Consider the following 114,269-nt stretch of genomic DNA (forward strand, 5'->3'; position numbering starts at 1 on the left):
TTCCTTCTCTTTCCAGCCTGTACTGCCAACAGTGTCTGACTCTGGAGCCTTAGTTGTTGAGTCCTAAGCAGCCTCTAGATCTAATTACGGAAGCATCTAACAATCTTGGATTGGCACTTGAAAAGGAGGTCCATTTGGCAGTAAACTGTGCTGCTCACGACATAAAGGACTGTGTTTAAACAGAACGTTAAAACACGCACAGTGTGTCCTTGCATACAATTCTATATGCGGGTACAGCAAGCGGTACCGATGCACCAAGTCTGGAATCAACAGGACCCTGAACAGCTTCTAATTTTGTTAGTTAAAATTAGAATTTTATGTTGACATACTATAGTTATTCAAAACAAAATATAAGCTGGAAAAAGATCTACTTTAAAGTTAGATTTTATTTTCTCTCTCTGCTCCAAAAGGAAAGTATGAAGTTATTACAGGAACCCCCAAGTCTCCAGATAAACTAGTGGATGAGGCTTTGATTCGTAAATACCCAGCAGTCGTAGCCCTGCTCGATCCTCTGTGAAAAGAGGTAAGATGTGAACACCCCTCCGAACACACATCCACAGTAAATGAAAGACATGCGTTGGTGTGCTTATAGAAACTCATGGTGTGTGTGTGACCCGATGTGTAAGGAGCAGTAGGAGAGACTGAGCAGTGTGGCTGGAGCCTCCTGCAGCCTGCTCTCTGACATCTCCTCTAAGCCCCAGTGTCACGGGTCACAGGAAGATGCCCCATCTCTTCCAGGGGTACATCCTGAATCGGACCAATAAAGTCACCGACCTGACCTACGTCACCACAGAGCACAAAGGGAATCCACTGATGGAGTTTTACATAGAGCTGTTTACTAATACATGACTCATTGTCCTAATGTAGGTCAAATGTACAGTGTGCAACATTTTGATGGAATGTCAAGAAAAATTGGAGGTCAAATCGATGCTAGGGGAATAAGCCGTCATATTGGCCAGGTTGACATACAATAATTGCCATCACAACATCAATACTGTGAATAGAAACAGTAGTATGAACACGACAGTATAAATATTTTGGAATAAATAGGTGACGTGTGAGACAAGCCGACTTACATGGTTCCTCTGATGGTTTCAGTTGGATGAATTCCAAATGAAGATTTTCCCATTTGAGTGCAGCCGACTCAAACTTTTATCACAGGGAGCCAAATGAATGTCTGCGTGGGCCATGTATCGATCGAATGATGCGACCCGACGATACTTCTACTGTTAAAGGTCATGGGACCCAAAATTATGTTCAAAGTTATGTTCAGTCGGTTTATCTTTGTCCTAATCTCTCATGGACAGATGGAAGTAAATGGAAGTTTTATCTGTCTACAGACTGTGGGATGCGACGACTAATGAGGAACTTTGTTTCCGGTATGCAGATTTTTCGCCACTGATTATTTGGGCAAATGATTCCGCAGGTGCTCGCATCTATTGAATTTCTGAATGGGAGGGGACATTTGGCCCATAGACTTGCTTGAACTGTCAGAGTTTACGATTAGAGGGGTGGAGACTTCGGTAGTTTCGTTAGTATATTTTCTAACCCGTCTCCCCCTAAACTCAACTGAGCATCTGACGCAATTTACACAAGATTTTAGTTCTGGGTGTCCGAGATTACCTTTGTTCTTAAGATCTCACTCAAATTAATGTTCTTCTATATGAAACTATGGTTTGTTAGTTCATGCTTATTTTGGGGAATTCACTGTTTTTCAGAGGAACCCCTGTAATGACAGATGGTGTAAAGCAGGGATGGGCAACTTTGATAGGGTGGGGGTCACTCTTCTTTAAAAAAAAAAAACAAACGCATTGCAAGCCCCCGTCTTGACAGCAGAGCTAAAAGAAAATACAAAATAAACACTTTAGAGTTAATTTTGTGCAATTCTACACTTTCCCATGGGCTGTAGAGAAAATGTTGCAGTTTTGAAGCACGTTTGCTGCAATTCTACTCATTTTGCCAAAGGGTGGGAGAAATGTTTGCAGTTTTCAATATGATATCTGAGTGAAACTGACTAATAAAATCAATGGGGGGCCCCCCGGCCAGTAATTCGACAAGTTTAGATAGCTGGCTGCAAAACTAACTTTACAATCGAAAAAATGTTAGCTGACATGGGCTAATTGACTGACTATCATTGACTGACATAAAGCAATAAGAGGGGGAGGGTTGATCCGAGACCCTTCAAAAGTTGCCCATCCCTGGTGTAAAGAGTTGATTCATTGACCTGGTAATACATTACTTTTGTGTGTGTCTTTGTATGTCAGGTGAGGTAATAATTGGAATGACGTGTGGTGAGCCCTGCAGTGACAACTCGCTCTCAGATGTGGTGAGGCTTAGTCATTCTCTTTAGATCTATATGTTTACATGTCTATCTCTGTCTGTCTTTATCTAGTAATGTGTTGGACTGAAAATCTGCACATTTCAGTCTGACAATCCATTGCATCACTTATGTATGTATTCTGCTCTGTACAAGTTTTATAATACAAATGTCTGTATTTACAAGGCCCAAGAACCTCTTGAAGTGATATAATAAACAGTTTGCCTGTCATTGTGTACTCACACCAAAACAAAGCCAAGTGACGGCGCCTTCTCCGTGCCTTGGCGATGAGCAGTCATCGCACGTTGGCACTCGGCGCCCGTAAACTCTTGTCATTGTGCGTTTCTCTCTCTCCCTCAGGTCGTAGGCCTGGGAGTTGTGTATGTCAAACTGGGAGGTCTGAGTCGTGGAGAGCGGCTGACTAAATACAACCGTCTGATTTCTATAGAGGAAGAATTGGCCCAGCAGGGAATACTGGGTATGGCTTTTTCCTCTCGCCTTTTCAGCCAGTAGAAAGAGGGGGCTAGACAAAGCTATGGGTAGGAGAGGCAGTAATGGCTGGGCTGGTGAGAATACATTTCTCCCTGGACGTGAAAGGAAACTGTGTGTCAGGAATCATGAGAGGGGGAAAAGGAGCTGGCGAAAACCCTACCTTGGTTCTGTTAATTGGCCACCTAATTACGCCTCCCAAAAAAGGGACAGGGATATTGGGCAATTACTGAAAAGCGAGTTCATCTTTGTATAAAATAAAGAATTAACTTCTGCACCAATTGCATATACAGGACTCTTGTATATCGTTTGGCTCTGGCTATGTGGAATATATATATTTTTAGTGCTGTCACAGCAGTAGAAATCATCGGACCTAGAATAGAGGGGCCTGGAGCGAGGAGGGACATGTTCAATGTGCACAGACCTCTACAGAATATGTTCAATAGACTGTCATGCAGGGGCTAGTTTCGCTTTGGCCTTTTTAAAGCCTTTGTTGTCCATTCAACTTATTTCACTTGTTTTCTGTCTGCAGATTTAAGAAAAGACACATCCTCGCTCTTTGTTGGAGAAACGGAGGAGCAGTAATTTACATAATATAATTAATATAAGGATTAAATGAATACCATAGTGTTTTTATTCCAAAATGACATTTTCTATTTATGTTTACGTCAATCTAATGTAATTACTAGTCTTAAAATGAATAGCTCATACAATCTATTTAAATGATACACCATTACATTTCTTCCCATATTAATATGAATGAATTTTCAGTCGTCACTTAGTGCAAAAAGGTTTCACGCTAACCAAATGCAGCGTTGATCTGTATTTTTCCTTGGAAACAAAACTGAATTGATCAAAATGACCACATAAAGGAATCACAATTTGGCATCACATACTCTGGAAATAAACTAATTATAGTTACACATATATTTGCAAATTCCAAAGAATAAAAAATACACACACATACAAAAAGATTATGTAAGACACAGTGGTCAATATTATTTTGAATAAACCTGTCCATTTAATAACCATTATTTTTATGTGGTTTATGACATTTCCATTTTTGGTATAATGCCAGTGTTGGGGTAGCTAATCTGAAAAGATAGTTTACCAATTACTTCACACTGAAAGAATTTAAGCTAAACTAAAGCTAGCCTTAAGAAAAATATAGTTTAATTAACTGAAGTTACTTTGAAAAAGTAGTTCACTACATCCAAACTACTTCGTGAAAAATTATCATATGTATCTGAATGTGTCATTTAGCCTGTTAAACACAACTGTTTCAAGTGAGAATTAGGCAGGTCTGATGCCGAAAAAAACCCATATTATCTTTTCATTTTGTGAAAAAAAAGTGGTGTGTAGTTCCAGGAGTTAGCTACATGGCAAAAAAATTATTACCTACTGAAAACCCTACTTAGATTTGAATTTAGTTCAACTACCACCAACCTACTGCAAAATGTAATTCAATTACTAGTTGGACCAAATGTAGTTTACTCCACAACCCTGTGTAGTGCAGTGGGGACACCAGACATGCTTTGTACTCTGAGGTCTTCTTTCCTTCACCAGAGAGCTGACTGCAGCATTGACAGGTGCAGGTCTCTTGTCTAAAGAGAAATAGATGAAAAGGAACACAGATGAGAAACACTGAGCAAGACCAACGATTTATACACTCATCCATCTTTAACAAGCGTTTGAGTGTAAAGCAATTTTAAAATCGACCTTGATTAGAAATCCACCGAAGTACTGGAATAGTTTGATACTGACAGAAAAATATTTGATATTAGTAGCACTCACTATTACTCAATTAGTGGAACTCACTAATCAATATCTTCGTGTAACATGTTAGTGCTGATATAAGTTATTGTTTAGGAAACATCCTATTTTTTAAGCAATGTTGACAGGATGACAGATGGATCTGAAAGAGCCGACACAAAAGAAGGCTAAAGCATACAGCAACTCAATGCTGACCACCAAATAAAGCCAACACACTGAGAAAGGGCCCCTTCATAATTTGTCATATCCTCATCCGACTCCAACAGAGTTCCTAGAGGAAATTATTATGTAGTCTAAGCAGTTGCGGCATGCCCTGCGTCAGTGTAACAGAGGGGGCAGTTGTTCCAGTGGGAAGTAGACGGTTCAGAGGTGCTTTGTGCACCAACAGACAGGGAGAGCCACCACACAGCTGTGTTGGAGCACTTACGGCCTGCCTCAATGGGCCTGTCAAAGGAGTTCTTCATTCGCGCTCTTTTCAACTGAAAATGCAACATTGATTTATCCATTAATTACTGTATTTAACCTATCAATTTACTTGATTTATGATTTAAGGCTAGTTTTTCCATACTTATTTAACTTGGCTTATCTTTATCGTAACTTAAGTAGGCATATCATTCTGAGTAAAAGCTGAACATGGCACAAAGCACAATTACTCCTGTTATCAAGAATGCCTGTGTAGTTACAACATTTTAGGATGAGTAAACTTGCATTTTAATTGGAATATCAACTTACTAAAGATTGTGAGCATCATAATAGACTGGATTTCACTTGGTTTTAAAGTGCTTAGCTCGGCATTGCCTCAACTTCTATGGTATATAATACAAAATTGTTGATAAAGATGAGAGAATATTCTGTGTTCATATAGCCATCTACTTAACATCCAAACAAGCCAAGGAAGAAGAGAAAGAGAGAGCTAGGCAGTTCACTGGATTTACAGACATCCTCTAATCAATGAGTGTGGATAGCCAGACGTAGCGGGCAGAGAGAAAGCAGCCCTATGAATTGGCCCTGAGCAGCCATGGTTCCCCACCAGGCAATTACTCTGTTTGGAAAATAAACGGAATGACTAACAAAATAGGCTAAATTAAGTGTTTCCTAGACACACTAAAAAGAGGCTTCCTAATTGCCAATCCCTCTGGGGGGAAAAAAAACAACAAAACGTTGCATTGTATTGGCTGATGGCGACAGAAATAGAGAGCGGTAAAGATGGCTCTCACCAAAATAAAAAGGGACACAGCATGCCTCCGGGTAATTACATTGTCGCCCTGATCGACAGAATCTTTACTGCTTGTCAATCAATGTCAGACGGCAGATCGCTAAAGAGGAAGCAGGGAAAGGCCAGGTCATGGACTCTGTTTTCGACGTTGAGCTGTCCATGGACTGAAAACAACAGCTCCAAGGAGAGCAAGCATCAGCTGGCCGTAGTCGGTGATACTGTTTGTGACTTCTAGAATCAGATTCCGTACGAAATACTGAAGACCTACAATGACATACTTTTTTTAAGTGCAATCATTTCAAAGAGGTTGAGGAGAGACTGAGGCCAGGATTCAAAGAAACGCAGATTACTGACATCGCACTGCACTTGGTGGAACCGCAGTAACTGCCATCAAATCAATGAACATGTTTTCTCCCTTGAAGCATGCTTAATTTTCTGTTTGAATTAAATGATGTACCCGTTCTATTTGGCATTTTGACAGTTAACACAGTTGGAATCAAGGCAATATTTTACATTTATGAATCAGGCTTGCAGCGCGAAGGTTGTTTATCTGTGTTTGAATCCCAGCCTGTGGGACCATTTCCTGCTATAACATCCATTATTACTATGGTATTCTCCCTCTTTTTGTCTCGCTTTCTGTCTGTCCATCACATAGAGTGGCTTACTCAAGCAATGTCTGATGCTCAATGTCACTCTCATCTCATTGGACGTTATCTAAGTTTAGTCTTAGTTAACCTCCTCTTCCTTCAACATGAGAAAATGGAGGGCCATAAGAAAAACATGTCAGTCTGCACAATTAGTCATTCCCGAGTCCTTGGTGCAAGCAACGTCCCCTTGTCCACTGATCCCTCTGTCTGCAAGGCCATTGTCGAGGGGAATTCTGCTGTTAAATAAAATGACAAAGTGACTTCCTCTTCCAACAATGTTGTAGCCCTGTCTGTATTTTTGCGGCAGTCCACTGATGAATGAATGTGCAGAGCCAATAGGTCTTAAGATGAAGTCTGAGCCCCTTGAGGCGCCTGGAAGATAAATCTAACACAAGACACTTTATCCTCAAACAGGCTTTTGGGGGTAAGTAGTATACATGTAAACAACATGGCAGAAAGAAAAGTCACTCAAATTGAATTTCCTCCACAATCTTGGGGGATTTGACTCTTTCTTTCAACTGTGCTCCAAGTGGAAATTGTGCCTTAGTGACAAATGAGACCCAAATCCTCAATTAGTGCCCCACACAATGGTTACGGGATGTCACACTCCTGTTTCTGGCTCTCACATTTCCCCCTCACTTCAGAAATAGTCCAACGAATTTGTGCAGGTGAGTGAAAAAAGCCCATCCTCATGGTCAACTAAGCGTGATGGTCATTGTGGCGTTCTGAGAGCAAGTTGATCCCAATCCAATTGTTCCGTAACAAACACCTAGCAGAACAGCTTAACCTGTAGTTGCCAAGCATTTGACTAAAATCTAAAGCTTCAGTACCACCAGTTACGATGCTATATGTGCATTTACATGCTTGACATTCTTTAGTTTTGAAATAGATTCTGCTATAAAAAATCTTTACAATAATGCCTGCACCTGCACAAAAATATAATCTTGGTCCATGAAAGACTGGGGGAGTATCGAGCGAGGGGAGTAGTGGAAACAAAATCTGCCACAGTGCCCTGTAATTGCTCACTGGGAGGCTACAAGGTTAATACTGGTCTAGACAGACCAATTTAAAGACATACTTGCTTTGGCAAATGTTCAAGGCTACAAAAGCCGGCTGACGGATCCTCTCAGTGCAAACAAAGACTGTGTCAAAAATGTGGGCTTCACCTTCACCATTAAAGAAATTTTAACAAAGCCTACGGTTGTGGGAACAAAGTATTTAATTTCACCTAAATCAATCGCCCCATGGTAATCCCTCATACAGTAGTGCACTCCCTCCCCAAAACAAAACAAGCAGCAGTGTGAAAACATCACAGCTTAATACAACATGAAGCCACGGTGCACTGGATCTCAAGAGCGGCTCTAATTATTCCTGTAATCATCAGAAACAACTAGGGACAGACTGGTTCTTACTCTAAAGGAGATTTATCTTACAGAAAGAAGGTTTCTCATGTTCAATCAGTTGGGTCTTGGGACTTAAACTCCATTGTAAATAATGCAGTGATTCCAGGTGCTGAGACATCCTGTGAGGCGTACTTACCCAGGGATCTAGGGTGCTAGTGGCCAGAACTCAGGTCAGCTGAGTGGGCCTAGAGCGGGACAGAGTCCTGGGAGGTCTGCTTGGTCTGGGGCTGGTCCCCTCTCACTCTGGTGACATCCAGAACACTGCTGGGGAAGGGACGAGGTGAGGACGGTGAACCTTCACAGAGACAGACATAAACACAATCACATAAAGATCCATAGTATTTCTACATTCAACAGTTGGAAATTGCTACTGTAGGCCTACAGTATGTTTACCTATTTGTCTGATGGTAGGATCTGCAGTGACAGAGAACTGATATTGTTCTGTAGGTGTGTTTGCAACACGGCACAACTTCTTATATGTTTAAATCATTGCAAAGGAGTGTAAAATAATTGAACATTTAACTAAATCAACTACCAGGAACCACCTCCAGAAAGTGGTGTCCATACTACAAAACATGGGTGGGCTGTGTGGACGAAGAGATATTCATATTTTGAGATTTGCAATATGTTGTTTCACTAAATAATGATTAAATAATTAGAACATGTGTATGCAAATGATTGATATTTATATAACATTTACAACAGGTGAAGGGAGAAAGGCAATAACCTTATTCTTGCATTAATTACTGGAATTCATTTGAACATGCCTCATATATATATATATATATATATATATATATATATACAGTCTCCTAAATGTAATATCACTTGTTTAATTTAATAATAACAATAAAGCAAATAAAATAGAGAAACGTTACATTATGATACTCTCCTACGGATGTCATCTTACCTATTTCTTGTTACACAAGACTCTCTCCATGATCCCATCCTTTAGCTATTCGTACTGAAACTATTAGCAGGACATAAGACTGCCTTTGTCTAAATAGACAAAACTTGATACAATATTGTTCGTCATCTTTACGGCCACTGAAACCCCCTCCAGAGTAAGTACGGGCTTGTCATTCTTCAGTTGTATATATTTTAAAGGAGACAAAACTCACAACTTTCCTGTGAGGTCCTGAATGCGCCCCGTCGTCTCTGTAGAACTCTCTCCAGCTCAGACTCAGTGTTTGTTGATGGAGATCCAACTTTAAGGTGGGGGGAGGGCCTTTTGAAAGTGTCCTGTACAGTTGGAACAAAAAGGATACAGATTCTGGTATGGTTTTGAGAATAACCTCTAACAACTTAAAGTAGCTATGTATAAAATAAATATTGTTTGTTCTGGTAGCTTGTATACTGTAGCGTCTAACAAATCATGGTTTTTATCACCAACAACAAATAACAACATTTTGGAAAAGAAAAGTAAATCAAAAAGGACTACTGCTATTATTAAAAGGTTCCATTACCAGAATTCCTTTAAGTTCCTGAATGGCAGAATTAGAGGGTACCCTTTCTCGCTGGTAAGAGGATGAGGACAGATGGAAAGATGGGTTTGGTAAATAAGCAGCACATATTTGACACATTTATCCCAATCACTGTTTCAGCCTACAGAACCTGTTAGCATTGTAGTGTATTTCTAGACCACTCTTCGTACCACAGAGACCAGAATACAGGTTAAAACAGGGTCAAAAAATAAAAAGATGTCCACATAGTGTATAATTATTTAATTTAGCATGCAAACAGACAATTTACGCATTATAAAATAATTTGGGTAAAGTATAGGTCCTAATGGTCTCCAATTTTGAGAGAACTGTGGGCAGAGTGCTAAGTGCTACATGTTGACATGTCTTAGAGATCTCATAAGAACTTACAAAAACAAGCTCGAGCGGGAATCACATACAGCACACTGTCATCCCTGTTGGAATGTGACAATGTGTTCAAAATAGCTTCTGAAGTTTACATAGTCGTATGGACCTTATTTGTAAAATAGAGCAGTTTTTCAATTTCCTGAAGTTTCAATTATGGAGATACAAGGTTTTCTTCCGTCAGCGACGCTATGCTATTTAGAAACATACAGGCCCGTGAACATGATTTCGACAGGTCATGAAGCCTTTCACTGTGTTCCCGTTGAAAAACAGCTTTTCTCTCAGGTAAACATAATGTCCAGAGCTCCATGTCGACATGGCTTAGAAGTCTTACAACGCACAAAAACAAGCTCACTTCAGTACCACATACACTATTCTTAGGACACAGGTCCATGAACATGATTGTACAGGTCATATAGCCATTTCGCCTGTAACAAGGAAAAAGAGTGCATTTATGTAGAAACTCAGCTTTTCTCTGAGCTGAAGTGGTACAATGTTGGTGACCCTTTGTGAGGTATATCCTGCATGTACCTGGACGGGCTTGGTTTTGTTGGGGGCCTGGCCCACGGGTCGGAGGTGAACCCCCCTTTTGATTCTCTGCATCATCTCATCCACAGCTTGTTGCCTGATGTCCATCTCTAGGAGTAAACACAAAAAGAGCACATAGGTTATTTCTTGGATTTTGATCCATACTAAGAATAGAGTACAACTTTACTTGGAGATTTAATAAAAAACATTACCTCCATCCTCCTCTATTGCTGTCTATACGTTCCATGAAGGCGAGTATTGCGGGCAAACATTACGGACAACAGTTCATACAGTGGTCTTTACAAATGGTTTCGGTACTCCAACAACCATTATGTTTTTATTCCATTCAAAAAGAAAAGTTTAGCAAATTCTGCAAGAAAATACAAGTTATATGCTGCTGACAAAAGTTGGGAGATGTTTCATTTAACAGCTTGTAGAAAGAAATGTAAGAACATTGCACACTCTATGCTCCCAACAATTCAATGGGTAAACCTAATCACCTTGTAACCTTCAATTAAGATTATACAATAAAGCTATTGTTAGCTGGCACATAACTCACATTGTTATGAAAATGTTGTCCTCCAAAGTATTCCAATAAATATTCAAAGTATTAAAGAATTTTTATTTTTTATTAAAACGTTGCAATTAAAATGAAAAATATCATTGATGACGGTATTCAAGCCATTCTCTTCTACCTCTAGGGGCAACCAGGTACAGTAGTGAGTGCCCAATAACAGAAAATCACTGAAAATGAAGGACTGATAACAAAACAAGGATATTTTTATGTTCAGAAAATACATTCAAATGTATCACCCACTCTAACTATTCAAGGTTTGTTTTTTGTCCATGCAAACGGATGAACGCAACTTTATTAAAGGTCCAATGCAGCCATTTTTATCTCAATATCAAATCATTTCTGGGTAACAATTAAGTACTTTACCGTGACTGTTTTCAATTAAAATATTCAAAAAGAAACAAAAATTGCTTCTTTCAAAGAGCAATTTCTCAAGCAAGAATTTTGCTAGGACTGTCTGGGAGCGGTCTGAGTAAGGGGCCTAATTGGACGAGCCAAATGGGAGGGATATGTAACCTGAAAACTTGCTGTTATCGGCAGAGAGGTTTAAAACTGTCTTTGTTATTGGTCTATTAACTTATACTGCCTGGTAATGTCGCCAGGCAGGCACAAAAACTCCATCCCATCAAAACAGGCTGAAATTTCAGCCGGTCTTTTCAAACAGTTTTTACACTAAAGGGACATCATAATTTCCACAAATTCACAATATTATTCCAACCTCATAGTGTGGAAATATATATAATACACATAAAAATCTACTTTTTGACTGTACTGGGCCTTTAACTAACATGGCCCGTCAATGCCCAATGCATCCCCAATAAATGCTCATAAAGCACAAACTGGTGTCCTTCGACTACTCAATTATTAATGTCTACATTCCGCATACAAAAGTGACCCAACTGACCCATAGTGATTCTGGAAAATAGAAATTACTTTGAGAGCAACCTTAATTTTGGGTTAAATAATGGCCCTCAATTAAGTCGAGCTGCCATTGAATTCCACTGAGGAATTTCTACACATTGCATCGAGGAGGGGAACATTTGTGACAGAAAAATGTCTTGTATGCAGTTTTAAATGAGAAAACAATAAAACATTTTAATTTCAATTATGGATACTGCAAGAAAACCAAGGTCAAAGCACATGGTAGTCAACAGAATTCAAGATTAGACCGCAACAAGGTGATTCTACCTGAGTGCAACCTGAAATAAGAGAGAGTGGAAACTATAAACAGTTAAACTATGTGGATGGACTGAGAAACAGATGAGATTGTGGATGGGACAGGTTGTACAAAGTCTGAATGTGGATGTCTAGGTACTGTATCAATAAGAGCCATGTTAGTTTAAAACATAATAGGCACTATCCAAATAAAGTGCAACCCAAAGATCAGAGCTTCTGCTATAGTGATAGGCTCTGAAGCAATTGGGTCACAGATTCAAGTCTTCCAGACGGTATATCTTAGCTACAAATAGTGCATTCGGAAAGTATTCTGACCCCTTCCCCTTTTCCACATTTTGTTACGTTACAGCCTTCTTAAAAATTCATTAAATAATTTTTCCCCCTCATCAATCTCCACACAATACCCCATGATGACAAAGCGAAAACAGGTTTTTAGATTTTTTTGCAAAAAAAGAAAGAAAAAACAGCAATACCTCTTTTACATAAGTATTAAGACCCTTTGCTATGAGACTCAAAATTGAGCTCAGGTGCATCCTGTTTCCATTGATCATCCTTGAGATGTTTCTACAACTTGATTGGAGTCCACCTGTGGTAAATTCAATTGATTGGACATGATTTGGAAAGGCACACAGTTGACAGTACATGTCAGAGTAAAAACAAAGTCATGAGGTCGAAGGAATTGTCCATAGAACTCCGAGACAGGATTGTGTCGAGGCACAGATCTGGGGAAGGGTATCAAAAAATGTCTGCAGCATTGAAGGTATCCAAGAACACAGTGGCTTCCATCATTCTTAAATGGAATCATCAAGACTCTTCCTAGAGCTGGCTGCCTGGCCAAACTGAACAATCGGGGGAGAAGGGAGGTGACCAAGAACCCGATGGTCACTCTGACAGAGCTCCAGAGTTCCTCTGTGGAGATGGGAGAACCTTCCAGAAGGGCAATCATCTCTGCAGCACTCCACCAATCAGTACTTTATGGTAGAGGGGGCAGACGGAAGACACTCTTCAATAAAAGGCACATGACAGCCCGCTTGGAGCTTGCCAAAAGGCACCTAAAGGACTCTCAGACCATGAGAAACAAGATTCTCTGGTCTGATGAAACAAATATTGAACTCTTTGGCCCGAATGCCAAGCATCACGCCGGGAGGAAACCTGGCACCATCCCTACGGTGAAGCATGTTGGTGGCAGTATCATGCTGTGGGGATGTTTTTCAGTGGCAGGGACTGGGAGACTAGTCAGGAGATCCTTGATGAAAAACTGCTCCAGAGCGCTCAGGACCTCAGACTGGGGCGAAGGTTCACCCTCCAACAAGGACAACGACCCTAAGCACACAGCCAAGACAACAGAGGAGTGGCTTCGGGACAAGTCTCTGAAACATCTCTGGAGAGACCTGAAAATAGCTGTGCAGCAACGCTCCCCATCCAACCTGAAAGAACTTGAGAGGATCTGCAGAGAAGAATGGGAGAAACTCCCCAAATAAGGTGTGCCAAGCTTGTAGCGTCATACCTAAGAAGACTCGAGGCTGTAATCGCTGCCAAAGGTGCTTCAACAAAGTACTAAGTAAAGGGTCTGAATACTTATACAAATGTAATAGTTCAGTTGTTTTTTTCCCCCTCCAAATTTGCTAAATAAAATTGACAAATAACTGTTTATGCATTGTCATTATGGGTTATAGTGTGTAAATTGATGATGGGAAAAAACAATTGAATCAATTTTAGAATAAGGCTGTAACGTAACAAAATGTGGAATAAATCAAGGGGTCTGAATACTTTCCGAATGCACTGTAGTTTACATGAAAGAGGGGTGCTGTACGACGACACCCTTGAACTACTGTCCAAATGTTCAGTGTCAGCACAATAAAATAAATAGTATAAGGTCATACAGTACTTGCAGTTAAACGCTACAACCGGCTACATACCAAAGAGAGGTTATAAGCTCTTAAAATATAGATTTTAGGAATTTTTCTGTTTACTGTACCTGGCTCCTTTGCTGAGTCTTGAACCACTAATGGAATATCCCTACTGATATTTTTCTTTTTGCGAATCATCAATAGCAGTGAACTGTAAAGAAACAGAAAAGAGTGAGTTGACCTTGGACCATATATAGGGCCATATATAGGGTTTTTCCTAACCATGTGTCCTGACCAGGAAGGTAGCCTGGTCCCCAGTATGACTCTTTCAAGCAGATGTAGTTCATGTAAAATGTACATTGTAAATGATTCCCATTTGTTCATATCTCACCCGAGAGGGTTGGTGAGAGGGGCTGGTGGTGGAGGAGGGGGTGGCGGGGGCGGAGGTGCAGGGGCTGGAGCAGGCGGAGGGTTAGAAAGGGCCTGGAGCTTCTTCTGCAGCTCCTCTACTGCTCATTAGGACAAATGGACAAGTAGCATCAGCATCCATTCATTAAGGGAGATATTAAATATATTATATTGCGAACTGAATTGGAATGGAGAATATTAACCCAAAAATGTATTCTGAACTGCTCCATGAAACACTGTTTTTAGTCCATTGCTTTTGTTAACAACTGAAGAATGTTCTGATGTACATCATCATCCATTTAGGAAAGACTCAACATTACAAACACTTGAAATGAATGGAAATGGCTCAGAAAATGGTTAGAGAACTGCAGGTTGAGATGATTAACCTACAAATGCATTATAAAGTGCTCTAATGAAAATGTTTCTTTGCAGTCCATTGCTTTTGCTAACAAATGAAGGGGGTTCTGTGCATTTCTCTACAGTTAAAACCCAAGGTTGGCTTCAGTTGAATACATGTAGAAATCCCATTGTCAAACCATGAGAATAACATTAACCTTTTGACAAAGCCCACTCATTCCCTGCTGGGATCATGTACAGCTACTGTGTGCAGTCCTCCAATTCTGCTGTGCCACTCACCAGTAAACTTGAGATCCTTGGCCTCCACCTTAGCCGTGGAATATCTCTCTTCGTGCTCCCTCTTCTCCTCTGCCAGGAGCTCTAGCTTACGTTGTAACGCCAGCACCTCCTTATGTAGCTCTGAACCCCTGAGCTGCTCCTCAATCCCCTTCATCTGTTACCGCCAAACATGACCCATTCACTCACAATCCTACAAGATATGCTCTGTACCGGGGACATTCTTACTAAATTTGAAGTGAACGTTAGAAAATAAAGAGTACGATTTTACAAGACAAACAATGGTTCTTCACTACAGACAGAAAGATGTTGAGGCAAAAATAGTGATGTGGTGCTGCTTTAAAACACACACACGCACACTGATACAAAACAACGGAACAAATTGTAAGCTGCTCAGAGCCTGCACCACAAAAAGCTCCTGTGGTGATAATTGCTGATAAGTAGCTTTGGATAGGTGCCAGTCCCCCCCAAAATTCTCTGCTCCTCAAATAATGTGTTAATTGATCTTTAAATGGAGGGTATGGCTCACCTCCGCCCTAGACCAGGAGAGATCAGTGATCCCACTCTTTCCTAATTGTTTTCACCCATCCAAATCCTGCTGAGAGTGAATGGTGTCTCTGATACTCCTTATCAGTATGGACACAGAAAGTCACTGCCCAAAGTGCTCCATGTGACCATTGTCATTCAAAAGGACATCTCACAGTTTAATTGATGAGCTAATTGACTTTGTCTTTTTCAGATACACGTTCATATTTTTTCCACATGCAAAACTGGAGTAGATTTTTTTCAGATGAGGTCATATTTTGTAATAAAAACAAATGCAATATTTGACTATGAGGGAAAAAACATCTTGGCTGACATTAGATTCTAGACACAATTTTCATCACACTGTGTTGTGTTGTGACGCATTGTGTTGTTGGTGATGTGGTGTTAATGTGTGACCTGTTGTTGGTGCACCAGCCTCTGGCTCTCCAGGGCCTGGGTGAGCCTGGTGACATCAGTGAGGGCTGCCTGCAGGGTATCACTGGGTGATGAGCTCTTTAGGAGAATCTGACTCTGTCTGTTCAGCTTCTTCTGCTCAACCAGCATCTGCATGGGAGGAGGATTTACACAAGGGACAGAAGCTGTCATTAAGTGTTAACAGTGTTGATACATTACAGCATGTGAAATTTGTAACACCTCAAGGGAAAATAAGTATAATCCAGCCTGTTTTAGCAGTAAATTAACCATACCTGTAGTTTTAGTGTAATAAACAAATATTTGACTATACCGATAAAAGCACCTAAGCATGTATAGAAACCAGTGAGGCTATTAAAAACATGTGTTTGCAGAGAGGGGGTATATTGAGGTCTCATTATGCAGCATGCATAGGGTGGTCATTCATTTAGTTACATGTGTTCTCAAAAATGATCTCTGGTGATAACACATAATGAATAGAGTGTTCCTGAATACTGATTAGATTGCAAGGGGGAAGAGTACTAATCTGGACACCATATAGAACATACATGTCATACAATCATGTGGCACTTCTAAGATATCCATGCCACTTCTTAAACACAGCGGCATCACATATTCTAAAAACAGTATACCATTGGATACTGGTGTCCAATGTTACAGCTCAAATTCATAATTCATATGGGGAACGATTCTGACCCGAGTTAACTGTGCGTAAATGGAACGTAATTCCCTTTTTATGCACTTTTCTCTCTATGCGTATTCTGACCTTGAATTTAAGCATGAGAATAGCGTGCTATTCATCCGCTATTCGTTTGGGGTGGAGATGGAATAAATGAAGGTGAGGCTGAGGTGTGTGCGTCTTATTCTGAGTTTGGCTTAATTCCATCATAATTCCATCAACTTTACGTGCGAGGAAACCATGAATAAGGTCTCGATAAACCTCTACTTTCTTTTCAGGATGGAAATAACAGCATTCTCCATGCACTGTAATTTATAAATTGATAAGCTATTAATAAGAGCAGGTAAATGAGTAATCCGTTTGGAGAAGGGATTGTAAATACACACAGCAATTGATTTAGATGACCTTTCCTTATAATCCCTGGAGATGATCTGAAACCAGTCATTTGGAAGCAAACTGAAAATCATATCACATGACATGTATCACGCCCCATTTTCCACAGTGAAGTAGGCTATTCAGAATTGTAATTGTGTGCCCTCCTAATTTGCTGAAATAATTGTGTGCTACTGTACCTGCGGAGTTGATGTACTGTACAGTGGGGCAAAAAAGTATTTAGTCAGCCACCAATTGTGCAAGTTCTCCCACTTAAAAAGATGAGAGAGGCCTGTAATTTTCATCATATGTACACTTCAACTATGACAGACAAAATCTGAAAAAAAATCCAGAAAATCACATTGTAGGATTTGTAATTTATTTATTTGCAAATTATGGTGGAAAATAAGTATTTGGTCAATAACAAAAGTTTATCTCAATACTTTGTTAAATACCCTTTCTTGGCAATGACAGAGGTCAAACGTTTTCTGTAAGTCTTCACAAGGTTTTCACACACTGTTGCTGGTATTTTGGCCCATTCCTCCATTCCTCCATGCAGATCTCCTCTAGAGCAGTGATGTTTTGGGGCTGTTGCTGGGCAACACGGACTTTCAACTCCCTCCAAAGATTTTCTATGGGGTTGAGATCTGGAGACTGGCTAGGCCACTCCAGGACCTTGAAATGCTTCTTACGAAGCCACTCCTTTGTTGCCCGGGCGATGTGTTTGGGATCATTGTCATGCTGAAAGACCCAGCCACGTTTCATCTTCAATGCCCTTGCTGATGGAAGGAGGTTTTCACTCAAAATCTCACGATACATGGCCCCATTCATTCTTTCCTTTACACGGATCAGTCGTCCTGGTCCCTTTGCAGAAAAACAGCCCCAAAGCATGATGTTTCCACCCCCATGCTTCACAGTAGGTATGGTGTTCTTTGGATGCAACTCAGCATTCTTTGTCCTCCAAACACGACGAGTTGAGTTTTTACCAAAAAGTTATATTTTGATTTCATCTGACCATATGACATTCTCCCAATCTTCTTCTGGATCATCCAAATGCTCTCTAGCAAACTTCAGACGGGCCTGGACATGTACTGGCTTAAGCAGGGGCACAAGTCTGGCACTGCAGGATTTGAGTCCCTGGGGGCGTAGTGTGTTACTGATGGTAGGCTTTGTTACTTTGGTCCCAGCTCTCTGCAGGTCATTCACTAGGTCCCCCCGTGTGGTTCTGGGATTTTTGCTCACCGTTCTTGTGATCATTTTGACCCCACGGGGTGAGATCTTGCGTGGAGTCCCAGATCGAGGGAGATTATCAGTGGTCTTGTATGTCTTCCATTTCCTAATAATTGCTCCCACAGTTGATTTCTTCAAACCAAGCTGCTTACCTACTGCAGATTCAGTCTTCCCAGCCTGGTGCAGGTCTACCATTTTGTTTCTGGTGTCCTTTGACAGCTCTTTGGTCTTGGCCATAGTAGAATTTGGAGTGTGACTGTTTGAGGTTGTGGACAGGTGTCTTTTATACTGATAACAAGTTCAAACAGGTGCCATTAATACAGGTAACGAGTGGAGGACAGAGGAGCCTCTTAAAGAAGAAGTTACAGGTCTGTGAGAGCCAGAAATCTTGCTTGTTTGTAAGTGACCAAATATTTATTTTCCACCATAATTTGCAAATAAATTCATTAAAAATCCTACAATTAGATTTACTGGATTTTTTTTTCTAATTTTGTCTGTCATAGTTGAAGTGTACCTATGATGAAAATTACAGGCCTCTCTCATCTTTTTAAGTGGGAGAACTTGCACAATTGGTGGCTGACTAAATACTTTTTTGCCCCACTGTATGTGCTTTAGAATGTTTTAATTATATGCCCAGCCCATTCTCAGTTATATTTTACAATTTGTATCATATTAAATATTAGCCACTATCGGGAGCCACCGTAAGTTATACCCACATAATTATAACTGTCACTTTAGTGTTAGTGTTCTTCAATTTGTAGCTTACATTTTGCATCATTCCATTCCATTTCATATACCTTTCTTTCCTCCATCACGTCTGTGAAGTTGTCCCTGCTTTCCTCTGTCACGTCTGTGTAGTTGTCCCTGCTTTTCTCTGTCACGTCTGTGTAGTTGTCCTCCCTTTCCTCTGTCCCGTCTGTGTAGTTGTCCTCCCTTTCCTCTGTCACGTCTGTTTAGTTGTCCCTGCTTTCCTCTGTCACGTCTGTGTAGTTGTCCCTGCTTTCCTCTGTCACGTCTGTGTAGTTGTCCCTGCTTTCCTCTGACGTCTGTGTAGTTGTTCCTACTTTCCTCTGTCACGTCTGTATAGTTGTCCCTGCTTTCCTCTGTCACGTCTGTGTAGTTGTCCCTGCTTTCCTCTGTCACATCTGTGTAGTTGTCCCTGCTTTCCTCTGATGTCTGTGTAGTTGTCCCTGCTTTCCTCTGACGTCTGTGTAGTTGTCCCTGCTTTCCTCTGACGTCTGTGTAGTTGTCCCTGCTTTCCTCTGTCACGTCTGTGTAGTTGTCCCTGCTTTCCTCTGTCACATCTGTGTAGTTGTCCCTGCTTTCCTCTGACGTCTGAGTAGTTGTCCCTGCTTTCCCCTGTCACGTCTGTGTAGTTGTCCCTGCTTTCCTCTGTCACGTCTCTGTAGTTGTCCCTGCTTTCCTCTGTCACGTCTCTGTAGTTGTCCCTGCTTTCCTCTGTCACGTCTGTGCAGTTGTCCCTGCTTTCCTTTGTCACGTCTGTGCAGTTGTCCCTGCTTTCCTCCATCACGTCTGTGTAGTTGTCCCTGCTTTCCTCTGTCACGTCTGTGCAGCTGTCCCTGCTTTCCTTTGTCACGTCTGTATAGTTGTCCCTGCTTTCCTCTGTCACGTCTGTGTAGTTGTTCCTGCTTTCCTCTGTCACGTCTGTGTAGTTGTCCCTGCTTTCCTCTGACGTCTGTGTAGTTGTCCCTGCTTTCCTCTGACGTCTGTGTTGTTGTCTCTGCTTTCCTCTGACGTCTGTGTAGTTGTCCCTGCTTTCCTCTGACGTCTGTGTAGTTGTCCCTGCTTTCCTCTGACGTCTGTGTTGTTGTCTCTGCTTTCCTCTGACGTCGGTGTAGTTGTCCCTGCTTTCCTCTGTCACGTCTGTATAGTTGTCCCTGCTTTCCTCTGACGTCTGTGTAGTTGTCCCTGCTTTCCTCTGTCACGTCTGTATAGTTGTCCCTGCTTTCCTCTGACGTCTGTGTAGTTGTCCCTGCTTTCCTCTGACGTCTGTGTTGTTGTCTCTGCTTTCCTCTGACGTCGGTGTAGTTGTCCCTGCTTTCCTCTGACGTCTGTGTAGTTGTCCCTGCTTTCCTCTGACGTCTGTGTTGTTGTCTCTGCTTTCCTCTGACGTCGGTGTAGTTGTCCCTGCTTTCCTCTGTCACGTCTGTATAGTTGTCCCTGCTTTCCTCTGACGTCTGTGTAGTTGTCCCTGCTTTCCTCTGTCACGTCTGTATAGTTGTCCCTGCTTTCCTCTGTCACGTCTGTATAGTTGTCTCTGAGGGTCGCTAGCATTAGTGGATCATATTAGGGTAATGTTGTGCAATAATTTGGGACATGTAGCCTATTTGAATCATTATGGGACTCAGACCATACGTAGCAGTTTAAACCTGGAGCACGGTTCACCACGACTGGACCGTTGTCATCACTGTTCCATGATTAGTGAGGATTAGGGGTGATTTATAGGACTATTGTTCAACCTTGTACTGAACTCTAATATGACAACTTTCTGGATGAATCAAACCACTGTATTTTTAAATCATCAATATATTCTGTGCATAAAGGCTCTCCAAACTTAAAAAAAAGAATGATACATACTTTCCTAACCCCCAAATTTGCCTAAATAATGAAAAAATCTACCAGTTGGTACTGAATTGGAGATGAATAAGCATATATTTAGATGGCTTTCTTTCATTGATCCCTATATTCTGAACCCGTTCTCTCCATGTATTCTGTCTACAAAATTCTAATTAAAGATACACCGTATTTATATGGATGTCTAAAGATAAATGTACAGAAAATCCTATTGAATGAAAACTCCACAAGAAAATCTGTTGGGCAGCAACTGGGAGAGTTTTCAGCGGTTTAATTAAATGTATTCAGCGCACGCAAGGGAACCATGCCTGCAAAGCCCATTATGCACCTGTGTAAGGTAAGTCTAAATACCAACTACAGAGAAGTGAGTAGGAAAGGTGTACATTTCTTAAGTCGGAAACAACCCCTTAGCAGATTAACACAGCCACCTTGTCTGATATTAAGACAATGGCCTGATTCCATTGTTAACTTGTTGGGACACAGCCATGATGCATCATATTAGTGTCTAAGTGATGAGTCAGTAGAAAAGTTAATGTTCAGGTGCATGCAAAATGGGATTGGGAACAAGCATATTAATCACTGTTAACCCACTGGGAACACACTGGTTGAATCAATGTTGTTTCCACATAATTTCAATTAAACTACACGTGGAATAGAAGTTGAATTGACATCTGTGCCCAGTGGGAAGGAGACATGTCGAGCTGACAGAAATACCCATCCAAAGCTGCTAAGCCTATTATGGGTGCCTCGAGAGAGCTCACCTCTCGTGCAAATATCTCTGCCTCTGCCCTCAGCTCCTTCTCCAGATCCAGGTTTTCCTGCAGGGCCTCATACTCCTCCACGGCAAACAGCGACACTGGAAGCATTAAATATCTAATCAGAACAAGTAAAACGGTGCAAAAACATCTGCTGACAGAGCACCTGTTTCACCTGCATATGTCATGCATATTTCCATATATCCCTTTTATCTGGTCAGTTGGCCCTAATCTTAACACTGACCTTAACCTTACTCCCAACCCTAACTTTAGTCTTAATCCCTAACCTTAATCTGCAAACTGGTAACCTAAAATATAAATTAAAACTCTTACATTCTGTAATTAGCAGGCAGTAAAAAACGTTATGGAAAACCTTGAAACTCAAGGGGGAGGGGGAATTCACTTTCACAACCAACATGCTCCCTGAAAAGCAAGCCAGCAAACCAGGACCAAATGAATAGTGATTTTGCTTTTTGAGCATTTTCTGTAAGAAATATGCCTCCAGTCACTAAGGATCACCCAGCATTCACGGCATAGTGAGGGGGTACAGGCTTCACTTGACTCTTCTTTCTGTCAAATGTAACCCCACTCAAGGTTACGCTGCACAAAAAGCCACAGAGAGTAGGACACCTTAATTTCCTTGCAGAAAGGTGGACACGGATGTTACGCTCGTCTCTTTGGAGTCAAAATATTGCAGTGGAGAAGACTCTCTGACCTCTGTTATATTTCGCCAAGAGCTTCTTTTGTCGGACTGTCTCAGCAATCAAAACCATATTATCATGTTTTTCCTTCAGCAACTACAGTGAAGAGAGGAAGAGAACAAGGCAGAAGAGAGTTGATTTGATTGTGCTGTTAATTGATTACTCAAATAACTGAATTGCGACACTACTGTTAGAATAGTGTAGATGGAAATCATTCTAGGTTTCAATGTATTCTTTGTCCTAATTGTATGAATGTGCATAGGCCTACACTATGAGAACACAATAAGGACATTAAACATGATTCATCTGTTTCACTAAGAGGATCAACACAGATTTTCAGATTTAAAAAAAAAAGCACAAAAAAAAGCTCTGACAAAGGCCAAGAGGCTGACACGTAAGCTTAAATAAAATAAGTGATACAAGCAAGAGTAGTGTGCAGCTTTTCTTTGAAACTAATAGCAATTTTTAAACAACTCCCAAATCTATATTCAGACTTACTTCTTCTCTGATGTCACTTAGCTCCTCTCTTGTAGCCTCATGATCAATGGTGGCTTGCTTTTTCTCCTCCAGTGTCAACTCAATTTTTTTCTTCAGTTCTGGCCCATGAACATTTTAAATAAGTACACTCGATCTTGCAATCAATGATCAATCATGTTGTATGTACTAGAGTGTAAAGAATTCCAATAGGGCCAGGTCTATCGGTAAAATAAGTAACAACAAAAGAGATCTCTTCCATTCATCAGGAATGCCATCTAAGACAACCTGTGATAGATCTGAAATATGTGTGTAATATCAGTGTATCAGTGTATGAGCCAAAGCGGTATGGACACTAATTGTAACAGCTGCTGTGGATATGTGGGAAAGGGGACAGCAGGGTGACATTCAGTACCTGTGATGGTGCTCTGGCAGTGGGCTGAGAAGCACTCTTTTTCTACCTGGGTGTCCACACTCTCCTCTTCCTCTTCTTCATCCTCCAGGCCGATCTCAGCAATGGTCTCCGGCCCCAGGTGGGCCAGGTACAACATACTCTTCCTCTTCAAGGAGCAGTTCTGCCGGTTCAACTGGAGAAAGAAAGAGAGAGAGGGAGAGAAACGGATCACCTTATGACCTTATGAAAAACAGATGCAGAAGAGGCTGACTGAACTCTTTCAGAGCTTTCACATAGAGATAACCTGGTGCATTGGATTTACTATAATTGGTATTTTTCTTCTTTTGTCATCAGCATGCAATTATGCAGGTTAGCGCTTTCATCATGAATCTTGTTCTGGAGACAGATCTGCAGTGGTTACTAGCTGGTGCAACCGCAAAGTCATGACATCTGATTTTAAACCTAACCTTAACCTTAACCCTAACCTTAACCACACTGCTAACCCTAATAACTAACCCTAACCTTAAATTAAAGGGGCAATCTGCAGTTTCTTCTTCCAATTTTTGTATTTTAAATTATATATATATATATATATATATATATATATATATATATATATATATATATATATATATATATATATATATATATATATATATATATATATATACACACACACACACACACACACACACACACACATACAGTTGATGTCAGAAGTTTACATGCACCTTAGCCAAATACATTTAAACTCAGTTTTTCACAATTCCTGACATTTAATCCTAGTAGAAATTCCCTGTCTTAGGTCAGTTAGGATCACAACTTTATTTTAAGAATGTGAAATGTCAGAATAATAGTAGAGAGAATGATTTATTTCAGCTTTTATTTATTTCATCACATTCCCAGTGGGTCAGAAGTTTACATACACACAATTAGTATTTGGTAGCATTGTCTTTAAATTGTTTAACTTGGGTCAAATGTTACAGGTAGCCTTCCACAAGCTTCCCACAATAATTTGGGTGAATATTGGCCCATTCTTCCTGACAGAGCTGGTGTAAAGGATTCTGGTTTCTAGGCCTCCTTGCTCGCACATGCTTTTTCAGTTCTGTCCACACATTTTCTATAGGATGAGGTCAGGGCTTTGTGATGGCCACTCCAATACCTTGACTTTGTTGTCCTAAGCCATTTTGCCACAACTTTGGAAGTATGCTTGGGGTCATTGTCCATTTGGAAGACCAATTTGCGACCAAGCTATAACTTCCTGACTGATGTCTTGAGATGTTGTTTCAATATATCCACATCATTTTCCAGCCTCATGATGCTATCTATTTTGTAAAGTGCACAAGTCCCTCCTGCAGCAAAGCACCCCCACAACATGATGCTGCCACCCCCAAGCTTCACGGTTGGGATGGTGTTCTTCGGCTTGCAAGCCTCCCCATTTTTTCTCCAAACATAACAATGGTCATTATGGCCAAACAATTATACAGTGGGGCAAAAAATTATTTAGTCAGCCACCAATTGTGCAAGTTCTCCCACTTAAAAAGATGAGAGAGGCCTGTAATTTTCCTCATAGGTACACTTCAACTATGACAGACAAAATGAGAAAGACAAATTCAGAAAATCACATTGTAGGATTTTTTATGAATTTATTTGCAAATTATGGTGGAAAATAAGTATTTGGTCAATAAGAAAAGTTTATCTCAATACTTTGTTATATACCCTTTGTTGGCAATGACAGAGGTCAAACGTTTTCTGTAAGTCTTCACAAGGTTTTCACACACTGTTGATGGTATTTTGGCCCATTCCTCCATGCAGATCTCCTCTAGAGCAGTTATGTTTTGGGGCTGTTGCTGGACAACATGGACTTTCAACTCCCTCCAAAGATTTTCTATGGGGTTGAGATCTGGAGACTGGCTAGGCCACTCCAGGACCTTGAAATGCATCTTACGAAGCCACTCCTTCGTTGCCCGGGCGGTGTGTTTGAGATCATTGTCATGCTGAAAGACCCAGCCACGCTTCATCTTCAATGCCCTTGCTGATGGAAGGAGGTTTTCACTCAAAATCTCACGATACATGGCCCCATTCTTTCCTTTACACGGATCAGTCATCCTGGTCCCTTTGCAGAAAAACAGCCCCAAAGCATGATGTTTCCACCCCCATGCTTCACAGTAGGTATGGTGTTCTTTGGATGCAACTCAGCATTCTTTGTCCTCCAAACACGACGAGTTGAGTTTTTACCAAAAAGTTATATTTTGATTTCATCTGACCATATGACATTCTCCCAATCTTCTTCTGGATCATCCAAATGCTCTCTAGCAAACTTCAGACGGGCCTGGACATGTACTGGCTTAAGCAGGGGGACACGTCTGGCGCTGCAGGATTTGAGTCCCTGGCGGCGTAGTGTGTTACTGATGGTAGGCTTTGTTACTTTGGTCCCAGCTCTCTGCAGGTCATTCACTAGGTCACTAGGTCATTCACTGTGGTTCTGGGATTTTTGCTCACCGTTCTTGTGATCATTTTGACCCCACGGGGTGAGATCTTGCGTAGAGCCCCAGATCGAGGGAGATTATTAGTGGTCTTGTATGTCTTCCATTTCCTAATAATTGCTCCCACAGTTGATTTCTTCAAACCAAGCTGCTTACCTACTGCAGATTCAGTCTTCCCAGCCTGGTGCAGGTCTACAATTTTGTTTCTGGTGTCCTTTGACAGCTGTTTGGTCTTGGCCATAGTGGAGTTTGGAGTGTGACTGTTTGAGGTTGTGGACAGGTGTCTTTTATACTGATAACAAGTTCAAACAGGTGCCATTAATACAGGTAACGAATGGAGGACAGAGGAGCCTCTTAAAGAAGAAGTTACAGGTCTGTGAGAGCCAGAAATCTTGCTTGTTTGTAGGTGACCAAATACTTATTTTCCACCATCATTTGCAAATAAATTCATTAAAAATCCTACAATGTGATTTTCTGTTTTTCTCCTCATTTTGTCCGTCATAGTTGAAGTGTACCTATGATGAAAATTACAGGCCTCTCTCATCTTTTTAAGTGGGAGAACTTGCACAATTGGTGGCTGACTAAATACTTTTTTGCCCCACTGTGTCTGTGGGTGTATATATATAATATATACATACATACACACACACACACACACACACACACACACACACACACACACACACACACACACACACACACACACACACACACACACACACACACACACACACACACACACACACACACACACACACAGAGCTTAGATGTACCCCATTAGAAACCCAAATATAAGCTATTTTTACTAATTTGTTGGTAAACAATGTAAATGTAAAAAAAACTATGTACAGCCTCAAAACATGTTTCAAACTATAATTTTGATACCATGGATGGTCAATCCCTGTATCCATAGCTCTGTCCATGAGTTTAGTTACATTTCTCCAGCCACATCCCTCATCTGTTTACCAAATTACTGGTGGAGTTCGTTATTGTTCAGGCTGCAGATTACCCCTTTAAGAACAAAAAAGCCATTTGTTTCCATTCATTTCTACAATATAGCGTCTGCCTCCAAGACAAGACTTATCCCAATAAACATCAACCTGCTGCAATTACAGTCAAACTATTATAGTTGTATTATAGTAAAGTGTCATGCACAGATAATAGGAAATGTGGCGCAAGATATGTCAGATAAAATTTTGGTCCGATTTCCTCATTCCCCGTCAATCACACTGTGCCTGTAAGTGGCATCGGGGAAGGATGCACAAGCAATAATCAGCCATCTCAATACAAAGAGCCAGGGGAAAGGCCTGATGACAATGTATGTCTGCTTTTAGACACAATCACAGTATTTTATGAAACACATATATTTACAGTACATCCCCCATTCCTATGGCATGCTGGACTTTGTATCCCTTTTCTTTACAAACTCCAAATTTGATCAGTTCAGCCTAAGCCATCCATATTGAACTGGCAGTATGAAACGTTCACATTTTTTGGTTCAATCATCAACACGTCCCTTGTGCCAATTTAGGCATACTACACTAAGTAAAGAATAATGAAGCCTAAGGCAAGACGATGGATGAAAATGACGCACATTTGTTGATGTGATTTCGGACGGAAAGTGTGAGGAGAAAAAGGAGCAGAGCTATAAAAGAGGCATGCATTAATGACATCCTAGTCAATGCAGCAATTCCATCTTCTGATGATGCCCTTTAAAGTGCATATTTTAAAAATGCAATCAACAATACATAACACAGAATCATAGTCTTTGATAATAATCTACTATTGATGAGAGCGAATGTATGAAATTACATACTCAGGCAGGCTTGCAGGAAGGCTATCAGCGGCGCTTCAGAGGTCACGATTACAAAGTCACAGCCCCCTCATCTTCCTTGAGCAAACATCAACACAAAACATCTGATTTGACTGGCGACAAATAGCAGGCTCACGCTATTATTGCTTTTTAATTCAAAATGTTGGAGCGCTTACGATTTTTCTTGAACTTTTTTTCTCTCTGGCTTTCCTTGTGTGCTGTTGGCAGGCAAAATAAGCAGCATTGGGCTCAAGAAAATTAAACACATTTTCACGAGGGTCAATAAAGCTGTCTTTTTACTTGAAACCTAACAAAATACCCTACCGGCCAAAATGTTTAGAACACCTACTCATTCAAAGTTTTTTCTTTATTTTTTAAACCTATTTTCTACATTGTAGAATAATAGTAAAGAGAAAATAATGAAGACATCAAAACTATGAAATAACACATATGGAATCTTGTAGTAGCAAAAATGTGTTTGAAGTTACCATTCTAGTTAATAGGCTTAAGTTAGAGTGTACACTTCCTCTTCAATGACACAGCCACCTTGACTGATATTAACGCAATGGCCTGATTCCATTGTTTACTTATTGGGAAACACCTGTGATGCATCATATTAGTGTCTAAGTGATGAGTGAGTAGGAAAACAAGTTCATGATCGGGTGCCTGCAAAATGGGATTGGGATCAAGCATATTAATCACAGTTAACCCACTGGGAACACACTGGTTGAATCAATGTTGTTTCCACGTCATGTTGGGAGGTCAAAATAATGAAAAACAATCAACCAAATCTATTCATTTATAAATGTTGATTATTTCTTAATTACCCTGATGATAAGACAAGACGTGAAAATACATGTTTTTCGCTAACATATGATGGGGGTCCCTGGGTCACAGGTTTTACTGGGAAGGGGTCCCTGGGCACATTTTTTTAAAGACCCCTGGTCTAAGTCAAGTCTACAACTTCATTCTGATCTGGTCATTAGACTAAAGTGGTGTACACACATCACACAACCATAGAAGGTAGGAGGTGCCTTAGGAGATCTATTCCAGAGCTACCACACCTGATTTAGTCATCAAGCCCTTGATTAGTGAATCAGGTGAGCTAGTTCAGGGCTACAACAACATTGTGAAACATCTGGGGGTCCCTGAGGAGAGGTTTGAGAAGCACTGGACTGTAAGACTTTTCTGTAAACTGTAAAATACTGTAGAATGAACAGTAAAATACCTTCAATGTCTTTCACATAATAAATTCTGTAGATGGCACTGCATTATGGGCAAAATGCTGAAAAATACTGTTCTAAACTCTAGTTGGAAGCCTCCTGTAAAAATTAGTCTAACATACTGTATTTCTTTACAATAATAACTTATGCTTACTGTAGATTAAAATGTTCCGTTTCAGGCACCAACCTCATGCTGTTGGGTGAGACGCATGAAGCTCAGACTACTTTAGTAAATATCTTCTTGAACCGGCAGTGAAGTGGAATATTTTTAGCAGCTAATAGGTACACTGTAAAAAATATCTTGTTGTTTTTGCAGAATTATACAATAAAACAGCAATGTACCATATTAATTATTTACAGTAAATAGCCGTAAATTGCAATGTATTCTTGGTGATTTTAGGTATAACTGGTAAATTATAAATTAAACTTTGGTTTAAAAATACATTACTCTGGGCCTCCTGGTTAAGGGCGCTGTACTGCAGCGCCAGCTGTGCCATCAGAGTCCCTGGGTTCGCGCCCAGGCTCTGTCGTAACCGACCGCGACCGGGAGGTCCGTGGGGTGACGCACAATTGGCCTAGCGTCGCCCGGGTTAGGGAGGGCTTGGTCGGTAGGGGTGTCCTTGTCTCATCGCGCACCAGCGACTCCTGTGGCGGGCTGGGTGCAGTGTGCGCTAACCAAGGTGGCCAGGTGCACAGTGTTTCCTCCGGCGCATTGGTGCGGCTGGCTTCCGGGTTGGATGTGCGCTGTGTTGGGTTGTGTATCGGAGGACGCATGACTTTCAACCTTCCTCTCTCCCGAGCCCGTACGGGAGTTGTAGCGATGAGACAAGATAGTAGCTACTACAACAATTGGATACCATGAAATTGGGGAGAAAAAGGGGTAAAAAAATAAAAATAAAAATAAATACATTACTCTAAAGAAGTACTGTATTTAGAATGGTACAGTAATTCCACCCCACCCTACTGTACCTACTGTATTTGTGGAGTGCCCAAAAACATTTTAGCACTAGCACTATTGTTGTTTCTGGTTCATTAGCATATTTTGTGGGGTGCCTTGTAAGAGGCGGTAATAGTGCCACGACAATTAAAGGGGACATATTGGAGTTGCAGCCTTTATGGTTTGCTATATGTCTTTAGTCTTTCACTGAAGCCACTACAAGTTTTGAAGCCTTTGAGAAGTGCAAGTGATATAAAAGTCCAAATATTTATACACGACCGGTCAAAACTTTTAAAAATTGTTAAACAAATCAAAATATATTTTATATTTGAGATTCTTCAAATAGCCACCCTTTGCCTTGATGACAGCTTTGCACACTCTTGGCATTCTCTCAACCAGCTTCACTTGGAATGCTTTTCCAACAGTCTTGAAGGAGTTCCCACATATGCTGAGCACTTGTTGGCTGCTTTTCCTTCACTCTGCTGTACGATTCATCCCAAACATCTCAATTTGGTTCAGTTAGGGGAATTGTGGAGGCCAGGTCATCTGGTGTGGCACTCCATCACTCTCCTTCTAGTCCTTACACAGCTAGGTGGTGTGTTGGGTCATTCTCCTGATGAAAAACAAATGAAAGTCCCACTAAACCAAAACCAGATGGGATGGCGTATCGCTGCAGAATGCTGTGGTAGCCATGCTTATTAAGTGTGCCATGAATTCTAAAGAAATCAAAGACTGTGTCACCAGCAAAGCACCCCCACACCATAACACCTCCTCCATGCCTTACGGTGGGAAATACACATGAGGAGATCATCCATTCACCCACACCGCATCTCACAAAGATACAGCGGTTGGAACCAAAAATCTCAGATTTGGACTCCAGAACAAAGGACAAATTTCCACCAGTCTAATGTCCATTGCTCGTGTTTCTTGGCCCAAGCAAGTCTCTTCTTCTTATTGGTGTCCTATATTAGTGGTTTCTTTGCAGAAATTCCTCTCCTCTGAACAGTTGATGTTGAGATGTGTCTGTAACTTGAACTCTGTGAAGCATTTATTTGGTCTGCAATTTCTGAGGCTGGTAACTCTAATGAATGTATCCTCTGCAGCAGAGGTAACTCTGGGTCTTCCATTCCTGTGGTGGTCCTCATGAGAGCCAGTTTCATCATAGCGTTGATGGTTTTTGCGAATGCACTTGAAGAAACTTTCAAAGTTCTTGAAATGTTACGTATTGACTGACCTTCATGTCTTAAAGTAATGATGGACTGTCATTTCTCTTTGTTTAGCACAATTTTTTACGAAATAGGGCTATCTTCTGTATACCGCCCCTACCTTGTCACAACACAATTGATTGGCTCGGCAGAGATTGCCTGGACTGCCATTTCTCTTTGCTTATTTGAGCTGTTCTTGCCATAATATGGACTCAGTATTTTACAAAATAGGGCTTTCTTCTGAATACCACCCCTACCTTGTCACAAATGATTGGCTCAAATGCATTAAGGAAAGAAATTCCACAAATGAACTTTTAAGAAGGCACACCTGTTTTTTGAAATGCATTCCGGGTGACTAACTCTTGAAGCTGGTTGAGAGAATGCCAAAGCTGTCATCAAGGCAAAGTGTGGCTATTTTAATAATCTCAAATACAAAATATATTTTGATTTGTTTAACAATTTTTTGGTTACTACATGATTTCATATGAGTTACAGTGGCTTGCGAAAGTATTCAGCCCCATTGGCATTTTTCCATTTTTTTTGCCTTACAACCTGGAATTAAAATTGATTTTGGGGGGGGTTTGTATCATTTGATTTACACAACATGCCTACCATTTTGAAGATGCAAAATATTGTTTATTGTGAAACAAAGAAGAAATAAGACAAAAAACCTGAAAACTTGAGCGTGCATAACCATTCACCCCCGCAAACTCAATACTTTGTAGAGCCACCTTTTGCAGCAATTACAGCTGCAAGTCTCTTGGGGTATAAGCTTAGCACATCTAGCCACTGGGATTTTGCCCATTCTTCAAGGCAAAACTGCTCCAGCTCCTTCATGTTGGATGGGTTCCGCTGGTGTAGAGCAATCTTTAAGTCATACCACAGATTCTCAATTGGATTGAGGTCTGGGCTTTGACTAGGCCATTCCAAGACATTTAAATGTTTCCCCTTAAACCACTTGAGTGTTGCTTTAGCATTATACTTAGGGTTTTTGCCCTGCTGGAAGGTGAACCCCCATCCCAGTTTCAAATCTCTGGAAGACTGAAACAGGCTTCCCTCAATAATTTCTCTGTATTTTGCGCCATCCATCATTCCTTCAAACATCCCCACAGCATGATGCTGCCACCACTATGCTTCACTGTGGGGATGGTGTTCTCGGAGTAATGAGAGATGTTGGGTTTGCGCCAGACATAGCTTTTCCTTGATGGTAAAAAAGCTCAATTTTAGTCGCATCTGACCAGAGTACCTTCTTCCATATGTTTGGGGAGTCTCCTACATGCCTTTTCGAGAACACCAAACGTGTTTGCTTCTTTTTTTCTTTAAGCATGTATTTTTCTGGCCATACTTCCGTAAAGCCCAGCTCTGTGGAGTGTACGGCTTAATGTGTTCCTATGGACCGATACTCCAATCTCCGCTGTGAAGCTTTGCAGCTCCTTCAGGGTTATCTTTGGTCTCTTTTGTTGCCTCTCTGATTAATGCCCTCCTTGCCTGGTCCGTGAGTTTTGGTGGGCGGCCGTCTCTTGGTAGGTTTGTTGTGGTGCCATATTCTTTCCATTTTTTAATAATGGATTTAATGGTGCTTCGTGGGATGTTCAAAGTTTTTGTAACCCAACCATGATTTGTACTTCTCCATAACTTTGTCCCTGACCTGTTTGGAGAGCACCGTGGTCTTCATTGTGCCACTTGCTTAGTGGTGTTGCAGACTCTGGGGCCTTTCAGAACATGTGCATATATATTAAGATCATGTGACACTTAAATAAAGACCACCTGTGTGCAATCTAACTAATTACGTGACTTCTGAAGGTAATTGGTTGCACCAGATCTTATTTAGGGGCTTCAAAGTAAAGGGGGTGAATACATATGCATGCATCACTTTTCCGTAAATATTTTTTTTAATTTTTTTGAAAGAAGTTATTGTTTTTCATTTCACTTCACCAATTTCGACTATTTTGTGTATGTCCATTACAGGAAATCCAAATAAAAATCAATTTAACTTACAGGTTGAAATGCAACAAAATAGGAAAAACATCAAAGGGGATGAATACTTTTGCAAGGCACTGTAAATTTACAGCATTATACTGGCAGAGGAGTTGCCAGCAAATTACTGTAATTATATAATACAGCTGTGTTGGTGTAATGATTACAGTAGGCTCATTCATTTACAGTATAATGCTCTATTGTATAATACAGCACTGTGTTTCTTACTGTAAAACATGTTACAGCATCCCTGTGTGAAGCAAAATTACAGTATTTAGCTGGCAACTATACTATCAGTATAATGCTGTACATTTAGAGGGAAAGGTTTTACAATGTGCTCTAGTTACTTCATGAAAGTAATGCGCAAATACAAGAAAAAGGGAAACCCCATCATTTGACATTTACACCTTTTTCCCTGGACAACAGTACAATATTTCCAAGTGGTTGTTGTCAACAACAATTCATTTGTACCATGTGTTCTACATTCTTTACTATTTTCACACATGTGGTGAATTTTCAAAACTTTTAGTACAAAACTCCAAACTGGTAACACTTGCAGTGCACCAAGTCTTAAATTGTAATCTTTCATTGTGAATTAATTTTGTTTGTAGACATCTTTCACTACACAATCATTGATCCAAAATATAAGTTTTATCACCAAAACACAACATATTGATATCTTCTCAATTTAGTTATTTTAACAACCAGCAAAAACCAATAGCAAAATATTTAAGATACATTTTTCAAAATTGCCCTTTGAATGTAAATTATGAGTACTGTAAATTACAGTATATTACACTTTTTTTCACATTAGGGAATACATTTGCACTACCTATTAAAATTGAATGAAAATCAAGTTACCATCATTTCCATCCCATGTGTGATCAAAAGTGTGATCATGTTTAACAATGTTTAGCAGGCACTAGTTTGCATCAAGCATGCCTTGAGCATTTGGCCATAGGTTCTCATTGAAATCGCAGTAAATATCCTCATTGTTCATGCACCTGGGGAAAAACCTTCTGCAATTGCGAATTCAAGCCTGACATAGGTCTGGATTGAAATAATTGCACTGCTAAATGACTAAAATTTCAATTTAGTACCCCTCTCCATATTTTCAAGCATAGTTATGAATGTATCATGCTTTGGGTATGCTTGTAATCATTAAGGACTGGGCAGTTTTTCAGGATAAAAATAAATACATAGAATGGAGCTAAGCACAGGCAAAATCCTAGAGGAAAACCTGGTTCATTCTGCTTTCTACCAGACACTGAGAGATGTCCTTTCAGCAGGACAATAACCTAAAACACAAGGCCAAATCTACACTGGAGTTGCTTACCAAGAGGACAGTGAATGTTCCTGAGTAGCCGAGTTACAGTTTTGACACAAATCAGATTAAAAATCTATGACAAGACTTGAAAACGGTTGTCTAGCAATGAGCAACAACCAATTTGACTGAGCCTGAAGAATTTTGAAAAGAATAATGGGAAAATATTGTACAATCCAGGTGTGCAAGCCTCTTAAGAGAATTACCCAGAAAGACTCACCTCTGTAATTATTGCCGAAGGTGATTCTAACCTGTATTGTGTGAATATTTACAGTACTAGTCAAAAGTTTGGACACACCTACTCATTCAAAGGTTTTTCTTTATTTTTACTATTTTCTACATCAAAACTTTGAAATAACACATATGGAATCATGTAGTAACCAAAAAAGTGTTTTATATTTTATATTTGAGATTCCACCCTTTGCCTTGATGAGAGCTTTGCACACTCTTTGCAATCTCTCTACCAAGCTTCATGAGGTACTCACCTGGAATGCACTTCAATTAACTGGTGTGGAATTATTTTCCTTCTTAATGCGTTTTAAAAAATCAGTTGTGTTGTGACAAGGTAGGGTGATATACAGAAGATAGCCCTATTTGGTAAAAAAAACAAGTCCATATTATGGCAAGAACAGCTCAAATAAGAAAAGAGAAATGACAGTACATCGTTATTTTAAGACATGAAGGTCAGTCAATCTGGAAAATGTCAAGAACATTGAAAGTTTCTTCAAGTGCAGTCTCAAAAACCATCAAGAACTATGATGAAACTGGCTCTCATGAGGACAGCCACAGGAAAGGTAGACTCAGACTTATCTCTGCTGCAGAGGATAAGTTCATTAGTTACCAGCCTCAGAAATTGCAGCCAATTAAATCAATTTTAGAATAAGGCTGTAATTTAACAAAATGCGGAAAAAGTAAATGGGTCTGAATACTTTCCGAATGTACAGTACAAAAGTATGTAGCGTACAAAAGTATGTACAGTATGTACTAGTCCCCCTTGTCCCACTCAATATGCCTCAGATACCTCCTTTGTCCCATCTCCCAGACATGCGGTGATCTCACCCAGCATAACTAGTACGTCCAGAGATGCAACCTCTCTTACCGTCACAAAATGCCTGGGTTTACCTCCACTGTACCCACACCCCACCATACCCTGTACATTATGCCCTGGATCTATTCTACCATGCCCAGAAATCTGCTCCATTTATTCTCTGTCCCCAACGCACTCGATGACCAGTTTTGATAGGCTTTAGCCGTACCCTCATCCTACTCCTCCTCTGTTCCTCGGGTGATGTGGAGGTTAACCCATGCCCTGCATGTCCCCAGGCACTCTCATTTGTTGACTTCTGCAACCGAAAAAGCTTTGGTTTCATGCATGTTAACATCAGAAGCATCCTCCCTAAGTGTGTTTACTCACTGCTTTAGCACACTCCGCCAACCTTGATGTCTGAATCCTGGCTTAGGAAGGACACCAAAAATTCTGAGATTTCCATCCCCAACTACAACATTTTCCGTCAAGATAGAACTGCCAAAGGGGGAGGAGTTGCAATCTACTACAGAGATAGCTTGCAAAGTTCTGTCATACTTTCCAGGTCTATGCCCAAAGTTCGAGCTTCTAATTTAAAAAATGAATCTCTCCAGAAATAAGTCTCTCACTGTTGCTGCCTGTTATAGACCCCCCTCAGCTCCCAGCTGTGCCCTGGACACTGTATGCGAATTGATTGCCCCTCATCTATCTTCAGAGTTCATTCTGTTAGGTGACCTAAACTGGGATATGCTTAACACCCCGGCAGTTCTACAATCTAAGCTAGATACCCTCAATCTCACACAAATTATCAAGGAACCCAACCAGGTACAACCCAAAATCTGTAAACATGGGCACCCTCATAGATATTATCCTGACCAACTTGCCCTCCAAATACACCTCTGCTGTTTTCAATCAGGATCTCAGCGATGACTACCTCATTGCCTGCATCCGCTATGGGTCCACGGTCAAATGAACACCCCTCATCACTGTCAAACGCTCCCTAAAACACTTCTGCGAGCAGGCCTTTCTAATTGACCTGGCCTGGGTATCCTGGAAGGATATTGACCTCATCCCATCAGTCGAGGATGCCTGGTCGTTCTTTAAAAGTAATTTCCTCATCATCTTACATAGGCATGCCCCTTTCAAAAAATGTAGAACTAAGAACAGATATAGCCCTTGGTTCCCTCCAGACCGGACTGCTCTCGACCAGCGCAAAAACATCCTGTGGCGGACTGCAATAGCATCGAATAGTCCCCGCGATATGCAACTGTTCAGGGAAGTCAGGAACCAATGCACGCAGTCAATCAGGAAAGCAAAGGTAAGCTTTTTCAAACAGAAATTTGCATCCTGTAGCTCTAACTCCATAAAGTTTTGGGACACTGTAAAGTCCATGGAGAACAAGAGCACCTCCTCCTAGCTGCCCACTGCACTGAGGCTAGGTAACACTGTCACCACCGATAAATCCACGATAATCGAGCATTTCAATAAGCATTTCTCTACGGCTGGCCATGCTTTCCTCCTGGCTACCCCGGCCATCAGCACCGCACCCCCCGCAGCTACTTGCCCAAGGATCCCCAGCTTCTCCTTCACCCAAATCCAGATAGCAGATGTTCTGAAAGAGCTGCAAAACATGGACCAGTACAAATCAGCTGGGCTAGACAATCTGGACCCTCTCTTTCTAAAATTACCCCTCTGTTCAACCTCTCTTTCGTATCCTCCGAGATCTCTAAAGATTGGCAAGCTGCCGCGGTCATCCCCCTCTTCAAAGGGGGTGACACTCTGTTATAGACCTATATTCATCCTGCCCTGCCTTTCTAAAGTCTTCGAAACCTAAGTTAATAAACAGATCACTGACTATTTGGAATTTCCACCGTACCGTCTCCGCTGTGCAATCTGGTCACCGTGCTGGTCACGGGTGCACCTCAGCCATCGATAACCGCCATCGATAAAAGATTGTACTGTGCAGCCAAGGTTTTCGACTCTGTCAATCACTGTATTCTTATCGGCAGACTCAACAGCCTTGGTTTCTCAAATGACTGTCTCGCCTGGTTCACCAACTACTTCTCAGACAGTGTTCAATGTGTCAAATCAGAGGGCCTGTTGTCCGGACCTCTGGCAATCACTATGGGGGTACCACAGGGTTCAAATCTCGGGTTGACTCTTTTCTCTGTATATATCAACGATGTTGCTCTTGTTGCGGGTGATTCCCTGATCCACCTCTACGCAGACGACACCATTCTGTATACATCTGCCCTTCTTTGGACACTGTGTTAACAAACCTCCAAACGAGTTTCAATGCCATACAACACTCCATCCGTGGCCTCCAACTGCTCTTAAGCGCTAGAATAACTAAATGCATGCTTTTCAACCGTTCCCTGCCCGCACCCGCCCGCCCGACTAGCATCACTACTCTGGACGGTTCTGACTTAGTATATGTGGACAACTATAAATACCTAGGTGTCTGGCTAGACTGTAAACTCTCCTTCCAGACTCAGATTGAACATCTCCAATCTAAAATTAAATCTAGAATCGGCTTTCTATTCCGCAACAAAGCCTCCTTCACTCACGCCACCAAACATACCCTAGTAAAACTGAAACTTCTACTGATCCTCGACTTTGGCGATGTCATTTACAAAATAGCCTCCAACACTCTACTCAACAAACTGGATGCAATATATCACAGTGCCATCCGTTTTGTCACCAAAGCCCCATATGCCACCCACCACTGCAACCTGTATGCTCTAATTGGCTGGCCCTTGCTACATATTCGTTGCCAGACCCACTGGCTCCAGGTCATCTATAAGCCTTTCCTAGGTAATGCTCCGCCTTATCTCAGCTCACTGGTCACGATAACGACACCCACCCGTAGCACGCGCTCCAGCAGATATATCTCACTGGTCATTCCCATCCTCCTTTGGCCGCCTTTCCTACCCGTTCTCTGCTGCCAATGACTGGAATTGCAAAAATTGCTGAAGCTGGAGACTTATATTTCCCTCACTAACTTTAAACATCAGCTATCTGAGCAGCTAACCGATCGCTGCAGCTGTACATAGCCCATCTGTAAATAGCCCATCCAATCTACCTACCTCCTCCCCACATTGTTTTTATTAACTTTTCTGCTCTTTTGCACACCAGTACTCTACTTGCACATCATCATTGTAAAATTGTAATTACTTGCTACTATGGCCTATTTATTGCCTTACCTCCTCACGCCATTTGCACATACTGTATATAGACTTAATTTTTTGTTCTATTGTGTTATTGACTGTACGGTTGTTTATTCCATGTGTAACTCTGTGTTGTTGTTTGTGTCGCACTGCTTTGCTTTATCTTGGCCAGGTCGCAGTTGCAAATGAGAACTTGTTCTCAACTAGTCTACCTAGTTAAATAAAGGTGAAATAAAACATTTAAAAAATAAAAAATACCTTCAAATGTATACACCTGTTGCTAACAGGTGTATAAATTGAGCACACAGCCATGTAATCTCCATAGACACAAATTGGCAGTAGAATGACCTTACTGAAGAGCACAGTGACTATTTTTGTATTTATTTTTTTATTTGTTTTTGTGTAATTTTACCCCCTTTTTCTCCCCAATTTCATGATATTACAACGCTACACGCTGAAGTTGACCTCTTCAATGACCATGTGGGACACTATAGGAGAGTGACAGAAGCAGGTGTCCACATACTTTTGGTAATGTAGTGTATCATACTTTTTATGTTTCTAATTTATAGATATACATTTTTATTATGTAGTTCTCAAAATCTGTAGTAGACAAACCAGTTTACATGGCAAATCTACAGGTTTACCAAACGTTTAAGTGATCATCCATTAAGACAAGATCATTATATCAAAAGTAATGTGGGCATTGCATTGTGAAAGGCAATTACTTTATATGAACATGCATTGCAATGTGAAACATTATTATTTCTAGATGAAACACTGATTAAGTTGGGTGAAAAAGTGACTGTATGAGTTTGTGTGTTGTACTTAGTCAATTGAAAATGTGCGTAGAGTTTGTAGTAAGAGTTGTGAAAATGTACCACATACTGTACTTGTGAAAATTGCACCAAAGCAATAAAATAAAAACTGTAATCGAATAGCATTTCAAACATGACAAAATATGCAAATACATAGATGGCCATATAGATGCCCAATAGCAACTGTAATAACATCAAATAATCCTTATTGAAAGAGCACCATCAGAGTTCTCCCCAGCACATCATTTTTTTTAAAGAAGAGATAAACGTTATAGCAAAAACATCCATATGTGTAGAAAGCACAGCTGCATGTGGCCAACCATGACTGGCTGGGACTGGATTGATGGGAGTAAGAGGTATTGTACAGAAGCTCTCCCCCACCCCTGCCAGGTGGAAGCAGAGGGCTTCTGTCCAAAGAATTGTGTGGGTAATGATTAGAGTGATGAGTCCAGCTTCAGCGGGCTGAGAAATCACTCTGCCCACTCTGAATCAGACCTAGACATTTGGCAAGCATTTCACAAAATAACTGTACACTGGATTACAGGACCAATTTTTGTACAGAAAATGTTAGTAAAGTTTTTTGCACCAAGAATGATGGTGTCTACAGAGAAATTAGGTGCAATATTTGTTTCAAGGGAAGAATTGGGAGCATACAAAGTCCTTCATTGCTCGTTAGGCTGACCCACCTTGGAGGCCAGGGCTTCCACACTCTGTCTGCATGTCCTCTCTATGTCCAGGTTATCCTGAATGCAGTTGACCTCTTCAATGACCATGTGGGACACTATAGGAGAGTGACAGAAACAACACTGTTGAACAGCTCCAATCCAGCATAAACATTGTGCAGTACTTTTTTTTCTTTATCTGCAATTGATTGATTCGGGGTCTAAGTCTATTTTTATCAATAGCAGAGTTAATTTTTTTATTTTATTGAATCTTTATTTAACTAGGCAAGTCAGTTAAGAACAACTCTTATTTACAATGATGGCCTACCCCGGCCACATTGTGCACCACCCTATGGAACTCTATGGGATTGTGATATAGCCTTGATTCAAACCAGGGTCTGTAGTGATGCAGTGCCTTAGACAGCTGTGCCACTCAGGAGCCCAACACTTCAAGCCTACACTAGATTTCTTGTGGGCAATTTTTTATTTATTTTACCAGGCAAGTCAGTTAAGAACAAATTCTTATTTTCAATGACGGCCTAGTGGGTTAACTGTCGGTTCAGGGGCAGAACGACAGATTTGTACCTTGTCAGCTGGGGGATTTGAACTTGCAACTTCTTGGTTACTAGTCCAACGCTCTAACCACTAGGCTACCCTGCTGCCCCAACATGTTTGCCATGTGGTCTGATTCTAAGGTTCACCTTATAGAACCCCACTGTGGCGGTGTCATAATACCCATAAAACCTAGCGGTCAAACAGGGAAATGTTTCCAATCATTTTTCCCATATGGGATTTTAAAAACACTTCAAATAAGTTCTGTATTTCGTGCAAGCTTACCCTGGCGTGACATTTTGATAACCGTGTAAATCTCTCTCGGACAAGATTACCAATATATTTGGTTCTATTTACACCCAGATTCGAAAAAGCTAATTAGCATTTTAAAGTAGATATCATGCAAAGCTAAAAATCCCTGCAAGCTCCTGCATGTCATCTCTTGCTGACACCTTTGCTAGCAGGTATTGTGTCAATTTAAAACTTACACATGACAGTTTACAGAATTGTCCATTTAAATAAATGTTTCCATTTTTTTTATTTCTACATTTAGCTAACATTAGAATTCAGAGATTCTTACCTTTGCCTCGATTCGGCAGTCTCGTCCAGATCATCATGGTATTTGTAGTTCTTTATGATAGCCACATTAGCAGCTAATTCACAGTTCAGTTTTGGGAGGTAAATACAGGTGAATATATTTATGAAAGTCACCTTCTCCTAGAGAGATTTACACGGTTATCTAAACGTCATGCCAGGGTAAACCTACACAAAACACAGCCCTTATTTTAAGTGTTTGAAAAAACCCTATGGGTAAAATGAATGGTGGAAAAAAGATTGGAACCAAGATTGACCTCATACTGTGGAACTCTACTGGAGCTCATGTCTTTGTTGTTTTATGTTTCAGTCTTGAATATCATAAAGATTTTTTTTACATGTCTTTGGTTGGAAATATTTTTTTGCTTTTACAATTAGCTTTTACATCCAAGGTTAGAGGTAAGGTTACACCTCAAGGATGAGACGACTAGGGGATTGTGCACTTCTTATACGCTTTTTACAAAACAAGCTAAGCAAGATAAAAATGAGCATTTCTGTTGACCCACTTACTGTGGAATCTGATACTTTTTCTACATTTACTAAGAAATATACTCATGTCAACACAAGGTCACAACACTTGAAAATATACACTACTGTTCAAAAGTTTGGGTTGACTTAGAAATGTCCTTGTTTTTGAAAGAAAAGCACATTTTTTTGTCCAATAAAATAACATCAAATGGATCAGAAACACAGTGTAGACATTGTTAACATGTTTAAATGTTGTAAATTACTATTGTTGCTGGAAACGGCTGATAGTACCCGCAAAACACCAGTCTCAACGTCAACAGTGAAGAGGCGACTCCGGGATGCTGGCCTTCTAGGCAGAGTTGCAAAGAAAAAGACATATCTCAGACTGGTTAATTAAAAGAAAAGATTAAGATGGGCAAAAGAACACAGACACTGGACAGAGGAACTCTGCCTAGAAGACCAGCATCCCGGAGTCGCCTCTTCACTGTTGACGTTGAGACTGTTGTTTTGCGGGTACTATTTAATGAAGCTCCCATTTGAGGACTTGTAAGGTGTCTGTTTCTCAAACTAGACACTCTAATGTATTGTCCTCTTGCTCAGTTGTGCACTAGGCCCTCACACTCCTCTTTCTATTCTGGTTAGACAGTTTGCACTGTTCTGTGAAGGGAGTACTACACAGCGGTGTACGAGATCTGCAGTTTCTTGGCAATTTCTCACATGGAATAACCTTCATGTCTCAGATCAAGAATAGACTGACGAGTTTCAGAAGAAAGTTATTTGTTTCAGGACATTTTGAGCCTGTAATTGAACCCACAAATGCTGATGCTCCAGATACTCAACTAGTCTAAAGAGTACCCGTTTTATTGCTTCTTTAATCAGAACAGTTTTCAGCTGTGCTAACATAATTGCAAAAGGGTTTTCTAAAGATCAATTACAAAACCCTTTTGGATTAGCTAACACAATGTGCCATTGGAACACAGGAGTGATGGTTGCTGATAATGGGCCTCGGTACACCTATGGAGATATTCCATAAAAAAATCTGCCATTTCCAGCTACAATAGTCATTTACAACATGAACAATGTCTACACTGTATTTCTGATCAATTTGATGTTATTTTAATGGACAAAAAAAATGATTTTCTTTCAAAAACAAGGACATTTCTAAGTGACCCCAAACTTTTGAACGGTAGTGTATGTATGTTTGTGGTTTCTTTTGTGTCAGACATTTGCCATAAACCACATATATTCTCTTTTCAATTTAAAAAGAAGTTAACTAATATTACTAATGCCACTGAGGTCTTATTGATTCTACTTTCCAGAAAAATCATAACATCAGTGGAACTATGAAAACACATTTGAGACTATGTAAAACCACTATAGGAAGGTCAAAGAAAACAACCTCCCTGCAACAATGGGTGCATTTTATTACAATTTAATTAATGTCATTGTGTGTTCATGGTCAGACATGGCAAATGATTATAGAACCATAATGGATCATTTCACCAGAGTGGTTAGTTAGTGTTAATTGATGGAAATTGCTGATGGAAACTCAAAAGGGCATGAGATTGACTGTAGGATAAAATATTAAAATGTTGCGACCATTTTCTAGCCCCTGATGTAAGACTTGTTAAACTGTGAAGTATAAAAGCTCCCTTTAGCCAAAAAAAAAAAACTTTCAGAGACACACTTAATGCTCTAAACGTTGACTTCATTTGCAGGCGTAATCACAAACCCCAATAAAAGAGAACAGGCTTACTGCCACTTAACTAATTAAACATTGTGGTCGAAGGGGAAAAATAGGAATTAATGCCGTTAACACAGGCCTATCCCTTCCCAATGACACCTAATTGAAACCTGATGAACGTCTGTGCCTGCGATATCAAAGTTCCTCCTGCACCCTCTCCACATAAGTCATTCAATAGCACTTAGCTGACAGTTTCATCCCAGCATCTCTGTGGCTCCGCTCTTTCACAGACTCCATAATGCCCAACACACTCAACACCAGCAAAGGACGCCTTGAAATAAATTACACGTTAATTGTAATTACTGGTAGGCATGGTAAATAAACAGGCCTGGAAGTGGAAAGTGTACAAGTGCGGGGCAACTGGGGTTCTGACACGTCAGAATTGGCAGTCTTAATTGTACGTTTCGGCCTCACCATCATCGTTCCATCTTTTTCTCTCCTCTTTTTCCCTCCTGTCGGGGAAGACAGTGATTACCCCTGTGCTGACGTGCGGTATAATGGTATCAGCGAGCAGACAGAGCAGTGAATTAAATTGTATCTGCAGCCGTACTGAAGCCTTGATGAGGGGGCAGATGCCTTTGTGGTCTTATCATTATAACACAATGGTCATGTTGTCATCAACCTTGCCATCGTCAATTGAAAAGACGTGATTGTGTGTTGGGGGCTTTTTTTCTCTCCCTCTTCGTCCCGTCGTTTCTTTGTGAATAGGAGCAATTTTCTCAGAGCTATGAAATCACGTAATAGGTCCTAATATGCAGCTGCTTGGCATAGCAAGGCAGCCTCTATTAAATTGGAAGTCAAACAATATATGTGTTTTTTGGCTGGAGAAATACTAGATGTATGAGCAGAAGCCACATTTATTCAGATGAAAATCCCTCGACTGACGTGATTACAAAGAACAACTATTTCAACCATCTCTAACATATTTATACCTTCTAAAATTCCAGAGATCAAATTACTGGCTTGAGTGGTTTGTGTGAAGCATTTTGGTTTTAAGAAAAAAATTCCCTGCTTGAAATACAATGCATTTCTATGTGTGGAAGGAAACAGTAATAGTGGAGAAGAAGCAGAGAAGACGCTTTAAATGTCATTTTGCATACTGAATTTACAAAAGAAAATCATGTACGTTTCTCTGATATAACTAAAGGTTAATCAATTTGCATTGACAGAAGTGGCAAGCAAAAGAGTAAACAAAGCCGTGTTACCGCCTAAAGGGTGTGTTTTTTACCCAAGGTAAATGACAAACACACATTGTTCATAGTGAGTCCAGGGTTCAAAGGTCACTGCAGCAGAGATAGTGTGGTTGATAGCATGAAAAGAATGCTATGGTAAACATTACATAACAGAACTGTAGGTGTTTACAGTTCCTTCTGTACAATCCCTGACTTGTTTCCAATTATGCATATGTTACCAGGAGGAAAACAATAGCAACCTTATATGTAAGAATATCAGATCAATATTAGATCAATCATCTTTGACGAAAGATGGATTTGACTAAAACATTTTTTTTAAATGTTCTCACCTTTTTGAAACTCTTCAAGCCTTTTGATTGCCTCGTCTCTCTCTGCCTCCATCCGTTGACACTGATATGACCAAAGCACAAAAGAGATCAATTTTATTTATTTACATTGGTGTCCTACCTTCATTGAGCCAGTCTTTGCAAGATCATACTCCACTTGAACTCAATCTGAGAACGACATTTCTGTGGGAGAACAGTTGAGGTCATGAAGATGATGGACTCTGTGAAAAGGCTTCCCAATATGAACCTTATGTGAACCTTAACAAGTGCTATATAAACCACCACCACATAGCTGAAAGTGAAATGATGAAAGCAAAATCCTCCAAAATTCAGACTATATTGATATCTCCGAGGCAGGGTAGCCTAGTGGTTAGAGCGTTGGACTAGTAACCGGAAGGTTGCAAGTTCAAACCCCCGAGCTGACAAGGTACAAATCTGTCGTTCTGCCCCTGAACAGGCAGTTAACCCACTGTTCCTAGGCCGTCATTGTAAATAAGAATTTGTTCTTAACTGACTTGCCTAGTTAAATAAAGGTAAATAAAAATACAATATAATAAAAATACAAAAGATTGAACGTTTATCACAACAGCATGTAAATCTGATATAATGCAATTAATGAGCTCTTTTCTCTCTTGAAAGCATTGCAGTGAAAGTACTGGCTAGTTTAAAGAGTCCTGAGTATTATAATATGTACAGGGCAGTTTTTGTTAATTTGTTTTGTCTGTCATGCTAAAATAACCACTATCTGGAGAATTGTAGGGAAATGGCACTGATTGAATTTGCCTCCAGGTTTTCCAGCTCCATATCTGCCATGATTCTAAGCCCTGCTATAGCACCACAATAAAGCATCTCTCTCTCGCTCTCTCTCACACACACACACAGTCTCTCTTTCACACGTACAATCATTTAAAAAAATAAGCAAACCTTAATTTTCTTTCATCATTAATCACTATCAATCATTAAGTGCAAACACAGTTGAAATTACGTACACCTCCCCAAGACCTGTTGCATGGATACCTATACACATTAACTGAACAGTTATAACAAGCCTTATACAACACTGACCTCCATGGTGGCTCTCTCGTGCTCCCTCTGAAGACCCTCATACTCATGGACAGCTGTAGGGATCAAAGGATTCCAGTCAGTCATCTTCAACTGTTCATCATCCCATAAGAGGAAACATACTTGAACTCTTATTGGGTTTCTTAAAACAGAACAACCATGTGGAAACATATCTATTAATTCCAACCCAATGACTGCCTCACATGCTAAGTGAAACATGACTATTACTCACACAAACCTTAACAATTATCTCAATGCTCTGCTACATATACTTGAGTTAGTTTAGATTAAAACCACACAAAATAATGTTTATCAATATAGAAAGACATGGAATAAAGGTTGTTCCACACCCAGCTGTTTGCCAAGATCATCAGTGCCTCATGAGCAAGCTTTTTTACAAGGTCTGGGCAGGCTTATGTATAGTTCGCTCCATAAAGCTGCATCTATGAATGCCTGGATCTTTACAAAGAACTGGATGTTGGAATGTATAGCCACTGTGAAAGGAGATCGAAAACATCAACAAAACACGCATTATTTTAATCATCATTTGATGTTGAAGCTCTCCCTTGGTCCATTATGTTTCATTCTCAGGAGGCATAACAATAATAGATTCCTACACAGTGGTATGATAAGTCTACTACTGTACATTAACTACTACAGTTGAGGATAACTGACTTACACTGAACAAAAATATAAATGCAACATGCAACAATTTCTAAGATTTTCCTGAGTTAAAGTTCATGAGAAAATCAGTCAATTCAAATAAATGAGGCCCTAATATATGGATATCACATGACTGGGAATACAGATAGGCATATGTTGGTCACAGATATCTCTAAATAAGGGATGTGGATCAGAAAACCAGTCAGTATCTGGTGTGACCACAATTTGCCTTATGCAGCAAGGCACATCTCCTTCGTATAGAGATGAACAGGCTGTTGATTGTGGCCTGTGGAATGATGCCCCACTTCTCTTTAATGGCTGTGCGAAGTTACTGGATATTGGCAGGAATTGGAACACAATGTCATACACGTTGATCCATAGCATCCCAAACATGCTCAATGGGCGACATGTCTGGTGAGTATGCAGGCCACGGAAGAACTGGGACATGTTCAGCTTCCAGGGAACAGATCCTTGTGACATGTGGCTGTGCATTATCATAATGAAACATGAGGTGATGGCAGCGATTGAATGGCATGACAATGGGCCTCAGGATCTCGTCACGGTATCTCTGTGAATTCAAATTGCCATCGATAAAATGCAATTGTGTTTGTTGTCCGTAGCTTACGCCTACCCATACCATAACCCCACCATCACGAGCCACATCACGAGGCACGTTGACATCAGCAAACTGCTCACCCACATAACGCCATATTGCCATCTGCCCGGTACAGTTGCAACTGTGATTCATCCGTGAAAAGCACACTTCTCCAGCATGCCAGTGAAGTCGGTTACGACGCCGAACTGCAGTCAGGTCAAGACCTCGGTTGAGGACAACGAGCACACAGATGAGCTTCCCTGAGACGGTTTCTGACAGTCTGTGCAGAAATCTTTCGGTTGTGCAAAGTTTCATCACCTATCCGGGTGGCTGGTCTCACACAATCCTGCAGGTGAAGAAGCCAGATGTGGAGGTCCTGGGCTGGCGTGATTACATGTGGTCGGTCTGTGGTTGTGAGGCTGATTGGTCGTACTGCCAAATTCTCTAAAACGACGTTGGAGGCGGTTTATGGTTGATAAATTCACACATTCAGTCAGCATGCCAATTGCACGCTCCCTTAAAACTTGAGACATCTGTGGCATTGTGTGATAAAACTGCTCATTTTAGATTGGCCTTTTATAAACTAAAAACATTTCTCATAAGAAATTAGCTCCCTGGTATACAGAAAATACCCGAGCTCTGAAGCAAGCTTCCAGAAAATTGGAACGGAAATGGGGCCACACCAAACTGGAAGTCATCTGACTAGCTTGGAAAGACAGTACCGTGCAGTATCGAAGAGCCCTTACTGCTGCTCGATCATCCTATTTTTCCAACTTAATTGAGGAAAATAAGAACAATCCGAAATGTATTTTTGATACTGTCGCAAAGCTAACTAAAAAGCAGCATTCCCCAAGTGAGGATGGCTTTCACTTCAGCAGTAATAAATTCATGAACTTCTTTGAGGAAAAGATCATGATTGTTAGAAAGCAAATTACGGACTCCTCTTTAAATCTGCGTATTCCTTCAAAGCTCAGACTCTATTACAACTAAACTACGGAAAGAGCTGCTTCCTGTGCTTGGCCCTCCTATGTTGAACATAATAAACGGCTCTCTATCCACCGGATGTGTACCAAACTCACTAAAAGTGGCAGTAATAAAGCCTCTCTTGAAAAAGCCAAACCTTGACCCAGAAAATATGAAAAACTAATCGGCCTATATCGAATCTTCCATTCCTCTCAAAATTTTAGAAAAGGCTGTTACGCAGCAACTCACTGCCTTCCTGAAGACAAACAATGTATACGAAATGCTTCAGTCTGGTTTTAGACCCCATCATAGCACTGAGACTGCACTTGTGAAGGTGGTAAATGACCTTTTAATGGCATCAGACCGAGGCTCTGCATCTGTCCTCGTGTTCCTAGACCTTAGTGCTGCTTTTGATACCATCGATCACCACATTCTTTTGGAGAGATTGGAAACCCAAATTGGTCTACACGGACAAGTTCTGGCCTGGTTTAGATATTATCTGTTGGAAAGATATTAGTTTGTCTTTGTGAATGGTTTGTCCTCTGACAAATCAACTGTAAATTTCAGTGTTCCTCAAGGTTCTGTGTTAGGATCACTATTGTTTTCACTATATATTTTACCTCTTGGGGATGTCATTCGAAAACACAATGTTAACTTTCACTGCTATGCGGATGACACACAGCTGTACATTTCAATGAAACATGGTGAATCCCCAAAATTGCACTCGCTAGAAGCCTGGGTTTCAGACATAAGGAAGTGGATGGCTGCAAACGTTCTACTTTTAAACTCGGACAAAACAGAGATGCTTGTTCTAGGTCCCAAGAAACAAAAGAGATCTTCTGTTGAATCTGACAATGAATCTTAATGGTTGTACAGTCGTCTCAAATAAAACTGTGAAGGACCTCGGCGTTACTCTGGACCCTGATCTCTCTATTGACGAACATATCAAGACTGTTTCAAGGACAGCTTTTTTCCATCTACGTAACATTGCAAAAATCAGAAACTTTCTGTCCAAAAATGATGCAGAAAAATTAATCCATGTTTTTGTTACTTCTAGGTTAGACTACTGCAATGCTCTACTTTCCAGCTACCCAGATAAAGCACTAAATAAACTTCAGTTGGTGTTAAATACGGCTGCTAGAATCCTGACTAGAACCAAAAGATTTGATTACATTACTCCAGTGCTAGCCTCCCTACACTGGCTTCCTGTCAAGGCAAGGGCTGATTTCAAGGTTTTACTGCTAACCTACAAAGCATTACATGGGCTTGCTCCTACCTACAGTATCTCTCTGATTTGGTCCTGCCGTACATACCTACACGTATGCTACGTTCACAAGACGCAGTCCTCCTAATTGTCCCTAGAATTTCTAAGCAAACAGCTGGAGGCAGGGCTTTCTCCTATAGAGCTCCATTTTTATGGAATGGTCTGCCTACCCATGTGAGAGACGCAAACTCGGTCTCAACCTTTAAGTCTTTACTGAAGACTCATCTCTTCAGTGGGTCATATGATTGAGTGTAGTCTGGCCCAGGAGTGTGAAGGTGAACGGAAAGGCTCTGGAGCAAAGAACTGCCCTTGCTGTCTTTGCCTGGCCGGTTCCCCTCTTTCCACTGGGATTCTCTGCCTCTAACCCTATTACAGGGGCTGAGTCACTGGCTTACTGGTGCTCTTTCATGCTGTCCCTAGGAGGGGTGGAGTGGGTTGAGTCACTGATGTGATCTTCCTGTCTGGGTTGGCGCCCCCCTTGGGTTGTGCCGTGGTGGAAATCTTTGTGGGCTATACTCGGCCTTGTCTCAGGATGGTAAGTTGGTGGTTGAAGATATCCCTCTAGTGGTGTGGGGGCTGTGCTTTGGCAAAGTGGGTGGGGTTATATCCTTCCTGTTTGGCCCTGTCCAGGGGTGTCCTCGGATGGGGCCACAGTGTCTCCTGACCCCTCCTGTCTCAGTCTCCAGTATTTATGCTGCAGTAGTTTGTGTTGGGGGGCTAGGATCAGTTTGTTATATCTGGAGTACTTCTCCTGTCTTATCCGGTTTCCTGTGTGAATTTAAGTATGCTCTCTCTAATTCTCTTTCTTTCGCTCTCTCGGAGGATCTGAGCCCTAGGACCATGCCTCAGGACTACCTGGCATGATGACTCCTTGCTGTCCCCAGTCCACCTGGCAGTGCTGCTGCTCCAGTTAACTGTTCTGCCTGCGGCTATGGAATCCTGACCTGTTCCCCAGACGTGCTACCTGTCCCAGACCTATTATTTGACCATGCTGGTCATTTATGAACATTTGAACATCTTGGCCATGTCCTGTTCTGTTATAATCTCCACCCGGCACAGCCAGAAGAGGACTGGCCACCCCTCATAGCCTGGTTCCTCTCTAGATTTCTTCCTAGGTTTTGGCCTTTCTAGGGAGTTTTTTCTAGCCAACGTGCTTCAACACCTGCATTGCTTGCTGTTTGGGGTTTTAGGCTGGGTTTCTGTACAGCACTTTGAGATATCAGCTGATGTACGAAGGGCTATATAAATACATTTGATTTTATTTTGTCCCCAGCATAAGGTGCACCAGTTTAATGATCATGCTGTTTAATCAGCTTCTTGATATGCGACACCTGTCAGGTGGATGGAATATAATGGCGAAGGACAAATGCTCACTAACAGGGATGTAAACAAATTTGTGCACCAAATTTGAGAGACAATTTCTGGAATATTTTATTCAGCTCATGAAACACTTTACATGTTGCGTTTTCTATGTCTGTTCAGTGTTTATGTAACATAATCAGCATTGGTTTCTTAGTAGATACTGAAAAACCTGGTCAAGTACTATTTCCTTTAGGGTACAACATTCAAGGTCACGTGAAATCTCAACACTGCTGCTCTAACACCACATCATGCTGGCTTACCGCACCCTACCCCCAACGCCTCCTCTCTCTGAATGTAGTGATTCATTTTTGCTGCAGTTGCACACTCAATGTGTATTCAGACCACACTGACCTCGTATGCACCTTTTGTTATTCCCCCTTGCGATGTGTCTGGAAACATTTATTGAATAAAGAAATATGAGGAACAGAAAGACAGTTTAAATCAAGTGTGATGACCATCCGTTGTGAATTCATGTCTGTTTTGTGGTGAGAGAAATAAGCCTAGAACTTCTGAGGAAGTATATATATATATGGCTAAAGAAAGACCCAAAATGACGCCTGAGAACTTCCTCAGGAGTCTACTATTGTTATTCAATAGATATGGCAAGGTCTTTCTTCAGCAAGGGCAAATTAAACATGTGTGCAAAATAAACAAAAAAACATTGAAAACATAGATAAGACCCCTCAGATAAAGCTAGGCTACATTATTCCTTACACAGTTTCCCCTTGCCCTGAACGCAACAACAGCTCTCGAACTAATGAGTACTAAACTGTACAGACACAAATGAAGACAGAAAAAGTCATACGTTTACTTCAAGTTAGGTTACATTCGAGTTGAAGACGTGTTATTTACATGCCTCGAACCACACCGAAAAAATTGGCTACGTATCCATTTTTAATGTCAACGGTTAACGCAGGCTATGAAAGAGCTGGAGTCATCGAACTGCAAATACATTACGAATATTTCGAACAGAAAGCTACAGCCTTCACTCTAACCTAGCCATGCGACTAAGAATAACTCTTACCTTGATTGGACAGCTCTGTAATGATTTTCATTTGAAATAGTTCCTCTTGGGCCGCCATTGTGAGAAAGTACATTTACAGTACACATCGAGGTGGTTACACATTACGTGCAACAGGAAATACCTTGATACCGCGACACACCTGTGCACAAATCTCACCTTTGGCCATTGTTAAATCTGAACTAGGCTTCGAATGCTTGTTTTTTCCCTTGATCAAGGGTTTGTGTTGACTTGGAACTACAGTGCATTCGGGAAGTATTCAGACCCCTTGGCTTTTTCCACATTTTGTTATGCTACAGCCTTGTTCTAAAATGCATGAAATAGTATTTTCCCCTCATCAATCTACACACAATACCCATAATGACAAAGCAAAAACTAGTTTTTAGAAATGTGTACAAATTGGAGTCTTCTTGGGTATGATGCTACAAGCTTGGCACACCTGTATTAAGGGAGTTTCTCCCAATCTTCTGTGCAGATCCTCTCAGGCTCTTGGGTTGGATGGGGAGCGTCATTGCACAGCTATTTTCAGGTCTCTCTCTCTCCTTGAGTGTCCCAGCCAAAGCCCGGACCCGATTGATCTCTCTCTTTCTCTGAGAGAGCGAGAGAGAGTCCAGGATCTTGCTGGGCCACAGAGAGAGAGATGTTCAAGTCCAGGCTCTGGCTGGGCCACTCAAGGACATTGAGGCTGGTCCCGAAGCCACTCCTGCTTTGTCCTGTTGGAAGGTGAACTTTCACCCCCGTCTGAGGTCCTGGGCGCTCCAGTGCAGGTTTTTATCAAGGATCTCTTTGTACTTTGCTCCGTTCAGCTTTCCCTCGATCCTGACTAGTCTCCCAGTCCCTGCAGCTTAAAAACATCCCAACAGCATGACGCTGCCACCACCATGCTTCATCTTAGGGATGTTGCCAGATTTTCTCCAGACGTGACACTTGGCATTCATGCCAAAGACTTCAATCTTGGTTTCATCAGACCAGAGAATCTTGTTAATCATGGTCTGGGAGTCCTTTAGGTGCTTTTTGGCAAACTCCAAGCAGGCTGTCATGTGCCTTTTACTGAGGAGTGGCTTCCATCTGGCCACAGCCATAAAGGCCTGATTAGTGGAGTGCTGCAGAGATGGTTGTCCTTCTGGAAGATTCTCCCATCTCCACAGAGGAACTCCAGAGCTCTGCCAGTGAGCATTGGGTTCTTGGTCACCTCCCTGACCAAGGCCCTTCTCCCCCGATTACTGTTTGGCCGGGCAGCCAGCTCTAGGAAGAGTTTTGGTGGTCCCAAATTTCATCCATTTAAGAATGATGGAGGCCACTGTATTCTTGGGGATCTTCAATGCTGCAGAAATGTTTTGGTACCCTTCCCCAAGTCTGCACCTCGACACAATCTGGTCTCTGAGCTCTACGGACAATTCCTTCGACCTCATAGCTTGGTTTTTGCTATGATATACACTGTCAGCTGTGGGACCTTATATAGACAGGTGTGTGCCTTTAAATAATGTCCAATCAATTGAATGGACCAGTTTCCATTGATTATCCTAGAAACATCAAGGATGATCAATGGAAACAGGATTCACCTTACCTCAATTTCAAGTCTCATAGCAAAGGGTCTGAATACTATTTACATTTTTATATAAACACACATTTGCAACAATTTCTAAAGTTTTTCGCTTTGTCATTATGGGTTAGTGTGTGTACATTTTAGAATAAGGCTGTAACGTAACAAAATGTGGAAAAAGTCAAGGGGTCTGGACACTTTCCGAATGCACTGTATATATGGTCTGTCTTGGGCAATTAATATTACAAATAATGTAGGCTGTGTGTGAGAAACTACCAACTTCAATATTAGGCGTGTGCATTGTCTGGTGAGATTACAAACATGTCACCCTTCATAATTGTAAAATACATTTATTTATGGACAGGAAAACACAGGAATCAATAAACACAGATCCGATTTCTGCAAACAAAGAATTAACAATGCAACAGGGGAATGTTTAGTATTATTTTTCTTTTAACAGCACATACATACAGCAAACAATGTAAACATCATTTTCTTTCGATAGTAATTACACCAAGCAACAGAGGCCAAAAAGAAATGAGCAATCACAGTTCACACAAAGGTCTATATCTACAATAGACAATTTCAAGTGGCCCAAAAGTTTGTCAAATATCGAAACCCTTACCTCATGCCTATAACAGTAAACATTTAAGTAACAATGATGTTCGGTCTAATACATTAAAGTACGTCATGACACTTTGACCTCCTAGGTATTTGGTGAAGTCCTACAATTTCAGATATGGTTAAGAAGTCATTTCCCCCTATCTGAAATAAGTGAATGAAGTGCTATCTTCAGGGTGACAAACATATTGGACAAATTCAAACCATTGAAATGTAAAAGAGAACATAACAATTCCTGTCAAGCTCTAATGTATAGGATGTTTTAATATTTTTGGAAGGTTGAATTTAGTTTAGGTGGGGACAACATTCAATAAACAAAACCTAGCAGTAAAATACCCCAATAAATAAACAGGATCATTCTTTGATTTAAGGGCAAGTTCACATCTCTGAACAAAATGAACAGTTACAATCACAGACACTATCCATACGAGTTTCTGGACACAGATACAGTAGAATACATCTAGAGGGAGCTGAGATCATTGCTCTGTTCTCTGAGTGGTCGGGTCAACACTTGTCTAAGGGGGTCGGAGCAGCTGAAGGCGCTCAGTGACGAGCGGCAGACTCCCTCGGGTAGAACTCGGCCAGGGTGCTCTGGGGAATCCTCTTCAGCATCTCTTTGGGGAAGATTCGGAGCAGCTGCCAGCCAATGTCCAGGGTCTCATAGACGGTCCTGTTGTCATAGGGGCCTGAGGGATGAGGTGACAGCATTTTAGGTCTCAAATGCTAAGACATTTGACAATATTCCTTATGACGACTAGTTGACAATTGACTCATTCAGTGGTTTAAATAGGAGCATAAATACAACAATATTCCCCAGTGATTGAGATCTTTTTCATAACACTTGTTGTAGTCGACTCAAGTCAACGTCAGGTCATGGTGCTAACATGTCTGAAATGCACCCCACCCTACCTCACAGCTTACTCTGTCGGGAAAGGTATTATTGATGGAATAGATATTAAGTCAATCATATGGTGTCACAACAGGTTTACATGCAGTATATCTCTGTGATGCATAGCCTACAATAGTGCAATCCCTACTTTTCAATCTTATCAAGTCACATTTTATTGGTCGCATACACATATTTAGCAGATGTTATTGCGGGTGTAGCGAAATGCTTGTAAATCATCTGAAGGACAAGACGACCGAACTCTTGTTCTTTGCCGAAAAGATGGCTCCATTTGTCTCGGTTTCAACAGAAACAAGATATGCAAAAGTCTGACATGACACTTGCATTTCACAGTATTTTAATTTAATTCAGTAGACTCATCAATTCTAATGAGATTGTAATTTTAATGGATCGCATTAGGCTTTGACTCAAGGATATTCAGGCTCACTATACACTAGGCTGGATGGAAAAGCTCACAAATCCTTGCTTTAGCAATCTCATCACTCCAAGGACAAGTGTGAGAATAAGTACGGCATAATGCTTTGATGACACACGTCGCTGAATGACTTGTTGCATCTGACACCAAGGTGTTGAAAAAGACTGACAGTATGTATCTGACATGAAGTTTGCCATTGGTTTTGCTGATGAAAAATAATCATGCCTGAAGGCATTGAAAATAACTTTTACTAGATTTTTACTCAATGTACTTCAGGAAGTAGCAATAACAGCATGCAATGCCAAATAGGACATATCTTGTCCTTTGTTTGAGCTAAGATCTGTCAAAATGCAGTAAAATACATTTCAAAATCAAGCTATGCAACATTTTATAATATTCAAGATTATTAATCCAATAATACTATTTTTTTTATTTTATTGGGCAAAATCAATCTCCATTTTAATATCACACTTGACTGACAGCGCTATGCAGGGTGGATTTCTGGTAATAAGGTATAATAAGGTCAGAGAACTAGGGCAACACAAAATGGGTCACGATTTCAAGGAATGAGTGGAATGAAGGTAGCATAAACATAAGATACAGGAGAAGCCAAGGTGGCAAAGGTATAATATCTCATATTTAACATTACAGTATTTAGACAAGTAAATAAAATCACCAGACAAGATCTCAGAGCATGCGAGTGTCAATGACCCGGCCGAGTGCAGCCTAATGTTTCCCACTTAACGGTGTGAAAAGACTGCCAACACTCCCATTTATTCAGTTACCAAATACCTGACCCCAGGGGAATGTCACATACAGTGCGGTTGCCGTGCTCCTGTTTTCACCACATTTCATACAACCATAATTTCAGGTTGTTATTGTAAAAGAGAAGTATTTTCAATGACTTACCTGGTTCAATAAAGGTTCAAATTTGAAAATAGTTTCAATAGCATGTGGTGCTACTGTCATGGGTCGAGTCTCATCCGTTTTTTCAGTGTCTTACCCTGAGCGATGAAGTTCTTCTCAAACTTCTGCAGGAACTCCAGGTAGAGCAGATCATCGGAGGTGAGGGCCTCCTCTCCGACCACGGCCTTCATGGCCTGCACATCCTTACCAATGGCATAGCAGGCATACTGAGAGGGACAGAGGCATGGGGATGGAAAGAGAGAGAGAAGAGTGGGGGGGGTCAGAAAGTTGAAGCCGTTCTATGCAACAAACAATTCATGTGTATTGTGGTTCAATAGAAATTAGGCTTGGTTATAGAGGATATTTTGGCACTGTGCAGAGTGACAATAACTACCAGCTGGTTGGAGACATCAGCATGGTCTTTACGGGTCATTCCTTCACCGATGGCGGACTTCATCAATCGAGACAGAGAGGGCAGCACATTGATGGGTGGGTAGATCTGAAGGGAAAGCATGAAATAAGAGAAGTCAATATTCAACAAAGAAATAGTAAACAAATTATCATTGGACAATGTCAGGAGAGAGAATGACAGTATTCAATAGCTAGAGACACTACTTAATAGCGAGGTCACAAGGGGTTGTTCGGAGACGTACAAGCGAGAATGGGAATACCTGTCTGTTGTGCAGCTGTCGGTCCACATAGACCTGTCCCTCAGTGATGTACCCAGTGAGATCAGGAATGGGATGGGTGATATCTGGAAACACAGTTTACATGGAAGTCAAGAGATAATATCCAGGGTTCAAGTCACGCTAAATCAAGACGCCTTTATCAAACCTATACACGCCCACATTCAAACACATGCATAGTCCTAGATTACTTTGCCCAAAAGAAATGTCAGGAACCAGGCATACACTTTAAATGACTACAACTTACAGTTTAAGGACATTAAAATAAGTGTTTTGATCTACATCCCCAAATTTAGTGCTCTAAAATATGCTGACACAAATGTTCTGATGTTAAAAAGGGGGGACTCCCATTCGAAAACAGACTGGAGGCCCATCACAGAAGTAGCTATAGTAACAGCAAGCATAAAAAAATATAACTTTTTTGTGCTCGTCAAACCCAGACAAAAACAGGAGATTCAATGGAATTGCTCATGTAAAAATGTAATAAAAATGTATATTTAAATAAAATATATTTTTTAAATTATCTAGGTTGTTTTTCCCCGGAGATAAGCCGGCATATGTCTTACCATCGTTGGGCATGGTGAGGATGGGTATCTGAGTGATGGAGCCGTTCCTGCCCTCCACTCTGCCGGCACGCTCGTAGATGGTAGCCAGATCCGTGTACATGTAACCGGGAAAACCACGACGGCCAGGGACTTCCTCTCTGGCAGCTGACACCTGGGGAGACATGGCACATACAAGTGAGCCATAAGTGGAACCAGGGTATAAGAGATGGGACCCAGAACACAAACTACCCCACTTCTGAACATTTAATTCTAACAGCATATGATTGAATCAATGAGCATGAACTCATTCATTAATTTATAGTAAGGCTTCCCTAACTCAGTCCTCGGAACCCCAAGGGGTGCACGTTCTGGTTTTTGACCTAGCACTATAGAGCTGATTCAAAAACAGTCAACTAATCATCAAGCTTTGATCATTTGAATCAGCTGTGTAGTGTTAAGGCAAAAACCAAAACATGCACCCCTTGGAGTCCCGAGGAGAGAGACACATACAGTACCAGTCAAAAGTTTGGACACACCTACTACTCATTCAAGTTTTTTTTTTACATTATACAATAATAGCGAAGACATCAAAACAATGAAATAACATAGGGAATCACGTAGTATGCAAAAAGGTGTTGTAAAAATCAAATTATATTTTACATTTGAGATTCTTCACAGTCGCCACCCTTTGCCTTAATGACAGCTTTGCAGACTCTTGGCATTCTAAACTCAGCAAAAAAAGATATCCCTTTTTCAGGACCCTGTCTTTCAAATATAATTCGTAAAAATCCAAATAAATTCACAGATCTTCATTGTAAAGCTGTGTGAAGCTAAGTGTCAGTATAGAGACAAAGTAGAGTCGCATTTCAACGGCTCAGACACGAGAGGTATGTGGCAGGGTCTACAGTCAATCACGGATGACAAAAGAAAAATCAGCCTTGTCGCAGACCACGACGTCTTGCTTCCAGACAAACTAAACAACTTCTTTGCTCGCCCGAGGACAATACAGTGCCACTGACAAAGCCCACTGACAAAGCCCGCTACCAAAACCTGCGGGCTCTCCTTCACTGCAGCCAACATGAGTAAACCATTTAAACGTGTTAACCCTCGCAAAGCTGCAGGCCCAGACGGCATCCCCAGCTGCGTCCTCAGAGCATGCGCAGACCAGCTGGCTGGTGTGTTTACGGACATAATCAATCCTTATCCCAGTCTGCTATTCCCACATGCTTCAAGAGGGTCACCATTGTTCCTGTTCCCAAGAAAGCTAAGGTAACTGAGCTAAATGACTACCACCCTGTAGCACTCACTTCTGTCATCATGAAGTGCTTTGAGAGACTAGTCAAGGACCATATCACCTCCACCCTACCTGACACCCTAGACCCACTCCAATTTGCTTACCGCCCCAATAGGTCCACAGACGACACAATCGCAATCACACTGCCCTAACCCATCTGGACAAGAGGAATACCTATGTAAGAATGCTGTTCATCGACTACAGCTCAGCATTTAACACCATAGTACCATCCAAACTCGTCATTAAGCTTGAGATCCTGGGTCTCGACCCCGCCCTGTGCAACTGGGTCCTGGACTTCCTGATGGGTCGCCCCCAGGTGGTGAGGGTAGGAAACACTGGGGCCCACAAGGGTGCATTCTCAGACCTCTCCTGTAGTCCCTGTTCACCCATGACTGTGGCCATGCACGCCTCCAACTCAATTATCAAGTTCGCAGACGACACTACAGTGGTAGGCTTGATTACCAACAACGAGACGGCCTACAGGGAGGAGGTGAGGGCCCTCGGAGCGTGGTGTCAGGAAAATAACCTCACACTCAATGTCAACAAAACAAAGGAGATGATTGTGGACTTCAGGAAACAGCAGAGGGAGCAGCCCCCTATCCACATCGACGAGACAGTAGTGGAGAGGGTGGAAAGTTAAGTTCCTTGGCGTACACATCATGGACAAATGGTCCACCCACACAGAGAGCGTGTTGAAGAAGGCGCAGCAGCGCCTCTTCAACCTCAGGAGGCTGAAGAAATTCAGCTCGTCACCAAAAACACTCAAACTTTTAGATGCACAATCAAGAGCATCCTGTCAGGCTGTATCACCGCCTGGTACAACAACTGCTCCGCCCACAACCGTAAGGCTCTCCAGAGCCTATTAGAGGGTAGTGAGGTCTGCACAACGCATCACCGGGGACACTGCCTGTTCACCCCGCTATCACCCAGAAGGCGAAGTCAGTACAGGTGCATCAAAGCGGGGACCGAGACTGAAAAACAGCTTCTATCTCAAGGCCATCAAAATGTTAAACAGCCATCACTAACATTGAGTGGCTGCTACCAACATACTGACTCAACTCTAGCCACTTTAATAATGGAAAAATTGATGTAATAAATGTATCTCTAGCCACTTTAAACAATGCCACATTATATAATGTTTACATACGCTACATTACTCATCTCATATGTATATACTGTACTCATACCATCTACTGCATCTTGCCTATGCCGTTCGGCCATCACTCATTCATATATTTTTATGCACATATATTGTTATTAATTCCTTTACACTTGTGTGTATAAGGTAATTGTGAAATTGTTAGGTTAGATTACTTGTTTGATATTACTGCATGGTCGGAACTAGAAGCACAAGCATTTCGCTACATTAACATCTGCTAACCATGTGTATATGTGACAAATAAAATTGGATTTGATTTAATTTAAAGGGTTTAAACACTGTTTCCCATTCTTGTTCAATGAACCATAAACAATTAATGAACATGCACCCGTGGAACAGTCGTTAAGACACTAACAGCTTACAAGGTAGGCAATTAAGGTCACAGTTAAGAAAACTTAGGACACTAAAGAGGCCTTTTTACTGACTCTGAAAAACACCAAAAGAAAGATGCCCAGGATCACTGCTTATCTGCGTGAATGTGCCTTAGGCATGCTGCAAGGAGGCATGAGGACTGCAGATGTGACCAGGGCAATAAATTGCAGTATCCGTACTGTGAAACGCGTAAGACAGCGCTACAGGGAGACAGGACGGACAGCTGATCGTCCTCGCAGTGGCAGACCACGTGTAACACCAGCACAGGATTGGTACATCTGAACATCACACCTGCAGGATGGCAACAACTACCCGAGTTACACCAGGAACACACAATCCCTCCATCAGTGCTCAGACTGTCTGCAATAGGCTGAGAGAAACTGGATTGAGGGCTTGTAGGCCTGTTGTAAGACAGGTCCTCACTAGACATCACCGGCAACAACGTCGCCTATGGGCGCAAACCCACCGTCGCTAGACCAGACAGGACTGGCAAAAAGTTGCGGTTTTGTCTCACCAGGGGTGACACCATTCTGTATACTTCTGGCCTTTCTTTGGACACTGTTAACAAACCTCTAAAACAAGCTTCAATGCCATATAACACTACTTCCGTGGCCTCCAACTGCTCTTCAAAAACGCTAGTAAAACTAAATGCATGCTCTTCAACCGATTGCTGCCCGCACCCGCCCGCCTGCCTAGCATCACTACTCTGGACGGTTCTGACTTAGAATATGTGGACAACTACAAATACCTAGGTGTCTGGCTAGACTGTAAACTCTTCTTCCAAACTCATATTAAGCATCTCCAATCCAAAATTAAATCTAGAATCGGCTTTCTATTTCACAACAAAGCCTCCTTCACTCATGCTGCCAAACATACCCTCGTAATACTGACTATCCTGCCGATCCTTGACTTTGGCGATGTCATTTACAAAATAGCCTCCAACACCCAACTCAGCCAATTTGATGCAGTCTATCACAGTGCCATCTGTTTTGTCACCATATACTACTCACCATTGCGACCTGTATGCTCTCGTTGGCTGGTCCTCGCTACATATTCGTCACCAAACCCATTGGCTCCAGGTCATCTATAAGTCTTTGCTAGGTAAAGCCCCCTTATCTCAGCTCACTGGTCACCATAGCAGCACCCACCCATAGCACGCGCTCCAGCAGGTATATTTCACTGGTCACCCCCAAAGCCTATTCCTCGTTTGGCTGCCTTTCCTTCCAGTTCTCTGCTGCCAATGACTGGAACAAATTGCAAAAATCACTGAAGTTGGAGACTTATATCTCCCTCACTAACTTCAAGCATCTGCTGTCAGAGCAGCTTACTGATCGCTGTAGCTGTACACAGCCCATCTGTAAATAGCCCATCCAACCAACTACCTACCTTATCCACATGTTTTTTTCTGCTCTTTTGCACACCAGTATTTCTACTTGCACATCATCTGTACATCGATCACTCCAGCGTTAATTGCTAAATTGTAATTACGTCGCCACTATGGCCTATTTATTGACTTACCTCTTTACTTCATTTGCACACACTACATACAGATTTTCTATTGTGTTATTGACTGTACATTTGTTTATCCCATGTGTAACTCCATGTTGTTTTTGTCGCACTGCTTTGCTTTATCTTGGTCAGGTCGCAGTTGTAAATGAGAACTTGTTCTCAACTGGCCTACCTGGTTAAATAAAGGTGAAATAGAAAATACACAAATGGTCAGATTCACGTTTATCGTCGAAGGAATGAGCGTTACACCGAGACCTGTACACTGGAGCGGGACCGATTTGGAGGTGGAGGGGCCGTCATGGTCTGGGGCGGTGTGTCACAGCATCATCGGACTGAGCTTGTTGTCATTGCAGGCAATCTCAATGCTGTGTGTTACAGGGAACACATCCTCCTCCCTCATGTCGTACCCTTCCTGCAGGCTCATCCTGACATTACCCTCCAGCATGACGATGCCACCAGCCATACTGCTCGTTCTGTGCATGATTTGTCAGTGTTCTGCTATGGCCAGCGAAGAGCCCGGATCTCAATCCCATTGAGCACGTCTGGGACCTGTTGGATCGGAGGGTGAGGGCTAGGGCCACTCCCCCCAGAAATGTCCGGGAACTTGCAGGTGCCTTGGTGGAAGAGTAGGGTAACATCTCACAGCAGGAACTGGCAAATCTGTTGCAGTCCATGAGGAGATGCACTGCAGTACTTAATGCAGCTGGTGGCCACACCAGATACCGACTTACTTTTGATTTTGACCCCTCCTTTATTCAGGGACACATTATTCCATTTCTGTTAGTCACATGTCTGTGGAACTTGTTCAGTTTGTGTCGCAGTTGTTGAATCGTGTTATGTTCATACAAATATTTACACATAATAGGTTAACTGAAAATAAAAAAAGCAGAGGTTTCTTTTTTAGCTGAATTTACACACACACTCCCTCTAAAGAAGGACAAAATAATAGGAATTGGATTTGACTAGTAACACTGTACTATATTCTCATTTAAAATCACCTGTTGTGAAGTGTTATTCAAATCACCAAAAGGAGGTCAAGCATTGACATTTTCTCAGCAGACATAGTATAAAATAAATGACTCGGAACCCAGGCCAAAGCACTGTTCAAATTGTTCAGTTAGTTGAATTCAGAGCAGACAGACACTTGCATTCAGCGGATGGAAATAGCCAACACTTGTGAACTGTGGATTAAATTCACGTTTAATCGAGGGGGTGAATGGGAAAATAAGTTAAATGTTAATGCCCCTTGTCAGTCTTTGTAAGTGGTTAAATACCCTACAAGCCAGAGTCTTAGCTGAGGCTTTACTGAAACAGCACGTGTGCCCAAGGTTACAGGCAGACAAGGAAAGGGAGCTATGTTTTCAGATGAACATAAAACATTTCAAACTCTCGTTAGGCTGGAATATTGAAACATCAAAATATGTTCTGCTACATAAGGAATATTTCAGGCATAAAAGAGATGAGAAGGTCTGTCTCACCACAGAAAGCTTCACACTAAGCTTCTAAGAATTAAGTTGAGGCATTTCCAGAAGGCCACATTATCCTGCCTTTCACCGAGAACACAAGGGGACATTAGAGAAATCATCAATTGTCCAACACCTCCTGAGATGTTTAGGAGCCAAGGTTTGGTAGTCCAAACTACTTTCTCTTGAAAGTGTGTTACTATTGCTGGGGAATTCTGTGCTAGTTATCAACATATGTGCAGGGATTAAAGCAACAACAAAAAATCCCATGACTGAAACTTAAGTCTATCTCAGATCGATTGTCTGCGGCCAAGTTAACTTTCTTACATGAAAGGGGAGGTTATGATCATCACTATTTTACAGATCGAGGATAATTTTGTACATGTATTAAACAGAGTTTGACCAATTCCAGTCCCCTTGCTTAGGGGGTCCTAAACCATGCTTCAAACTCATAAAACTGCATTTGTAAAATTATGTCACGTGCAATTTTTAAAAAAGAGTAGAGAAATAAACATGGTAGCAATGTAAAACTGGTATCCAAAACTGCTTTCAAAAGTGTTTTCCCACAAATGCATTAAGAATTGTTGTGCATTGACTGCTTGTCAAAATGCATTTCCTTCAGGTAGCCTAGTGGTTAGTGTTGGGCCAATAACCGAAAGGTTGCTAGATGAAATCCCCGAGCAGACAAGGTAAAAATCTGTCATTCTGCCCCTGCTGAACAAGGCAGTTAACCCACTGTACCTAGGCCATCATTGTTGATCACTTACAAATCTCATATATATATATATATATATATTTATTTTTTTATTTTTTTTACTTATAGCTAGCTAGCAGGGCTGTCTGTTCATATTCAAATAATGCAGCCCAGACTTTATGGTTTTATCTGTTGGGAATAATTACAAGTACTGCATGCTGTGTCCAGAGATAGCAGAGGCTCAGGGACTGTTATTAACCACTGCCAAAATTGTGGCTTTTCGCAGGCTTTTCAGCAGCCGTGGCATCACCAAGGTGGGCTGGGCGCCTTATGTTCGGCAATGGAGGACCAGTACCTATGGAGGAGCGGGTCCTATGGAGGAACAGGTCCTATGGAGGAACTGGCCGTCGGAGAAGCAGATGTGGTGCACTAATCAAGCATTCCGGGCCTGTTAGACAGTTTTTGTTTCTCTGAATGTACCATCGAAGCCCCCTCCGCTAAAGCGTCGCTGCCTTTCCAATCCAAACTGCCTCAACTCATCCAAAGCCAAATAGAGATATTCAATCTCCATCTCTACCATCTCAATTTAAATAGTTTTTTTTTTATGTGTTTTCAGATTACAAGTTAAATCAATAATTATTAGGAATTATTATATTTAAGATGTCCTTGACTGACATACCAAGAAGTGATGCATTTTATTAGAAAAATTCTGCACGCATGAAGGCACAATCAGGAATTGGGGTGTGTGGTTCAATGAAACACATTCTATCAAAATAGTTCTATGAAGAATACTCTAGTTGACTGTAAGAATTATAATAGGAGTTATTGCTTAAGGAAGGTTATTCTTCCACTATTGAGGACCAATATAATAGAAGGCAGCACTGAAGATTTGGAAGGTGGTAGTGTGGACACTATATGGAGGACCATAATCTTTACAGAATATACCCATCTGTTAACCTGCATAGGACTATTAATAATACTGTTTGGTCATACAAATGAGGCCATGTAACATCTTTCAGGTTGAAAACCTTGATGCAGATACCTAGGTGTCATTTCCACCCCCCATGTATTTCCTTGGTGTGGAAAGCACATGTCCCACCTCTGAGATTATTCCTCACCTCATTTACTGTGTCAAGGTCAGCTTTTGTGGGATGTGGAGGTGTTCAATACTACATCCATGTATGCCGTACTGACTACACTAACTGGCACATTGAATTTGCGACCCATAATCAAAAGAAACGTTATGGCTCTCAAATGTATACAGAATTAAGGTGCAAGTCTGACACTAAAAAGTAATGAGTTTTTTTTTTCAAGAGTAAACAGCAGACTTCCTTGAGTTAGTTTGGTTGCCCACCTCTCTCAGAGCTTCGGCGTAGGAGCTCATGTCAGTCAGGATGACCAGGACATGCTTCTCACACTGGTAGGCCAGGTACTCAGCTGAGGTCAGAGCCAGGCGAGGGGTGATGATGCGCTCAATACTGAGAAAGGAAAGACAAAGGAAGGAATTAAAAGGTTCCCACCATTTACATAAAAAAGGTAGGGAAAGACAAAAGACTAATAATACTCTGTTGAAAAGGTGAAAATGACTGGCTTGCCTTTATACAGCAATATTTTAGACACCTTATTGCCTTGAATTCCTGATTCCTTAGATGTACCATGAAAGCATTACTTATAGGAGGGAGCTAGAGCACAGAGCTTATGCACATAAACTCACGTGGGGTCGTTGGCTAGGTTCAAGAACAGGCAAACATTGTCCATGGATCCATTCTCCTCAAAGTCCGACTTGAAGAAGCGAGCAGTTTCCATGTTCACCTGAAAAGATAGGTTAGGGGAAAAAAGGTAGGTTCGTGATTACATACCAAGTTGATAGTAGAAGGCCTTGAACATTCTTCAACAAAGCAGGAATATACTGTATAAGAGTCGCCCACGGACAAGAAAAAACACACACGCCTATCAGAAAAATGAGTGTCAGTCTGCAATTATCACAGAAATGAAGGCAAATTCTTCCTAAACAGTATACAAAGAGCAATGTACTCCAAATAATGTTGCAGCTTACTGGATCAGTTGCTTTCTACTCAGGGTCATTTTACATGTTCTGATCGTATGTGAAAACATGGTTAAGTGTTAAGGCACTTTCTCACCGAGTCTGATTTTTCCCCCTTCCCGAATAATAACATTGAGGATACATTTTTTTATAGACCAAAGTATGAGCTATGTAAATGTAAAGGAACACCCGCCTAATTAAAACCTTATTTCATAAAATGCACCTAACTGGATTTCTGGCAACTCCAGACACCACTTGAGTAAATCTGATTAAAAAGATGTCAGGCTATTCCATTAAAACAACTAGAGCCTACTCGCGCTTTGTAACCAAAATTAAAATGTTAAATTTGGCTTCAGAGTAGATGACATCACCCCAGTATTCCTACCATCGGGGCAAGACGGGAAATGCAACATTCAAGCAGCCGGTCGCAGCCGATTCTGACCGTTTTGTTTATAGCTGCAGATATGCGCCCATTCTCGGTGGTTGAGAAGAATTACCTTGTGAAAGTGCTCGAGCCACGTTACGAACCTCACCCTCTCGCATCCATTTCAGTAAACAAGTAGTACCCGCTCTATTTAAGCAAGCTAAAGCTGAAGTTGTCAATTAATTGGCCAATGCATCCCGTGTTGTGATTTGCCATTCCACTGCCAAAGAATAGCAGAGCACCCTTTAATGGTTCAAACAGCCGACCGCTCAGTCTTACCAGTGCTTAGCAAACTTTAAGGGAAAAAAATGATGTTTGACCAAATACAATGTTATTTTACAGAAAACAAAATTGGCAATGGACTTTCAGCATGCTTACAGGGTAGGGCACTCAACATGCTCGGCACCGACACAAATGACCGATGATTGGCTGAAATAAATTGATAATACGATTGTGGGAGCTGTTTTGTTAGACTTCAGTGCAGCTTTTGACATCATTGATGAAAAAATGTAGGTGTTATGGATTTACATCCTCTGCCTTATGGATTGAGTGCAACTTATCTAACAGAACACAGAGGGTTTTCTATAATGGAAGTCTCCAATGCCAATTCGGTTGAGTGTGGTGTACCGGAGTTCTTGAGCTAATTACCGTTTTCTGTTTTTACTAATGACCTTCAATAAAAGCCTGTGTCGATGTAAGCTGACGACTCAACAGTATACATGTCGGCTTCGACAGTAAAATAACTTTCACCTTTAACATAGCGCTCCAGTCAGTTTTAGAATGGGTGACTAGCAATAGGCTGGTGCTAAATATATCAAAGCATCATTTTGGGACAAATCACTTGCTCAACGCTAAACCTCATCTTGATCTATTATTGAATAATGTGGCGATTGAGCAAGTTCAGACAACTAAGCTGCTGGGTGTAATCCTAGATATTAAGCTGTCATTGTCAAAACATATAGACTCAATGGTTGCTAAAAGGGGAAGAGGTCTGTCCGTGATAAGGCGTTGCTCTGCTTTCTTGACATCTCAAGCAACCAGGCAGGTCCTACAGGCCCTAGTTTTGACCCACCTGGACCAGGTGGGTGATCACGTGCGGGGAAAAAAAGACCTAGGAAAATTGGAGTTGGTCCAGAACAGAGCAGCACGTACTGCACACGGAGGGAGAATGTCAATTTCTTCGGGCTCAAAGTTGAGGAGAGGCTGACTACATCACTATTGGCCTTTGTGCGAGGTGTTGAAGGTACTGAACTGTCTGTTCAAGTTCGGACACTCATCGGTATCACACAAAACATGCAACCAGAGGTCTCTCACAGTCCCAGGTACAGAACAGAGGCTGGGAAATGCACAGTATTAAAATAGAGCCATGACTACATGGTACTCTGCCACCCCAGGTAACTCAAGTGAAAAAAAAATAAAAAAAATAAGATAAATTAAGCAAAAACGTACAGCACGACGGGGACTGTGATGAGACATTTTATATTCACCCATTTTATATATATATATATATATATATATATATATATATATATATATAGTAGGGGTAGGCTACCCCTTCCTGGTGTGCTGCAGGTAATGTAGGATTTTGATCCAACAAGGCACCACACCTGACCAACTGAGCTAATTGATCAGTTCAGTGATTGGCTCCATTCAACATCTGGTCTTCCAGGTCGGTTAAATCAAAAACATGAAGTGCCTGCGGCCCTCCAGGACCAGGGTTGCCTACCCCTGATGTATTGTATTGTTGTGTTCTGTATATTATGTCATCTATTTATTATATGTTTTGTTTTCTGTTACGACCCAAGGAAGAGTAGCCGCTGTGTTGGCAGCAGCTAATTGGGGATCCTAATAAAAGGCTAAAATACTAGATGGATGGACCTCCAGGGCTACTTAACAGTGAAGTACCGTGCTACAGACATGCCCTCTTTATGAGAGTCATACAAGCGTGCATACATCTCTCTTTGTAAGAAAACATTATAGCATAGGCCTATACCAGAGGTTGCCTAACTTTTGGCCCGTAACCCCATTTTGACAGTACTTTCGACAGTATTTCAATCTCAAAGAAGTTGAGGTGACAAATGCATCAAAGGTAATATTTTGGTATGATCTTCTGTGTAGAAAATAACAATTGACAGTGTGCTTTCATCCCCAGTCTGATTATGTGCCTGATCTTGTCCACTCTGTTCTAATGAGTCCTGTGCAGCTTGTGGGCATTGTAGAGACACAGTGTTCCTGACATTAATCTTTCAGGGATATTTTGTAGCTTAAAAACAGTTCAAAAGATAAAGCGTTTTCTTCCTACAAATGTGGCTCTGTTTATTACTGACGTCACCCCGGTTCTATGAATCAAGCACAATTTCTCGCCAGAGTTTCTGGCACAGAGCCGACATTGAACTGAATAATACAAACTAATATTTAGTAAACAAAAACCTATTTCACCTTATAAAGTTCCCCTAAAAGTAATTTTAAGATCAAATTATTAAACAAAATACATTTCAACTTAAAAAAAAATGTGTTTCCCTGTCAGACAAGGATTGTCCCAACCTTCAAGAATCCCGAAATATGAGCACATCTTGTTTGATGCCTTTCACACGAAATATCGTCCTGCTGCAACCCGTCAATTATTTAGTCGGAACTAGCGTTGACCGATATTTGGGGAGACCTCTTCTACCAGCTCCTACTCCAAATATTGCGAAATTCGATAGAATCGTTTTGCGGCATTAATTACTGAATAATTCCAGACTGTGCCATTTATGTGCTTATTTATGCTATTAGTCTCATTCTCATTAATGGCAAAATAATAAGGCTTAGTAAATTCATTTAGACTTCATTTTCAACATATTGATACAGCCTTCACTGATAAAACTGCATAGTTTAGATTTAAAGTTCAAATAGAGTCTTCAAATATTCAAATAAAGTCTTGCATATCACGATATATCATAAATGCCAAATATTCAAGTGAATCATATCGGCCCAACCCTACTCGGAACAGGTTTGATTGCTGAGTTCTCACAAATGCGAAAATAGACTGTTGACCAAAAGAAAGTGTTCTCTGGGATACGCGTTCTGCCACTGACAGGCTGTGCACGGCCACTGACAGATTGGTTGTGTAAATTCATAATTTCATACATTTCTCTTTCTTTGTACGTTTGCAATGCATCAGCGCAACAATTCCATCAATCTAGCACCACCAGCCAATGCGATCACACCAGAGTCATACACTCTCGCCATTCAAACTTTGCTGCCAGCTCATTGCCAACTACTGCTGCGGTCATTCTCAGTGGCTAGAGAGGACGCTGTAATGAGAGAGCAATAATATTGTAGCACTACAGTATACTGGCTAAGCTACTGAAAATATTATAAACATGATTAAATCATGAAAGGAGGTTGGCTACGTTTGCTTCAGTTCCATCACATTGAAATAGAGAGGAATCGCAAAAATGGTTGTTACTACTCGCACAGGTTGATCCTCATGACACTTGACTACGTTTTTGTTATGCTCATTTCAGTAATAGATTTGTTGCCTTTTGAGAAATGTAACTTGATAATTTGATTTAATTTCACAAAAATGTTACCTTCATTCACAAAGAGCATGTTTTACATCAAACACATTTTCACATCTTAAGAGCTTAAATAAATAAAACGACTAGAGTAGGTGCCTATTAAAAAGTGTTGGGTGCAGGGAGCGACAGTTGTTAAAACATTTTTAGCCTCTCCATTTCAGCGTGACGCGTTATGCTCAACCTTGTTTCACCACAAAACAGCAAAAAATGGCCAAAAACAATAGAATCAGTTCACCTGCTTTTACACCATCTAATGTACTGTATGCGAACAATTTCTACTTACATTGTAAAAAAAGGGATGCAAAACACACTTTGTAGAGCGACCATATAGTTGTTCCTTCTATCTGATTAAAGAGATAGCGTCCAGATAAACTAGGCCTTTAGGAAATTTTAACTAGTGTTATTTGACATGTAAAATAACGGAGACGACAACAACCTGAACGGCCTTCCATACAAACGCTTTTGCTGCGGTCATTCTCTAAAACTATCGAAAGCTAAAACACTTGGTCAAAAAAATAACAAAAATATGGAAGGCTATCCAGGTCATAGACTTCTCATTATTTTCAAATTTTGAGAAATAATGAGAAGTCTATGACCTGAATAGCCTTCCATACTTTTGTTATTTTTTTGTCCAAGTGTTTTAGCCTTCGATAGTTTTACTGAACAAAAATATGAAATGCAACAATTTAAGATTTTACTGAGTTACAGTTCATAAGGAATTCAGTCATTTCAAATAAATTCGGCCCTAATATATGGATTTCACTTGACTGGGAATACAGATACGCATCAGTTTATCAGAAATACCTTTTAAACATTTTTTTTTTTAAAGTAGGGGTGTGTGCATCAGAAAACCAGTCAGTATCTGGTGACCACCATTTGCCTCATGCAGTACGACATCTCCTTCACATAGCATGGTTCGGTTGCTGATTGTGGCCTGTGAATGTTGTCCCACTCCTCTTCAATAGCTGTGCGAAGTTACTGGATATTGGCGGGAACTGGAACACGCTGTCGATCCAAAGAATCCCAAACATGCTCAATGACATGTCTGGTGAGTATGCAGGCCATGGAAGAACTGGGATATTTTCAGCTTCCAGAAATTGTGTACAGATCCTTGCAACATGGGACTGTGCATTATCAGGCTGAAACGTAATGGCGACGGATAAATGGCACGATAATGGGCCTCAGGATCTCGTTACGGTATATGTGCATTCGAATTACCATCGATAAAATGCAGTTGTGTTCATTTTCCATAGCTTATGTCTGCCCATACCATAACCCCACCGCCACCATAGGGCACTCCATTCAATGTTGAAATCAGGAAACAGCTCACCGACACGAAGCCATACACATGGTCTGCGGTTGTGAGGCAGTTTGTAGGTACGGACAAATTCTCTAAATCGGCGGCAGCTTATGGTAGAGAAATGAACGTTCAATTCTCTGGCAACAGCTCTGGTGGACATTCCTGCAGTCAGCATGCCAAATGCATGCTCCCTCAAAACTTGGGACATTGTGGCATTGTGTTGTGTCACAAAACTGCACATTTTAGTGGCCTTTTATTGTCCCCAGCACAAGGTGCACCAGTGTAATGATCATGCTGTTTAATCAGCTTCTTGATAATCCATCCACCTAACATCTGTGACATATCTTGTCAACTTATTTGTGCACAAAATCTGAGAGAAATAAGATTTTAGTGACTTGCCTAGTTAAATAAAGGTTAAATAAATAAATAAATCTGTTGTTAAAGAGGCTTAATACACTGTTCTTTACACTGTGTCCTTTTCCTAAATTGGAATCTTCTTCTCAAAGAGTACATACGATTTAAAATGTCTTAATCCCTTTTCATACCCATCTGCCAGTACGCATTGCATTTCCACTACCCTTTCAGAGAGTTAGTGCTTATGTTACAAAGCCCTCAATAGTGTGTGAATTAGCCATCAGCAGGGAGAGGATAAGGGGGGCCAGAGGAGCAGAGGTGGGGGTCACTAACATCTCTGCCACAGGTCACAGAAGACTCCCCACACAGTGTTAAATAGTCAAGCGCAGAGCAGCTGAACTGGAGAGAATTTGATACTGGCTAGCTAAATGTGTTCAAGACTGCTTAATAATAACCGGCATGGCCAGAATCTGCTCAGAGGAGCAGAAGTAACGGGGGACTCAAACGCTAAGTCACCTGGTGAATGAGAGCGAGAAGAGGAGAGGGGGATTGTCACGGTGGGGTTAAGAGGAGGGATTAGCCTAACACTAGAGGAAAAAAACAGATCAGATAAAGAGAGAAATATTTTGTCCATCTAGTGCCGCTCAACTCACCCCCATGGCAGCAAAGACAATGGCAAAGTTATCATCGCTGTAGTCCATCACATCCTTGGATTTCTTCACCAGGCCAGCCTGACGACAAATCTGGGCAGCAATCTGAGAACCAAAACACAGGATTAAAAATGATGACGTCTTGAAACATTCACGTTGATAAAACAGCCAGTCTATTAAAAATGACTGGACATCAGAGAGCACCCCGTTCAGCTTGCTATGTGTTTGTGTGTGTGCACATGAGTATGCATGTTTGTGGGGTTTTTGGGTGGGCATAGATGAAGAACAACTCTGTGATTAGGAATCGAGAGGGGAGGAATTTCACGCTTAATGTAATGGTTGCCACCTGTTGATCCGGGCTGACCTCTCATTGCACCCTGAGCTGAGACACCTGGCCCATAGAGAACCACGGCAAAAATGACCTCATGACATCTGTTTAATGAAACGAGAAGCGCTTTATAGCATTCCAGTGACGCGAGAAGTCGACCAGCATCATTAGTCAGACAAGGCGTACCCTGTTCACTGTTTTTAGTACAGTGGGACACTACAGTGGGCTCTCTATCCAACTGCCCTCTTTTGATCATGCACTTCCCGATTGGAGGATAATTATTTTATTCCCATTCAAAACATTTGATAATCAAGGGAACAGATTAAAAAAAAAAAAAAAAAGACCAAAAATTTACACACACCACCCAAAATCGGTGTCATCCTGTTGCTTCAGTGGGATTCTATGCATTTGACTGAGGCTCCCCCTCCGCCAGAATCTGATCGCGCATGTTTCAGTTTGGCAGTCCGCCCTGACCAACAACATAGCTTTCTGTGAACACAGAAAAAACTCAAGTGTTGGGCCTCCATTGTCTGGCCTGAAGGTCATAATGAGGCTGTTTGCAGACTGTGATGGCTGGTGAGAGGACAGCCACCTCAAGCGTTAAGGGCCTCATGGCTGGGCTACCGATCCTATATTAATCAGTGCCCTTCACACGATCGCCTAATCCCCTCTCGCCATCATTGTCTTATTGGTTTAATTCGTTTCCCAGTTCAACCAGGGGGCATCAGCTCTCTCTCGAATGCCTTAGAAAATAGCCTCCCTTCAGTCATGGAAAACCATGGCCACTGTCTGATATGACAATATGAACTATCGAAACTATTAATCTCATTTCCAAATCAAATCAAATGTGCAATAGTTTGATGGTCTGAACTTTTTGGGTAAGTCCTTTAACACAGATATTTCTCATCTTGTCCCTGAGATTTAGTGGAGAGGTTAGTAGAGAATGATCAAACTAACACCAAACGAGGCTTGTAATAAGAACATGTTGGAATGGAGAAAGATTTGTACTTCCTTGACACTGCCCAGCACCTTGCCCCTATGTCATGCCATAAGTCACAAGATTGAGTTAGATGAAAAAAAAGTCAAGCTGGCAATGAGCAACATATCTTTTTCATTCCTCTCTTTTCAGGTTCAGTCAAAGGTAAAACCCTGATGAAGGCTAAAATACATTAGTTTTAACAATAAATAAGCATTTATCAATTTCCACTGTCCTCTATGAGTTGCTAAATGTCCTATTAATTTGAGTTCACTCAAAGTAGGCTAACTTTCACTTTACCACAATAAGATAACTATTCCAGTAAATCAGATAAGCAAATCGTTTCAACTCTCATTTGTCCATATCCTAATTAAATACTTCAAGGCACCAGAAGAACTCGGGGGGGGGGGGGGGGGGGGGGGGTATTTTTAGACAGATTAGGAAGTCCAGATGGCTGCCATGTGCCGATAACTAACACACTGACACAGAGGCATGGCTCTGAGTCACGCTTTCATGACACGATAACATCAACTTAAAACTAAATCTGACATATTCAAAAGATTTTTAAGTAGTGCCTTAGAATATGGTACGCCACCTTATGCCACCTTCGGGTTTCTCTTTAGTAGGTTTAATGTGTTCATACCATTGCCTAAATAAGCTGTTAATAATATAAGCCTAAAATTAAATGGAGAACAAACATCTAGTTAACAGTGTGTCTGATACACAGACTATCAAATGTGACAGGCACATGATTGTGAGAAAACGACATGTATGCCATTAAGCAGTGCATACATTTGTATGTATGAGTGGCCTCAGCAGGAATCAAACCTACACCTCTTGGCACTGCAAGCACCATGCTCTACCAGCTGAGCCACACAGGACACAAGACCTATGCTCTCAATTGACTCCAAGTAGTCCAATATGTAGGCAGTAAAATTATTAAATGTGTTTGGCATTCTGGAGTCCTGTGTGTGGAGATGGAGACAGGGTGAGGCAAGGCTCTGTGTGAAATAAGAAAATGCCCTCCACAGGCAGTAAAATGTCAAAGTGGATTTCTGAGATGTCCTCCTGACCCACTTCGCCGTTTCTGCCAGTTCCTGCACCACAGGGCCAAAACAATAAAATCTTCTCAGCCCATTAGCACTAATCATTTAAACACACGCGCACACATACATGCATGCATTCACTTGCACACTTAAGTGCGGGCACACTCCACACGGGGTGTTTGACAGAAAAAATAAAGCACAGAAGAATAGATTACCACAAACCAAAACGGATGACACTAAATTAGAATCCCCTGGCTGCGATAATGCAAATTGCTGAGGTGTCCAACAGAATAAACTGCCTCATGTTACAGATCACATTGTTCAGTTAGTGTTTGAAAGTCCTCTCCCATGCTATTGAATGAGGTTATAAAATGGCAAGCTTAAGGCACATATAGCCTATTTGTTTGTGTGGCCTAGCCTTGTCAGAGTTAGCGTCTCCATCGTACCTCGTTGTGGGGGAGGCCAGCGGCAGAAAAGATGGGGATCTTCTGACCTCGAGCAATGCTGTTCATCCCATCGATGGCAGAAATACCAGTCTGGATCATCTCCTCAGGGTAGATACGGCACTGAGGGTTGATGGGTTGGCCTGGAACAGGGGAGAGGTCACAAGCAGAGTTTCAGAAACACAAACCAGAGGGTAAGCCACTTCCATCCCAGGCATTGGCCAGGTAGAAGTAATATACAGTGCCCTCCATTAATATTGGCACCCTTGATAATTATGAGCGAAACGGGCTTTGAAAAATGCCTTTGCTGTTTATCTTCCTGGTCTTTCACTCAAAATATTCACAAAAATCGAACATTTAATTGAAGTGAAATTATTGAAATAAATACATGTAAAAAATATTTTTCTCCAAAATGTGTGCCACTATTGGCACACCCAAGAAATTCTTATGAGTAAAATCTAACTGCAGTATATTCCCACTCCTATTTTACATTTAAGTTCACCTTAGTGATTAGGAACACTTAAGTGGTAAGCCATGACTTCCTGTTTCACTGGGGTATAAATATGAGATGACACACAGGCCAAGTTCCCATAGTCATCCATCACTATCGGAAAGACCCAAGAATATGTGCTCTCCTCTTCAACTCATCCCACAGGGTTTCTATGGGGTTTAGGTCAAAGGACTGGGATGGCCATGGCAAAACCTTGATTCTGTGGTCAGTGAACCATTTTTGTGTTTTGATTTTGAGGTGTGCTTTGGCTCATTGTCCTGCTGGAAGATCCAACCATGGGTGCCAATACTAGTGGAGGGCACTGTAATAGATATAAAATGGTAGAGTTGGCCTCATAATAGTTTCAATTCAGCTATTTAAACTATGTGTAGCTGCACACAAGTAAACTAGGGTTTAGAAAATAAAATGAAAGAAGTACACTTGTGGGAGATGTGAAACCTTTTGGGGATTTCCTACATCAATACATGGTCAGAAGATGGAACAAACAGGTCAGAACGGAAGTCAGGGTCAAACACATTGTTGCCTTTAAGATGGCAAACTCATGACCCTCTTCAGGTCATCTATTCATTGGGATGCCATGCCTACACGATGGCACCCTACACGTGAAAAGGGACTCGGGATGGGATCAACAGTCAATAGAAGAGACAGAGTTTGGCCTTGTGGCAGTGCGATACAACTAAAGACTGAAATCACACTATACAAGCTAAAATATAGCTTCATCTAGGTCCACTAGCAGAGTAGAGATGGAAGCTTATCCGTTGTGAGCTCAGTATATTATGATTATCGTCAAGGTACCATGGTTCTATTTTTGTTTTAATCATGTCAGGGTCAATTTAATTTCACCACAGACAATGTTATCAAGGAATATTTTTCACTTGGTGAATGAAGTGAACTATAGCTCCGTCCTACCCATGATATCCAGGTAGTCTTCAGCCAGCACAGTGGGGCCACGGTCAATGGGCTTGCCTGAGCCATTGAAAACACGTCCTGAAATAAAAAAGCATAAGACATTCTCTATTGGTTTCATTTCATAGTACATGGATTGCCATCAACATAATTCTCTCTGCCTCTAATTCCTTAATAAATATGAGTAGGTGTCAGCCAATAGTGGAGATACTGTATCTAACATTACTCAGAATACTCTAGCAACAAATGGTTCGCTCTACTATTCAAATACACCTGACCTTGAGTCCCAATGATGTGGTTTGATATTTACAAAAGGTCATACAAGCCTTAGATTTTCTTCAATGTTTTTGTTCCCCTAAGTCACGTGTGGGGAAGACTCAATGCAGGACTCAAATTGAGGAATTAACAGAGGTGAGGTAAAAATGGAGCAGAACAATTGTATTAAGCACACTAAGAGAGTAAAGCTTACAGGGTATGTTCTTCTTTGTGTGAAAAAGGAGGAGGAGGAAACAGTTATACAGATTGATGAAAACAAACGTAGAGCAGCCTAATTAAGTCTTAATCAGTAGTGGATTTCATGCTTTCTCCTGCCTAGCACCCACAGGATGCCACTCAGCTTGTTGGAGGGCTCATCTTACCCAGCATGTCCTCAGACACAGGTGTGCGCAGGATGTCACCGGTGAACTCACAGGCCGTCTTCTTGGCATCAATACCAGATGTCCCCTCAAACACCTGAAAACGACATTAAAACAGGAACTTTCAGTTGTTTGTGGTGGGTACGCGCGTTTGTGTGTGTGCGGGTTGGGGCTCACCTGTACGACAGCCTTGGTGCCAATCACCTCCAGCACCTGGCCACTCCTCCTGGTGCCATCAGGTAAAGTCAGATGTACAATCTCAGCATACCTGGGAAACTGCCACATAAGATGGAAAAACATCATTTAACAAACATGTTTCTTACGGTCTTTCAAAACAGGAAACATACAGAGCCATAAAAGGCTATCCCTGCAGAGAATAAGAATATCAATACACAAGCCAGAACACAAATTATTATAGAGCAATAATCTCAGAAACCCACCCCAAAAATCTGGCATAATTGCATCAGATGCTCGATTAAGTTCTGGGGGGGGTGGCGACGTTAAAGGGAAGATAAACGCAATTTGCGGAAACTCTCTGCAAGTTTCAGGCAAGTCTATGGGCCAAATGTCCCCTCCCCTTCCGAAATTCAAATGATGCGAGCATTGAGATATCGTGATTAGTCCAAATGATCAGTGACAAACAATCTGCATACCGGAACACAGTTCCTCATTATCAGTCACATGCCACAGCCTGTTGACAGACGTTACCAGGTATGTTAGGTGCGTCTGTCCACGAGAGATTAATAGAGAAGTAATGTTACTTCCTCAGTCACCTTCACATTATCCAGAATCACCAGGGGCCCATTCACTCCAGACACAGTAGAATAAGCTGAAATAGAGAAGAACAGTCCATTTGTTTTGCATCGCGAACCCCGTTTTAATCCACAGTTTTTATGCAAGTCGTACCGTATGGAGATATAAAATTTTTAAAAATCATGACAGCTGTGATGGAAACAGGAAGTTTCGGTACAACTTTATATGCAGACAGATCATTTGTTTGTTTGACATGGTGGGATCTTTCTGTGTGTAAAATTTGATTATGCGAGAAATGTCAGTTGAAACTCCTTTATGCGCAAATATTGATATAATAACCATCACATCGAAGTAAACTTGAAGTCACGATGATATGGTGTGTGGTCCACCCACTGGGGAAATCATGCAGTTTAATAGCCTACAGATTAAATCAATTATAATGAACTTCACAGCGTGAAAGTGGACAGTGATGAGCTTGATGCACCAATCAAATAAATGTCAAGGTCTTATTCTGGTGACATGGTCGATGCTTGACTGTCGTTTGAGAAATATTCTCGCTCTTATGCATAACAATCTCATGTAGACTAGCCTTCCAGCACAGCATCTGCAAGCCGATGGCCAGAGCACATGCCAGAGTAGGTACATTTGCTATTTAACGCAACAGTTTGTGACTAAACTAAATCAGGTAGAGTTGAAAATGCAGTGGAAACGCATTGAACTTTGATTGGGTACAAGAAAACTTCAGTGAAAAAGTACATTGTGTGTGCGCTGTTATCACGCACTGATTTTTAACCGCAACAAATCAGTTTGGTGGAAACACACCACTGGTGGGAAAATGTAATATTTTCTTAATTCAGATTTTGAATATTCACATGAAAATCTGTCTCTAATTGGATGGAAACCTAGCTATATAGGCAAAATGGTTTTGCTTGCAAGTAGATCAAAACCATGACCTTCAGTATAGGGGGGGAAAACATGTCCACCAGACCCAAGAGTGGGCTTAATGTTAGACAAGAGATGCCACACCTTTGAACCAAAAATGTTAAAAGCAATAGTGACAGAGGTTAAGAAAGGGGCATGGCTTTTTTTTGCATGAAAGCCAACAATCATATGGTAACAAGTAGGCTAGTGTTTTTTAAGGATACCTATGTTAGTAATTACAAAGTGACCTTTCGTAAAGGGGTTTAAATGGCTTTCATGCATTTCATGGCCAAATGTCAAGGCCAGGCAAATGGAAAGGAAAATACATGAAATATAGGCACTTTGAACACAAGGGTAAAATTGTATTTACCTAGACCAAAGTCTACAATTTCTTAAACAATAGGACAGGCATGCAAAGGTGATTGTTATGGGAATTAGTGAATTTCGTAGAACTACAACGTAGCACAATCCATTCATTAATTCATTCTCTGTACTCACATTCACCCCAGTCTCTCCACTTTTGCAAACTTGTTAGGATTTTTGGCTCCAACCATCTTTTGTCTGTGCAACTAGCCTAATTATTAATTCCTTAAAATTACTTCCACCCATCCTCCCCCCCCAAAAAAATCAGCTTTAGGTAGATCAAGGATTCAGCACCCTAAACCCCAATAAATACACATATTAGAACACTAACCGCCTAAGGGAGGGATGTGGCCCCTAAGGGCCAGGAGCTCTACACAACCACAGTGCTCAAAGCCCTCCCAACCCGACTTCCTACTACAGCATGGGTGCATGGGCCCATTTCCTGCTTCCAAAATACCAAAACGCACACCCCATCAAAATTATCACAAAACAAGGCAAACTAGGCAATCAAGCATGTTTTATCCTTTTGTGACTAGGGGGCAGTATTTTCATTTTTGGAAAAATAACGTTCCTGTAGTAAACAGGATATTTTGTCAGGACAAGATGCTAGAATACGCATATAATTGACAGCTTAGGATAGAAAACACTCTAAAGTTTCCAAAACTGTAAAAAAATATTGTCTGAGTATAACTGAACTGATATTGCAGGCGAAAGCCTGAGAAAAATCCAATCCGGAAGTGACTCATATTTTGAAAGCTCTGCGTTCCAATGCGTCCCTATTGAGCAGTGAATGGGCTATCAACCAGATTACTTTTTCTCCGTATTCCCCAAAGTGTCTACAGCATTGTGACGTAGTTTTACGCATTTATGTTGAAGAATACCCATAAGCAGCTACATTGCGCAACTGGTCACCTGATGGCTCCCAGAGTGATTCTCACGTAAAATACAGGAGGTAGCCATTATTCCAATCGGTCCTACTGAAAAACCAATTGTCCCGGTGGATATATTATCGCATAGATATTTGAAAGACACCTTGAGGATTGATTATAAACAACGTTTGCCATGTTTCTGTCGATATTATGGAGCTAATTTTGAATATTTTTCAGCGTTTGTGACTGCAATTTCCGGGCGATTTCTCAGCCAAACGTGAAGAACAAACGGAGCTATTTCGCATACAAAAATAATATTTTTGGAAAAAAGGAACATAGATAGCCAAACTGGGAGTCTCGTGAGTGAAAACATCCGAAGCTCATCAAAGGTAAACGATTTAATTTGATTGCTTTTCTGATTTCCCGTGACCAAGTTACCTGCTGCTAGCTGGACAAAATGCTATGCTAGTCTATCGATAAACTTACACAAATGCTTGTCTAGCTTTGGCTGTAAAGCATATTTTGAAAATCTGAGATGACAGGGTGATTAACAAAAGGCTAAGCTGTGTCTCAATATATTTCACTTGTGATTTTCATGAATAGGAATATTTTCTAGGAATATTTATGTCCGTTGCGTTATGCTAATTAGTGTCAGTCGATGATTACGCTCCCGCACCCGGGATCGGGAGTTACTAGAGGTTCAAAAACTCAAGAAAACAAACAAAATGTTTTGGTGGATCTTTAAATCTGAACTGGGACTTTAAACCCAATGAGTCTCACCGTAATGCCTGTGCATTTTGGACTTCTAACCACTTTTAAACATTGCGTGTTCATCTGCATCCGTAGATACCAACCATTAGTCAACGTGATTAACGGGGGCTGAGCTAGAGTGAAGTTTATGAGACAAGGGTGGATCCCGGCCTTTTTACTAAATTGTCTGTTGAGTCCGAATGGTTTGAGCTACAAACTATTAAAAAGTTGACACCCTCACGAACACGCACATATATGACAGTTACAAGCGACACAAGACTGGTTAGAAGGTAAGCGGTTCTTCTACTTAGAAGACAATAGGAAATCCTAGGGCATAGTGTCTGTATTACTGTAATAAACGAACAGTTGTGGTCAAACTCCAAACAGTTGTCACTGACTAGTTGGTTATCCCACTGAGCAAAGACTTTCTGTACCTACAGCATTCATATACATTTAATTAAGGCTTTCGCTTTAGCTGACATTATTATTATTATTATTATTATTATTATTATTATTATTGACAGTTGTCAATAAAACTCATGAATGCACCTATTTATGTCAAATTGGTTTGTGTTCTACTTGTTGCTCTGAAAATAAAATGGTAAAACACTTCATTGTGAGGCTCAATATAAGGGCTGGACATGCATTTTTGCTGGGGTCTCGGGACTGATAGGGTTAACTAACCAAACTAACCACATTTTGTATTGAGGAGCCCAAGCTGTCAGTGTCATGGGAAATATACAGGTGGATGAATAGGTGGAGGCGGGCCTGGAGGCTGTCATTAAAAGGCCCAAGTAGAGACAAACAGAAGAGCATGAATGTGGTCCAAACTTTGTCCTCTTACTTTCTTTGGGAAAACATTAGCTCTGCTGACATTGGAGCCAATTTGTCAGTGTATGTAAAAACGTTCGCCTCCGCCTGCTTCTCCTCGCACATCTGTAGCATGTGAAGGCGAGGAGAAGGCCATATGGGGGGGGGGCATTGTTTCCACCAGGTCTTCCATCATGCCCTCATTTCTTTTTTTGTGTGGACCGTCAATCTCTTGGCCAATATCAAAGCTACAAGGAAATTAGAGCAGACTGGTTCTAACACTGAGCACTAAAGCCTGGCGGGGTGCATCCACTATGCCACTAATTAGGCAGCGGCCAACAAATAACCTGTCAATGCGCTATAGCCATTTCTCACACACACACGCACACACCTGCATTTCAACCCCTATTACCCAGCGTAAGAGAGAGGGGGGCGAGAAAGAGTGTGAGAGACAGATGGCGCGCTCAAGTGTGATAAAAACAACCACCACAACAGAGGGGTGTTAGTTGCCCTTCATTCTCCAAATAAACTGCCTCTGCTCTGACTATCAACCCCCTGCACTAGGAATAAAGACATTTGCAGAGTCGAAAATAGACTATTTAAGATTCTAAAATCCACAACACAATTCTGCAGCACCTCATCTGAACCAGATAGCTAGAGACAGAGCCTACCCATAAAAAAGGCAATTACAAAGTCACTGATTGAGTCCCTGTTTTGCCTCCCTCTACCCTATGGCACCGGCCTTGGATGTAGGCTAATGAGTCATCTAGCATTAATTAACACTGTGCTAAGCCTCAGTGCTAGCCCACGATTGCCTCAACACTTAATGAAATGATCCCCTAATTAGCTATGAATCCTGGTTCTCTCTATTTCATAACGTGTCACTGCTAAATCTGCAAGTAGGCCTATATGAATTAAATATAAGCATGCGGTGGCGATAATCATGATTTAGGCATATCCTCAAATGAAAAACCTTACACTTAAACCTTTTGATCTCGCATCTAAAATCTGGCAAAATTCAACTTCTTCTCTGAGGACTCTTTTTCATAGCCTAAAGCCCTCTAGTTTCCACTCAAAATGGTTCCCAAAACTAAAAATACAATAATATGAATGCAGAAATATGCAGAAGCACTGCAAATATCCCAACAATGTGTGTAGTGCAGGCCAGCAAAAATATGTCACTTCTATTGGCCCACAAGCTCAGTCTTTGCAATCATGGCTGCACTAAATAAAAGATTAACCTCATGACTGACAGGATTATGCTTTCGCCTCAAACAAATCTTGGATATCCCCTTCAGTACATTTTTTTTTCACCCCTTTTTCCCCCTCAGACAAATTGCAGAATGTACATTGGCTGGTCGTGTTTAGACCCATTATGGCGTTAATAGCTACACTTACCCTACAAATTGTCCATATGTCTAAAAAGGAGATTCATATGGCTATTTACTGAAGGGTTATAATTATGATGCAAGAAAATTGCAGCTGTATAATTGTACATGAACCTCTTCAAATCTTTTCACAAGTCCACAAAGCTCTAATGGAAAATATATGAAAACAAATGGGAACGTAAGGGCAATTTCAAGATGGGCCTATTTGCAGAGACTTCATCTACACATTTATTGTGAGAAAGAAAATGATTCTTGCAGCATCTGGTGGCTGGTGCCCTCCTAAAATACCCCCTAAAAAGTCCTTCCAACAAAACAAATAAAACACATTGTTGCAATTATGGTTTAGACAAGGCCCACCAGAACTTATAATAATGAAAAACAATTCAAAGGCATCCTCTGGGACAGTTGCACACTACAAAAAAAAAAATATATATATAGTAGGCCACTTATTACACAAGATAACGATTAATCAATGGGCTATACATTCATATGGTGTGAAGTAGCAACATTTCCCATTAGGTTTGAAAAACTTTCTCCACCTCTCTTTTGCTACTTGAGCTCAAGTGCAGCGGCCCCCTGGCTTGGCATGCAACGGCAGTGTGGGTCACCCTCTGGCCTGTTCAGCTGCCAGAGCCCTTTGTGTACAAAGATGTTAATTGGTCCTAATCCGCCACTAGAAGCTGTTTTGGTAGCCTGACCTCGCACCCTGAAGAACACCTTGGTGTGAAATACTAAAGGGCCCATTCAAGTACCAGAGAAAAGAGGCACAGAGCATTCCAACACAATTCAATTTCCCTGCTGAAAGAGGGGGATCTGGGGGGTGCTGGGATGGAGATGGGGTGCATCATCATTTGAATGCTGAATAAATGGTACAAAGCAGTGGTAACAGTGATGTGCGGCTCACAATCACACATTCTACCCGACCACAAGCATGGACAGGGGGCTTCTCACAGGCTGCCAGGAGATGGGAATGCTAATTGGCCCAAGCCTGAAACCAGGGAACCTCCACATACTAAAACATCCAACTAGCCAACAAACCCACTCCACCCCAAAAAAATAAGTCTAAACTGGTTCCATGGGATGTCCCAACTCTGACGTCACCCCATTGAAGTTGAAATTTAAAACGATTAGTGTTAGGGCTGAGTAAGGGTTAGGTAATGGTAAGTAAGGCAAGGGTTGCATTACAGTTCAGAAATCTGCATTTTAAACCCTTTCACCTGAATGTATATTGAAAGTCAGTCTTGTTTTTTGCTTCAATAGAGTGATCATGGGCGTGTATCTATAGTTCCCCTTAAATAATTACATACATACATACATACATACATACATACATACATACATACATACATACATACATACATACATACATACATACATACATACATACATACATACATACATACATACATACATACATACATACATACATACATACATACATACATACATACATACATACATACATACATACATACATACATACATACATACATACATACATACATACATACATACATACATACATACATACATACATACATACATACATACATACATACATTACACACACATTAGTGCTTACAATTAAAAAGCAAGGTCTTATTTACAAAAACGATGGTGATCATATTTGTAATGTTTTTCATAGAATGAATGTAGCCAGCTACATTTCCTAATGTTTTGCATGAAGTTAATCATGCATATAACCAGATAAAAGCAGATACACATCAGTCACAGCACTGTCTGCTGATAGATAGACCCTTTGTGAATTCTGATCCGAGTGGAGGAGAAGTGCAACTCAAGCACAAAATTAGTCTGAGGCTAGCAGAAATTACAATAAGAAGCATTTTAGATGTGCGTTTATGCGTTCTCTTTTCTTTTTTGCATATTTCTGCATTAACACAAGCCCTGGGTAAAGGTTTAGGGTAGGGATGTTCCTTTTATGGATGCTATCCAGGATCATTATAATGGATAAATGCGAAGAATTGGTAATAGAAACAAAAGGTAAAACAAACTAAAAAGCACACTTTGCTGTTTTTTCAGCTGCTTGATGTGAGTGTGTTAGGTTTAGTTGGCTGACAAAGGTGAAGTTGGCTGACAAAGGTGAAGTTGGCTGACAAAGGTGAAGTTATGTTAGCCTAGTTATCCTCCAGAACTATATTATTTAGTCGACAATCAGCTCATTGTTGACCATTTAGACATTATTTATAAAATATTGATTTATTGAAGTTGTCTCTAGTCATCATTGAACCTCTGCTAGCTAGTTACATGCCAATGATTTGTTTAGCATAGCAACGTGGAATGAATAGAATGAACGACTGAGTCAAAACTTGAAAATATAATTAAAATACCAGCCTGTTTGGTTTGCAACTTCAGAACTAATTGTCTTTTCCCTAGACTACATCTGGTGGAATGAAATTATATATTTTTTTAAATGGTATTCTTTTTTTTTTTTAAATACACGTTGGCAACCATTTTATAAAAGCCCTCGACCCCGGGATTATCGTATGATAACTCCTACCTTGGGCCTAAGAACAGCCCAGAGTTATCCACCGATATTCCCTGAGTTCTCATGCCTTATTGCTTAAGTAACTGTCCAGTGAAAATCTCACTTTTAAAAAACTCATAATCTGCTAACTCATATCCAAATAATGTTATTGACTCGTTCTATTCTTGCATGTGGCCAAAGCATTTTTTTTTTTTTGTATGTTTAAAAAGAATATCTCAAACAGACCATTTCAATAATCCTTGCCATTTCCTCAGAGGATGACGTTATGTTTTTGGCCAGGATGTTTCATTGGCTGAGCTAGCAAACCAGCTATTTACTTGTCATTAATATTATTTATTGACAGCTATGCCCACACCATTTTGTTGTTGGGTACGCCCACACAATTCAAAAAATACAGAATATCTGATTTTTAACACAGTTGAAGTCAGAAGTTTACATACACTTAAGTTTTAGTGACTCCAACCTGTTTTCAACCACTCCACAAATTTCTTGTTAACAAACTATAGTTTTGGCAAGTCGGTTAGGACATCTACTTTGTGCATGACAAGTCATTATTCCAACAATTGTTTACAGACAGATTATTTCACTTATAATTCACTGCATCACAATTCCAGTGGGTCAGAAGTTTACATACACTAATTTGACTGTGCCTTTAAACAGCTTGGAAAATTCCAGAAAATGATGTCATGGCTTTAGAAGCTTCTGATATGCTAATTGACATCACTTGGGTCAATTGGAGGTGTTCCTTTGGATGTATTTCAAGGCCTACCTTCAAACTCAGTGTATCATTGCATAACATTATGGGAACATCTAAAGAAATCAGCAAAGACCTCAGAAAACAATTGTAGACCTCCACAAGTCTGGTTCATCCTTGGGAGCAGTTTCAAAACTGCCTGAAAGTACCACATTCATCTGTACAAACAATAGTACGCATGTATAAACACCATGGGACCCACGCAGCCGTCAAACCGCTCAGGAAGGAGACACGGTCTGTCTCCTAGAGAGGAACGTACTTTCGTGGGAAACGTGCAAACCAATCCCAGAACAGCAGCAAAGGACCTTGTGACAATGCTGGAGGAAACAGGTACAAAAGTATCTATATCCACAGTAAAACTAGTCCTATAGACATAAACTGAAAGGCTGCTCAGCAAGGAAGAAGCCACTGCTTCAAAACCGCCATAAAAAGGCCAGACTACGGTTTGCAACTGCACATGGGGACAAAGATCGTACTTTTTGGAGAAATGTCCTCTGGTCTGATGAAACAAAAATAGAACTGTTTGGCCATAATGACTATCATAATGTTTGGAGGAAAAAGGGGGAGGCTTGCAAGCCGAAGAACATCATCCCAACCGTGAAGCACAGGGGTGGCAGCATCATGTTGTGGGGGTGCTTTGCTGCAGGAGGGACTGGTGCACTTCACATAATAGATGGCATCATGAGGCAGGAAAATTGTGGATATATTGAAGAAACATCAAGACATCAGTCAGGAAGTTAAAGCTTGGTCGCAAATGGGTCTTCCAAATGGACAATGACCCCAAGCATACTTCCAAAGTTGTGGCAAAATGGCTTAAGGAAAACAAAGTCAATGTATTGGAGTGGCCATCACAAATCCCTGACCTCAATCCCATAGAAATGTGTGGTCAGAACTGAAAAGGCGTGTGCGAACAAGGAGGTCTACAAACCTGACTCAGTTACACCAGCTCTGTCAGAAGGAATGGGCCAAAATTCACCAACTTACTGTGGGAAGCTTGTGGAAGTTTACCCGAAACGTTTGACCCAAGTTAAACCATTTAAAGGCAATGCTACCAAATACGAATTGAGGGTATGTAAACCTCTCACCCACTGGGAATGTGATGAAAGAAATAAAAGCTGAAATAAATCACTCTCTCTACTATTATTCTGACATTTCACATTATTAAAATAAAGTGGTGATCCTAACTGACCTAAAACAGGGAATTTTTACTAGGATTAAATGTCAGGAATTGTGAAATACTGAGTATAACTGTGTTTGGCTAAGGTATATGTACACTTATCACTTCAACTGTACTTGATAAAAATACATTCAGAAGGAAAACGATAGTAATTCATTATAGATCATATTTCATAGAAATCTGGAAACAGCTACTTTAAACCTGGGGCACCAGGTGGATACAATTAGTTATCAGGTAGAACAGAATACTGCTGGTTCTCTGGATAGTAGGGGTGAATAAGTCATACAAGGATCATGATGGCGGTGTTCAAATATGACAGTTCCAAAGATTAGTAGACGGGCATTAACATACCGATGTCAAAATACCTTAACTATCCTCATTAGGCTAACTGTTTTTAATGGTGCTAATTGTTTAACAATTCAAACCTTCAGGCTGGTGGTAGAAAATAAGACTATTTCTACCACAGTGCAAAAAAAAATAAGACGGCAATGCCAAACGGAATTAAAGCAACCTTCAGATAAAATCTCAATTGCTTCTAAAAACCAGTGTAAGAGAGATCACAAATGGAAACCAATTTATTAAAAAAAACACTATCGTTCAAAAGTTGGGTCTCTTAGAAATGTCCTTGTTGAAAGAAAAGCAAATTTTTGGTCCGTTAAAATAACATCAAATTGATCATAAATACAGTATAGACATTGTTAACATGTTGTAAATGACTATTGTAGCTGGAAACAGATGATGTTTAATGGAATACCTACATAAGCGTACAGAGGCCCATTATCAGCAACCATCACTCCAGTGCTCCAATGGCACGTTGTGTTATCTAATCCAAAAGGGTTTTCTAATTGATCATTAGAAAACCCTTTTGCAATTATGTTAGCACAGCTGAAAACTGCAGTCCTGATTAAAGAAGCAATAAAACAGTCCTTCTATAGACTAGTTGAGTATCTGGATCACCAGCATTTGGCTCAAAATGGCCATAAACATAACTTTCTTCTGAAACTCATCTGTCTATTCTTGTTCTGAGAAATGAAGGATATTCCATATTCCTGCCTTCCATCCAATCCATCTCAGACTGGCCAATAAAAAGAAAAGATTAAGATGGGCAAAAGAACACAGACACTGGACAGAGGAACTCTGCCTAGAAGACCAGCATCCCGGAGTCGCCTCTTCACTGTTGATGTTGAGACCGGTGTTTTGCGGGTACTATTTAATGAAGCTGCCATTTGAGGACTTGTGAGGTGTTGGTTTCTCAAACTAGACACTAATGTACTTGTCCTCTTGCTCACTTGTGCACCAGGGCCTCCCACTCCTCTTTCTATTCTGGTTAGAGACAGTTTGCGCTGTTCTGTGAAGGGAGTACTACACAGAATTGTACAAGATCTGCAGTTTCTTGGTAATATCTCACATGGAATAGCCTTCATGTCTCAGATCAAGAATAGACTGACGAGTTTCAAAAGAAAGTTATTTGTTTCTGGACATTTTGAGCCTGTAATCGAACCCACAAATGCTGATGCTCCAGATACTAGTCTAAAGAAAACCCATTTTATTGCTTCTTTAATCAAAACAACGGTGTTCAGCTATGCTAACATAATTGCAAAAGGGTTTTCTAATGATCAATTACAAAACCCTTTTGGATTAGCTAACACAACGTGCCATTGGAACACAGGAGTGATGGTTGCTGATAATGGGCCTCTGTACGCCTATGTAGATATTCCATTAAAAATCTGCCGTTTCCAGCTACAATAGTCATTTACAACGTTAACAATGTCTACACTGTATTTCTGATCAATTTGATGTTATTTTCAATGGACAATTTTCTTTGCTTTTCTTTCAAAAACAAGGACATTTCTAAGTGACCAAACTTTTGAACGAGTGTATATTCTATGGCACAAGGACAGCTGAATTATTTTTGATGAATATGGAATTGAATAGCCTAATCAGCCTGCTTCCTGAAAACACTGTTAAGGCTATAAAAGCCTGCGTACAAGCATTGGTATGTTCCGGACTTTGTAAATAATTTGTTGAAATGGCAGAAACTCATATATATATATATATATATATAAAATAATAAAAAGTGTCACATTTCTGAGAAGCCAAATTTAAAACCAAATAGAATGTCACATGTATAGAGGGGGGGGGGGGGGGGGGGAATGCATGCCTGTTGAAATATTACAACAGTGATCATAAAGGTAAGCATACACATGATTAAAAGACAGGTATCAATTAGTATGAATAGGTTACATTGATAAAAGTTATTTACAGGGGTATTGACAAAAAAATGGGGATGCTGTCCAATTTGCCAGTGCCTCCTACTCACCACTGTTTCTAACATACAGCTCTTCTAACAATGCTCCTCGTAGTGATGACAACCCCATCAAATGGGCATGCTTTTAACCTTGCAGGTAGATGGCCCCAATATGGAAAAAGGACTCCCCACCTGACTGCATTGATTGGGAAGCATGTAATCAGACTCGGACCAGGGGAGAATTGGCTAGCAGGGTGGGAACACTAATCTGTGGGGTAGTTTTGCTGGTGGGGAGCATACTGACGGGGGACACCTATACAGAGAGGCAGCTGGTTAACCCCAGAGCCCATCTGCAAAGGTGGTGCAGTTATAACAGATTGAAACAAGAAGGATGCCACAGCAACAGTTTAGAGCCATTTGCAGGGGCGAGAAGCATTTCGTCATTCTCTTGGTAGCCTAACCTGTCTAGAGATGGCTCAGTTTGGGTCCCTCATTGTCGGCAGGAGCAAAGGAAGGTTGAATTCAATTCAATTTCAGTCATGAAATGCACTGAATATTTGCTAAGTAGATTATAGTACTTTCAATTCTAACAAATTCACTGGGTAATTTAAAAGGGTAGCCACTTACAACATACAGTATGTGAAAAGGGGAAATCACTATTCTGATCATGGAGGAAGTGATCAAATGGAGCAACAGAGGAGATTTCTTGACATGGAAAATAAACTGGCCTCTCACTTCTCCATAAGGCTCACTACAGTCTAAGGAAGGCATGTAAAGAAATGTGAAAAACACCAAGCTGAGGAAATGTCTCAACTCGGATTGATTTCTCCTCATACAAATGCAAAAATAAATATGGCATGTTCATTTTCTTTCATGTCAAGACAAACATCCACAGAAAGTATTTATTTCTCTGACAAGCTAGTTGCTTAAATAATTGCAGAGACAAATAATGAACACTATATAATTGTTCAAATAAATAGGTTTAGGACAGGTTTTGTACATTGAAAATGATTATATCATTAGCCTACTACATCATTACAAAGAAATAGTCTGCCTTGTGCAATGTCTTTATAACACTGACTGTGTCCAACTAAAACAATGGGAAGCCATCCACTGGGTTAATTACCTTTGTCAAGTCAATTTCAACAAAGGACCTTTATACAATTAAAGTCAAAGACTTGCTGTACACCTCTGTTTATTTCTCCTCCATTTCATCGAATATTTTCATTGCCTCGCTCAGACGCCTGTTGATTCACTGACTTACCGCAAAGCATTGGTACATTGTGATCCTATAGCCTAGGTTGCATTCATATAGCTACCCCAGGGAAATGGTTTCTTTGAACCAAGTCTCTGAAAGTACAGGTTATAGGCTACCCACCAACCTCTCCCAATAAAGTTGGATCTATGGCACGCATGGTACTGCAAGGATGCCAACTCATCACTATGATAGTAGGCATTGAACATATTGCATTCCATCTTAAATTATTCATGAAAATGGTGTTTGTCACTATTTTCATACCAGTTTAAAAAATGTTTTAAAGAAAAACAGGACGCCTTCTTATGAAAAACATGTGCCAGCTCATGCACCACTAAAATAAGAGAGAAGGCTAAACTGCTTTCTAAAATATTATCTGTTCAAATTGCTGCCTGGACTATAAGCACGCATTGAATGGCAGCTGTTCAGTATGATGTTTGATGAGAATGAAAAATGGTTCAATCTGGCATGCCTACATTAGAGGGGACATTTGAAAAGTAGGATGGGAGGGAAATAGGGTTATAACGCAAAGCAGCATCTTCGCCTTAGCTTTCAGATGGTCTCCGCTCTATTAAGTAATTTTCTTCCAGTTTGCTAAGAGGCTTTTAGTCCATGCTTTCCTCTGATACTCAAGGAAAAATACCACCTGGCTAGCTCTATGATAGGACATGTTTGAGGTGTAAATATATGAGGGACAGTGAAGAACATCAGTGAGATATAGACAAAGAGGCAATGAGAGGTACCATCTACAGGTAACTGCCAAAATAAAGGAAACACTTCAGTAAATCAGGGACACAAAGTATATTGAAAGCAGGTTCTTCCACACAGGTGTGGTTCCTGAGTTAATTAAGCAATTAACACCCCATCATTCTTTAAAAGGTCATGTAGCAAAATGCCCAGTTGCCCATTATTTGGCTACCATGGCTGGAAGAAGAGATCTCCATGACTTTGAAAGAGGGGTCTCAAAGGAGCATAGGGGGTTTAAAAAGTGTGTGTCAGTCACCAGATCTCAACCCGGTTGAACACTTACGGGCAATTCTGGACTGGCGCCTGCGAGAGCATTTTCTACCACCATCAACAAAACACCAAATTATGGAATTTCTCATGGAAGAATGGTGTCACATCCCTCCAATAGAGTTCCACCCACTTGTAAAATCTATGCCAAGGCACATTGAAGCTGTTCTGGCAATTAAGACAAGCATGTTGGTGTTTCCTTTATTTTGTGAGTTACCTGTATTTCCTATGCTAAGGTAAATATCAATCAGAGCTTATTATTGTAACCTAAATATAGTGTCGGACCAGCACATGGAATCTTTTTAGTCTTTAGGCTGAAGACGTTTAGTCAAAATCTCATATTGAAAATTATTTTCTATAGCAGGAATATTGTGTACGTTGTAAGACCTTAAAATATGTCCTGAAAACCTGTCGGTACAAGAAACATACTTATTTAAATACATCTTCAAGAAAGGTTCGTCATTGATTTAGATCAGAAATATAAATTAAGGCCTAGTTTGTTGTCGTGATCATAGTCCTCTCCTCAAGTAAGACTCCCTCCCTGCCTACTTTCTTTTGTGGTCTTAAATACATTGAAGAGGTGTATTTTAGTTAATCAAGGCTAGGGGAAGCGAGACCAAATTTTCCAAGAAACAAGTTTAGGATGAACAAAGGGTGAGGCAGGCTTCAGGTAGTGGAAAACAGATGAAAAATGGTAGTAAGAAATGGTAAGTAATTTCCCAACAGCCAATCAGGGCAAGATTCCAATGAGGAAATGTATAAACCATCAAAGGCTAAAACTTTGTGATAATCATAAAATGCCCAGGGTGGGACATTAACTTTAGTCCACCAGCCACTGTTGTTAGATGGGAAAAAAATCAAAAATCGGAGTGGCTGGTAGATTTGACGAGCCCAAATATTTTTGCCATAATTACACCAAAAATCACAAGTACCGGATGAGCATGCTTGTTTCTAAGATAAAAAATATATTACTAGTAAGAAGTAAATGTTGTATATTGCTCAATTCAATTTCATTTTTGTGACCCAAATCTTTTAACCAATATGCTAAAATATATCATTTAGACAATAGCAAAAACAGATAAACAACTGAACATCAGGAATCAAGTGCCTGCCCTGCAACAAAATGCTGTGATACAGGTTATTTATTATTATTAGTTCACAGCTCTAATGCTGAAATGTTTTACAAGGAGTACATAAGTTGATATTTAGGAGCACACAAATACCTTAAAATTAAACTGAATCTCAAATAGCTGCCTGTACATTTTAATAGCAAGGCAACGGCACATTTCAGCAAATAAACGCCAGTTTTAATTAAATAAACATTGGGTCTAAATGAATTGCTTACGAGGTTACCATGAATGTTTACAAGGTTTATATTAAATAATTCAGTAATGACTGGTAAAAAAAAATAATTGGCCACTGAGAACCTCTAGGTAACTGGCAAAAAGCTTTATTTTTAAGAGGCATACTAAGACAAAATAAATAAGACAGTGTGTAAATGATCACACGGTGCAGGAAATAAAGACATTCAAATGCTGGTAGTGAATGCAGGAATTAAACAATTAACTATAAAAATTAGCGAAATGTGTGTGCATTAAGGAAATAGACACCTGGCTCAAATGGAAGCCTGTCTTCTAAGCACCTTTTGTTCAGTGATTTAAGGAAATAAATGCCTGGGCTATTACTTGAAGCTTATAGGTACATTTATGAGCATAATTAAATTATTTCTGTGCTTTAATGTTAAGAAATGACTAAAAGTTCATGAATAAAAGGTTTTTGGAGTGTTCCATGGTCAATCAAGCACAATGTACTCACAAAAATATGAGTCAGTCAGGTGAGACATGTTCAGCTGCCCCTTTAAGGGGAGGGCCTTTTCCGTGGCACTTCAGTGTCTTTCAGAGACTGGAATCTCTGTTGTAGAAAACTCTAACTAATATTGAAAAACAACCTAGCATGTGAACAAAACGATGCAACTAGCCAAGAAGCACAAGGACAGTTAGTAGGTCTTTCAGGTCACCGAACATTTGGGCTTTGTATTTTTTTTAAATGTTTTAACTGTTCCCGAATTCTGTTTGACCACCTGCTAACGTGACTGGTGAAAAGGACATTCTTACCTGCCAATGCCAAAATCTACCTGCATTTGGCAGGTGTTTCCCTTCCCTTAAAAAGAAAAGGAGCCACACGCAATAATTGAATAACCTAAAGACCAACGTTTTGGCAGACAAGCGGTCTTCATCAGGGTATAACAAACACTGCGGGTCACTAGTTTATATAGTGTCAAAGGACACACAGGTGTCTGTAATCATGGCCGGGTGTGGCTTGATAACATTGATTAATTTACAGATATAAATAGAACATATAAAATACAAATGGACAGCATACGATCATAGATACAATTTGGCTACATAGGCCTACAAACATTTACAATGAATAGCAACATCACAAGAATGGCACACGGTGTTCATTTCCCACCCTGAAAGTGCCATTTAAAATGGATCATGAACAATTGCTGCTTTCCATCATAAACTAACCTACATGTACACTCATTAGCCAGTTTATTAGGTACACCCATCTAGTACCGGGTCAGACCACCCTTTGCCTTCAGAACAGCCTGAATTCTTTGTGACATTCTACAAAGTGTCAGAAAGTTCCACAGGGATGTAGGTCTATGCTGACACGATGGCATCACGCGGTTGCTGCAGATTGGACGCCGGTACATTCATGCTGCTAACAGCCCGTTCCATCTCATCCCAAAGATGCTCTATAGAATTGAGGTCTGGGAACTGCTCATGCCACTCAAGTAAACTGAACTCACTGTCATGTTCCAGGCAAGGTTTTTCCACTCCTCAATTATCCAGTGTTGCTGATCGCGTGCCCACTGGAGCCGCATCTTCTTGTTTTCAACTGATGGAACCCGGTGTGGTCATCTGCCGCAATAGCACTCCGTGACAAGGATTTGTGCGTTCCGAGATGTCGTTCTGCGCCATTATTTGTCTGTTTTTGGACCTCCTGTTAGCTGGCAAAATTCTTGCCATTCTCCTTCAACCTCTTATCAACGAGCTGTTTTCACTCACAGGACTGCCGCTGAATGGATGTTTTTTGTTCCTCGCACCATTCTCGTAAATTCTAGACGCTGCGTGTGAAAAGCCCAGGAGGGTGGCCGTTTCTAAGATACTGGATCCAGCGCGCCGAGCACCGACAATCATACAACACTCAGTCGCTTAGGTCACTCGTTTTGCTCATTATGCTGCGTCTTGTCCTTTACAGAGATGTACATAGATGTATACTCCTTTGTTATGTTGACAGGCAGGCCCATGGGCTACCATTTTATGTTCAAACTCAAAACATACAATATAAGCCCATATCTAATTTATTTTACCTTTATTTAACCAGGCAAGTCAGTTTAGAACAAATTCTTATTTTCAATGATGGCCTAGGAACAGTGGGTTAACTGCCTGTTCAGGGGCAGAACCACAGATTTGTACCTTGTCAGCTCGGGGGTTTGAACTTGCAACCTTCCGGTTACTAGTCCAACACTAACCACTAGGCTACCCTGCCGCCTAATGTCCTTTCCACACGTCACCAAGAGCAGATAGAGGCTGAATTCAGAGTACAATATGGTTCTAAAGTCCTGCCTTTAGCCGGAATCAGAGAAAGACGATTCCAAACCACAGCTGGATGTTGGCCATGCCTATTTTCACACCCTGGTGAAGAAAAGATGGCTGAAAGGCACCCTCTTCCCAATACACCACTGTTAAAAGGCCTCCGAGATGGTGGCATATCACAGATGGATGGTGACTCTATTAACTGTTCCTTGAAATAATAACATGGGGATATGATTTCTCTACATGTTCTCTTTCGTATAAACCTGTATTCATTATTTTGGCCGCTGCTGAAGAATACATCAAAGGCCCATTTCATCAGTGTTTAAATATATTGCTTTTACTTTAAATGTATGAATCTGAGCTGCAAAAAGAGACTATTAGCTAAGGAAGCTAGTTAGAAATTTAGCAACACTAAATTCTATGCAGACAGGTATTTTGTAGTGACAAGCAAAAGTCATTACAAGCTCCAGTTTAATTGGTAAAACTGGTCATAATTTGTTATTATTAATCTGAGTACGTTGATAATGCTAACGTTAGTCAAATTTTCCAAATTGCTGATGGCTAGGCTACATATTGGGAGCCAATTTCATTCCTATAATCCAGTGCCTTTTGGACCTCAACTTCTGGGAGGGAAAAATTATATATTTTCATTTTTTGGTATTCTATCAGAAAAAGGGCCATGTTTGACTTTCAGAAAAACATATTGGCTCACTCGGGCAGTTAAATCCCTGTTAGGTGCATAATCGCATACAGTCACTGCATAATCCTAACATGGTGGAACCTAACAAGGTGGAAATGTGGAGCCTAAATTATCCATAGCTCTGTGGGTGATTGAGATTAAGATGGCATAATGAATTTGATTCATTTTCTCTATAATTTAGCCTAAGAGGGTGGAAATGTATGAGTGAGAGACTAGTATCATGAAACATAAAACAAACAGCATCAGTTTCTCAACAAACAATGACACTTCCTGAATGTGATGTCATTGAGGAAAGGGGCTGTTTTCTTAAAAGGAGAATTAATACAGAATTAATCCAAACTAAAAGGGTGGAAAGTGATATCAGGGATACAAATATAATATTCATGAAAAAATGTTTTGATGAGAGATTTTAAATGTATTATTTGATGGCTTTTATTTCATGTAGAAGTTGATGAATAACATCCTTGGACGTGTATAAAAAACACTTACAGCCAATGAAAACAACTAAAAGTTCATAAAATGCATAAAATTAACTTTCAAGATCCATATTTTTGTGTTAAGGTAAAGGACACCTGAAATTAGATTTGAATCTTTTTAGAATCCACATTTTACACAAAATAAGGGGGACATGAAATGCACTGCACACTAGGAAAGACCATTAAATATATATTTTAGAATGGGGGCATCGACTGGCTATTCGTTTTACTCTTTGCAATGGCAGTCAAACATGTTTAAAATATGTATGCAAATTATGGCAAGGATAGGGAATTAATCGATGAAAAATGAATGTATGAGACATCCTCTCCTGCAGCCTCACGTGATTTCGTCACATGAGTGGGATAATCAACCCATCTGTTACTATTCATGTCTTCCTATAAATAATTTCCACACCACAAGTCCACAACCCAATACAATTAGCTAGCTACAATTTCCAAGAAATGCAGCAAAATCGAAGGCTGCAGTGTATTAAAAAAAAGTAGCTAAAGCCGTTGAATGCGTGACACGATATATTTCGCTACCGTTTCACGATTATTCAGTCAGCTGACGGTAGTTGAACTTGCTTAAACTAGCTAGCTAATGTTCACAACGCTATATTTAGTCCAACGGAGTACGTAGCTCTAAACACATGCATGTAACTATTATTAAACTCTGATTACAGAATTGAATAACATACAAGCAAAGATGATTTAGACTTTTGCAAAACAGCTCCGCGTACTGTACAGGTTTGCTAACGAGCTAATGCTAACAATTGGGCCCATAAGCTAAAGTTAGCTTGCGAGCTAATCATTTCACTCCTTTTCGCATTTTACTTATGTCGCCTACAGTGATAGTCAGTCAAGTTTTATATTGGATATTTCACAGACACTACGTTTTTTTCTAGCTAACGTTACCAAGCTATGGAAAAAAAATCAACATTTGTTCTGGCTAGGTACGTACTCAGCCTTGGTTGTGAGATGTAGTTTCTGGTCACAGCCTGTGTGTGCGTCCTTGCCGCAGCAGGTCCGTTGATGTCCATTGTCCTGTTTCCCACCAATGTTGCCATGGTTAAATTAACGAAACTCACTGGTTACCTGCTACGTTACAGTGTGCTGCTAGCTGTGAGGCTATTAAATGACACTGCGCTGGCGGCTAGTCATATGACTTTGGAATCCGGATGTTTGGGTTTCCACTAGTTACTACAAACACAAAGTCAAAATTGTCTATAGCAAACATTTATGAAATAAATGGTCTTATTGGTCTTAATTTAAGGTTAGGATTATGCATAAGGGTTATCATTGTCGTTAGGTTTAAAATCCAGATGTTATGAAGATAAATTGTATAAATAGATGTGGTTTATGACTTTGTGGCTGTGGTAATTAGTGACGACAGGATGTTTGAGTGTTCAAGAAGAAAAAGTCTTCAGTTGGATGCGCACGCCGCTGTTAATCAATTAGATGCGCACGCCTCAGCACAATCATCTTTCTGAGTAGACAGTGAATATGGGATAGCCTACAAGACCGATCCTATGCTATGTAATCATATTAACACGACTCTCAACCGATTAATTGGAGGAAATAGGTGAACATTTTCACACACACACTTAAGAGATTTCATAATGTCAAATGAAAATGTGATTATCTAGGTTGTCTTTCACAGCACGTGGGGATTGCATTTCAGGTAGCCTATCTAGAGATGGACATTCTCCCAGCATGTCTGCCTTTTGGTTATAGTGGTACTTGTATATTGAGGGCCTACAGTTTTAAAGGTCCTTGAAAGTAGGCTACTTCAGTTAGAATACCTGAACAGGGCTACAAAAGGCCCAAATTGGATGACTTCTCACTGCCAGTGGTCCGGTAAAACCTATTTCAGTGTCTATTATTGCAGAAAATGTTTTTTTATTTGAACTTATTAAGTTGTGTGGTTTCAGGTACGCTATTAGCAAATTATGAGAGTACAGCAGTATGCAATTCCCACTGGAATCATAACTGAAAATCATGACTTCTCACTTTATAATTTAGATTAATGGAATTTCAGGCAGAAGAGAGGTGCTTTGTCTGAAATCTTACGTTGTATTCCACATAACGTATTTCTACCCTACAGCACATTGGTATACTGTACGAGATAGTAATCTGTCACAATCGGTGATCTGCTTGTGCATCATGACCTTCATTTGAGCTACAGTAGTAGCCTACTGGCTCCAGATTGCTGAAATCACATGTGCCTCACACTCACACAATGTCCTGGTGAGTGCATTATCACTTATTTTGAGTGACAGGAAAAAAAAACTGCACTGATCCTGTCTCACTTGAAGCAGCACGTCCAGCACAATAGGTTGTAAGCGAATATTTGAAGATGGTTTTGAACTGGTGCCCCCTACCCAACTGACACACACACATACACACCAGCTCTCTGATGGCAGAAAAAGCACTACAGATTGAAGTGGGTAAGCGCTGCAGCGGTGAAGCTGACGACACAACCCATTCCCGTAGTCCCTGGAGAGCCTATCCAAACGTTTCAGACTGCATGCAAAAGATAGCAAATTAATGCTACTGAAGGGCTCCCACCCACAGGAGCACTGCCCTCATTTTAAAAAATATCATTTTTTTCCTGAGTATTTTCAAATGAGTTCAAAGGATATGATTTCGCACAAACACCTTGTTACTATCTACCTAAGCTACTTGGAATATTGTGTTACTGTAAAGGTGAGGTCATTGTACATTTGGTGTTAGTTGATATGTTAAATCAACCAACATTTGGTGTTAGTTGATGTGTTAGATCCACCAACATTTGGTGTTAGTTGATATGTTAGATCCACCAACATTTGGCGTTAGTTGATATGTTAGATCCACCAACATTTGGTGCTAGTTTATAAGTTGGATCCACCAGCATTTGGTGTTAGTTGATATGTTAGATCCACCAACATTTGGTGTTAGTTGAAATGTTAGAACCACCAATATTTGGTGTTAGTTGATATGTTAGGTCCACCAACATTTGGTGTTAGTTGATATGTTAGATCCACCAACAAATGGATAAAAGAATAAAGTCCTATTGTTTTCTAAGGCTGTTAGTGGCTACATTTGTATTATTTAATTTAACTCAAATGTATTGATATGACTACACAAGGATTTCTATAATCTTATATCTCAAGGCCAATTGACCTACACGAAATTAGATAGTTTCCCACATCCTCGAAAAATGTAAAAGCCCTTTGAAACACATTACTTGAGGTTGAGTCATCATGCATACATGAATGCCTTTATATAAGAATGACATAACGTCTGTACATATAATGGTAAATACTGCAATTCAATTGTTATTGTTTCAAGTAAGGCCACTTAAAGGGGCAATCTGGGATTGTAAAAACAACAAACCGTTTTGAAGCTATACAGTGTTTGTTTACAATTACATTGTTCACAAACAGCAGAGTAAAAACAAGCCTATATTATGGGTTCTGATAGGGTAAGACAGTTGAACTACCGTAAGCTTGTGAGGTGTTAGTTATATTGTAACAATCTTAACCCATCACCTAGCGACCTCATCAGGAGGCCTAATGGCTAAGGTGTTGGGTTGACAGTCGCTGTAACTTTCCAAACATGGGCCTGCTGCAGACCCACTTCCTCCTCGCTTATCTCATGTCGAAATAAAAGTTCTCCGCAAGCTATCGCTTACTTGGGCACATATGGTGCATGTGCAGGACTTCTTCTTTGACATGAGGTGAAGCAGTGAGCAAGAGATTTGTCAGGCAGCAGACCCATGTTTGGAAAGTTTGTTTATTAATACATTATTTAAGATTATTTTATCTCAAATTCCCAACGGTATAAAGACTAATCACCCAGACAACCAACTGTGTAAGTTGAAATGTAATTTTCTCTAACACCTGGCTTTGCACGGACTGATTGTTAGCGACGCTAGTGTTATGTATTGGGATTATGCCGCAGAGCATCATGGGGGTTATGTGTGTTGAGATTATCATATTCTAGATAAATGTTTGAACTGAATTCCTGTCTCCCGTCTCATCATTATTGAATTGTTCTAAAGACGTGGTTATGAAACCCACTAGACATAACAAAAGTATGGGTAAAAGTAAGTCTGAAACTACAGTAACTATTCTGTCTGGAAGAAGTCAGTTTTTACAAGTTTAAAACTGTTATTTTCTGTGGTTTAGTCTGTGAAAACAACGTGATTAAAAAGGGAGGAATATACAGTTTGTAAAGGAAATGACATGTATTGAACTGTGAAGACTAACTTTGTAATTAAAAACTGCTTAATTAGCGCATTTGAGGATTAAACGTTAGTGAGAGAAGTGAATGAAGATCACGTGACTGAGGAAAATATTGCTGTGGCAGAACAGAACGTAACCATGTTGAGGACAATATTCAAGTGACAATCAGGAGCCTTTTGATTAATGAAAAATGGCTGGAATTGTTGGAAACATTGGACAGTTTGATGAAGGTATTGAGCTGTTGAACTCATGTACAGAACACTTTGAATATTTTTTTCTTGCAAATGACATTGATAAGGACAAAATTGTGCCTACATGTTTCAGTGTAATGGCGCCAAAGACGTTTAATTTACTACACAGCCTGCTACACCCAGACAGGCCAGGTAATAAGATGTATGGGGATATTGTGGAAATACAATATATATACAAAAATACAGTGGCAAGAAAAAGGTTGTGAACCCTTTGGAATTACCTGGATTTCTGCATAAATTGGTCATCAAATTTGATCTGATCTTCATCTAAGTCACAACAATAGACAAACATAGTGTGCTTAAACTAATAATACACACATTATTGTGTTTTTCTTGTCTATATTGAATACATCATTTAAACCTTCACAGTGTAGGTTGGAAAAAGTATGTGAACCCCTAAGCTAATGACTTCTCTAAAAGCTAATTGCAGTCAGGGGTCAGCTAACCTGGAGTCCAATCAATGAGACGAGATTGGAGATGTTGGTTAGAGCTGCCTTGCCCTAAAAAAAACACTCACAGAATTTGAGTTTGCTATTCACAGCATTCACAGTTTGCATTCACAGCATTCACAGTTTGCTATTCACAGCATTCACAGTTTGCTATTCACAGCATTGCCTAATGTGAACCATGCCTCGAACAAAAGATATCTCCGAAGAACTTGAATTGAATAATAGAATTGTTGACTTGTATAAAGCTGGAAAGGGTTACAAAAGTATCTCTTAAAGCCTTGCTGTTCACCAGTCCACGGTAAGACAAATTGTCTATAAATGGAGAAAGTTCAGTACTGTTGCTATTCTCCCTAGGAGTGGCCATCCTACAAAGATGACTGCAAGAGCACAGCGCAGAATGCTCTGAGGTTAAAACTTCTTATGGCTGCAGGGGCAGTATTGAGGAGCTTGGATGAATGGTGCCCAGAGTAAACGGCCTGCTCCTCAGTCCCAGTTGCTAATATATGCATATTATGATTAGTATTGGGTAGAAAACACTCTGAAGTTTCTAAAACTGTTTGAATTATGTCTGTGAGTATAACAGAACTCATATGGCAGGCAAAAACCTGAGAAGAAATCCAAACAGGAAGTGAGAAATCTGAGGTTGGTCGATTTTCAACCCAGCCCCTATTGAATTCACAGTGGGATATGGATGAAGTTGCACTTCCTAGGGCTTCCATTACATGTCACCCGTCTTTAGAAACTTGAATGAGGCTTCTACTGTGTTGTGGGGCTGAATGGGAGCTGAATGAGCCAGGTGTCTGGCAGAGAGCCAGGTCCTGGTCACGCGCAATTCACATGATAGCGCCCTGCGTTCCATGGCTTCTCTCCACACACAGGAATTCTCAGGTTGGAACTTTATTGAAGATGTATGATAACAACACCCTAAAGATTGATTCTATACTTAGTTTGAAAAGTTTCTTCGACCTGTAATATAACTTTTTGAAGTTTTCATCCAACGTTCGGATAGAACGTGCACGAGCGTTTGGATTTGTGTACTAAACATGCTAACAAAAGTAGCTACTTGGACATAAATAATGGACATTATCGAACAAATCAAGTATTTATTGTGGAACTAGGATTTCTGGGAGTGCATTCTGATGAAGATCGTCAAAGGTAAGGGAATATTTATAATGTGATTTCTGATTTCTGTTGACTCCAACATGGCGGATAATTTTATTTATTTTCTGAGCGCCGTCTCAGATTATTGCATGGTTTGTTTTTTCCGTAAAGTTTTTTTGAAATCTGACACAGCGGTTGCAATAAGGAGAGGTATATCTATAATTCCATGTGTATAACTTGTATTTTCATTTATGATGAGTATTTCTGTAAAATTATTTGGCTCTCTGCAATATCACCAAACGTTTATGGAACTAGTGAACGTAACACGCCAATGTAAACTCAGATTATTTTATATAAATATGAACTTTATCAAACAAAACACACATGTATTGTGTAACATGAAGTCCTATGAGTGTCATCTGATGAAGATCATCAAATGTTAGTGATTAATTTTATCTCTATTTGTGCTTTTTGTGACTCCTCTCTTTGGCTGGAAAAATGGCTGGGTTTTTCTGTGAGTTGGTGGTCACCTAACATAATCGTTTGTGGTGCTTTCGCTGTAAAGCCTATTTGAAATCGAACACTGTGGTGGGATTAACAACAAGATTACCTTTAAAACGATATGATATACATGTATGTTTGAGGAATGTTAATTATGAGATTTCTGTTGTTTTGAATTTGGCGCCCTGCACCTTCACTGGCTGTTGTCATATCATCCCGTTAACGGGATTGCAGCCCTAAGAAGATTTATTAAGAATAATCCTAGTGTTAGCAAAAGACTTGCAGCAAAAGAACATGCTAACATCTCTGTTGATGAGTCTATGATACGTAATACACTAAACAAGAATGGTGTTCATGGGAGGACACCACGGAAGAAGCCACTGCTGTCCAAAAAAACATTTCTGCACATCTGAAGTTTGCAAAAGTGCACCTGGATGTTCCACAGTGCTACTGGCAAAATATTCTGTGGACAGATGTAACTACAGTTGAGTTGTTTGGAAGGAACACACAACACTATGTGTGGAGAAAAAAGGCACAGCACACCAACATCAAATTCTCATCCCAACTTTAAAGTATGGTGGAGGGAGCATCATGGTTTGGGGCTGCTTTGCTGCCTCAGGGCCTGGACAGCTTGCTATCATCAAAGGAAATATGAATTCCCAAGTTTATCAATAAATTTTGCAGGAGAATGTTAGTGGCCCAGTCGGAGTTCTGACCTCAACCTGAATGAGATGCTGTGGCACTCTCAAGAGAGTAGTTCACACCAGAAATCCCAAGAATATTGTTGAACTGAAACAATTGTGTAAAGAGGAATGGTCCAAAATTCCTCCTGAGCACAGGTCTGATCCGCAACTACAGAAAACGTTTGGTTGAGGTTATTACTACCAAAGGAGGGTCAACCAGTTATTAAATCCAAGGGTTCACATACTTTTCCACCCTGCACTGTGAATGTTTACACGGTGTGTTCAATAAAGACAAGAAAACGTATAATTGTTTGTGTGTTATTCATTTAAGCAGAGTGTGTTTATCTATTGTTGTGACCTAGATGAGCACACCGTGTCACCGTCATAGGATGCCACCTTTCAAACAAGTCAGTTTGTAAAATTTCTGCCCTGTTAGAGCTGCCCTGCCCGGTCAACTCTAAGTGCAGTCATTGTGGTGGAAAAAAAAGAAAAGAGAGCTGGTCAGCGTGCCTGAATGGGCAACACCGATAGTACAAGTCCTTAACAAGGATGGTGGAATCACGATATGTGGAGACTTTAAAGTCACCCTATGTTGTTGGCTGAGCTGTATCCGCTACCACACATCAACAACCTTTTCACGGGCTTAGCTGGGGGTCAAAAGTTACACAAAAACAACCTTTAAAGCCTACTTGCAGATGCACGTGGATAAAAAATCAAAGGAGATCCTGACCATCGTGACACACAAATGTCTCTTCAGGTACTGTCGCCTACCGTTTGGAATCACAAGTGTGCCAGACCTGTTCTAGAGGGCAATGGACCAGATCTTGAATGGATTACCAGGAGTACATTGCTACCTGGATGACATCCTCGTTACTAGAAAAGATGAAGAGGGACATTTGATTTTTAGCTCAGTGCGCCTGTCTAACTTAGTTTTTTTCCGCAAAGGTATCATTATCTGGCTAATAATGGGGGCCACTCATTGCTACAACGGAATGCCGCTAGTGTCCCAAGAAATTGTCACTTTCCTACAGGTGAATGGCGTACAACACATCAGGTCCGCACCATATCCTCCTTCTATCATCAGGCTGGTGGAGAGGTTTCTACAGACCATGATACATGCCTTAAAAGCGTCTCAGGGTCCAGGGACACTGCACCAATGCTTGAACAGATTCCTGCTATCCTACAGGATCATACCTCACTACAACCAAGGCTTTGCCTGCATCGCTACTCATGAAGCGAGAGCTATGCACAAGCTTCAACCTACTCAAACCTCTGAATGCAAAGGAGACAGTGTGATGTCAACAGGAGAGTCAAGTCAAACATTGTGAACTGAGAGCAATGGACAGAGCTTTCAATCCTGGAGAAATTGTCTTAGCTAAGAACTACCTCAAAGGACCAATGTGGGTTCCTGCTACAGTCATTGCTCAGACTGGTCCTGTGTCCTACACTGTCCAAACTGCAGAGGACGTCATCTGGAAAAGGCACACAGATCAGTTACTGCTGAGTAAATGCACAGGTTATTGAGTAAATGCACCAGTTGTGAGTGGTCTGGAGCTGTTGCTGGGTGATGCCCTGACCCAGCGATCGTCATCTAGAGGCTCACAGTCACCTTCTCAGGACACCAGCTCAGCCGCACCAACACAGGTGTTTGGCGAGACTGTGACACAGGCAACTCGCATGCCTACACCTGTGTCAATGCCACAGTCTAAAGGCATTGTTGAGAGTCACGTTGACCACCTATGAGAAATAGGTGGGCACCTAGATGTTTGGACTTGTGGACAGACCCTCCCAACAGTTAATGTAAACTCAGCAAAAAAATAAATGTCCCTTTTTCAGGACCCTGTCTTTCAAAGATAGTCTGTAAAAATCCAAATAACTTTAGCATGATCAGCTGATAGCCCAGCCCAGTGGTTCTAGCTTGCTTATGAGTGGAGGCCTTCATATACAGTGCCTTCAGAAAGTATTCACACCCCTTGACATTTTCCACATTTTGTTGTGTTACAGCATGAATTAAATGGTTTTTACTAAATCATTTAAAATGAAATGCTGAAATGTCTTGAGTCAGTAAGTATTTACCCCTTTGTTATGTCAAGCCTAAAAAAGTTCAGGAGTAAACATGTGCTTAACAAGTCACATAATAAATTGCATGGACTGTGTGCAATAACAGTGTTTAACACAATTTATTTATCTGTACCCCACACATACAATTATCTGTAAAGTGGGTCCCTCAGTTGAGCAGTGAATTTCAAACACAGATTCAGCCACAAAGACCAGGGAGGTAGATGGGTAAAACAAATAAAAAGCAGACATTCAAAATCCCTTTGAGCATGGTGAAATTATTAATTACACTTTGGATGGTGTATCAAACGCCCAGTCACTAGAAAGATACAGGCATCTTTCCTAACTCAGTTGCCAGAGAGGAAGGAAACCACTCAGGGATTTCACCATGAGGCCATTGGTGACTATGTGTTTCATAGTGACCTCAGAAAACTGAGGATTCGTCAACAAAATTGTAGTTACTCCACAATATTAACCTAACCACAACACTAACCTAACCCATCAGTCGGATTTTAGACCAGGTCATAGCACTATATCTGTTGCATCCCTAGTTATATAAATTAAGTGGTTAACTGTATGGATAAAAGGCAACATTGCGCTGTCCTCTTCATTGACCTGTCAAAGGCTTTCGATACTGTTGATCATTCACGGCTTTCCTCAATTGGCCTAGACCAGACTGCATGTAACTGGTTTAAAAATTACTTGACGGATAGAACTTAATGTGTATCCACTGATGGTTTTAAATCAGGTTTCCTGATCAACAGGGGTTGAGTCTGGGTCCTGTACTTTTCACTGTTTACATTAACAGTATCAACTTGTCTGTAAAAACATTTCACCTGCACTTGTATGCCGATGATAGTGTTGTGTATGGTATTGCCCCCACGGTTGACCAGGCTCTATCTGAACTACAGTCTGTCTTCATTGTATTACAGAAAACCTTTATTGACCTGAAATTAGCATTGAATGCCAGTAAAACAAATTATACTGTATGTTGTTCTCTAGAGTGGATAAAAATAGCTCTGATGATTTAATCATATGTACTTTGGATGGTGTATTTGGATAGATGAAACTATGTCTTTTAAAAAGCGTACTGATGAGTTTATTAAGAAGCTGAGAATAAAAATGTGCTTGTTTTATAGAAATAGCTCCTACCTCTCGCTAAATAGTCGAAAGCAGATTATTCAGTCAATGTTCCTATCGGTCCTAGTGTCACACCCTGGTCAAAGTATTTTGTGTTTATCTTTATTTATTTGGTCAGGCCAGGGTGTGGCATGGGTTTTTGTATGTGGTGTGTATTTATGGGGATTGTAGCTAGTGGGGTGTTCTGGCTAAGTCTATGGCTGTCTGAAGTGGTTCTCAATCAGAGGCAGGTGTTTATCGTTGTCTCTGATTGGGAACCATATTTAGGCAGCCATATTCTTTGAGTTTGTCGTGGGTGATTGTCCTTAGTGTCCTTGTTCTGTGTTAGGTTACACAAGTATAGGCTGTTTCGGTTTTCGTTAAGTTTATTGTTTTGATAGTGTTTAGTGTGTTACTTCATTAAACATGGATTGCAATAGACACGCCGCATTTTGGTCCGACTCTCCTTCTCACCAAGAAAACCGTTACAGAATCACCCACCACAAAAGGACCAAGCAGCGTGTCAACAGGCAGGAGCAGCGCGAGGAGATGCGCAATAAGGATTTCTGGACATGGGAGGAAATCCTCGACGGGAGAGGACCCTGGGCTAAACCAGGGGAGTGTAGCCGCACTAAGGTGCAGCGGGAGAAGAAACAACAGGAACAGCCCAAGGAGGAGTACAGTATGGAGTATACTACTTGGGAGGAGATCGACAGGTGGGCGGCCGACCCAGGGAGAGTGCCGGAGCCCGCCTGGGATTCGCTGGAGCAGTGCGAGGAAGGTTATCGTAGAATGGAGGCGGTGAAAGCAGAGAGGCGCTGGTATGAGAAGGCAGCACGGCGACGCGGATGGAAGCCTGAGAGGCAGCCCCAAAAATTTATTGGGGGGGGGGGGGGCTAACAGGGAGTATGGCTATGCCAGGTAGGAGACCTGGGCAGACTCCCTGTGCTTACCGGGGGGCTAGAGAGACCGGACAGGCACCGTGTTATGCAGTGGTGCGCACGGTGTCTCCAGTGCGGTTGCATAGCCCGGTGCGGTATATTCCAGCTCCGCGTGTCTGCCGGGCTAGATTGAGCGTCGAGCATAATGCCATGAAGCCGGCTCTACGCAGCTGGTCCCCAGTGCGTCTCCTTGGGCCGGTTTACATGGCACCAGCCTTGCGCTCGGTGTCTCCGGTTCGCCTGCATAGTCCAGTGCGGGCTATTCCACCTCGCCGCACTGGCAGGGCGACCGTGAGCATTCAACCAGGTAAGGTTGGGCAGGCTCGGTGCTCAAGAGCTCCAGTGCGCCTGCACGGTCCGGTTTTTCCAGTACCACCTCCACACCCCAGCCCTCCGGTAGCAGCTCCCCGCACCAGGCTTCCTGTGCGTGTCCTCGGCCCAGTACCACCAGTGCCAGCACCACGCATCAGGCCTACAGTGCGCCTCGCCTGTCCAGCGCTGTTAGAGCCTTCCTTCTCTACAGCGCTGCCGGAGTCTCCCGCCTGTTCAGAACTGCCAGTTAGCATAGAGCTGCCAGTTAGCATAGAGCTGCCAGTTAGCATAGAGCTGCCAGTTAGCATAGAGCTGCCAGTCAGCATAGAGCTGCCAGTCTGCAAGGAGCTGCCAGTCTGCAAGGAGCTGCCAGTCTGCAAGGAGCTGCCAGTCTGCATAGAGCTGCCAGTCTGCAAGGAGCTGCCAGTCTGCAAGGAGCCGCCAAAGCTGCCAGTCTGCAAGGAGCCGCCAGAGCTGCCAGTCTGCAAGGAGCCGCCAGGGCCGCCAGTTAGCATGGAGCAGCCAGGGCCGCCAGTCAGCATGGAGCAGCCAGGGCCGCCAGTCAGCATGGAGCAGCCAGGGCCGCCAGTCAGCATGGAGCAGCCAGTCAGCATGGAGCAGCCAGTCAGCATGGAGCAGCCAGTCAGCATGGAGCAGCCAGAGCAGCCAGTCAGCATGGAGCAGCCAGAGCTGCCAGTCAGCATGGAGCAGCCAGTCAGCATGGAGCAGCCAGAGCTGCCAGTCAGCATGGAGCAGCCAGTCAGCATGGAGCAGCCAGAGCTGCCAGTCATCATGGAGCAGCCAGATCTGCCAGTCGACCAGACTCTTCCAGATCTGCCAGTCGACCAGACTCTTCCAGATCTGCCAGTCGACCAGATCTGCCAGTCGACCAGACTCTTCCAGATCTGCCAGTCGACCAGATCTGCCAGTCGACCAGACTCTTCCAGATCTGCCAGTCGACCAGACTCTTCCAGATCTGCCAGTCGACCAGACTCTTCCAGATCTGCCAGTCGACCAGACTCTTCCAGATCTGCCAGTCGACCAGACTCTTCCAGTCGACCAGATCTGCCAGTCGACCAGATCTGCCAGTCGACCAGATCTGCCAGTCGACCAGATCTGCCAGTCGACCAGACTCTTCCAGATCTGCCAGTCGACCAGATCTGCCAGTCGACCAGACTCTTCCAGATCTGCCAGTCGACCAGACTCTTCCAGATCTGCCAGTCGACCAGACTCTTCCAGATCTGCCAGTCGACCAGACTCTTCCAGATCTGCCAGTCGACCAGATCTGCCAGTCGACCAGATCTGCCAGTCGACCAGATCTGCCAGTCGACCAGACTCTTCCAGATCTGCCAGTCGACCAGATCTGCCAGTCGACCAGACTCTTCCAGATCTGCCAGTCGACCAGACTCTTCCAGATCTGCCAGTCGACCAGACTCTTCCAGATCTGCCAGTCGACCAGATCTGCCAGTCGACCAGACTCTTCCAGATCTGCCAGTCGACCAGACTCTTCCAGATCTGCCAGTCGACCAGACTCTTCCAGATCTGCCAGTCGACCAGACTCTTCCAGATCTGCCAGTCGACCAGACTCTTCCAGTCGACCAGATCTGCCAGTCGACCAGATCTGCCAGTCGACCAGATCTGCCAGTCGACCAGATCTGCCAGTCGACCAGACTCTTCCAGATCTGCCAGTCGACCAGATCTGCCAGTCGACCAGACTCTTCCAGATCTGCCAGTCGACCAGACTCTTCCAGATCTGCCAGTCGACCAGACTCTTCCAGATCTGCCAGTCGACCAGACTCTTCCAGATCTGCCAGTCGACCAGATCTGCCAGTCGACCAGATCTGCCAGTCGACCAGATCTGCCAGTCGACCAGACTCTTCCAGATCTGCCAGTCGACCAGATCTGCCAGTCGACCAGACTCTTCCAGATCTGCCAGTCGACCAGACTCTTCCAGATCTGCCAGTCGACCAGACTCTTCCAGATCTGCCAGTCGACCAGACTCTTCCAGATCTGCCAGTCGGCCAGGATCTGCCAGTCGGCCAGGATCTGCCAGTCGGCCAGGATCTGCCAGTCGGCCAGGATCTGCCGAAACCACCAGCCAGCCTGGATCTGGTAGATTCATCTACCTGCCTGAGCTTCCTCTCACTCCTGAGCTTCCTCTCAGTCCCGAGCTTCCCCTCAGTCCCGAGCTTCCCCTCAGTCCCGAGCTTCCCCTCAGTCCCGAGCTTCCCCTCAGTCCCGAGCTGCCCCTCAGTCCCGAGCTGCCCCTCAGTCCCGAGCTGCCCCTCAGTCCCGAGCTGCCCCTCAGTCCCGAGCTGCTCCTCAGTCCAGTGGGGTTCTGGGTGAGGACTACTAGGCCATGGTCGGCGGCGAGGGTGGACTATCCAGGGACGCGAGGAGAAGGGACTAAGACATTGATTGAGTGGGGTCCACGTCCCGCGCCGGAGCCGCCACCATGGACAGACGCCCACCCGGACCCTCCCTATTGTTTTGAGGTGCGTTCGGGAGTCCCCACCTTAGGGGGGGGGGTTCTGTCACACCCTGGTCAAAGTATTTTGTGTTTATCTTTATTTATTTGGTCAGGCCAGGGTGTGGCATGGGTTTTTTGTATGTGGTGTGTATTTATGGGGATTGTAGCTAGTGGGGTGTTCTGGCTAAGTCTATGGCTGTCTGAAGTGGTTCTCAATCAGAGGCAGGTGTTTATCGTTGTCTCTGATTGGGAACCATATTTAGGCAGCCATATTCTTTGAGTTTGTCGTGGGTGATTGTCCTTAGTGTCCTTGTTCTGTGTTAGGTTACACAAGTATAGGCTGTTTCGGTTTTCGTTAAGTTTATTGTTTTGATAGTGTTTGTGTTTAGTGTGTTACTTCATTAAACATGGATTGCAATAGACACGCCGCATTTTGGTCCGACTCTCCTTCTCACCAAGAAAACCGTTACAGAATCACCCACCACAAAAGGACCAAGCAGCGTGTCAACAGGCAGGAGCAGCGCGAGGAGATGCGCAATAAGGATTTCTGGACATGGGAGGAAATCCTCGACGGGAGAGGACCCTGGGCTAAACCAGGGGAGTGTAGCCGCACTAAGGTGCAGCGGGAGAAGAAACAACAGGAACAGCCCAAGGAGGAGTACAGTATGGAGTATACTACTTGGGAGGAGATCGACAGGTGGGCGGCCGACCCAGGGAGAGTGCCGGAGCCCGCCTGGGATTCGCTGGAGCAGTGCGAGGAAGGTTATCGTAGAATGGAGGCGGTGAAAGCAGAGAGGCGCTGGTATGAGAAGGCAGCACGGCGACGCGGATGGAAGCCTGAGAGGCAGCCCCAACAATTTCTTGGGGGGGGGGGGGGGGGGCTAACAGGGAGTATGGCTATGCCAGGTAGGAGACCTGGGCAGACTCCCTGTGCTTACCGGGGGGCTAGAGAGACCGGACAGGCACCGTGTTATGCAGTGGTGCGCACGGTGTCTCCAGTGCGGTTGCATAGCCCGGTGCGGTATATTCCAGCTCCGCGTGTCTGCCGGGCTAGATTGAGCGTCGAGCCTAATGCCATGAAGCCGGCTCTACGCAGCTGGTCCCCAGTGCGTCTCCTTGGGCCGGTTTACATGGCACCAGCCTTGCGCTCGGTGTCTCCGGTTCGCCTGCATAGTCCAGTGCGGGCTATTCCACCTCGCCGCACTGGCAGGGCGACCGTGAGCATTCAACCAGGTAAGGTTGGGCAGGCTCGGTGCTCAAGAGCTCCAGTGCGCCTGCACGGTCCGGTTTTTCCAGTACCACCTCCACACCCCAGCCCTCCGGTAGCAGCTCCCCGCACCAGGCTTCCTGTGCGTGTCCTCGGCCCAGTACCACCAGTGCCAGCACCACGCATCAGGCCTACAGTGCGCCTCGCCTGTCCAGCGCTGTCGGAGCCCTCCTCTCCTGCGCTGTCGGAGTCTCCCGCCTGTTTAGCGCTGTTAGAGCCTTCCTTCTCTACAGCGCTGCCGGAGTCTCCCGCCTGTTCAGAACTGCCAGTTAGCATAGAGCTGCCAGTTAGCATAGAGCTGCCAGTTAGCATAGAGCTGCCAGTTAGCATAGAGCTGCCAGTTAGCATAGAGCTGCCAGTCTGCAAGGAGCTGCCAGTCTGCAAGGAGCTGCCAGTCTGCAAGGAGCTGCCAGTCTGCATAGAGCTGCCAGTCTGCAAGGAGCTGCCAGTCTGCAAGGAGCCGCCAAAGCTGCCAGTCTGCAAGGAGCCGCCAGAGCTGCCAGTCTGCAAGGAGCCGCCAGGGCCGCCAGTTAGCATGGAGCAGCCAGGGCCGCCAGTCAGCATGGAGCAGCCAGGGCCGCCAGTCAGCATGGAGCAGCCAGGGCCGCCAGTCAGCATGGAGCAGCCAGTCAGCATGGAGCAGCCAGTCAGCATGGAGCAGCCAGTCAGCATGGAGCAGCCAGAGCAGCCAGTCAGCATGGAGCTGCCAGAGCAGCCAGTCAGCATGGAGCAGCCAGAGCTGCCAGTCAGCATGGAGCAGCCAGTCAGCATGGAGCAGCCAGAGCTGCCAGTCAGCATGGAGCAGCCAGTCAGCATGGAGCAGCCAGAGCTGCCAGTCATCATGGAGCAGCCAGATCTGCCAGTCGACCAGACTCTTCCAGATCTGCCAGTCGACCAGACTCTTCCAGATCTGCCAGTCGACCAGATCTGCCAGTCGACCAGACTCTTCCAGATCTGCCAGTCGACCAGATCTGCCAGTCGACCAGACTCTTCCAGATCTGCCAGTCGACCAGACTCTTCCAGATCTGCCAGTCGACCAGACTCTTCCAGATCTGCCAGTCGACCAGACTCTTCCAGATCTGCCAGTCGACCAGACTCTTCCAGTCGACCAGATCTGCCAGTCGACCAGATCTGCCAGTCGACCAGATCTGCCAGTCGACCAGATCTGCCAGTCGACCAGATCTGCCAGTCGACCAGATCTGCCAGTCGACCAGACTCTTCCAGATCTGCCAGTCGACCAGATCTGCCAGTCGACCAGACTCTTCCAGATCTGCCAGTCGACCAGACTCTTCCAGATCTGCCAGTCGACCAGACTCTTCCAGATCTGCCAGTCGACCAGACTCTTCCAGATCTGCCAGTCGACCAGATCTGCCAGTCGACCAGATCTGCCAGTCGACCAGATCTGCCAGTCGACCAGACTCTTCCAGATCTGCCAGTCGACCAGATCTGCCAGTCGACCAGACTCTTCCAGATCTGCCAGTCGACCAGACTCTTCCAGATCTGCCAGTCGACCAGACTCTTCCAGATCTGCCAGTCGACCAGACTCTTCCAGATCTGCCAGTCGGCCAGGATCTGCCAGTCGGCCAGGATCTGCCAGTCGGCCAGGATCTGCCAGTCGGCCAGGATCTGCCGAAACCACCAGCCAGCCTGGATCTGGTAGATTCATCTACCTGCCTGAGCTTCCTCTCACTCCTGAGCTTCCTCTCAGTCCCGAGCTTCCCCTCAGTCCCGAGCTTCCCCTCAGTCCCGAGCTTCCCCTCAGTCCCGAGCTTCCCCTCAGTCCCGAGCTTCCCCTCAGTCCCGAGCTGCCCCTCAGTCCCGAGCTGCCCCTCAGTCCCGAGCTGCCCCTCAGTCCCGAGCTGCCCCTCAGTCCCGAGCTGCTCCTCAGTCCAGTGGGGTTCTGGGTGAGGACTACTAGGCCATGGTCGGCGGCGAGGGTGGACTATCCAGGGACGCGAGGAGAAGGGACTAAGACATTGATTGAGTGGGGTCCACGTCCCACGCCGGAGCCGCCACCATGGACAGACGCCCACCCGGACCCTCCCTATTGTTTTGAGGTGCGTTCGGGAGTCCCCACCTTAGGGGGGGGGGTTCTGTCACACCCTGGTCAAAGTATTTTGTGTTTATCTTTATTTATTTGGTCAGGCCAGGGTGTGGCATGGGTTTTTTGTATGTGGTGTGTATTTATGGGGATTGTAGCTAGTGGGGTGTTCTGGCTAAGTCTATGGCTGTCTGAAGTGGTTCTCAATCAGAGGCAGGTGTTTATCGTTGTCTCTGATTGGGAACCATATTTAGGCAGCCATATTCTTTGAGTTTGTCGTGGGTGATTGTCCTTAGTGTCCTTGTTCTGTGTTAGGTTACACAAGTATAGGCTGTTTCGGTTTTCGTTAAGTTTATTGTTTTGATAGTGTTTGTGTTTAGTGTGTTACTTCATTAAACATGGATTGCAATAGACACGCCGCATTTTGGTCCGACTCTCCTTCTCACCAAGAAAACCGTTACAGAATCACCCACCACAAAAGGACCAAGCAG

At 41.8% G+C, this 114,269-nt stretch overlaps 2 protein-coding genes across 4 annotated transcripts; both read right to left on the minus strand.

Annotated features, from left to right (window-relative positions):
* Positions 1 to 3,417: 3,417 nt before the first annotated feature.
* Positions 3,418 to 51,707, minus strand: shtn1 (shootin 1). Of its 3 annotated transcripts, XM_021609890.2 has the most exons (17): positions 51,480 to 51,702; positions 45,612 to 45,664; positions 44,550 to 44,610; positions 39,694 to 39,788; positions 23,058 to 23,229; positions 22,667 to 22,764; positions 22,183 to 22,264; positions 21,474 to 21,568; positions 15,822 to 15,968; positions 14,883 to 15,036; positions 14,230 to 14,347; positions 13,967 to 14,049; positions 10,242 to 10,348; positions 9,312 to 9,362; positions 8,967 to 9,087; positions 7,982 to 8,140; positions 3,418 to 4,410 (listed from the first exon to the last, which is right to left on the minus strand). In XM_021609890.2, the coding sequence occupies exons 1-16, from the start codon at positions 51,550 to 51,552 to the stop codon at positions 8,031 to 8,033; spliced, it is 1,620 nt and encodes a 539-aa protein (XP_021465565.1). In that variant the 5' UTR covers positions 51,553 to 51,702; the 3' UTR covers positions 3,418 to 4,410; positions 7,982 to 8,030. The 3 variants fall into 3 exon arrangements, with proteins under 3 accessions (XP_021465565.1, XP_021465577.2, XP_021465586.1); XM_021609902.2 differs by lacking the exon at positions 39,694 to 39,788 and having other exon boundaries at positions 51,480 to 51,707; XM_021609911.2 differs by lacking the exons at positions 39,694 to 39,788; positions 44,550 to 44,610; positions 45,612 to 45,664; positions 51,480 to 51,702 and adding an exon at positions 27,339 to 27,392.
* Positions 51,708 to 53,353: 1,646 nt separating this feature from the next.
* atp6v1ba (ATPase, H+ transporting, lysosomal, V1 subunit B, member a) lies at positions 53,354 to 97,567 on the minus strand. Its single transcript, XM_021609923.2, has 14 exons — positions 97,321 to 97,567; positions 77,544 to 77,599; positions 76,948 to 77,046; positions 76,774 to 76,867; positions 76,139 to 76,216; positions 74,722 to 74,861; positions 71,929 to 72,030; positions 65,305 to 65,402; positions 64,945 to 65,068; positions 57,121 to 57,271; positions 56,540 to 56,622; positions 56,263 to 56,367; positions 55,966 to 56,095; positions 53,354 to 54,326 (listed from the first exon to the last, which is right to left on the minus strand). Exons 1-14 carry the CDS (start codon positions 97,424 to 97,426, stop codon positions 54,184 to 54,186), a joined length of 1,509 nt encoding a protein of 502 aa, XP_021465598.1. The 5' UTR covers positions 97,427 to 97,567; the 3' UTR covers positions 53,354 to 54,183.
* Between the last annotated feature and the right edge of the window lie 16,702 nt (positions 97,568 to 114,269).

The sequence above is a fragment of the Oncorhynchus mykiss genome, chromosome 1, assembly GCF_013265735.2.
Source record: "Oncorhynchus mykiss isolate Arlee chromosome 1, USDA_OmykA_1.1, whole genome shotgun sequence".
Lineage (NCBI taxonomy): Eukaryota > Metazoa > Chordata > Actinopteri > Salmoniformes > Salmonidae > Oncorhynchus > Oncorhynchus mykiss.

Bases quoted from the DNA above. Each gene is read 5' to 3' on its own strand.
- shtn1 (XM_021609890.2), bottom strand. From the start codon at position 51,552: ATGTACTTTCTCACAATGGCGGCCCAAGAGGAACTATTTCAAATGAAA. The intron at 44,611-45,611 runs GTCAGTGTTGTA...TGGTCATATCAG, and splicing joins ACGAGAGAGCCACCATGGAG to TGTCAACGGATGGAGGCAGA. The intron at 15,037-15,821 runs GTCACACATTAA...TGGCGGTAACAG, and splicing joins GGCTGGTGCACCAACAACAG to ATGAAGGGGATTGAGGAGCA.
- atp6v1ba (XM_021609923.2), bottom strand. From the start codon at position 97,426: ATGGCAACATTGGTGGGAAACAGGACAATGGACATCAACGGACCTGCT. The intron at 65,403-71,928 runs GTGAGTTGAGCG...CTATCTTTTCAG, and splicing joins TTGTCTTTGCTGCCATGGGG to GTGAACATGGAAACTGCTCG. The intron at 56,096-56,262 runs GTAGTTATTGTC...TGTCCCTCTCAG, and splicing joins CTGATGTCTCCAACCAGCTG to TATGCCTGCTATGCCATTGG.